This window comes from Saccoglossus kowalevskii, chromosome 4 (assembly GCF_978046115.1).
Source record: "Saccoglossus kowalevskii chromosome 4, keSacKowa6.1, whole genome shotgun sequence".
In the NCBI taxonomy this organism is placed as follows: Eukaryota; Metazoa; Hemichordata; class Enteropneusta; family Harrimaniidae; genus Saccoglossus; species Saccoglossus kowalevskii.
Genome location: NC_140644.1, coordinates 16912195 through 17038625, shown reverse-complemented (window position 1 = coordinate 17038625; position 126431 = coordinate 16912195). Strand labels below are relative to the sequence as shown.

Below are 126431 nucleotides of genomic sequence, written 5' to 3'. Positions count from 1 at the left end.
CAGGTTTGTGCTGGGACAGCGCTTCCGGTGACGACACAACGGCTGTTCCATAGGTTAGATTGTTATGGAATATCTGATCCCATACTTTCCCGGATTCATTTTTTTTGTCAAGTCGACAAAATCAACTAGTGAAAATTAACGATGTGCAGTCACAATGAAGAGATTTATTAATCGTATTCCGTAGGGTTAAATTTTGGAACCCATATTGTTTGTAATTTACATTAATGATTTGCCAGGGACAGTGAACACAAATTCTGATGTTTTCCTTTTTGCTGATGATGCAACAATTATTTAGTACAATTAACTCAGTGGAAGACTGCTGTAATTTACAGTTTGATAATGATGCTATGTATACTTGGACTGAGACTTCTCTGTTAAAATTTCACTCAGATAAATGTAAATGTATGTCAATGGGGCGTAAATCCAGTGCAGCTATAGACTTTAAGTATACTATGGACCAGAAATTATCTTTTGAGATGCAAATGAGAAAATCATCAAAGCTAATCAAATACTAGGTCTTATTAGAAGAAATTATGAGTATTTGGATATTGATTTTTTGTATGCTTTCTACAGTTTTAGTAAGTCTCCATATTGAATATGATGACCAGGTTTGGTGTCCACACCTTAAAAACATGTTAATGTTTTAGGAAAGGTTCAAAGAAGGGCTACAAAGCTTTTACCAGGTTTTGCAAACTTAAGTTATCCAGATAGGCTGCCGACATTTGACTACTCATATTTTAAATGTACCTGCTCATATTTTAAATTTAAATGCTCGTATTTTAAATTTAAATACTTGTAATATAAGTTCAACTGCTCGTTAAAGGCTCGTATTTTAAATTTGAATGTTCTTATTTAAATGTAACTGTTCGTTTTTTAAATTAATACTATTATTTTAGTAGTATTTTAAATTTAACTGCTCATATTTTATATGCTCGTATTTTAAATTTAACTGCTCATATTTTATATGCTCGTATTTTAAATTTAACTGCTCATATTTTATATGCTCGTATTTTAAATTTAACTGTTCGTATACTAAATATAAATTTAAATACTTGTATTGTAAATAAAAGTGAACAGTGGAGAGAGATGAATAATATGAGTTAGTTATATGATCTCATTAATTATGCATAGTCCAGTTGCAAATACACACATACTCCCCAGGACCATGGATACAAAGATTTGAATGAATTATGTTCACTAAATAGGTTGCAAATATGCATGGGGTGGCTCTACTAACACAGCTATATTTCAAAAAATCATATCAATAATATACGTCCACGATCACCTCAACAAATACTGGGATAATATACATGTAGCAATAAACTGAAAACTGTACATTGAAATTCACGTTCAAATAATCAACAATTCACAAATCAAACACAAATTAACATGAACATATCGTGCTTCACGATTGATTAATAAAGAATTTACTGTATTAACCTTCCGAAACCTATTGCATGTTACCATATTGCTCTACTGTTTCATACTGCGCTTAGTATATGATTTACCAGATTCCACACTGTGTATCTACTCATATGATTCAGATAATCTTCGGGTAAGTATTCTTTTTAACTTAACTTATGGTGATGTTTATTTTAACATGTAATAAGTAATTTATCACCATAGCGTAGTGAGTTGGCCAGCGCTTTACATTACTTAGAGAACGAAACTTCTCACACTTTACAATTTATCAGTGGTGTTACTGTGATTTGGGCAAGGCTATACATGTGTTTGTATTAATTTGTTCAGTATGCACTAACGCGTTTCCCACAACGGTGTTTTGTAAAGAGTTATAGACAACACCACAAAATAGCGGAAGTGCCTCCTCGGGGTAGAACAGACACTTTCACAAACACGGATTTGAACTAGGAATTCGGCCTTGGCAGTATTGCATTATATCCATCCGCTCGCCATTTAAAACATGGTTGATTGTATTGCGTAGCTACTCTGCCATTACTTGTATGGATGTGATAATATACGTTTCCTTTCCGTGTAGAGCATATCTCACGGGTGACCCTAAAATATCAACTGTCTTACTTAAACGAGCGTAGCGAAGTTCATTTGTTCTGCGATTCGTTGTGTGGATGCACTTTTGGTATACCTTTTGAAAGACGTGGCTATTGATGTGATCCAGGTTTGATACCATTGTTCGCCTATTTGTTGTTGTTGCTGATTCTTCGTATATGTGTTGCAGCATAGAATTGGAGTAATCAGGTGGTCGTAAGCATGAACACCGCTTATACATTACGGGACACCACCCAGAATTGTAGATACATCCCTCATCTTCAGTTTGATATTGCGTGTATCACATATACGTGTTTAGAAGACTATGGACCCCCTCCCTATAATTAAATAAATTGACATCTCCCTTGATTATAATGTAATTGTCATAAGTTGTGTATGCTCTTCTAGTTTATCTTGAAACAGGGAAGTGGTAGTAGACAGAATAACATTCAATAACTAACTAAAGTTACGTTATGCATCTTTATGGTGACTGAACATTCGGGTAAACGCTATACAGAAAAGAAAATTACGACATAAATCGTAACTCATGGTAGCTAATACGTGGTACGAGAGGTGATACTGCAGCTGACAACGACACGTCCGTGCAAAATGTTTTATATGTGAAATACTAAAATGAAATTAAGTTGTATTCATTGGCGTATTTGTATTCAGATTTATCTGTAAAAAAAATATTGGTAAAGCATATCTTGGATTTGGAACATTTTGTTTTCTATATTTACTCACTGAAACAATAATTGGAAATTTAGGAAAAGTACAGTCAGTAGAATATTGTATTGATAATGACATGTTGTCAAACGGATGGCGCGTGTTTATCAACACCAAGCGCAGGCCAGTGCGACTTCTTGTATTAATAGTAATTACCGGCACTCTTGTTTATATTATTTATCGGCTACAACTGTTGGCGATCCACTCCGATAGGATTGTCTTTATAATCACTTTTGTGGCTTTGTGTGTGTGTGATTTCCAGTGTTTTCACGTATTATTACTTGTGTGATCTTTTTGGCTTGGGCGATTTGCTCAAACTTGGCAGGTAGGTCACACCTTCACCCTAGTCATTAGGAAGAATATGAAAACAATTTGGCACACCGTTGCCATAGCAACATCCAAAAACTGTTTGGGGATAGCTTCGCGCCTAATGTATCTCTTTCTACAAATTTAGGATAAAACACCGCAGACATAGCTTATTCTACTCAGCTTGAGTGTGGGCACAAAGTTACTATTTAAATTGTTGATATCTGTTTTCATTACCAAAACATTCGACCCCAAAGTTGGGGTAACTGTTCACCAGAAATGGCTTTTTAACTTTTTGTGTGATTTTTTTGGCTGAGCCGATTTGCTTCAAACTTGGCAGGCAAGTCACACCTTCACTCTAGTTAGGTTGTAAAATCTGAAAACAAATCCTGGCCCACTGTTCCTATGGCAACAGCCAAAAAACTGAATTTTTTAATACATTCGCGCCAAATGTATCTCACTCTACATTTCTATGATCAAAAAGCACGGACGTAGCTCATTCTATTCAACTTGAGTGTGGGCATAAATTTACTGTTTTTTTATGTTTACAATGTATATTCATTAGAGAAAAAAATTGACCTGAAAGTTGGGGTAATTTATCACCAGCAACGGCTTTTAACTGCTCTGTGATTTTTTGGGGGGCTTGGCAGATTTTGTTCATACTTGACAGGCAGGTCGTACCATCACTAATTTTAAAAAAAAACTTGACCCACCGTTGCCATGGCAACAGCAATTTTTGAATACTTTCGCCCCAAATTGATTACCTCCTACCAGTCTTGTAATAGCAGTGTTCAAATATTCATGCTTGTTATTTTGGCTACGTTGCGCACTGGTAAAATATCACTGGCGCCGACATTGTTACATTGTATCAACATAATCCCAACGCAACTTTGAATGAACTGTTATTGCTGCCTTCAATTTAGAAAATACTATCGCAAAACGGTTGAAAAGAATAAATTTAACAACAGAAAAACGTCCTAACAATAAAATAAAGTAATTTCTAAAGACTGGACGTTTTTTGCGAACTTCGTTTACGTGATTCGGTTTTAGTTATAAACCGACGTTATCTTCACGTTCATGTCCTACCACGACAACAGCCGGAAACATGTTGCTTGCTTTTTGAGCGGAGCGGATCGCCAGCCTACCGGCTTGTTATGGTTGTTTGGCTACAGCTGTTTCTATTGTTTGGCTTGTGGTAAATAATTTAAAGCAGGAAGGTCGTCACCTGTGCACGTGTGGGAATTGAGTCCCAGGCGACGATAACAGCACAGACTAAAAACGCAAAGGCTGATGAGTAGACGCTTGTTTGTGAACTATGACACGCTATGGCCATCTGACGCATGCGCAGGTGGCGACTCTCCCGTTTAATTGTCAATCACTTTCACTCACTTTTTTTTGTCTAACAATTTGTGTTTACTGTTTTACTAGGCAAACATAATGGCATTGGTTCGTTTTCGGAAGTATCTGACACCAAATCTAACGATAGTCGTCTGTTTTGTTTGTACGGCTGTAATTGTATATGAAGGTAACCATTAAGTCAGTATAAGTATAATAAGAACACTCTGAAAAATAATAGTGAAAAATAATAATATTTGCCGAGTAGGTGAATTTAGGTATGTAATCATGTAATTGTGTACGTCAGCACATCTTCGACATCCTGTCTTTCAGGTATGGACAAATTGCCAAAAATGGAGCATGTTTTTTCGGGACCCTCGACTCGTGCAGATAAACCACATATAAAAAGCGCTGAAATGGTAAGTACTTTTGAAATTAGTTTATGGAGTAATAGAGCTAAACATTTCCATGTTGTTAATTGTATATGTGGCCTTCACATTGATAATTTGTGTATTTGTACATATATTATGTGCACACCTGGTTACGGATTACTAGTAATATACACGCACATGGCTAGTTAAAAGTGTCAAAAAGACAAAGCCGTAGTTTACAGACATTAACGGCTTAACGAGGATTGCTTTATCGCCACGAGTGATGCAGCGTATCCTGTGACCGTATTATGAATATACATAATACAATGATACAACGAGTAATGAGCGAAAAAGCGAACGTCAGTGCGATGCCACTTGGTTATAGTATTATTACATACTTTTTTTCCATACAGTCGGTGCCACATATTAGGGACATACCGACCGAGAAATAAGCAGTACACTGTAATCCACGACTATTTCATTGGACATGGTGTCCTTTTTTAAATATGATTCAACACTGATAAACGTGATAAAGTTTTTGGTTCATGCGATTTTCTTATCAGTCAAAACATTGCATACCGGTAGTGATCGTATTAGTCACAATTAGGTTAGGATGCATTTTCATTTTCATTGTGGACTAAAGTCTATATGAGTTATTATTGTTAAGTACAGATATTTTTTTAAATTGTGTTGATTTGTTTGTACCATGACAGCTAACATTAAATGCCAATAACTGGATGATATTTTTGCTTGTTTTCGCAGTAACAGTAAAATACAGAAGTTCGTAGTACAATTGAGTCATTTCAAATATACATTCTACATGATAAGTTGCAAAAAGTAATTTATATAAACATTATGTCATATGCATATCATATTGATAATATTATTTACATTGAACTGAGATCACTAATATGAAAACCACCACAAATTCGAATACATAGTCAAATGTGAGCTAATGTATTAAACAATATTTAATCATAAAACCATAGTCATGTGAACGAACAATGTTTTTACGATCAACGACTATTAAGCAAGTTCTCAATATTATATTTAATACTAAGGGACTATGTAAATTCCACAAACTCGCCATTGTAATGAAAACATGCCATGGTTGACAGTATGCCACCTAAGCCGATATGACGCGTCGCCAACGTACACAGATTTTTTTGTGACGAACTTTGTTGTGCTGATTCATTGTGCTGCATTGACGCAACACAAAATTCTATACATCGATATAGTCATCTTGAAAAAAAACCATCTTACTATAATTATAGAATTTGTAATTCGAAAAAATTAAATTTACATTTTATAAACAAAATTAGTCTAAAACTAAGGAAATCAAAGGCCTCAAATTTTGAGATTGAGCCTCAATTGTCCTATACAATCACTTATATTTTTGTTTTACTTGAAGAATCAGCAGTCAACAAGTTGACTGAACTTGATTTTGCGGATTCCATTTTGACTAAGAATGCCTTATAGTCATTAGTCCTATGCGTTATAATCAGTTGTCTTCGGTTATTATCTTGTAGGTGTCTGTAATAGATCCGGTTCACATCACTTATGACCCCAGAAGAGCCAGTCAGAAAAGACTTGAGACAGCTGCTTTGGAATGCTCAAAACTGAACAATATTACGTATTTTAGCAAAGGTTTAAATATACTAGTATCTCACAAGTACAAAGTTACTGTTACAAGAATTCCTAAAGCGGGGTCAACTACGTGGCAACATGTTATGCACGAAATTGATCCAGTCTCAGGCGATCCTGAAAGCAGACGACGACTGAGTTCTCTGGCGCCACCTGAGTTTGATCAGTATGTTAGAGGCGTGTTCTTCCGAGAACCACTGGAACGGCTTGTGTCGTATTACCATTACCATATTTGTCCCCCTGGACCAGTTCCAACGCTTTACTTCCACCGCTATTATAAGTATATGAGAAAGGGACACGTGAATGCCACTATGAATAATAAACCGTACTTAACGTTTATTCAGTTTGTACAGTTGGTTCTTGATTATGATCAGATACCCTCACAATCATATCATTGGCGACATCAATATTTATTGTCACGTATATGTGAGTTTAATTACACTTTTATTGGACACATGGATCACTTGGCTCAAGACGCCCCATACTTCATGAATTTGGCAGTTGGAGACTCATTTCATTATCCAGAGGTACACACGACAAGAGGTGAAAGTAGATTCAGGGAAACAATATCAACCCTGTCCCAGAAATTAATTGATCAACTTATTGATCACTATAAGCTAGATTATAAAATTCTGGGATTTGAAATTCCAAACTTTTCCAAGAAATAGTAGATTGTTTAGTTGTATTATTCTTTCATGAGGTTTATCCATTGCTCAAATAGTAATTATGCTCTGGGCTTCATGTCGGTTTCGATTTCCAATTTGACTTTTTCAATTTGCCGAAAATGTGAAAACAAACACAATTTTGGGTGGTAGCCCATTCTTATGTTTTGAACTTCCACTATGACTTGGAAAAAAGTGAGAAACGTAAATAACAAATTTCTATAAAGCTCGTGTTAATCAGTCGTGGTGTTGGCAAGATTTAGTATTATTGTAATTATGAGTACTCTGTCTTTATAAGTGCAACTGAAATGCATTGAATTAACTGAATAATCATTGTGTTAACTGGTAAACAACTGTATGTAAAATTCTATATGACAGTGGAATTATAATTCATATCAAATATATATGGCTAATTAATATGCAAACGCGCACTAACTGAAAAGACTCCCATTTTGTGCATCAGAACACAGAAGTAAAAAAGTTGCAACGACAAGACCACAAACACGAATAATTGTACTATGTTACAAGCCAGTATGTTATGTTGACAGCCGCGATGGCCACGAAAGCGATCTTAGTGTGATTATGCGTAATTGACTAAAAAACAAGCATATCATACCATTTGTAGGTTCAACGGTAGGAAGATGATTTTCCTTAGTCAAAAGCACTCATTTTCAGATATAGTTGTGACAAATTTTACGCCTTGATCAGTATCCTCAAACACTGACGGTAACAGTCATAGAAAACTCATGCTGTCAACTCAAAATTCCAACTGATAACGCATTACAAATATAACAAAATTTGAAATTTATTATATTTTACCTGCCAGTCAACGTGGTTCTAACAGCCATCAACACAACGCCACCAAAAATTAACGCTTAACCCAGTGAGAGTCTAATACGAGCGGTCCTTAGAATCAGATCCGCCCAAACCTATTTCTGAAGACCAATCTTACTGAATTCTAACCTGTACAATGAACAGTGTGATCGTGTTTTGATATAACGCATGTCGCCAAACCTGTTAATGTCTGGTGACACTATATTGTTCGTTGGTACACCCTCACCCATCTATGGGGCGCGATCAGTGTCAACAACATAGCATTTTACCATTATGTTCACATTCATTTTTCATTTTATCATTATTATTTTTTTCATTTTCAGGTATTGTATTGTTTCCCCCGGCAAAAGTGTTTCTGTTCGTGAAGAAAAAGTTATATTTGAAAAAATATAACTATAATTTATGTTAATTAGTATGCAAATTAATATGCAAATAAGCCTCAACCCTGAGAAAAATGGGTTTCACCAATACTAGGATTAATATCAATAATATATGACTCTTTTTGACTTCACTGAGCTAAGTTTACAACAATTCTTGTTTTTGTTTCTCAAAAATCTTTAGTTCAACAGATACTAATCTCTAGAATCACTGAGATTGGCACATTCAATACTAATACTAATGTGACATTTTTGCTCTTTCACTTGTCCAAAATGGATTCCTTGTGTTATATTAACAGTTAGTTAATATCCTTGAATTAATTTTAATGTGTTCTTTCAAAACTGTATTGATTATACTTATTTTTAACTTTTTTTTTAATTATTTTACAGTGGTGCTGTAAAACTGCTTCAATTTCTTGAGAGACGTATTTTCCCAAATTACATACGTCAGTGGAAACTGCAGACTTTTGTAGCAGTTTAAATTTTTCTGGGTTCCTACAACATTGTGTCAGTGACTTGTTGTTGTACACAAATGCCATACAATCCTGAACATTTCTAGCAGTGTAAATTGAATGGTTTAGTGTTTCATACCCTTTGATATTAACTGACATTTTGGAATATCACTGCACTAAGATGACTTTACAATTATGTTACTACCGGTACTCCATTGAAGATTTTGAGCCGACCGACCCTTATCTACTGGCTTGCCTAATTATTACTTGCTCTGAAAACATAGCTTTGCATTTACAACAGTTTATTAACAGATTTTACTGTATGTACAGTGAATACATTATATATAATAAACCATACTTAATTAATTAATTAATTACTAAAAAAAATTGTATTTTCGGAACGTGAGAATTATTTTGTTGCATAGTAATGATACTGAAACAAACCCAGGTTTTGGTAATATACAAAGACCTGAATTAACAAAGAAGTCAAGTTGTTATTAAAGGTAAATCAAGGTTTACCCCTGCTTTATGAATGCAGTTTCTTGAGCATGTATACATGTATGAGACATAGTTTGTTTGCACTTGTGTGCTGCGAGATTTTGGACATGGGTCAATGGAAGTTTTTAGTTATCAGTACAATACTAGATTACGGGAAATCACTTGAATGTATGAATTGTGCTCAAATAGAGTGCATATCAATATTTGATTTTCTGATGCGTCAGTGGATTATCAAAACTATTTTCGTCAAAGAAAATCTGTATACGTCAGTGGCGCGCCATGTCAGCTTAGGAGGCACTTTGCAAAACTTCAAGTTACTCCAAAACAAAATGCATATTTTGTTAGTGACAGAAAAATAAAAGTCAATTTTTAGGTACTGTAAATATTTTGTGAATGTAACATATACATTAGCACATAACGGTTTGTTGAATAGTTTGATAAGTTTTCTTGGAAGCTATTATTTTGCAGTATGTAGCTTCATGTGTCTAGATGACTGACTTGCCATTGAATACCTTGGAATTTTTGTTCATGGGTATGAACGTGCTAGACATTGTCTTTAAACATATATTGACACCATGTGATGGTGGGTAGTAAGTTTTACGCAAAAATTATGATGGTGCAAAACGCACAAAACATTAAAAGGGCGAGGACAAAAACATGCTCAAAAAATATAATAAAAAGAAAATGGTCAAAACAAAAAATGTTTTAATAAAAATGCTCATAAAATGTTTAGCGAAACATGTTCAAATAGTTATTGAAGAAAAAAAAGCTCAAAACAAAAATAACTAAACAAATAAAAATAAAAAAATGCTCGAAACAAAAAATGTCCTAATGAACATTGATGAAAAATACAGCAGAAAATGTTCAAAACAAAAACAAAACAATTCAGAACAGAAAATGATCAAAATAAAAAACTTAGAACAGAAAATGATCAAAATAAAAAATCAGAACAGAAATGATCAAAACAAATAATTTCAGTACAAATAATATAATCAAACTTACGCCGAAATCAATTATGTAATGGTCAAGAAATTATCTAAACATTGGAAACCGAAAATGTAATAAAAATGGACAGAAAACTCATACAATGAATAACTAATATAACTTAATGCTACGAGAAAAACAAACTATAGCACTGATCTCACCCGTAGAATAATATGTAAATCCAAAACAAGCAGGTCTCTTGGGAGAATGTCGTTATTATTACTTACTTACGGGGCCTTTTGAAAAGCCGATATCTCTATATAACGTTTAGCTATTGGTGACCGTATCAACATTCAGCCACAAGATTACACAAACGAAGCAGTAACCTCGCCATCAGTAGAGAATATTATCTGTATCGCAGTTTTCCATCCCATCGCAAAATTTGGACAGAGGCATCGCATGATGCGACAGAAAGAGTAAGTAGATGTATGTTATATTTTATTTTTGTTGACTAAAAATGGATATGTTTCTGAGTTTAATCCAGTTTAACGGCCACTGCATCGTGTTTTTCAATCATTACGGATTTTACGAAACCTTGTTTCACACGTGAGTTCTTATATCTATACCACCATCACAACCTAAATCTAAAAACAAAATAGTTTCGAAATTAAAAAAACAACTATATTGAAAACTGATTCAGGTGATATGTGGTAATCGTAAATCAAGAGACAAATCTTATTTCGTTAGATTTTTTATTGCTGTAATTAGCGGAAATCAATCACCACACGTCGCGTGATAATAATTAAATGATATGATTTTTGATTCTGGATAGATAACAATTCAGTGACGGGACAAAATAATTTTTGCAACGTTCCCCGTTTTGTGGAGACGCATCATGTTATTCTGCACAGACGTGGGCGGTATTAGCAATAGACGCTGACGCCATCGAGTTCTTCAACAAGTCTAACATATCCAATTCTGGCGACGACACAACTTATATGATCTGACGATCATGACGCTGTTACTATTCAGTACGATGCCTCGGGTACTTTAACTACTACACCATTTCAGACAAATATAATAAAATATATAGACTATTCTTCAAATAATAGCCCTTTACCAGACAACAATCTGACCTATTTGATTAATGCGCTATGAGAGAGGAAGTAAACACCCTCCTCCAATGTATATGACTTCATTAATACACATATAGGGACGAATAGAATCATGAATAAGCCATGAATGTTACAGTCCCTGTTCGTTATCAAATTTAAGATATATAGTTTTGTTTATAGTAATACAGTTGGATTACAAACATGTCAGAAATATGGATCCGGAAGCTGATGCTTGACTATGATGCGTTTTTAACATTAAATTGGTTGAGAATCAGTCATTTTGTATGATCTGATATTCAAAAAAGTAAAGAGATATTGCTCTGGAACAGCAATTATTAAAACAAAGTGGCTACCACTCTGTCATTTTGAATACATCTGTATATATATATATATATATATATATATATGACATGATATATAAGGAATATATGAATGAATTTGAACATAACCAGTCAAAGCATGTCAGAGATATGCCGCTAGAACCGCATTCATTAAAGCAAAAGAGACGTCTGTCAGTCATTTTTTATCTGATCTGAAAAACAAAATGATGTACATCAATATCTAATGTATATACCAAGTTTGAACAAAATCCACCTGTAAACAGCCGAGATCCGGTTCCGGAATGCCTGATATGCTTGATTTCAGTACACAAATGGCCGTCATACGGCCATCTTGTTCGTGAAACAAATTGATGTGCATATGTTATTGTTATGTATATTATAATTGGTTCAGGCATTTCTAAGATATAATTCCGAGGGCACGGACACATGGACGCACACACGCACATAGGTCAATCCCTAAATCCCCGTTTTCGGACTATGTGTGGCATCTCGAACAACATTCTTGCATTATCCAATATACTTAAAGTGCAACTGCGAGGACATTGATGGCAGTTAACGGCCTGTTTCGGTCAAGGTTTAGGTAAAAGGGTATTCTTTTGGGCGGAAATAACTGATAATCCTGGGCGTATTCCATAGGTTTATATGTAACTATTTTGGTGTTTAAATTCCTTAATAAACTGAAAATATTTAAATACGCTTTTGCGTGAAAGCATATTTATTCCACTACGTATATCTGCCATCGGGCACAGACTAGCATGGCGACAGGTATATGATTTCAGTGTTATGGCATATCTCTATTTCTTATAAAAACACCCTTATTTATCATCTTTCTTTGTCGTTTTTTTTTCGTATTTGACTGAGTGTGTATACATATTGGAGGGGGTATGGCACAATCGTATCGATCCATTCCTCGTGGTTTGAAATTTACAGAAAACGAAACAAGGGTGGACGAGGAAGCCTATCGCCCTTTGCGTTAAATTCACTGGAATAACACAGAAAAATATGTACTTGCGCATTAAAACGTACACAAATTCTATTCGACGCATCAATTCAAACATCCTAGCTAAAACAATATTGGAAACTGGGGCATTTCTTTTAGTAAGACGTAAGCCCTAAAACTGGCATTTTGGAAAATAAAAACCCGTTTCGTAAGCAGAATTAAAATATTCACAACATAATAACATTACCGTAAAGTTTCAAGAAACAATAGAAATGTAATATTAATTAAGGGGTCACAATCGTCGTGTTATGTTTGATGTATATTCAATGCTGCACTTGCAACGTGACTGTAGCACAATGGTACTAACTATGTATCACATCCTTGATCATCAGTGTTGATTAATCGATTGTATTTTCAGGAATCCCCTTTGTTGCACCGGTAGTAGTGATGAGAACGATCGGGAAACCCACAAAAGGTATGTACAGTTTCAAATTACTATTGTATTCAAGCAATAACTTGCCTCGCGTAGCTCAGATTTTGAGAAGGAAAGCAAACAAGTAAACAATTATTGCCATAATAATAAAAATGTTCTTCCTGGACAATCTTTTTTTTTTCTTTCAAAAGAGGAAGAGAACAGTTAATCAGTTTTAAAATGACAGTTTTGAAACGAGACAGATGTGACACAAATCCTCTACTTCAAAACGAAAATCTATTGGGGCAAATATTTTGTAGAAAACGACTAGCCGTAATATTCTCAGATGGTATTGATGCCACTTATCTGTTTTTTACAGAACCCAACTAAATGTGGCTCAGTATTAAATGTGCAGAGGTTGTTTTAAATTAAACAAGCCGGTAGGCTGGTTGGCAATCCGCTCCGCTCAAAAACAAGCAATATGTTGTTGGCTGTTTCCATGGTGTGACATAAACGTGAAGCTAACGTCGGTTTATAACTAATACGAAGTTCGCAAACACCATTCAGTCTTTAGAAGTCACTTAGAGTGACTGTGGTCCTAGTAATAAACTACTAGTAGAGTGACTGTGCTAGGACGTATTCTGCTGTTACATTTTTTATTTCCAATCGTTTTGCGATAGCATTTTCTAGAATGAAGCGTTTCCTGTAAATGCTGGAAAGCGAAATAACGAAATAGTAAATATTTACCTAATTTGCAGTGTGTTGACCTTCATAATAATATACTTCATCATGCAAAACACTAGTCATGGTGAGTTATTTAAATATACGACTCCTAATCGAAAAATATGACCACAGTCCAGAATTTCAGACGGATATTAAGCAACCTAAGAGCATATCAGAAGCATTTCCTCTCAAATATAAAAAAGAACTGCAGTCAAAAGTCAAGAATGCCAGCAAATAAAGGACTCTGTCCCACAATCCTTTATGCGCGTTATTACGGACACGCGCAAAAAACTGTACCACGCTTGTCAAATCTGGGTCAAATATACAGTACGCTACTATCTTGCCACATATTGTTTAGCAGTGGAGTGTTCGGTGACCATTGAATTAGCCCGTGATTCATATTTTATGTGTATTAATTTATTCATCAATTTTCGTGACTGATAGTACTGCCCAAATTTTAGTCAAAAAAACGCAACTGGTGAAACGGAAGAGCATCGCCAGGCGATGGACGCAGCGCTCTTTGGCAACGACCGCATAGAGGTCAAAATACGCGTTCTATTTTTACACGTTCAATTTGGCTCTTCCGTTTTGCCCCCTCCGGAATGTTCTACTTTCGCAGCCTAATCGCATGTTTTTCGAAAAACGTCGAAAAAACACAAGAATTAGTAGAAATGTTCCTGTTTTGGGCGGATTATTGATAGAGAATAATGTCTTTATTACAAAAATGCTGAAAAACCGTGAGTTGTTGCCTTAGTTATTTTTTTATTGGCGAAAAACTGCGAACTCGGCAAATTTGGTTGCACAACTTCCTTTATCATATACACCCAGCGACACGATGCCAGCTGACTGTGTACAAAACTGGTAGAAAGTAATACATTTGGGGCGAAAGTATTCAAAAATCAGTTTTTGGATGTTGCAATGGCAGTGGTGCATCAGGATTGTTTTCCAATTAGTGACGGCACGACCTACCTGTGAAGTATGAACAAAACCAGCCAAGCCGAAAAAATCACAGAGGAGTTAAAAGCCGTTGCTGGTGAAAAGTTACCCCAACTTTGGGGTCAAATTTCTCGGTAATGAAAACAGATATCAAAAATTCAAATAGTAACTTTGTGCCCACACTCAAGCTGAGTAGAATGAGCTATGTCTGAAGTGTTTTATCCCAAATTTGTAGGAGGAGATACATTTGGCGCGAAGCTATCCAAGAATCAGTTTTTTGGCTGTTGCTATGGCAACGGTGGGCCAAAAAATTTTTTCAGATTTTTCCTAATAACTAGGGTGAAGGTGTGACCTACCTGCCAAGTTTGAACGAAATCGGCCAAGCCAAAAAAATCACAGAAGAAATCATACGTGAAAACACTGGAAATGTACACACACAGACACACACACAAAACGACAAAAGTGATTATAAGGGCAATCCTAGCGGAGCGGATCGCCAACAGTCTAAGGCTAAGGTTTGAATGTGAGAGTCTAGTTTGTCCGGGTCGTACGATTCTTAATCTAAGTTGTCAATAAGTGAAACGGAGCAAAATCGTCATGCTCAATTTTGTCAAGCTATAACCCTATTTCCAACCTTATGGGAAAAGTCACTAATATCCGAGCAAAAATACGTTTTAACATGTGTCATTGTGGCCCGGTGGAGAGTTTCGTCTACCATACGCCACTCGGAGGTATTGGTCACACACGTGTTTATATCTTATCGATTACGTTCTTGCGGTTACATTTGATTATATTCAGTAACGTATTACTTTTAACTCGTACGCTGCAAGTAATGCTTAATTAGATGCATTTACTAATAACTCGTACGATTCAAGTCCAGCATATTCATTTTATGGAGTATAAGGTATATTTTTACGGAGTATAGAGCAAGTTGAACTCGACTATTTCGATTAAAACAGCGGTGGGTAAAATGAAATGAATAATTGTTTTCAACTGCGTAATGAGTGACCGAGATTACGTCACTGCAAACAAAATTGAGTTGCTTCTCGGTGGCGTGGTATGATAGCTCCTGGTAGACTAGATGACGCCTATTATTGTTAAAATTCTGCGAATACTAGACGAGTGAATCGGTCTTGAAGGCTATAGAAAATATGGAATACTGTTCTTAAATAAATAAAAAAAAACATTCTAACCGGTTGTAGTGGTTTACTGGGCAATCTCAAAATAGTGGTATCTTCCGACTGTAGGGGAAACTCACTAGCAGTGAAATCATATGTTGGACGCCTGTTTGATAACTGTCTTGCAAATGTGTTCCCTAGTGCGCTGCATTGGTATTCGAACGCTCCGTGCGGCAGTAGTAAGCGAGTTTAAATATTAATGGTTTCTAATCGCCGTATTTCACAGATTAATAAATATCACTGAAAAATATCAATTATATCCAAAAACAAATACTATGCAAGTGTATATATATATGCTGTATCATTATTTTTGTAAATCGCATGCAACTTTAAAAATGTAGTAGTAATATAACTGTTTTGTGTCATTTTCCTATTCGGCTGCAATGTTAACTAATTACTCCTCAAAATTCACAAAGGCGAAACGTTTTTCAACGACCTCGAAAAAATAACCTTTTCGAAATAATAGTAAATGTTGTCTGGATGCAGACAAAAAGATTATACGGTAAACTGAGAAAGGTTGCAATGATATTCATACGTGGTAGAGGTTATTGATTGTAAATAACAAAGTTTGTTTTCCGAAGGATTAGTTTCATGTGTCTGCTATAATTATTTTAGAAAGAGTAAACTGTTGCGTTTTTGCATCCTCTTAATGATTAAAGTCTCCCCGCAATGTCATAATGACGTAAATGGGTGAAAGTGATCTAGTAATTTGATAATCAACTGCAAACATTATTTTTTTTATTGAAGGATAAGCAACACAAAAATGAAATAAAGAGAATTACTAATCAATTATTGGACATACATGTAATTAAAAACAGGTTACATCCTTTACGCGTCCCCGTGCCAACGTCTTAGATAGTCTTGACGACTTTGCTGGTGTTTTTTTTTATAAAGTCTATGAACATATGTAATAATGCTTAATACTAAAGCTAATGGAATGAATTCATGTCAAAATTAACAAAACAGTACAAATAAACAAAAAAACAAGTTAATATACAGATCTAGATTATGCGTGCTATATCGTTATACTATCGTCATAACATTTTGGTATTTTCATTTTGCTGTTTGTCAGTTGGGGGAAATATTTGTTTCAAATGATTTTAGTATATCTATCAGTGTAAGTCAGTTTGGTTATTTTATCATTTCATTTGTTAATGTATATGTTGACAACTCTGTTTGGGATTAGTCATTACAATGCGTATAATCATACCACGATATTCAGATTTATTATTATAAAGGGATCAATGACGCCAGGATGTGTCAGGATTAATGGCGAGATAATCCATGAGGGAATGCTAATAAAATACCTGGTAAATATTATTGCGAATGGTCATTCCGAAGATTTTGACATTAAAAAAACAGTTGTTATCCAAGGAAGTGTTATCTTAAAAGTTATTTATGTACATTGGCAGTGGAGCTAACATTGTTTCGTACTTAGTGCATTAATGTGTACACTGTATGCTGTTGAATGTATACGAATAATAGCTACCTACTGCGTTAGGTGGTAGTAAGTAGCTAAGGTACGTATTTGTAACTTAGGAAAGGTTAATAAAGTTTGAACGATCCGCGTTAAACCGTTAAAAGAATGTGTGTTTTGTGTCATCACTGACTGGCTGCCTCCATGACTTCAGTACATTACCATGGGAACTCTCATGTGTCGATTGGCTCGTACGTAAGGCCTACTCACAGCCTTCCGAACCGATTCACTACTCTATTATTCGCAAAATGTTAACAATAGTAAGCGCACGTAATTAGTATTATTATACATCTGTCACCGTAACGCCATAAGTAACAGCGTGTCGTAATTTTGCGATATTATACGGGGTATTTTCATTCTACCATATTAGGAAATGCGAATTCCAAATATGGAATGAATACGCGCGCAAGCGTCCTCTAATAATAAAATAAACATGGCTGCCACTAAGGTTTGACCGGACTCCACACAAAGAAGTTCGCTGATTCTGTTCTAAACTTTTTGGATTTCGGCATTCCCATGATGTATCCTTAGATGTATAGACTCAGACAATACACCGCAAGTCGGTCGATACTTCCGCTGCACTGTTTTATTTATTAGCCTTTGCGTTTTTAGCGTGTGTTGCTATCTAGTCCAGTCAATTTATGGTTTGACCCATCACAAATTGCAACAGAAATAATTTCTTCACAGCACATTCCGGGGAGGTGCCTAGATTGACATACTAAAAGTCTAGGAAAATCTAGGCTTCCGAAATATACCTAATTTGCATATATTCGAAATGGCCGTTTTGTGCATTTTTACAACATAGAAAATATAACTATTAGGACATATCTTTAATTCTAGATGACATTTTTTAGATATTCAAGTTGCTGCGATATGGTTTGGTGTGTGTGAATGTATGTGATTGTGAAACATTTGATTGAATAACAACCATTTGCATAAATCAAATATGGCCGTCAAAATAATATCATTTAAATGTGCAACCTCGGACGGCCCCTCTGAGTTTGTTCCCCGTAATGACTCCATGAGCCACGCCGTGGGGTGAAGGGGAAACATCGATCCTAGTGACCCGATGTTCAACCCCCCTCGATCCTGAAACAGTCACTCTCTCGGGATTCCTGATCCAGAGTCCTGCATTTGGTATTGCTTTGGATCCCGCCGAGTGCTGGATGTAAGGGGGAACGCACAGACAGTGCTGATGGGCGGACCTTGTTCCCCTGCGGAATAGAGGCCTAAATCCTTAGGGTAGGTAAATTTTATGCTCAACCTTTTCTGCTGGACCAAGCGCGACCCGATCGAGCGGATCCTTCATTTCCTCCCTGACCCCGGTACCACAATTTTTTTTGGTTTGGTGCAACGGGTTGTGGCATTCATGGAATATTTCAACCGGTTAGTCAGAAACAATCCACGCACTGAGAGCAGAGTGGTAACCCTCATCTTTGAACAAATTGTTTTGCGTCACCAGCACTCTGAAGTCTTAATGGCGGAACGTACCAGCCTCCTAGACCAGCAGACACAACCATTGGTGGGACACCACACGGCTAAGCGGGATATCCTGCAGTGTCATCTGGCTCTCGTGAAAGGGGCTGCCTCTGTACAGCAGAATGCGGTTTTGGCTGTTTTCACTGGGTGCACCACCGCCTCAGTTACGCAGGCTGGACCTTCCCACCCTCTTCATTTTTGAGGATGGAAGGAGCAGTCTTGGTGCTTCAGGATCCCACTGACCAGTTGGTACAGGTGAGACCAGCCCTTTTTGGGGCACTACCAGGGGATCCCCGCAAAGCGAGAGCAATCCGACAAGAGGTAGATAGTTTGCTTACAAAGGCCCTATACACAGGAGGACCCGGTGTTAAGTCTACTTCGATACTGTACTTCTACTTGCAAGTATTGCTTGTTCCAAAGACTACAACTGTGACTACAGGTGGCTGAGCCCCGTTCTGGACTTAAGCAGACTAAGTCAGTATGAGCTTCCTGGAAACGCAGAGCACCATATTATTATCCATGCTCTGTTTCTACTGGTTAGCCTCGCTAGATTTGAGTGATACTTACCCGCACATACCGATACACACAGTGATTCAGCGACTCCCTCAATTCACCCAGTTGGGCCATGTAGTCAAGCGTGGGGTGCTCCCCTTCAGGTTTTGCATGGCTCCATACGTATTCAACAGAGTGTGGAAACAGGTGGTGCTACTGCTGCGCCGGTACACATCAACGTACCTAAATCGCTGGTTGCTACACAAGCCAACAAGGGGTGGTTAGTCAAACAGTAAGGCTAATACCATATTCTCTAGACCAGTTGTGCCCCTAGTGAATCGAGCAAGTCCCACCCTCAGCCAACACAACAGTTGGTGTTCCTGGCCATGGCCAGGACACTGAGGTATGGTCGCCGCAGGCCTGTTGCCTAAACGACCTAGCTGAACACCTAGTCAGCGTACCCTCTGTGTCGCTCTGGGAACTAATGCAGATTATCAGAATGATGTCAGCGGCTCGTAGGGTAGTTCCCCCAGGCTGTTTTACGCAGCTACCCGTAACAACGCAGTTTTGTTGCAACACCAGACTCTCATATGGGAACTGGATAGGCGAGTAACACTCTCGGACCAAGAAAGAGATGCCTTGCCCTGGTGGTCGGCAATTGCCAACCTCAGGCAGGGGGTTCCCTTGGACCCACTCGCCACAGCTATGACTCACATGTTGGGGAGCGCACCTATTGGATGAACAAGCGCAATGAAAAATATGGCCCCTGCATTATATTCAGGACTGCCATATCTACCGGCTCGAACTGAAAGAAGTGCGCTTAGCACTACTTCACTTTCTACCCATAGTTTGTGACCACAGAGTCTTGCTTCGCAGGGACAACACAGTGTTGGTCTCCTATAGCTACAAGGAGGGGGACTAGATCCCCATCGTTGTCAGTCCTAGCGGAGCAAATTGTCCTTTGGTACATGGAATACAATGTGGAGCTAGCCGTACACCACCTTCCAGGGGTGAGAAACAGTCAAGCGGATGCCCTCTCATGGCAGCTCCATTTCCAGAACACGGAGTGGCGGGATACCCCAATGGGTAACCTCCAGACTGTTTCAGCGGTGGGACGGTCCAAGGTTAGACCTATTCAACTACAAGAGCCTGGGCCAGGGACACTTTGTCGTCCCCGATGGACCCACATGGACGTGTATACCTTTCCTCCCTTCCCGCTATTCACCGGGTACTGGAGAAACTTCGACAGGAACACATCTGCAGTTTGACGTGGGTGGCGCCCAACGGGCCAAGCACTGCCTTTGAGCCAAGTGGTGTGCTACTTACATGCATCAAGGCTCTCAGTTGACTCACTCAGAGTGCATTGCCAACATTCTAGCCAGGGCGAACAGGGATCCCACCAACACAGCCTATGCCTCGAAATTAGGTGCGTACACTGATTGGTGCAGTGGAAAGGAGAACCATGCCATCCTTTGTTGGCCAGCCAGCTAACTTTTCATCCATCATTTGAACGAAATGGACTTGTCCTTTCTGCGATTGTTGGCTATAGATCAAGATTCTCTGGGAACGAGACTAGCTAGTTGTCCTACCATTAGAAGACTGTTTACTGTTTAATCAGAGGCCTAGACCCCGAACGAGGGAACAAATTGGAACTTATCGGTTGCGTTGGCCGCTCTAAGCAGACTGCCCTTTGAGCCTCTCCGATCAGCTCAAACTCTTGACGTGGAAAACAGTCTTCTTACTCACCTTCGCCCCAGGTAGGCGTTGGGCTGAACTAGGGGCCCTGTCTTTCTAGGATGGGTGTGTCGCCTTTATGGACAATCAAGACGTGATAAAGACACGATTCGGGTTTCTCGCCAGGAAGTAAATCCCAGGACGTGATCCACAACCGATCGTCATCCTGTAATGACTGACAAGGAGGCAGCACCTGAATTTCTCTTGAGGATAGTGAGATGCAACTGCTCCACAGACTGTTGCAGTCTCAGATGCACCTGCAGAAAGCACACCTTTGAATGTACTGCAGTTTGTGGTCAATGTCAAGAATCTGGATACACAAATGTAGTTCAGATATCTGATGAAGATAGCGATGACGATTAGCAATTACATTAATCAAACAATACACTTTTGGAAAAAAACTATTTAATACAGTTTGTTAAATCAAAAATAGTTTATAGAGTTGAAAATTTACGTATATTTATAGTATAGCAGATTTGTAGATCCAACCAGGGTGTTTCATACCTCTAGTTTTTCTTTTAGATATGACGGCCATGTTGGATTTATGCAGATGAAGCATCCGTCTACCCAGGAAACCATTTATTTACATCTTTTCTGTACTGTATGATTCTGTTTAAAATTGTATTCTAGCATCTTAAACTTATTACTTATGCCACATAAAAGAGAAGCCGGAAGTGAAGTTACATTAAATAATTATATTATCGCGGCCATATTGGATTTATGCAAATTTTCATCTACCTAATCAACACATTTGACACTCTCATACCTTCTCCAACTCAAAACAGTACCATAGCATCCTGTATTTTTTTGAATACCTCATCTAGAATTAAAGATATGTCCAGATAGTTATATTTCCATGTTGTAAAAATGTGCAAAACGGTCATTTTGAATATATGCAAATTAGGTATATTTCGGAAGCCTATATTTTCCTAGACTTTTAGTATGTCAATCTAGATACCTTTCCGAAAAGCACTGTGAAGAAATTATTTCTGTTGCAATTTGTGACGGGTTGGCCCCCTTTTTTTGCTAGAATGACTGGACTAATCATCGCTTGGGATTCAATTCTCGCGCGTGCGCAGGTAACGACCCTCCCGTTTTCAAAACATCCTGCCTGTTGTTTTCTCCTCACAGGAAAATACGAAACGCCAACGAAAAGAAGAGACGTGACCAATTCAACGTGCTCATTGATGAGCTATGTGTAATGGTGTCTGCAGATTCAAAGAAGATGGACAAATCTGCCGTACTTAAAGCAACCATCGCATTTCTCAAACATCATAACGGTAACTGCGATTTGTTTGCATAGTGTTACATATTAGGCAGTGTTCCCGTCATACGCACGACGCATCAATATCATTTGTGATCCGTCTATATAATTCATACTCTTAGCAAATTTAGAAGTAAACAACTCACACAGCTTTAACCAATTTCGGAGGTACTGTAAATAATTTTTTTCGCTTGAAATTGATTTTTGCTGAAGGAATAATTCAGTGATACTAAAATCCAACGAATATTCCTTTGTTCATATAGTTTACATTAAAAAATCAGTGAAAATTAAATTAAATACAAAACACCCAAAATGTTTTTATACCAGTTAAAATAAAATATTTGACAGTAAATAATGTAATACAATTGTGTGAAAATAACATTACGATAATGATAACAACTTTCTGTTTTCGACATACTGACATTCTTTTGTTTTTATGCAAAAATACAGTATTTGTACCAAATAAAATCATATTTATTAAAGTTATTATTCATGAGTTGTTGGACACATTTTCATAATTCTAAACAAATAAAATACAAAAATATAGATAATATAGCAAACTATTTGTTTCTGTAATATTATTGTGTAATCGGTAATTATGAAAATTATAATTGTTGTATATATGGAATACATTTTTTTATGAATTATTCTTAACATATTTCTGATTTTTTTGTCAAAATCAGTTGTTTTGAATTGCACAATGTCGGAAAACGGAAAATCTTTATCGTGGTGTTGTAAGTGCGCGTCACTGTATAAACCTTAACGTGGTGCAACGGTTAGTTTGTTCACCGGGCAGTAGGAAGTTTATGTTTGTGGACCCCCCCCCCCTTGCCCACTCAGCAGTGCACACTAGAATACATTGGGAGAATGGTGTGACTATACACCTTACCTTAATGTTGCTTCATCGATGCATGCTAAAGAACCATAAGGGGGTTAAGGTTCATTGTCTGTTGATTTGCATAATTAATGAATGCTTCATTACAATAAACTTCAAATGACTTTTATGAAACGGCGAGACTGCTATCCTGACATTTTACATTCGAAATAAAAGAGCCTTACATTTAAAATACAGTTTTTCTACCATTATAAAGATATCGATCACGTTATAGTCAACAGTCATGTTATTGCTTTTGATTTATTTAATACAAAATATTGTGGAAATTTGAATAACGGTTATCGTGTAATATATGTGTCACTTAATAAAGAATTCACGAAAGATTCTCTCGGACGTCTTCATTTCAGAAGTAGTTGTACATACACCTCAAGGAGACATAGATGAGAAATGGAAACCACCATTTCTTTCTGATGACGAATTTGGTGAACTTATTCTAGAGTCATCGGACGGCTTCATTTTATGTATGTCCGATCAAGGTCGCATAGTATATGCGTCTGATAGCATTACGAATTTACTTGGTCTACTTCCGGTGAGTATAAGACATTAATTATAACAGATGAAATTGTATACGTAGAATAAAACTAGATCTGGAAGAGCGTTGTGTTCTAGACAGGTGTCATCACCGTCGTACAGAAAGCAAGGAGCATAATTTATAAGACATAATTTGCCCTGGCTAAAAATTAGCATATTTGGCGAAATATAATGACCGAGCATAAGAGATACTTTGATTCCGCACATAACGGGAAAAAAGAAAACAAATTATTTATGTTTGTAATTCTGAATCTTGGCATTTGAACGTCGATTCACGAAACAGACGCAAGTTGCCACGACGGACGGTTCGATAATGTTATGTGTGATTTGTACGGTATGCATCAAAGACCACTCACATTCCTTTCGAGGAATTTCTTGCGAAATTTACCATTATTATAATCATTTTAATTTGACCTTACTATTTAATTAGATACTTATAGATATATATAGGACATTTAATTCAGTTACAGAACACAAACGCTGTTTTTTTATCGCCAGATATAAAACCTTGCTTTAGCCAATCAGATGGCTAGATTCAGACTAGATTATAATCAGGTCTCATTACGAATTAAGGTAGAAGCCTATAGTACTACTCATAATTGTTGAGAAGGTTGTTGATACAATGCATGTCATTGCTGTTTATTGGGTTACTATGCACAATGGGTAATGGTGGTTTCATGGTAACATATAACAACAATGTGCTATTCGATACAATACTTTGAGAAAATAGGCAAAACACTATTCTATTCTTTTGTTTTTAAAGCAGTCCCAAAAAACAAAATATCGAAACCGGAGCTTGATTCGTAATGCAGAGTTGTAAAATCGAATACATTGCTGTGTTGCTTATTTTTCGTCTCATTTAATGATCCGTTCAACAACAAACGAAGTTTCTATTTCCACATTCGAACATTTGTTATGTAGAATGCCATTATGGTAGCTACTTATATTGGCTAATTTACACCTTGGTTTCTTTTTTAAATACTTATAGCGCTATGTAAATACCGGCTCTATTAAACGCACTTATTCTGCCTGAATATTTACTAATGATTTCCAACAGCAACAAGTTGCTTGTCGAAGTTGAGCTACTGCAACGCTATTCGTAAAATGCTGTTTTAATCATAATCACGATAAAAACATGTTTCTTTGTACAGACCGATTACAGAAATAGTACCATCTACGATCTCATACATGAGAAAGATCGCCCAGAGATTTACAAGATTCTCGCCCATGCAAATCTGTTGTTTACTGATAGTGGAAGAAGTGACGTGTACAAAAAGTTTGAGTGTACATGCAATATGTTAAAAGGATCCCATAGTTCAAATCAAATCCCCGAGTATGAACCGGTTAACATGAACGGGAATTTCAGTGTAAAGACGGATAGTGAGTATAAATATTAACTTTATAACTCGATGCAATCAGATTCGTACAATAATATAATGAAACTAATTGGAACGCATTATATTAACCGACTTGAATACGGTGATGAGGATTTACTTTCTCGCCAACAATCAGATATTACCATCTTGAAAAAATAAATCGTCTATGTGAAAAAACTAATTTATTCTTGTATCCGTTCTTACCAGGCTTGTGCCGAGATAGTGACAAAGGCAACATTATTGTTGCATTAGTTCGATTACAGAACAATCATCTCGGTGCACCGATATATGACAGAGGGAGTGAATTTGTCTCACGACATAACTTGGAGTGGAATTTCATACTTCTAGATCCCAGGTAAGATGTTGTATTACCATAGATTTATAATCGTGAGTTAGCATTTGATGTCTATAGGCTAATTTTGCAATTTCTACTATCCTTAAGTGCGACTTCAATGTGAAATATGACATTTTACGGGAGATTCAACGTAGTAAAGTAGTGGACAGGTTTGTAACTTTAATAACTCCTGTTTTTGTTCACATCATGTTTAGGGCCTTGCCAATCATAGGTTATATGCCTTTTGAGGTTTTAGGCACGTCTGGATATGATTACTATCATCACGACGATTTAGGAAAGATTTCCAGCTGTCACGAGGCCTGTAAGTATTCAACTTTCCTAGTTGTGTTTTATATGTGTGTTTAATTTATTTTAATTTATTACAACCGAAACCCATTATTTTTTTTAATGAATGCAGTAATGCAGACTGGAAAGGTCACATCATGCCCATATCGTTTCCTGACAAAAGGCCAAAAGTGGATCTGGTTACAGTCGCGATATTACATATCATATAATCAGTGGGACTCAAGACCAGTTTTCATAGTTTGCACACATCGAGTGATAAGGTATGCCCCACTTTAATGAGTATAACATTAGATTGCAATTCACCGTCAATTATTCAATATATGCACTGACATTGTCGACTTTGTTGGTCCAAGCGCTGAGCAAGCTTGTCCCTTCTTTTGTCTCAGCCACATCCCCCTTTACCGTTCTGCAATGTTATTGAAGCTTGAACAGTGATGTAGTTCTGTTACACTGCTGCTAGGCGATCACTGGTTGCCTGGAAACGGCTGCTGAAAAACGCTAAAATCGGTATTTTGGGGGGTAAGTGGCTTCAAAGTGATAAACTTTTAACATGCTCACTGAACTATATTAGTTATACACAGTGTTTTAGGCGCAGTGCTGACACCGATTGCGCAACCCAAAACACAAGTTTGACGCTAGTGTTACATCGCCAGCATCCACTGAAATGACACTTGGTGGGTTTATATAAATTAGTGAGTACAGAAACGTCCACTTTTAGCCAAGTCCATTCTCAAGTTCATCAGGATTCAAAGCTCAAGTATGTTCACCAATACATGCGACACAAAATGTACATGTAGAAGATCTTCGAATTTCTTTTTTTTTCTCAAATGGCAACTCTTTGAATTACAAGGCCACCGAAAAGGAAAATCCATATAACTCTATTGGATTTCAACGTTTACAGGTACATGTAGTATTCGACGAGCTTTTATTGAACTTAAATTATCAAGGTCAAGAACCCATGGCCAGGTAAAAAAAAATTGAGATGTTACTAGATTATTGTGACCTTATAGGTGAGTTGATTTTTTTCCAAATAGTAAACCCTATAGGACTTTTTCTTCAACCTACCTGCTTGAACGTCATTTCACATTTCATGGCGGCATTAGGGGAGGGGGGTCAGCTAGCTTACTGAGAATGGGGGGGAGAAATGTAACTTGCCTAAGTACACATAAAACCACAGTTATTGACAATGTGGGTACTTGTTTTCACCATATATATTTATAACCTGATTTAATGAAAAAATGAGGCTCACTGCTGAAAATAAAATGCGTTAACACGGTGGCAGTTATCTTGAAAAACTTCTCCCAATTCCTTGTTGCACATTGACAGTTGTGTCAGGTCACCAGCCCGCATGGCGCTTGGACCTTCTTTGCCGTATTGGCCAGTCTTGTTCGAACCCTTCTTGCTTCTCCGGAAGATGTTGATCAAACTTGAGCATTCTGTCAACTTCAAATGTTTTGGTTCAATTTATTTATAGTTATGCAGAAGTGAGAGACTATACATGGACGCAACTCGAGCAAACATCAGATGCGAAAGACAACAACACTATGAGTGTAATGAAGTACGCCACGGGTTCAACTGAATTCAGTGTGTGCCAAACTGGGAATGAAGTGGAAAGCTTGTCCATCGCTAACAGACAGAAAGCCCATACAGATAGCACACTATATAGTGAGGGGCATTTAATTGTTCTAATACTAATATATAATAAAGACGATCTCGGATCTCATACCGTTTCTATTAACCGGGAAATATTTGATTATTACTTATTCTCGTATTCAATTACATATTTATGTAATGTGAATTAGTATGTGAATTATCGCGTGTGATTGACATGAACTTGTTGTCAAGGGCAATCATAACTGCATACCTGATACTGACAAAAATATTCGGCCATATGTGTAAATGATATTTGTTGCACGCATGACCAACTCGTCTCCCTAGGCCTGCATTCACTACACGCTAATTGGAGACGGCTTTCCGGGATGGTGACTGTGGTGGTGCACGTATGATTACAGTGGCTATTACGGTGCTTTGCCATGGTCAGGATTTCAAATCTGGTGTTGCGTGTTCATAATATGCCTGCTATTTATATTTGAATCTCAATTCCGCAATGTTTTCCTTTTATTACAAAAGACTTACAATCCGCACCTATATATTACACTGCATAGACACATTTCAAGGGACGGCCATTTGAATGCTTAAGTGCGTTAAAATCCGTCATTCTAGAATCGGATCATGAGTGTCAGTGACAAGGACAGATTTCAATCACAGTTCTTAAAGTCTGAATGATTGGCGTCCATTTGGGAAATAAAACATAGCAATATCTGCATTGCTGTAAGTTTATAATAGAAATTGATCACCAACCTATTTTGCTTAATGGTTAATGAGATGTGTTTAAATTTGCAAACACATATTGTAACAAGACAAAAAAGTACTGATGACATAGGAGTAATTAATTTTATCATATTCAAATACCTCCATAGCATACCCCTGCTATTAAAGTAATATCTACCAGATTGCTGCCACCCTATTATTTAATGTTATACCCACTACACCAATTATATATGTAATAACAAGCTAATTAAACAGGCATAAAATAGTATAAAAAACACCATGTGAACCTGTGAGTGATACAGTTGTACATATTCAAAGATGTATCAAGGAACAGACAAATATTATATATGTATAAACTTAGAATTTAATTCAGTGTGTACCATTAGTTGGGATTTGTTGAGATTAGTAGTAGTAGTATTAGTGTATTATTATTCTATTCTGTTCTGTTCTGCCCACTACTTATCATATCAGTATTATTAACACCCAATCCTCGACGCACTCTCCATACCTCTTCCCTATTACAACATTCTTACATCATAAGCTTTCACTCTTTGTCGATTAGACCCAGGACCCCAGCAATTACATTTTCAAATTATTAGTGCCTATTGGTAATAATTATTAAACGAACGATTTAGGGGTTTCAGCTGCGCAACAATCACTGAAAATTGACATTGGTCACCTAAATATGTTGTTATAATATAACTTCATTAGCATGTTTCCAGTGGGCAATGTGTACATAGTTACTCTGTGGTCAACAGGCATTTTTTGAAGATACTGCCTATCCAAAATCATATCTCCAATATGAATTCACTGATGTCATTTGACATATCAAGGAAAATTGCACCAAATCGAGATTCTTGTCATTCCACTACCAAGCATCGGGCGTGCATATACTGGTTTAATTTGAACATGGTCTAAACGTAAAACATAAAGATATATACATACCACATCATGAAACCCCAGTTGTTTATACCGATTCAAAATGTTTGAAACTCAAAATAACATCACATATGCAATATATCACTCACATGCACATTTGTTTCACATTCGGATTCATGATGGCTGACTGACGGCCATTTTAGTAAAAAAAACATATTAAAACCTAAAACTAAACCTCCAGAAACTAATTTCAGGCATATATGATTCGAACAAGGTACACATATGTCTGATTCAGATCAGCATCAGCCAAATTCCATTCACCTTTTTTACATATCATAGATTATGTGTGCATATAAATATCTATATAATCTTACTATGTAAATATGATATTTTTCTATTAGACGAACTTGACGAACAATGCACATCAAATATGGATGAGGACACACAATCAGGACTCTCACCCATGTATGTACAAGACGCAACTATGTTAAATGAGGTAATGGTACACCCCAATATGCCTGATGAACTTTCTATGCTAACCATGTTGATGGAAGACCAGGGTGATAATGATGTAAGTAGTGTACACTATTTAAAAAAAAATTTTCTATATCTATGTTCTAAGTCATCTATTAACACAAATAATAGCAAATCATGGTAATGCAAGTCTCCAACCATCAGGTTTTCTATTCATATGTGTTAACCTCCAATCTCGGAACTGAAATAGATAACCGAGATACTGTGTTCATCAGAAAAGATACCTTTTTTTACTATTTGTGCCTGGTGTCTTGGTTTAAAATGTCATTGTATATCATTGAAAGTAATTGAAACACTACACTTTCCCTTTCCAACATTGTGAAATTATTTCATTATAAATTTCCTTATCAAAAGCAGTTTTTAGGTTTTGTTCCCCACCGCAAAATACTGAAAGAATTGTACAATGTTAAAAATGGAGAGTCTTTATTGTAGTGTTTTAATTCTTTGAAAGGATTAATTATTTTGTTAATGGTGCCAGCAACGTTTTTGACTACTTGAAGTAAGATGGCTAAAACAAAAAATCTAGTGGTGTAGTAGCAAAGCAAAATAAATTCACACCGAATGAGTAACATTGGGGCAATGACTTGGAAAGCAATCAGGTAGCACACAACTACCATGTTTTATTGGCAGGTTTGTCATGTGTGTGCTTATGCTTTGAGGTTCGGAACTGTGAAATTGTATTCATAATCACACACATGGTCAGTAATTACTTGCAAATAGTTAAGTAGGAAATATCTGAATTTGACAGAATTTGAAAAACTGATGTTGCAATAATAGACCTGTTGGTTGAGTGTAATTGACACAACAGTTCAAATAAAATTGGTTGAGTGAGGTGGTCACTTATAAATGGTGGATGAGTTGGCTTTGTCAAGTTGTCTGAAACACTGAAACCTATTTAGGCTCTGAGGCAAAATGTCCACGAAAATACACATGAAATTGGCTAGTCGATTATCCAAAATTATTGGTGGGTATTCCGAAAGGTTTCAAAGTATTGATGCATTGTAAAAATATTCTGATGACAAATGTTTTGGGTTTGAAGTAATTACATTGTACGATTTGCACGGTATCGCATGGCCATCCATGCCCGTCATGTGAACCTGTGCGTGACTATGTTAGGAACAGCTGTATTTGACCTTAGTTAAATTGAATGATTCGATTGGACAGGCCAATGAGCTGGATCTATCAATCAGCATTCATGTAACAATAACTCTCATCAATTTTAAATTTAAATTAATTGATAATGATATTGCTTTCTCATATCACGTCATAGTTTAACTGACAAAAACTGTAAATTCGTGATTAATTTATCATAGAAACACGTCACAACACTTGACTTCGTTTTCCATATACCAAAATCAACCTGACGAAACCTTGACCACATTTTAAATCAGAACACAACTTATCGCAAATGTGACTTTTCTCGCTACAATCGCGATGACTTCCTCCGAGATTTGGACAATATATCATGGACCCCGTTTTTAACATAAGTGACCCCAATAACGCCTACTCCGTTTTCTGTGATATTTTCTATTGTGTAATGTCGAATCATGCACCAACAATTCAAATTGAAAAGAAGTGTAAATCTATTCGCACAAACCTTGGCTAACAAAAGGTTTAATTATATCAGCCAAAACTAAATATAAATTATATTGTAGTATGTTAAGTCACCAGATAATACCGAAATCATAAATAAGTATAAAAGATATCGAAATCATTTGACAAAACTTCTAAAAGCGGCCCAAAGAAGATATTATTAATCGAAATTTTCTAGTGCCAAGGGTAATTGCAATGCAATCTGGAAAACTGTTAACGGAATTCTTAATAAAAACAAAAAAAATGTCCTCCCCAAAAAACATTAAATCTAGTAATAATACTGAAAAGATTTTATCGAAAAGTATCGATGTTGCTGAACAATTCAATGAGTATTTTACAACTATTGGCCCCAATCTTGCAGCAAAAATAATTTCTAACAATGACTTTGAGCATTATCTCAATGACAGTAATCCAGCCTCATTCTTTTTTCGGCCAGTCAATGAAAATGACATTGCCAACGAAATATTTCGTTTGGATCCCCAGAAAGCTATGGGACAGGATTGCATACACTCCCGGCTTATAATTGACGCTGCTTATCATATTTCTCGTCCTCTAGCACACATTGCTAACTCTACCATAACACAAGCTATATTTCCAGATGCCCTTAAAGTTGCTAAAATTATACCATTATATAAAAAGGGGTCAGCTTTAGATGTTAGTGACTACAGACCGATTTCAATTTCACCTGTCCTTAGTAAGATAATAGAGTCTATTATTAACAAACAACTAATGTCTTTCCTTGATAAATACAATATTCTTCTGCCATCTCAGTATGGGTTTCGGAAAATATTTAATACAAAACTTGCCCTTGCCGATTTAGTATTTGATATTGTAGATAAAATGGTTGAAGGCTTTGTAACATTTGGTATTTTTATTGATCTAAAAAAGCCTTCGATACAATTGACCACCAAATTGTCCTTAAAAAATTAGCATATTATGGGGTCAGGGGTCTCCCATTCAAGTGGTTTCATAGCTACCTTTCCAACCGCCAACAAGCAGTAAATATCGATAGCACTATGTCAGCGCAACGACTAATTAAATGTGGGGTTCCACAAGGTTCCATTTTAGGATCAATTCTTTTCCTTCTTTATATTAATGATATTAACCAATCCACTAATGCATTTGTTTTTCGTTTATTTGCCGATGATACTAACCTGTTTAAATACATGAAACACATACTATTGACCTTAACACAATTAACAACGACTTTGGTAAAGTGATAGAATGGTGTAATGCTAACAAACTAACAGTGAGTGTAGACAAGACTAATTACATGATTATGAAAACGCCCCAAAAACGAACGCAAATAATAGACCATCTAACTATGACGGGCACGCCGATAGAGAGCGTACAGTCGGCTACATACTTAGGTGTTCTATCGACCCCTCACTTACCTGGAAATCTCATATAGAAAAAGTGAGACAAATTATTACTCCCAAAATTGGTATTATATCCCGAATGCGTCACTATATTCCTCGTTCTATACTAATTTTACTATATAATACATTAATCCTTCCTCATCTAACATACTGTATTGAAATTTGGGGAAACCCTTATCCAACTTTACTTGAGCCAATTCTTTGTCTACAAAAAAAGGTAGTTCGACTTATCACTTTTTCCGACTTTCATGCTCACTCTGCTCCCCTTTTTCGCCAACTTGGAATTCTCGATATTCACAAACTCTGCAAACTTCAAACATGTTTATTTATTTTTGACCTCAAACACGACCGTTTTGCCCGAAGTCTTAGGTATTATGCAAGCAATCCGTCACATAGCTACCCCACTAAAGCAACAACTGAAGCAAACCTGTCAATTCCGAAATTACATTTGTCCATTTCCCAGCATAGTTTTAAATATGCAGCTGTTACACATTGAAACTCCCTCACAGTTTTATTAAAAAATTCAAATAATAGAAATCAATTTAAATCAGATTTAAAGACCCATCTCATAAGTAGTTAACTGGCATATCCATCTTTCTTGACTATTATTAGTATTTTAGTTATTTTATTTTATTTGTGTTATATTTGCTAACCAGGGCATATTTGTTACTTCTTTGGAAGATTTTGTTTATTGTTTTTTTCCCCTACCAATTCATTATTTATATTTCTTATTTTTGTTTGATTAGCAGTATGATTCATTTAATTGTTTCATAACAGGTTAATTAATTATTATATCAACTGGTTGCTTGGTTATTTATTAATGTTTTTTGATAAATAGTTATTGATTAATTGTATTTTTCATCTATTTTGTTTCCTAATATAGATTTAAAATTATAACTAATTTCTGTCTGTCAATGACCTATGCACATAAGTTTACTAGCATGGCAGGGCTGTGGACTAGACTAGTTCAGTAAAACTATTTTCACAGTCCTCATCAGATATTTTATTTTATCTATTTAATTACTTTTCTTTTATTTTATTTTTTTTCTGATGAAATAAACATGTACTTTAAAAAATTGAAGCATTTTAATACCTGAGTGCACAAGTATTTGGTTTTTGGTATTGGTCGAACTCAAAACTTACTTATTACAGTGGCGACTTCATTTTCGGTAATTGGTATTTGCGGTGGGATTGGACTTGGGCACTTTTAAGCCTATGTACAATGTATGTGTCAGTTTAGTTTAATAGTAGTTTTACACACAAGTGGTAGACATACTTTACAAGAGTGTCTACTGAGGTGTGCCTGCATCTAGAAGTGGTCACAGGATAAAGCGTGAGTTACTGTGATATTTAGAAATTGGCCAAGTAGAAAAAGACCAAGATGTAAAGCTATGTTCATAGTAGCTGCAACCAGGAGCGAACCCCATCAGAAAACATAATGGTATCTGGTTTGTACAATATGCCATCAACTTTTGAGCACCTAATGGAATCTGTGCTGATGGTTTCACAGGGGTAGATATTCATACTTTATATCGATGACATCATTAGTCTCGACAGCAGTGTATGTGAAGAAATTATAAGATTGATGCATGGCAAGCAACAGTCAATACAAAGTGAAAGCTGTGAAAAAAGGGAAGATGCCAACTAATTTTAAACAGACTCAATTAATTTATATTAGCAGTTTTATCTCAAAATATCCATTGATTGTGTCAGCATTTAAACAATTAGTTTACTGTACCAATATTGGCATCTAAAATAGAGTGTAGTTAGTGACAAAATGACTGCAGCTACAATGTGAAAGAAAAAATATCACCAATGGAAGCAAGAGACTGGGCAAACTAGATATGAACCATAGTGAGGTTCAATATGGATCTCTAGAACATATTTTCATCATTTCCTATATAATCAGCAATTCACAAAATGGACTGGTCATGATGTTTTGAAGTGACTCTTGTTTATATCTCTAGTGGAACAGATCGTGATATCGATCAAAAATTGACAGTTGAACATTAGGCAGGTATGTGCAAATGCATTAAGCAGGAAAAACAGCAATGGGAAATGTTGCAGCAGGATATTTATTATAATGACAAACACTATGACAGAACATAGGCCTTGGCCTGGGGTGGGATGAGCTTGGAGTCAAGTAGACAGATGAAAAGTAATTCGAGAATAATTTGAAAGTGAAAAGCCAGATTATGCCCAAGCTTCCAGAGGTTGCGGTAAACTTTGTGATGAGTTGTATAGGAATGCATGTAACAAAGAAAACTCTAATGGTGAACCCGAATAACAGGGCGAATATCCCAGTTTGAACACTTAGCCTTACCTGTCAGCCAAATTTTAGACCATGTGACCAACAGTACAAGTATAGGTGTGATGGTGCCTGGGATCACATACTCAGTCATCAAGTTCAGCCACAGTTTTCACATCATTCCGTCAAAGTTCTCAACATTCAGATTCTGTTCTGCAATGATGATGATGATGAGTTTTTAGTTCAATGTTTGCCCCCAAAACAATAAAAATGTATTTCTGTCATGGCATTCCAGGCATTCTTTAGTTGCAAATAAAATCAAGTTTGGCATCATCCAATTCAATCCATTGGTTCTTCCAAAACTACAGCAACATTATCATAATTCTTTTATATTATTTGGAAAAATAAATAAAATAAAATCAGACGACAACTTCAATAAAGATATATTAAAATGGAGGTCTTAGCATATGTAATGCATGGTGTGATGACAATCAAAGTAAGTAGGTGAAACTATATAGAAATCTTTATTACAACAGTTTAAAGATTATCACATTGGTTTCAACTGTAATTTGAAAACCAATTGAGCTGTCTTACTTTTTTGGAAAGCAACATATCTTTTCAACAAAAATATCCAAATATATACTGTTTGTGGTATATGTCACATTTTTTTATATGTTTTTCATGTGAATTCTAAATCAAAAACTTTTTGACAAATCTTTGGTGATTTTTTGTGATAGTGTTATGACGTACGTTGTAATTATTTTTTTAAATATGCAGAAAATGCGCTTTTTAAGTCAATATTTTTATATTTTCATACTTTATATATGATATAGGTTGGTACATTGGGTAGACTTCTATCAGGTCTGCTCATTTTTTTACACTATTCTCTATTTTAAGGGAATATTTCAGTATTTCTTCTTGAAAACTACCTGCCCAATGATACTTCATAGGATGGTATATTCGGTGGACTTCTAACTGATTTTTTTATTTTCTACCAGCCTGATTGCTTTAATACTTGTGTTGGACAGCAGAACTATTTTGACTGCCAGGTTGCATGTCCATATAGGTTTGTATGTCTTGGAAATTTCCATTGGTAATGTATGTTTTTATTGTATTTTATTGTTTATTTTTTGCGAGATTATTGTCATATACTATATAGTGCAATACTGTCAACGAACTATATGTATTATTCAGACAATCTTCATATCTTTTTAAATAATGGCCTAAAATTATTTGAAGGAATGAAAAAAAAATAATTCCTCTTGAACTGTTTTTATACCACCATAGCTTTTGTTCTAAATGGGAAAATTCTTTCATATTCAGTGTGTATATAGTTAAGGACATTATCTTTTGAACGGCATCACCCATGACAACTATGCTAAAAATAACCTTTTCCACAATATAATGCCAAGAATAGCAATGACAGTTCTTGACAATACAGTTCATACATTCATTTTCTTGATTAGTTGTTACTAGGTATGTTCCTAGCAACTAATCATAGCATAGCATATTGGCCCAACCCGATCATTGCTGCATGCTGCTATTTTTTATGTATGTCTATTTGGACCCAATTGTTTTTGTTCAAGATGTTTTCAACTATCAACTATATATTTGCACATACGGCCACACTTCCTATAAGAAAAATAAAATAACTTTGAGCAGTCACATGGTTTAGGTACCATTTTGGATATTCTCCAAAAACATTTGAAGGTTATTTAAGGGTCAAAAATGATAACATGTTACTGCACGAGTATATAGAAGTGTATTGTATGCTATATGACTTATCCCTATGAACTGGTGAAAAATATATACAGTCATACATTGGAAACCATTGTCCTGCTCCACAAAGGTTGGATTGTAACATTTTTCACCAAAGTTGTGACACTAGTGTATTTATCTTTCCTTTTCATCATCATCATTACATTAATTTAAATGTATAGAATCGATCTCTGAGGTAATGGTAAAAAACATATGCTTTAAAACTGATATTAATCCTCTCCCTTTCCGTAATCCAAATAAAAATGTATACTATAATAGAGAAATGACATTATTATACAAGATCGATTACTTACAGACCTTTTATAATTTTCTCCTCTGATTAAACATCAATTAACAAATGACATATACAAGAAATTCTAAATTTCAGGATTGTGGTGGCGAGATTAGTTCCAAATCAGCTAATTGTTCGCTTCTGTCCCTTTTTTTAGCATAGGTATAGATAAAGGCACACAAACCTAAAATAAGCCTCGCGTGAATGCTTGCTCCGAAAATAGGATAATTTAATGAAGTAGAGTGACATTAGAAACACGACCCCTCCAGGAACTACAAAAATACAAATTGCTGAAAATACCAAAAATTATAATCATGAGACTACACTTAAGTGATAAACACCGTGAACAAGGGAATTGTTAGGAAAAGATGCAGAATCCAGAAAATAACAATAATGGAGAAATGTGACACAACCTTACTTTGTACAAATGGTCATACAACCCAGCTTATCACAGTAACCAGGTGTGGTAATAGCTACTACTAACGCTTTTAACTAATATATGACAGAATCTTTTATATATGTAATAATGACAGATCGTGCAAAACCATGGTAGAAAATGCATGAATGTGCCCATGTAGAAGATGGCTGAATAAGCGGATGGGAAGAAAAAAACACAATAGGCATGACAGAGGAAGTGTTATAAATTGATGAAGGTACATTGATGCAATGCAAGACATTTCAGCAAGAGATAGGGCGACATGAATTAACTTTGTGTTATATTGAACTCTTGTGTTAGGAACAAAAGTTCCCGTTTAAATGTATTGTGGGAAATTAGTTCTGTGTATTTGAGAATATTAGATGTCTTGTTGTATTTTTCAAATTATTTTTTTATTCATATAGTTTTATGCTTTTTTGTTACTTTATGTCCATGTTCATATTATTTTCATTGAGTCAGTGCAGATGGTTTGAGATGAATCTCCAACGTGTCATATTAGGGAAGAAGACATATAATGTGATGTGCTTCCAATGAAATTATTTTTTTTCTATTTCTCAGTTATGTTTATTATGTGTTTCCTGTTCAGTATTTTTTGTTAAATTTTCTCAAAGTGTATCTGCTTTGTTTGCTGTGTTTGAACGGAATGAATACCTATTTAACATATAATTCAATGCCGACCACGTTTAACTGTGCTTGAGTATGTTAGAATGAGTTATACAATGTTGGTGTTTGGAGTGTAATTTGGCACGAATAAAGTCGTTAATTGGTTAAGTGGGAAATTGGAATTCTAGATTTTGAATGGGTATGTAAAGCTATTAAAATTTAGATTTAAGCTATGAGCTATTGTGTCCTTGGAAATACCTAGAAAATGGACTGAAACTAGTAGATTATACGTATAGCTTCAAAGCGTTGTAGACATTCTGACGACGAGATAAACAGTTCTAGTTCTGATGAAGACGGATTGGTTCTTGCGGTTGATGGTATTTCATAGTCTTTGCGTTTTGTAATTTGTATTTGCAATGGAACAAGGAGTAGTGAACAATCGTTAGACGAGTATCGACTGGGGCGTACCTGGCAATTGCGTCAGAATAACTGAAGGACTGATCAGTTACCTGCTCTAATAAAACAATGACTGTAGGAAGACAACAAGAGAAAAAAAAAGTGTAAAGATTGATTGAGACGCATCCAATGCGTGTTTTCAATCAAACCGGGAACTCACCGAGACGTTCTCATTGCGTCAAAGGGTGGCGCGATGGCCGATCAACAACATATATGTTGTATAGTGGTGAGCAGATTTCGCTTCAGTACACAGTGACAACGTGTGCCCACAGAAAATATCGGACGTGTCAAATCATGGTACGTTATCGACGTGGTGGCATCGATCCAAGTTTACAGGAACAAGTAAAAAGTGGTGCCAGACGAAGATGCACCGTTTTACATAGTAGTGTGCGAATTACGTGGTGTTGTAATTAAGGAGAATCCGTGGACAACGGAATCTCATTTGGAATTTCCAAGGTCTAGGCTGATATATGATGATTTCTATTCAAATAATGGATAAATCCAGTAGATAATCCCATTTCCATGAATTTCGTAAACACATTAATACATCAAGATTCGTTTGTCACGTTGTAATAGAGCTTCGTGATTGTATTTATCACATTCTTGATGTGCATACATTTTGACTTGCGTAAATGTCTAGTTTAACTTGGAGGAATTTTGTTAACATTGTTTATATAATTGTGATCGTTAAATAGTTTCCTAACTAATTTCCAAAATATTGTTTCTGCTTCTCCTTAAAGGCTGGAAATGGAATTCCGCCAGCATCAAATATCGTCCGTGATAAACTGCAGGAGCAGTTGCTAGAAAAACATAAGGAGCTGGAGGCATCAATCGAAAGACAAGAAGACGAACTCCGAAATGTGCAGACTCAGTTGTTATTGGCAAGGAAAATGGCGAAGCAACAGAATTCCTTGATATTACAGTCATATCAAACACAATGGGGGTTCCAACAGGTCTGTCCTTTATTAATTAACTTAGGGATTTGGGGAGGGGGCATGAAAACCCGAAAAACCATGAAAAACAGCTGATATAATCGTCCTTTGAAAGAATACAATATACAATACAACAATTTGAATACAACAGATAAACAAACGAACTGTAAACTGAGCACATCTTGCTCTGCCATTTTCACCAAACCATATTGTCCTGCATTGATTAAACAATAAATAATGCTATAAACAAAAATATGTTATTAATTAATTTATAATAATATTTTTGTTGTACACCCTTTGTTGACGTACTCATGACATATTACCCTTGATCCGACGACGTCGCGCATCCCTTAAGATGGATAACCTCGTAATACAACCCGTAATTATGCGCGATTAATCAGGAATTGTGGTGGATAGTATTGTTTCATTTGTTCTCGTAATCTGTGTTAACAGCACTGGCCGGGTGGGTAATAGCGAAGTGAAAGGCACATATGATATCATGTACAACATGTAACAGTCACAATAAACCAGTAAGATATTATTTGTATACACATTTTTATCATTTTTAGGCAAATTTCAGTATTTGCATTTGTAGTTTGCAATATTTTTTTCGATCTCAATATATTTATGTTTCTTTACTTTCCAAGTAGTTAGTTTTACTAATATCTGATTTATAACCCTTTTCATCCCCTCCTGGGGATGTTATGTGTTAATAAATAAACTTAATATGGTTGAAAAAAATCAGCCAATCCAGAAATTGTATTGTGACATCATCGTCAGTTCTAATTAATATTATTGAGATAGTTCAACATTAACCGATCAGTAAGCGTCTCATTTTGACTTTGTTTTGGTATATGGTTGTCTGTTAAAAAGAAATAATGTATCTGAACAGCAAGAATTCCAGCGTTAACAATCAGAGTGTATTTGAGTGCTAATGCTTACACTCACCTAAGTGATACATATTTTTGGGGGATGTTAATAACAATTTCATGTTTTATAATTTATTAGAATCCTTCATTGTTACCGGTACCACCAAGTTATATGCCCGCAGCGCAGAGTCAGACCAATCTTAGTGTAGTGCATATGAAACCATCCACTCAGTATATAGCTGCGGGTGGTAGACATATTGCAAAGATCGATGTTACAGATGTTGAACAGCATGGTGACTCAATGTGCCGAGAACAGGTATATATTGCAGATACTAGTATGAATAGTATTTGACTTTGGTCGTCGCATCGCATCCTGTCACGTATGAACTCCTTGTCAGAATTAGACGTTAAATCCATCTATTGTCGTCGAGTTATAACTTGTCTCGTGTTTGAAATTCAATATTTAACTATTTTTGTTAACAGATTAGTAATAACCAAATGTTGCGCAAGGTTATGACAACTACTTTCGCGAATGACAATCAGCTGATACAAGGACAACGAGAAACTTCAAGTCCCCAGAGCGAGGAACAGCAAATGGAGATACAGTCAGAGGCCTTAGCGATACAGAATGAACAGTGCCCGATGCTGAAGCATAGGGGGAACACGTTAATGCAGAATGGCCGACAACAAATGGACCTCAATGAGCAAGGCGATATTGCGCAGAATCAAGGAGAAATAACAATGAATGACGATGACACGTACGGCGCCCCTTGTACAACATCAGGCAGACCTCGTAATGACAATGGAAGGTTACAGTTTCAGTTGAACAGAATCAACATCGACAACTTACTTGATTCTCATGAGTGCCAAGGCACATATGTGTCTAAGATCACAGAAAGCTGTACAGGCAAGTAGTGATGTCAGGAAATAAGCATATAGCCAGGATCATGATTTCTACATCGGACAATGTTACATGAAGACGAAATAATATTGTGTATTGATTCTCTACAATCGTTATAGTATAGTACATACAATTTATATGAACATATGTTCTTTTTCGTGCATATATGAGTCTCTTTTCGTAAACATCTATATGCTCTTTTAATTAAATATGCATGATTGGTAAAGATAGCCAGGTGGTTAATATTCCAAAACCGTAATATCAATTTACGGTGCGGTATTGTGGTATAGAGGGTTGAATAATCCAACAATATCTAAAAAAATAAATCTCCGTGCCTCTGAAATCTCTTATCAGTGTTAGAAGCTTAATGTGTAACTACTAATTTGATGAATATGTGGTTGCTTCAGCAAACATATCTACTCGCTTCGTGGGGATGTTCTATGAAATATATTTGATTGACGTTGGACGAAGAAAGTCTATTAATTTTAGTGCCTTATTAATAGAGGAGAGAAAAATACAATTTGAAAATGTGTGATTATGTAATATTGTATTGGTCAAAAATTACAGTGTGCGCCGTATTTAATGCGTAATTTCAGTTCGTTTCCTAAACCATGTTGTAGTCAAGCATTACACCGGACATTTACATAACTAGGCCATGGATTTGATTTGCATACCTATTGCAGCTGTTTCACATAACAAGAGGTCTTGAGTATATAATTAAGTGGCGCAGTAAGTCATCTTGTTCAGGTTATTACTGACTCTCGATGAGATTGTCCGATTTTGCCCCTTTCTTTGTGACAGTCCGCCATTTTGTTTTTACAGAGTAACATCCCTATTAGATCAAATATTGTATAAATAAAGTATAATAGAAAAGCCGTACATTTGACATTAAACTTTGCATTTTGCGACTATGGTGATTATTGAAAATGTCATCTTGTATTATCTTGTAATATAACGGTGAATAAATCGAAAACATAGAAAGAGCAAACAGCGAGAAACGGCCAAACTTGCAGTAGCAAAAAATAACCTGTATCCCAGCTTTCAGATAACATGTAGCAGCATACCCATGTTTAAATTTTTTTAAAGATAGCAGCATATTCATATTCAAATGTTAAAGTTAGCCGCATATTCATATTCAAATGTCAAAGTTAGCAGCATATTCATATTCAAATGTTAAAATTAACAGCATATTCATATCCAAATGTCAAAGTTAGCAGCATATTCATATTCAAATGTCAAAGTTAGCAGCATATTCATATTCAAATGTTAAAATTAACAGCATATTCATATCCAAATGTCAAAGTTAGCAGCATATTCATATTCAAATGTTAAAGTTAACAGCATATTCATATCCAAATGTCAAAGTTAGCAGCATATTCATATTCAAATGTCAAAGTTAGCAGCATATTCATATTCAAATGTTAAAATTAACAGCATATTCATATCCAAATGTCAAAGTTAGCAGCATATTCATATTCAAATGTCAAAGTTAGCAGCATATTCAATTCATATTCAAATGTCAAAGTTAGCAGCATATTCATATTCAAATGTCAAAGTTAGCAGCATATTCATATTCAAATGTTAAAGTTAACAGCATATTCATATCCAAATGTCAAAGTTAGCAGCATATTCATATTCAAATGTCAAAGTTAGCAGCATATTCATATTCAAATGTTAAAATTAACAGCATATTCATATCCAAATGTCAAAGTTAGCAGCATATTCATATTCAAATGTCAAAGTTAGCAGCATATTCATATTCAAATGTTAAAGTTAACAGCATATTCATATCCAAATGTCAAAGTTAGCAGCATATTCATATTCAAATGTCAAAGTTAGCAGCATATTCATATTCAAATGTTAAAATTAACAGCATATTCATATCCAAATGTCAAAGTTAGCAGCATATTCATATTCAAATGTCAAAGTTAGCAGCATATTCAATTCATATTCAAATGTCAAAGTTAGCAGCATATTCATATTCAAATGTCAAAGTTAGCAGCATATTCATATTCAAATGTTAAAGTTAACAGCATATTCATATCCAAATGTCAAAGTTAGCAGCATATTCATATTCAAATGTCAAAGTTAGCAGCATATTCATATTCAAATGTTAAAATTAACAGCATATTCATATCCAAATGTCAAAGTTAGCAGCATATTCATATTCAAATGTCAAAGTTAGCAGCATATTCATATTCAAATGTCAAAGTTAGCAGCATATTCATATTCAAATGTCAAAGTTAGCAGCATGTTCATATTCAAATATTAAAACTAACAGCATATTCATATCCAAATGTCAAAGTTAGCAGCATATTCATATTCAAATGTCAAAGTTAGCAGCATATTCATATTCAAATGTCAAAGTTAGCAGCATATTCATATTCAAATGTTAAAGTTAACAGCATATTCATATCCAAATGTCAAAGTTAGCAGCATATTCATATTCAAATGTTAAAGTTAACAGCATATTCATATCCAAATGTCAAAGTTAGCAGCATATTCATATTCAAATGTTAAAATTAACAGCATATTCATATTCAAATGTTAAAGTTAAAGTTAGCAGCATATTCATATTCAAATGTTGAAGTTAGCAGATTAACTGCATACTCAGATTCATATTCAAATGTTAAAGTTACCAGCATATACATATTCAAATGTAAAAGTTAAAGTTAGAAGCATATTCATATTCAATTGTTATGGTTTGCAGATTAACTGCATACTCAGATTTATATTTAAATGTCCAAGTCAGCAGCATATGCATATTCAATTGTTGAAATTAGCCGCAAATACATATTCAAATGTTAAAGTTAGTAGCATATACATAATCAAATGTTAAAGATAGCAGCATATGCATATTTAATTGTTGACGTTAGCAGCATATACATATTCAAATGTTCAAATTAGCAGCATATTCATATTCAATTGTTGAAGTTAGCCGCATATGCATATTCAAATGTTAAAGTTAGCAGCATATACATATTCAAATGTTAAAGTTAGCAGCATATACATATTCAAATGTTAAAGATAGCAGCATATGCATATTCAATTATTGAAGTTAGCAGCATATACATATTCAAATGTTCAAATTAGCAGCATATACATATTCAATTGTTGAAGTTAGCCGCATATGCATATTCAAATGTTAAAGTTAGCAGCATATACATATTTAAATGTTAAAGTTAGCAGCATATACATATTTAAATGTTAAAGTTAGCAGCATATACATATTCAAATGTTAAAGTTAGCAGCATATACATATTCAAATGTTAAAGATAGCAGCATATACATATTTAAATGTTAAAGTTAGCAGCATATACATATTCAAATGTTAAAGTTAGCAGCATATACATATTTAAATGTTAAAGTTAGCAGCATATACATATTCAAATGTTAAAGTTAGCCGCATATGCATATTCAAATGTTAAAGTTAGCAGCATATACATATTTAAATGTTAAAGTTAGCAGCATATGCATATTCAAATGTTAAAGTTAGCAGCATATACATATTAAATGTTAAAGTTAGCAGCATATACATATTCAAATGTTAAAGTTAGCAGCATATACATATTCAAATGTTAAAGATAGCAGCATATGCATATTCAAATGTTAAAGTTAGCAGCATATACATATTTAAATGTTAAAGTTAGCAGCATATACATATTCAAATGTTAAAGTTAGCAGCATATACATATTTAAATGTTAAAGTTAGCAGCATATACATATTCAAATGTTAAAGTTAGCCGCATATGCATATTCAAATGTTAAAGTTAGCAGCATATACATATTACAAATGTTAAAGATAGCAGCATATACATATTTAAATGTTAAAGTTAGCAGCATATACATATTCAAATGTTAAAGTTAGCAGCATATACATATTTAAATGTTAAAGTTAGCAGCATATACATATCCAAATGTTAAAGTTAGCCGCATATGCATATTCAAATGTTAAAGTTAGCAGCATATACATATTTAAATGTTAAAGTTAGCAGCATATACATATTCAAATGTTAAAGATAGCAGCATATGCATATTCAATTGTTGAAGTTAGCAGCATATACATATTCAAATGTTCAAATTAGCAGCATATACATATTCAATTGTTGAAGTTAGCCGCATATGCATATTCAAATGTTAAAGTTAGCAGCATATACATATTTAAATGTTAAAGTTAGCAGCATATACATATTTAAATGTTAAAGTTAGCAGCATATACATATTCAAATGTTAAAGTTAGCAGCATATACATATTCAAATGTTAAAGATAGCAGCATATACATATTTAAATGTTAAAGTTAGCAGCATATACATATTCAAATGTTAAAGTTAGCAGCATATACATATTTAAATGTTAAAGTTAGCAGCATATACATATTCAAATGTTAAAGTTAGCCGCATATGCATATTCAAATGTTAAAGTTAGCAGCATATACATATTTAAATGTTAAAGTTAGCAGCATATGCATATTCAAATGTTAAAGTTAGCAGCATATGCATATTCAAATGTTAAAGTTAGCAGCATATACATATTAAATGTTAAAGTTAGCAGCATATACATATTCAAATGTTAAAGTTAGCAGCATATACATATTCAAATGTTAAAGATAGCAGCATATGCATATTCAAATGTTAAAGTTAGCAGCATATACATATTTAAATGTTAAAGTTAGCAGCATATACATATTCAAATGTTAAAGTTAGCAGCATATACATATTTAAATGTTAAAGTTAGCAGCATATACATATTCAAATGTTAAAGTTAGCCGCATATGCATATTCAAATGTTAAAGTTAGCAGCATATACATATTCAAATGTTAAAGATAGCAGCATATACATATTTAAATGTTAAAGTTAGCAGCATATACATATTCAAATGTTAAAGTTAGCAGCATATACATATTTAAATGTTAAAGTTAGCAGCATATACATATCCAAATGTTAAAGTTAGCCGCATATGCATATTCAAATGTTAAAGTTAGCAGCATATACATATTTAAATGTTAAAGTTAGCAGAATATACATATTCAAATGTTAAAGTTAGCAGCATATACATATTTAAATGTTAAAGTTAGCAGCATATACATATTCAAATGTTAAAGTTAGCAGCATATGCATATTCAAATGTTAAAGTTAGCAGCATATACATATTCAAATGTTAAAGTTAGCCGCATATGCATATTCAAATGTTAAAGTTAGCAGCATATACATATTTAAATGTTAAAGTTAGCAGCATATACATATTCAAATGTTAAAGTTAGCAGCATATGCATATTCAAATGTTAAAATTGGCAGCATATTAATATTTAAATGTTAAAGTTAGCAGCATATACATATTCAAATGTTAAAGTTAGCAGCATATACATATTCAAATGTTAAAGTTAGCAGCATATGCATATTCAATTGTTGAAGTTGGCAGCATATACATATTCAAATGTTAACGTTAGCCGCATATGCATATTCAAATGTTAACGTTAGCAGCATATGCATATTCAATTGTTGAAGTTAGCAGCATATACATATACAAATGTTAAAGTTAGCAGCATATGCATATTCAAATGTTAACGTTAGCAGCATATACATATTCAAATGTTAAAGTTAGCAGCATATACATATTCAAATGTTAAAGTTAGCAGCATATGCATATTCAATTGTTGAAGTTAGCAGCATATACATATTCAAATGTTAAAGTTAGCCGCATATGCATATTCAAATGTTAACGTTAGCCGCATATGCATATTCAAATGTTAACGTTAGCCGCATATGCATATTCAAATGTTAAAGTTAGCAGCATATGCATATTCAATTGTTGAAATTAGTAGCATATACATATTCAAATGTTAAAGTTAGCAGCATATGCATATTCAATTGTTGAATTTAGCAGCATATACATATTCAAATGTTAACGTTAGCCGCAAATGCATATTCAATTGTTGAAGTTAGTAGCATATGCATATTCAAATGTTAAAGTTAGCAGCATATACATATTCAAATGTTCAATTGTTGAAATTAGTAGCATATACATATTCAAATGTTAAAGTTAGCAGCATATGCATATTCAATTGTTGAATTTAGCAGCATATACATATTCAGGTATTGAAATTAGCAGCATATACATGTTCAGTTATTGAAGATGGCAGCATTTGCATATTCAATTGTTGAAGTTAGCAGCATATACATATTCAAATGTTAAAGTTAGCAGCATAAACATATTCAAATGTTAAAGATAGCAGCATATGCATATTCAAATGTTAAAGTTAGCAGCATATACATATTTAAATGTTAAAGTTAGCAGCATATACATATTCAAATGTTAAAGTTAGCAGCATATACATATTTAAATGTTAAAGTTAGCAGCATATACATATTCAAATGTTAACGTTAGCCGCATATGCATATTCAAATGTTAACGTTAGCCGCATATGCATATTCAAATGTTAACGTTAGCAGCATATACATATTCAAATGTTAACGTTAGCCGCATATGCATATTCAAATGTTAACGTTAGCAGCATATGCATATTCAAATGTTAACGTTAGCCGCATATGCATATTCAAATGTTAAAGTTAGCAGCACATGCATATTCAATTGTTGAAGTTAGTAGTATATGCATATTCAAATGTTAAAGTTAGCAGCATATGCATATTCAAATGTTATAGTTAGCAGCTGTGGTGGATAAGTTTATATCGCAAAACTAGGCGTTGGGGTGTTCTTTTCGTCACATTAAACGAACTGATTAAACATGCGGAATTGTTATTGAAACGGACATCGATTGCGTTGTGTTTTCTTGAGTTGAACAGACGTGAGGTATAATTCAAACTGGTTTATTTGTACTCAACATGAACATCAATAAGTTGTACAGCAAGTACTTCTTGGTATAAAATATAAATCGCTAAATAATAGCTTCATGAGGAGTTGACATCGTAGAGAGCATAGAAAGGAGGGTGTGCTTAACGAGCATCAAGTTGCGAAGCTACCATAGAAGGAATTACAGCGGCAGCCTGATTCGAACTTCTCACAACAGCGCTTTGCCTGGTTATTGTAGTTGTCAACGTTAGAGCGGCATTTGTCTTGGTGACAGCTAATCGGAGAAGTGCCAAACACGTGTTTGTACTCTAGAATATATCATGCCAAAAACGTTCCGAAAATAAAACAACGCTAATGATTGGCGCATACAAACGAAACATAACGCTGTCATTCCATATTAGGAGTGACACACGACTAACATGAGGCAGAACTTTGGTAGGAATTTTGGGCGGTAAACAGACAAGTACCACAAGAACGCAATGGGAAACAATGTAGCGAACGTTTGGATATATTGCGTCACGGTTGCTACAGAAACCGATCTAGTCTCTCAGGGCTCAACTCGTGGTTATCAAAACAATGTCTGAAATTACAAACTAGCTTAGAGAACATCATACAGAAAGTAAAAGTTGTTCATGTTAGATAACTGCGCGCGACATACTCAAAAATCACGAGAAGATCTCGGGATAACCTGAATCGAACATGATAAATTTTAAAATTAACTTGAATAAATCTCTGAAATTTAAATGACAGACTCTCAACAATAAACACATGTCAATCACATTGAACATCAGATATGAATTGTGAATTTCAATCTTAGCTAAAACAGCAAATAACACGGTATATCAAAAACAATACAGTATATCATGAACACATTGCAGATGTTGCTTTACTGCACGAAACAAATGATTCTCATTGAAAACTTGAAATAAAGTTACAGTGCAATACAAAGTTCAAAATTCTACAAAGTTATACAACACCATCACGGCACATTTGCCGTATACTTTCGCTCGCTTTGAGCGCTGAAACCCTTGGTTCGGGCCGACTAGAAAAGTCGTGGATTTGACTAGAAAATTCATTTTCAACGGACGGACTACCAATAACTTCCTCGGGAATTGAGAGTGTATTCTCTGGTGTTTCTGCATTAAGTTCGAGTGGATAAAGATGGTGTATAGAACGATTTGTTGAGCCGTTTTTGGTCTGTATTTCTACTACTCGGACGATACCGTCCTTGCCTGGAAGCAATTTAGTTACACGACCTAGTAATCAATGACATCGTTTTTTGATGTCCTGGTGTAATTGGACAATATCCCCCACCTTTATACAATTATTGGTTGTCCCTTTGATTTGATTCAAGTGACGCTCAGTAAGTGACGTCAAATATTCTCTTTGCCATCTCTTACTGAAAGCATTGTGAAGGGAGGATAAATACATAGCTCTTTTATTTGCAGTAATATTATCAATCTCAAAATTGGGTTCAGAAACACTAGGAATAGCTGGGGGTAACATTCTAATCTGACGTCCATTTAACAAGTGGGATGGAGTCAGTGGGTGGAGCTAAATCTTCGACACTTGCGGAGAGATGAGTTAACGGGCGGTCATTTATTGACGACTCGACTTCGACTAAAATTGTGGATAGTTCGGTAAAAGTCACGTTGGCACGACCTAGAATTTTCTTCAAGCATTTTTTTGTTATGGCTGTCATTCTCTCGAATAGGCCTCCGGCCCATGCCATTCGTTTAGGATTAAAACGCCACGATATACGATTTTTGGTAAGATAGTTTTGTACCTCAGGACTGGACTCGAGTCCTTTCAAAATCTTAGCGGCGGCTATAAATGTGGAACCGTTATCTGAGATCATTTTCCGGGGCGTTGACCGTCGAGCAGTGAAACGACGCATAGCCAAAATGAATGATGCGGCGGTCAAATCTTGAGTTAATTCTAAGTGAATACATCGAGTTGAGACGCACGTAAAAATTAGTACATAAACTTTACTAGAAAGACCAGTGTGTTGGTCCCTAACGAACAAATGTCCCGTGTAATCTGTTTCGCAGAATTCGAATGGGACTGCTTCCTTCACTCGAAAATCAGGAAGTGGAGCTTGAGTAGGAAGGGGAAATGGAGTTCCATCGACCTTCTTACAAACGACACAAGATCTCAATGTAGAATTCACATGTCTGCGAATCGCGGTGATCCAATATTTTTCCCGAATTTTGTTAACTGTGGTTAACGGCCCACCGTGGTTTAATAAATGATGAGCATCAAGAATTATGAGCGTAGTAAACCGATGTTTACCAGGAAGGAGTATTGGATGCATGGTTTGAAAAGGAAAGTCGGTATTCTGAAGCCGACCACCAATTCGCAGTATTGACTTATCGTCAAGAAATAGTTTAAGTTGTTTTTGAAGTACGCCATGTTTAAATTGTTGTTTTCGAATAGAACTGACAACGTCTCCGAAATGTGTTGACTGAATCGATGTCAACCAAGCGTGTTCCGCGTCGTATATCTCCTGTGTTGAGAGAGCAAGTCTACTTGACAAATTACTCGGAGTGTGGTTTAATTTGGATTTGAGTTTCGAAATGAAACGAAATATATAAGCAGTTGCTTTCAACAGACGATGTAGATCGTTGAAACGGCGAATATCGATAATCTTTTCAAGACTAGGTTCTGAGTTTGATTCAGTTGCGTGAAAAATCTCCTTCGGCGCGATGTTTGGCTCATTGTGAAGTTCAAAATGGTGGCCGAGTAAATTGTCAGATTCACAGGCGACATGTAACGAAACGATCTGATCATTAATTTTGGAGTTTTGTAACTCAGGAGGTTCGCGGTTTGTATCGATGATGTCTCCTGACACTGTTTCAACAGTTTTTATGAAATCTTCTGCTGATTTATGGAAATGAGGACTAATTTTGTTCTCCGAATTGACATGTCCTCTGGATTGACTTGGGGGCGTACAAAGTAGCGGTCGATCGCTAACGGTGTCACTCGTACCAGTGGTCGGACACTGGGCACATTTCTCGGACACTTTTGAGGTCGAAATATTATTTTCAATTTTGGATTTCTGACTCTGAGTCATTATTCACGATGATTTTACCGAATTCGATTTTTCCAGGCCATTTATCACGATTTGACAACCAACTTGGACCTGACCACCAAAAATCCGAATTCGATAATGTTTCGGGTTGGACTCCCCTCGTGACTAAATCTGCGGGATAATCAGCGGTGTTGACATATCTCAAACTTTGTGAAAATTCCAAAATTTCCGAAACTCTGTTTTGGGTGAATATGTCTTGTTTTCCATTGCCATGCAACCAATGCAAAACTGCCTGGTTATCCGACCAGAGTGTGCGCGCGGTAACGCAGAATTTGGTTTCGAGAGCTTCTGACACGTATTTCGACAATCTCGTAGCGATGAGCGTTCCCATCAACTCAAGTCTAGGCAAGGTCAGAAGTTGACTATTTATTGGCGCTACTCTAGATTTAGCCATAACTAAACAAGTCTAGTTATGTTCACTTAAAACATAGATATCGGCCCCATAAGCTACAGAACTTGCATCCGCAAATGCATGAATTTCTACTTTCTGAGTAGGTTTTGAAAATAACACCGCGGAATTACAATGTTTTTAATATTGTATAAATCTAGAGCTATATCATTCCACTTATCAAGTGTGTCAGAATCAATGGGTTGATCCCAATGGTGATCTTTTAACCAAAGTGATTGGATAATGAGCTTAGCTTTCACGACGATAGGAGCAAACATACCAATGGGATCGTAAACTGTCGCGCTATAAGCAACGACATCTCTCTTTGAAGTTTGAGGACCAAATTTTAGCTTATCGGGGGTTTTGATTGAGAGCTGGTCCGAAATACTATTCCACCTCAATCCTAGAACGCTCACACTAGTTTTGTTATTTGCTTTGTTTTCCTCTGTCATTATGACGTGGATATATTTGTTGTTAGTATTTCACTGACGGAGGTTAAAACTTCGTGTTACTAGAATCGAAGTGGACGTTTCATAGAAGGAATAAGCCTGTGCTTCATTATCACAACCTGATATTACGTCATCGACGTAAATATCCCTTTGCAGCTGAAGTGCAATTGGATTATCTTTGTATTCATTTGTAAGTGCTCGAATGGCCACATTCAAAATATATGGGCTACATGTGGCCTCAAATAATACTGATAAGCCACAAAGCTACTTTCAATATCGGATGGATTGGTGAGCCAAAGAAACTTTGAGAACTTTCTGTCACTTTCAGACAGACGTATCATCAGAAAGGCTTTTTCAATATCTGCAACCAGCGCGATTGAATTAGCCCTGAATCTTATCAGAATCTCGGTCAGTGAATTGAGCAAAGGAGGACCCGTCTCCAAACAGTGATTCAAACTAGGATGGTTTTTATTAGTGGTCGCAGAAGCGTCATATACAAGGCGAATCGGTGTTGATTCAGAGTCTTTTTTGACGGACCGATGAGGCAAATAATGACCAATGGTTAGTATCGTCATTGGGAACCAATTAAATAAAGTCGCTTTTGAGCTGTTCAGAAAGAATTCTATCATATATTTTCAGTGAATCTGATTCTAATTTTCGAATCATACTGCGTGTTCGCACTTCTGCTGATTTGAAATTTGTGGGTAAAATTGGGTGATTTACTTTCCACAGCAATTTTGCGACAAACTGATTATTTTCCACCGCTAAACATTTGTCGGTATATTCTTTGTATTGTTGTTCATGTGTAATGTTGAGTGCCTGTTGTCTTGTAATCGTATCTTTAACACCCACTGACTCCAGGTCCCAGTAACTAGCAATCATGTTATCCATTACACTGTCATGTGCTCGGATAGAAGCAATGGTGAATGAATTTGTTTTGTTTGTCCTGTTGTGTGTAGTGAAAGGCCCTGACAGTAGGTACCCTAAGACAGTCGGTATAGCGTTTGGTTTGCCCCTAACTATGTGTGAGTTGTGTATAACAAAATCCCAATAGTGATCGGCGCCTATCAGAATATCGATGTTTAATGTGGATCGATTTGACGGCGGATAGGCCAACGATAGACCTATCAAATGTGGCAAACGTGCAATATCGTAAGTTACAGTGTTCTCCAATCCCTCGGAAATACAGTCGACCATCAGTACATCGATCGGGGATTTAATGCCATCTTTGCTTTGTAGTGACAGCGTGGTTCTCGGTATGCACTGCACACCGGAACGCGGATTAGAGAACGAATTCAGACTCAATAATTCGTTATAATTTGGGATTACACCTAGTTTACGTGCGAAAGAGTTTGTGACAAAGCTTCTATCACTACCATTGTCAAATAGGAGGGTAGCAACACATTTAGTACCTCGAAAATGCGTACTAACTCGTGCGGTTTGAAGCATTGCGCGTCGCCGACTGTCAGAGTTAATTTTTGAGTCACTCCCGGTAAAACGCGATTGTTCACCAGTATTTGCTGAATGTGAAAAATGCGAGTTTGCCGTGCTAGAATTCGTTGAATTTGTTTGCGCAGTTCCAGATTTATCAATCGACGTATGATGTTTACTCTTACAAACACGGCAAGTGAAATGCGACTTACAATGAGACAACATGTGCTTTCCCAAACAATTAAAGCATCGTTTATTTTGGGTAATACATTCGACTCGATCCTTCCTAGTTGAAATATTTGTACAATTTGTGGTGTAATGCTTGCCTTTGCAATATATGCAATGTGGGGTTCTGTCACCAATTTGTGTTCTATCATGAGTGTGATCAGTTTGTGTGACATGGTTTTGTTTCTGTTGATCAGAGGTACCACTGTAAGATTTGTCAGTATTATTGTAATTACGACGCCCATATCGTTTGGACTTGAACTGTGTTGAGTCATGTGTACTCTGGGTGAAAGCATGTATTGCTGAAGGGTTTGTGTCGTAATCTACCTGACCTATGGCGAGGATTTTAACCTCGTGTACATGTGCTGACTGAGTGTGACTAATGTCCATTCCCCGCTTGGGTTGGATCGCGCTAAACTTTGTTGAAATTGAACTGGGAATGTATCCAGTATCATGGGTATGAGGAGTTTCTCATAGCCCGCCTCTGGTACACCTAATAAAAGAAGTGCTCTGATGTGCTTTTCCAGGGTATCATGATATTTCCGTAAAAAATTGGCATCATAATTGGGTGCGTCTGCTGTGCGTAATGCACGCATGTGAGCAGCGATAATTTGATGTGGCTGGCCGAATCGTTCGGTCAGAAGCTGGAGTGCCAAACTGTAATTTACTATAGTGAGATCTAAGTCGGTTATTACTTCTAGAGCCTCCCCCTCTAACGACCTTTTCAAATAAGCAAATTTGATTATAGGACTAAGTTGTGGATTTAAACCTACAGCAGCATTGAACATATCCCAAAATTCAGCCCACCCCGTATACTCGCCTAAATAGACGGGCAAATCAATACGAACATGAAATGAAAAATAAAATATAAAAAAAATACCAGGTTGAAAAATATTAGTTGCTCCTTCGAATTTCGCTAAAGCCTTACCTGCATTTTACCGATATCTGCAGAATAAATCAAGAAAACTGCACAAATTTACTCCATTTAGGAATTAATAACGGTTTGCCCGAACGCATGGCACAGTTGGAGGCGTGGCCTGTTCAGCATTTGTCAACAACCAATCACAAGACTGGTTACGAACCACATCGAGGTCACGACTCGGTTAGCCTTGCTCAACTGGTTCGTTATTGAAGTTAGCAGTATATGCATATTCAATTATTGAAGTTAGCAACATGTGGATATTCAGTTATTGAAGTTAGCAGCATATGCATATTCAGTTATTGGAGTTAGAAGCATTTGCATATGCAATTGTTGAAGTTAGCAGCATTGCATATTCAGTTATTTAAGTTAGCAGCATATACATATTCAGTTATTGAAGTTAGCAGCATATACATATTCAGGTATTGAAATTAGCAGCATATACATGTTCAGTTATTGAAGATGGCAGCATTTGCATATTCAATTGTTAAAGTTAGCAGCATATATATATTCAGTTATTGATGTTAGCAGCATATACAAATTCAGTTATTGAAATTAGCAGCATTTGCATATTCAGTTATTGAAGTTAGCAGCATATACATATTCAGATATTGAAGTTAGCAGCATATGCATATTCAGTAATTGAAGTTAGCAGTATATGTATATTCAATTATTGAAGTTAGCAACATGTGGATATTCAGTTATTGAAGTTAGCAGCATATGCATATTCAGTTATTGAAGTTAGCAGCATATGCATATTCAGTTATTGGAGTTAGAAGGATTTGCATATTCAATTGTTGAAGTTAGCAGCATTGCATATTCAGTTATTTAAGTTAGCAGCATATACATATTCAGTTATTGAAGTTAGCAACATATGCATATTCAGTTATCGAAATTAGCAGCATATACATGTTCAGTTATTGAAGTTAGCAGCATATACATGTTCAGTTATTGAAGTTAGCAGCATATACATATTCAGTTATTGAAGTTAGCAGCATATACATGTTCAGTTATTGAAGTTAGCAGCATATACATGTTCAGTTATTGAAGTTAGCAGCATATACATATTCAGTTATTGAAGTTAGCAGCATATACATATTCAGTTATTGAAGTTAGCAGCATATGTACCTACATTTGTGTAATGTCACAAAAAACTTGATTAACATGTTATCTGTACCAATGAATTGTAATGCCCACTGAATTTTAAGCAGAATATGGGTTGTCTAAAGCTATAGAGGTAATTGTACATCAGACGCTACTTAACCATAGCATCAAATTCATTGAAAATTATATGTATAGTAAATTCTGAATTATTATGCCTACCAAATTGTAAGCACCTAAATAAACAATATAAAATAAAATCCAAACCTCTATCTCGCGTCAACGACTTATATTTTACGGAGTGTATAGGGTTTTAAACGTTTGTAAAAGCAATTACTGGAACATTATCGACAACAACTATTGAGCATATGATACCTGTGAATATATATATATATATATATATATTGTAATAGCACATGCCTACCCACCCTAAACCCCAAATAACTTAATTGATGAACACACACACATTTGCTATCAAATATGGAAGCATATATTGCCTTAGTCGAATTTAGTGCCCAGTGTTTCCGTTACCTCAAAATGTCATTTTACGGCTGTTAAAATATAAAAAAGGTATTATTTTGAGAATAGGGAAATATCGATAAGATAATCGTGCATGTAACGCTATAAATACATTTTGATATAATTATCCGTAATTACTCGTGACATACAATTATGTGTTCTTTCATTACTAGTTGAAACCCTGTACTATAGATGGTACAGTCCTATGCTATTTGAATACCCATCCATGATATTTGGAATTGCTGTATAGAATATGATTAGCGACGACTTTTGGTCCTCAGTGCACATGCATGATCTAGCTTGGTACCTTAACTGGAAAAGGGGAAAATGAAGCTTCTACGCTCCAACAGCTATAAATTATGAATATACCACTGACATTTGCTTGAAGAAGATGTGAAGTCATCTACTTGGTCGTGAGTTACCTGACTGTGTGTAGCCTAACCGATTCCATAATCCTATATAAGGTCCTGGGTACGTTCAGTGTCGTTTTCTCGATTATAGTTCACGTATGATCGTGAAACAAATTATTCGTTGCTAAAAAGTAGTTGTAAACAACATTTCGTGACGTGAATTACACTGTTATAAGAAAACAAAGTGAAATTTCATTTCAGTAAAAATGTTAACAAATCGAGAAATGTTTTGTTCAAAACATGAACAGATGAACCGTATTTGAATGCAAATACTTGTCCTGCAAGAATGTGTTTTCTGTTACATGAATTAGATGGTAACCACAATGGGAAAATTGTGAAGCTAACATCAACGGCCAAGACAATGCGATTTTACAGTTTTGAAATGAACGTTTGAAATTTTAATGAGCATTTCAAAAATGCAAGCATTTCCCAGTCCATGTCAAAAGTGCAGTTCAATAAATGTAAAAGTTTGAAACATGAAAAACATGTAAAAATGTATCATCTTTTTAGTTTACACGTGCTAGATATTTACATGTTTAATATCAAACATATCAAACGTGTATATTAATCTGCTGTTGGCCATACCTCTGAATTAAATGACAATCATTTATAATCACATTCGAAATCATAACACATAGAACAAATCTCACAAAGTTTTTTCTGATAACAAATAATTCATTCATGTATCAACTTTATATTATATCTACATTGCCTACTTTGATGTAATATATTAATATTGATAGTAACAGTACCAGTGTGCATTTTGTGGAATTAATTAATATGCATATACGAGTGTCGGCAGACAGATAATATGTATTAATAGATGCAAACTCAGTTATGGTAGGAGTTGAGTAAATTTCATGAAAGCACAGATATCTGCTAACCCTTACGAATCGAGTGAGTGTTTCGGGTGAATAAAAAACAATACAATTGAACGTGTCAGCAAGCAGTTGCATTTCCCCGTGCATTTCCCAGGTGAACCGAGGATAATTTGGGTATACTGTACGATTTGTTATATTTACAATACATACATGTGTACATATATATACAATATCATGTGACATTGAAATGACCATTCTAATGTGTTAATGTGTAACATCAGTTTACAAGTCATAGATATATATTCAGTTTTCTGCATAGTATTTCTAGTGTTGCGGCTTTTTTTAACAATACTTCCTGATCATGCTTTCACGCGATAATTTTCCACAAACAATGCCTTAAACGGCTGTGGAAATTGAACTCCATTGAATTTTGTATACACGTATCTTTCTCAGATGTTCGCAATTTTCACGGAATGTCCGCCCATCCTCATATGATTCTCGTGTGGAGATCATCCTTTTCTGTTTCTTTTTGTTTTGTTTTAGTAGTAACCTTGGTTGATTGTGTTCTTATAAAAAAAAGGTTTTATGTTGAATAATTCGATTCAGTGAATTAAGGATCGAAATCGGAATATTGATCTAAATCATCTAACATGTGCGTGAACACGTAACGTTACGTATACAAGATAGTAATGTAACTTAATCGTCTAACACGCGCGTACGTCGATACTTTTGCAGATTTGCGATATGAATTTGCTATTTCTAAGCATGTGTAGAGTAACGTACATTCCACCACAACAATTACGCATTCATACGATCTGTACACTTTGAATAACGTTGGTTCCTGGAGCAGCAACACAAATTAGTCATATGCGATGTTGGATAACCAAATAATATTAGTCATAGTTATGAGCATTACACATTTAATCTGAAGATCATTTTACTTGACCTTGGGACATCTACATTTGTTCCAATAACAAATTAGTAATTATTAGTGATTATATTTGAATGAAATAATTTAGCATTTCTTGCATTTGTAATGACTTTCGAAACAAAGTATTAATTATTCCAGACCTGGAACAGTAACGTACATTTTAAGGGTATTACGTAATTTTTCGCATATAATATAATGTATCTTAATGCAAAATGCAACAATTCCCTTCTGAAATTCCAGCAAATTGTCTGGGATCGTACTTGCACCACTCTAGGGTAGTTGAGTGTATGTGAAAATGCAGAAGTCATGGATATTTCGGAATGTTTTTTTCTTTAGTGTTATCAAATTTGCAAAATGTAGCAGGTGGACGATTAATTCAAGATTGCGAGGTGATAAACTGGTGGATATTCACAATCCAATTGACATGATATAATCATAAATTTTAGTAGTACCAATATGCCATTCTCCAAATATGAGTAGTCTAGAAAAGTATACTGACAAAATCGATGGAAGCGGAACATCACAAACCCCCCCCCCCCCCACAATAGAGTCAGTCAGACCATGTGTACGTGAAGGGTAAGCATCTGCTACTGATATGCCACACCCGCCGTGATGTTCCAAAGTCATGTCAGGGAAATAAATCAATAATCAATAGTCAGCCTCAAATTCATGACAGAGCAATGAGCTAAGTTGGTATTCAAACACACATTCCGAGGTTTGGGTTCAAGTCTAGGTATGATAAGCATATTATTACAAAGTCAATCAAAGAAAGCTTAGAAAGAACTTCCGTGTGCTGGGAGTATTGGAAATTGCAGTATTGGTATTAACAATTGATTCAAATTAATTAATTAATTGATGGAAAAGCTGGAAATTACTTATGCAGATTTAAGTGTAAAACTGAGAAGGTCTGCACAATGTAACAGACCATCTGTGTATCAAGTTTCTTTGAAATTAGTACTTCAAATATCAGTGTGAAAGCTTAAAATTGGTTAATAATGCAAATTAGGTAATTAATATGTACAGATTTTAACCCCAAACTAATCAGATCTGCCTGTTGTACTAGAGCATGTATGTACTAAGTTTCATTGAAATGTGATGATTAGTACTTGAAATATCAAAAGCTGAAAATCAATTAATTATGCATATTAGGTAATTAATATGTACTTATATTACCCTAAAAACTATTAGGTCTGTGCAGTGTCCTATGACATCCATGTACGAGGTTTCATTGAAATGTGATTAGTACATGAGATATCAGTGGAAAAGCTGAAAATTAACTAATTATGCAAAATAGGTGATTAAGATTCTCAAATATTTACCCTAAAACTAATCAGATCTCTGCATATCGTAGTGGATCTATGTATCAAATTTCATTAAAATGTGACGATTCGTACTTGAGATATCAGTGGAAAATCTGAAAATTAACTAATTATGCAAATTAGGTGATTAATATGCAGAAATATTTACCCCCAAACAATCTAACTCTGCATAGTCCATGTACTAAGTTGCATTGAAATGTAATGATCACTACTTGAAATATCAAAAGCTGAAAATGCAAATTAGATAATTAATGTGTACTTATATTACCCTAAAAACTATTAGGTCTGTGCAGTGTCATATGATATCTATGTACCAAGTTTTATTGAAATGTGATGATTAGTACTTGAGATATCAGTGGAAAAGCTGAAAATTGACTAATCATTATGCAAATTAGGTAATTCATATGCACAGATTTTTATCCAAAACTAATCAATTCTGCGCATCAGTTCAGAGCATATTTGTACCAAGTGTCATCAAAATCCAATGAGTGGTTCTTTAGATATCTGTGGAACAGTCATGAAATACCTAAAAAATAGCAAAAATTATCATGCAAATTCGGTAATTAATATTTACCCAGAGCATCTATGCACTAAGTTTCATCAAAAACCGATGTATGGTTATTGAGATATCAGTGGAACAGACGGACACACACACACACACACACACACACACACACACACACACACATACATGTACAAACTAACTGCTTCGCACACGGGAGTTTAAAATGATCAATATACAATAACTGGGGAAATTATGTGATATAAAATTCCTTTAACTTAATTCTCATTGTGTACACACTAGACATGATTCAGAGTTTGAAACTGGTTATTTAGTGTACATACCACTGCAACAGCAGCCACATATTACATCAACCATTTGGTCATAAAGCTTCACTCAAGTAATGTCAGTGGGTTGAAATAATTGGCTTAAAACAAAGTACTCTATTCACATGCACTGGTGTGCATATACAGTGATGATAAATGTATTCTTGAAATGTCTATGAATAGCTATCCCAATCACATATCCTCTGGACCAGGATTTATAGTGTTTGACTCTCAATACCAGGCCATGGTACAAACAGCTCGGCCAACTTGTTCAATAGTTGAGAATGAACACACATTCACCTGTAAAATTCCAAATCAAACTTTGAGTTCAGAAGTGTCTGAAACTGAAACGTGTGCAAATTATTAGTATGACCCAACTGTATCTGTTACAAACTTGCTTATTAAAAATGGGGTGACCTCAATTTGCATATGTAAAAAAACTGTAGCCGATACTAATATGCCTATAAAAACAAGATACATGTATGCATGAAATCCATCCATAAACAACCTGGTTCCGAAATGCCAGAAATGCTCTATTTTTGATGATTTTTTAGCACAAATTGAATTGGAAATTGAAATATCACTTTTTACCAAAAATTACAAAAATATTCATCAAAATTAGAGAATTGAAGATATCATCAAGAAATGAACAAATCTGAGAGAGGTTCACATGTAGTACCTATATGTATAATATGTTTTTAACAAGAAGTCGAAAATATCACTTTTTACCGAAATAACAAAAATATTCACCAAAATTAGAGAATTAAAAATATCATTACAAAATGAACAAATCTGAAAGAGGTCCACATGTAGTACCTATATATGCAATATCAAAGCAATCGGACTTACGGTTTTTAACAAGTCGAAAATATCACTTCTTACCAAAAATGACAAAAACATTCACCAAAAATTGAGAATTTGAGATTTTCACATGAAATGAACAAATCTGAGAAAGAACCATCCAAGATACTTGCATATCAAATTTAAAAACATTCTGAAGTTGAAATTGTAAAGTTGACGACGACGAACAATCAGTAATATGAACAGCTTCGCTATGTAGACTTTGTCGACAACGTAGCTAAAAGTATTCATCAAAATAAGAGAATTGAAGATATCATCATGAAATGAACAAATCTGCGCGAGGTCCACCTGTAGTAATTATATATATATAATATTCAAAGCAAATGGACCTGCTGTTTTCAACAAGTCTAAAATATAACTTTTTACAAAAAATCACAAAAATATTCAACAAAATTATAGAATTAAAGATATCATCATGAAATGAACAAATCAAAGTGAGGTCTACCCTATAAGGTATTTATACACCTAGTATCAAAACAATCAGACTTGTATCTTTCAAGAAGAAGTCAAAAAAGTAAATAGTTGATGCAGACGACAGATGATGGATAATCACTGATAGGATAAGCTCTACTCGACAAAGTCGACAACAGAGCTAAAAAAAACTGGCAATTACAGATCTAAATGGAGAAAAAACAAGTGTGGGATTACGGAAATAAACACATGACCAGGAAAATGAGTCAGATGACCAAGAATAGTATAAATAGTGTATTATAAAACCTGGCAATTAAGCATTTTGACTGGACAAGAAACTCTAGATAAATTTTAATAAATGCAATGCATGAAGAATAAAAAAAAATATATTTTTGATGAATTTAGAAAAATATATGATTTCTTAATGTTTCTCACTAAAAAAATGAGCAAGATGAGAAAAAAAATGTCATGAATTCATCAATGCATAAAATTCCATCAATGGAAAATGCTTTAAAAAAAAAGTTGAATCTTAATAAATGCTTGCATTCTAGTTTATTAAATACAATATTAACAAATTTCTACAGAAAGATGTTACATAGTTTTTTCAATACAAACACTAGATGTTTATGACATAAACATTTCATATCGGTGATGGTCAACAAGAGTTTGTAAACGAAAGTCAAAATAGCCACCAATCGGCCATATTGGATCAAATCTAATGTAAAAATACAAATTGCTATCATACAAAGTTTGAATGAAATCCACCCAATCACCTCTAAGAACATATTCTAAAATAACTGTCAGTTATTGATAAAAACACAAAGCAAATTGATGTACAAATACAAATAATAATATTTAAACTTAGACATAATATGCAAAATATAATCTTAGAGTTTTTGTCATGTTATGAAATAATATATTTTCTAAGACTAATTGGCCTTCAGCGTGACCAAGATCAGTTCAAAATCTAAACTATTATCACAAATCACAATCGTGCACTTCTCATTATTTCAAATTCACTGATGTCTATGCTCTAGATTTACTTCCTGTTGACATCCATGACTGGTTAGGTCAAGGATCAAAGTGCATCCAATTAAATTTACACTTCAGCAAAAAGCCATCAGTTTATTACACTGTACATAATATACATATATTCATATAAATCTAAGTATAGCTATACTAAGCTAAGTATGGATGTTGCACTAGAGATGATTCTGTATAACTAAAAATTTTGTACACAGTTTTTATTTGCTGGTAATTTGTGCGAGTATTTTGACTGGTATTTCCTTCAATTTTATGACACTGGGAGCACTGTATTTTTCATCAGTACACTAAAAATGATTTGTGTCATTGTGAATCTTATACCACGTTTTTTTTTCAGTTTTAAATTGTATCAAAGAATTAATTTGTTAAATAGACTACTCAAAAACAAATAAACTTTAATAACAAACAAACTGAGCGTTCATCAGGATTTTTAAATAATTTGTAAAATGCTACAGTAGCACACTATGCTGGAAATGATTGATACTTCACCGAGCTGCCTATTGGAATGTAAATACAGTAATACAGAGTAAACAAAGGTTAGATATTATGGTAGCATAGTGTGAACAGTTCTATTTAGAATAAAAATTCTGTAAATTTTTAAAAATTACCTTATAGTATGCAAACTGTTGTCACCCTAACTGATACTCATTGTTAACAATTTCAGTTTCTAACACTTGTATAAAGACATGCAAATAACCCAAACAGGTTGTTCAGCGAAAAAATTAACTGCTACTTTTGAATCTTTAAAAGAAATAAATTTGCAGCAAAATGTTCTGTTCTATATATTAAAAATCCAATATGAAAAACAACAGGATTGTTGCCAAGGTGATGAGCATTACACCAAGATATCCACATTTTCAATGTACAAAAGCACTGCAATGTGCCAACATAAAACCATCATATTCCTTGTCTTGAACTGATGTCATGTAACTGTTTTTTTTTCAGTTTCTGAATCATTCTCAACATCTTCAAGAATAGTCATCAATGAACTGAAATAAATTTAAAAAATATAATAAAACTACTGATGAAATTCCATCAAATACAATTAATTATATGCGATAAATATTCTCACGCACTGGATGACGAAATGCACACATCTGAAGGTCACATGACCAAAGTGAAATTCCTGAACACTTGAAATGAGCAACGAACTAAAGAGTCTCGAATAGGAGAGATTTTTTTTTCGCTTGTGCAGTTTGTTGGCTGGTTTCTCAAACTCTTGGCATTCTGATAAGCTATGAAATGTTTAGGCGGCGAAATCAACCTCTACACACAGATGTAATGGAAACGTTTTTATCCCAGAAGTTAATGGCGGAACTGAAAATTTACCCACAACTCGTATTATCGGTGTATTTGAATACTCTTTGGTTAAGTGACTATTAAATCTCGACAGATAACTAAACTATTTACTTTCTACAGTTCACACACTACTTCATTGTACTTTGCTGTAACAATGTGACATGAGGTTGTGAGAGTAAATTGAAAACAATAGTGGTTTAAGTTTTATGATAAATTTCCAAACAATTGATTACAGAAAAAAAAATTATGCTGTAACAATATTGTTTGAAGCCTCAATTGCAAGCATCAGTGACGTCAGTGACAACAGTTAAATGCCATTCGGGCAACGCCTAATGTAATACATTTACAAACTTAAAGTGCCTGAGAAATGCCAATCATTGTTTTTTTTATAGATTTGTAGCTGCCATCCCTTGAAGAATGGACACTTTTAAAATTCCTATGCAATTATTTGTTTAATTTGAAGTGCAAGAGCATAAAATGAATGACCTTCAACAACACAGACATGTTTGGTACTTGCTGTGGTCAGCATACATCTAGCTAAGAAAACCAGTCTAAAGGTTGCTGAGCCAGGGGTATCCCATCAGTGAACTGCCTGCTAGGCGCTATTAAAGCATAGTTAATTACAAAAAATGACTAGGTCAAAGGTCACAGCAGTATAACACTACACTAGACAAACCAAATTTGTCAGTTGCTTCAGAAAGCTTCATCAGTGCAAGTCTACATAATTTTATCTCAGGAAACAGATAGCAAGAAAATCACGTATGATCTCCTTGAAAGTTTAGAAATGGTACATATGCAAATGATCACCTTGCGAGTAAGTGCGTTTCATTTCATTTCATTTCATCTCTGGTCCGCCCCCGTGGTAGTTACCAGTTATATCAGCTCCACTAAAATCAAAACCAGGATGCTACGATAAACAGACAAAAAAAGATTTTGAAGAATGGAGGCCTGCCACAAGACCAGATTCCATAAGTCGTTATCAGAACTAGGATTTTATCAAACATTGTTTGCATACTGTACAAATAACAAATGATAATTTCAAACCAATATCTGAACAGAACAATCAGGGAGACTGGGTAAAAGTTGGAACCCAACCTTGTGGAACAAATTCACACATAAATGCACACTATTTTTTTCAAGGTTACGTAAACAAATTTCAATCACGTGCCCCCTGGGATACGGATGATTGGCTGACACATGAATGTTGACTGTAAAAGTGCTTTTCAAAATATGTTGCTTAGTATCAATGTTTATACAGACGGATGAACAAAGGGTTAATAAGACAATGGTATGCAACTTGTGTGAAGCACATTGAAAGACATGAAATGCAAGATGACCACATTGCATGACAAATGTACATTCTTAGAATCTCAAGGCAAATGAGGAACTCTGTGAAAAAAAAACTGGTTTGTGTCCTTGCTTATACATGTATGCAAAGAATGTATTCAACTTGTTTGAAAAGGGATATAATCTCGCTCATTTCTCTTTCCACAATTGAAATGCAAAGCTACTTATAAGGTTGTACCTGATTGGCTGCCCAACCCTTACACCCAAACTTCAGACCAATCAGAGAGCAGCTTATTTGTTGACAGATTTTTTCATGTATCAAATTCTGCCTAGTATAACATGTAACCATGGGGTGTTCTATGATATACCTATGTCAAAGCAAGTCTGAGAGACCAGCAAATGCAATTAACATGGAAGGAGATTTCCATCCAAATCATACAAACACATGCCTAGACTTGAGCGATGCTTTCAAATATTATAATTTTTGATATTCTACTAAAATATTTATTACAAAGGATTTACCAAAGGTTATTCTTCATATCTCCATGACAGGGATTTTAAGTATCGAGGAGGGGAGGGGGGTCAAATTATGAAGCCATTGCACTTTTTTAATTTCTGATTCTCGAATTACCGTCAGAATCAATTTTCATTGACATATACACCTCAAAGGGTGAGGGGTAGGACATAAATATAAATGAACAGAGAACCACCAGAAGAAGAAAACAGCATATTTGAAACAGTTTTTAAAAGATCGCAGGGTTAGTGTGGGTGGTAACAAAAAATCTCTGAGGAAACAATAATTACCAGTTGAAAAAAAACAGAGAAATTTAGGCAGAGGGTTTTCAACCCGCCTATTCACATACTGTGAAATACTTTATTTTCGCTGGAATTAATTTTCGCTGAAAAGGCTTTTTGGGCTTTTTCTTGGAATTTATTTTCACTGATTTTTGATGAGTTTAATGTGAAATATAGGAAAAAAAGTATATTCGCTGGATTTTATTTTCAAGGAATCATCCCTTCAGCGAAAATAAATTCCAAGCGAAAATAAAGTATTTTACAGTAGTTCATACATTGTACCTTACATAGACTTCGCTCAGTCAAAATGACTATTTTGAACTGTAGGCATTAATCTGCGATTCAGCCAACGAAGGAGAGAGAAATCTAGGTAAGGGGAAGCCCCATGACCCCAAGATTTTCCTTCACGTTACGAACCACGTGACTGAGGCAGCGCCATATTGCCTTCCAAATCACTCTTGGTTTTTTTCTCCACAGCAAGGACTAAGCCAATGCTACGAAAAAATGGGGGTGGTTGGGGGGGTGGAGTCTATGGTGGGTATGAACTATATGAATAGGCGGGTTGAAAACCCTTAGCCTAAATTCACTACTTTCAATTACCCACCATAGATTCTGTTCTGACAAAATAACTATTTTGAACTGTAGGCAGAGTCAGATGTCAATAGGTGGCGGGTTTCCAAGCAAACAGAAAACGATAAAAAAAGGGCCCCAGTCCAGCATAATACCCTCTACCTATGACCACCTAATTGAGACCAGTGAAGAAACTGTGTCCTACCTGCCATCCCCAGAACAAAGCAAAATGCTGAATGATGACGGGATTCAGTATGCCAGAGAACGCTAGACCCAAACTCATGGGTAAGTAGCTTTCAAAAGACCGGCTAGCCTTGTCCCCAGAAAATTCTCAATGGTGGCAATCGCTGAAAGTCAATTTCGTCATGTGGGTTCATGTGGGTCCACAGGGTTGACAAAGCGTCCCTGACCCAGGCTCCTGGAGTTGACAGTAGTGTCATGTACGTCGGGAGCTTGGCATTCCAGGGTGTGGGGAATAGGTCTAACTTTGGACCATCCCACAGCCGAAACAGTCAGGAGGCTACCCCATGGGGTATCTGCCACCCCGTGTTCTAGAGACGGAACCGCCATGAGAGGGTATCTGTTTGACTGTTCCTTGTCCCTGGAAGGAGGTGTGCGGTTAGCTCCACATTGTATTCCAGGTACCAATAAAGAATTTGCTCCGCTAGGACTGACAGCAATGGGGATCTGCCCCCCTCCGTGCGAAGCAAGACTCTGGGGTCTATGGGTAGAAAGTGTACCAGTGCAAAGTGCACTTCTTTCAGTTTGAGCCAGTTGATATGGCAGCCCTAAACCCAATGCAGGGGCTCTATTCATTAGGCTTGTATGATAAGTAGGCTCCCCAACCTGTTAGGGAGGCATCCGTTGCCATAGCTGTGGCGAGTGGGTCCAAGGGTCCATGACATCCCTCGCTTGGTCCGACAGTGTCACTCGCCTCTTCGGTTCCCGTAAGTGAGCCCTGTGCTGCAACAAATTACGCTGTACCGGACGGCTGCGTAACACGGCCTGGGGTAACTGCCCTGTGAACCGATTTCATCATTCTGATGATCCGCATCAGTTCTCGGAGGAACACAGAGGAAACACTGACTAGGCGTTCAGCTAGGTCACTTAAGCAACGGCCCAACTCCATGTCGAACTCCATGCCTAGGAACACAAACTGTTGTGTTGGCCAGGGATTGGACTTCGTTTAATTTACTAGGAAGCCAAACTGGTGTTGTAAATCCTGTGTTAGCCTTACTGTTCGACTAACCACCCTTTCTTTGGGTTGTGTAGCAACCAGTCGGCTAGGTACGAATTGATGTGTGCCGACACCTGGCGCAGCAGTAGCACCACCTGTTTCCACACTCTGGTGAATACGTTTCGACCCATGCAAAACCCGAAGGGGAGCACCCTGTACTCGACTACTTGGCCCAAATGGACAAATCGAGGCAAACGCTGACCCACTGGGTGTATCGGTATGTACGGGTAAGTATCGCTCAAATCTAGCGAGGCTAGCCAGTAGAAACAGAGCCCAGAGAGTAATAAGGTGCTCAGTGTTTCCAGGAAGCACATACTGATTTATTCTGCTTAAGTCCAGAATGGGGGCCAGCCACCTGTGGTCTTTAGAACCACCAACACTTGCGAGTAGAAGGCCCGGGTCCTCTATCCTGTGTGTAGCGCCCTTTGTAAGCAAACTGTTTACCTCTTGTCGGATTGCTTCTATTTTGCAGGCATTACCTGGTAGCGCCCCGAACAGGGGCTGATGCCAGGGGGGTGGAGATTGCAGCGGGATCTTGTAACCGTGTTTCACAGAATACACCGGCGTAATCTGTGCAACAGAGATATGTGAGTTTAGTGGTTCTACATCGGGGGTGATCTCTTCTCCATCAAGGTGAGACCCTGTGAGGCCTGTAGAAGTTGATAGGTTCAGACTCTGCCTCCCACCGAACATTACCCATCCTGCTCGTCACAAGCGGAAGTGTCAAACTTGCCTCAATAAAGGTAGCCATGTACTTGCATGTACTAAACTGTCAAAATATTCCATGAACGCGACCACCCCCCTTTGTCCGTCTCACTGAACCAAAAATTTGTGGTACCAAACGTTGATGTCTTTAAGGAAATGGTACAAGAAAATGTATGCGATACAGAACAATCAACACTTGCGAGTTTCCCCGAAAAACTATTAAAATCAAAGAAAGCTTAGAAAGAACTCCCGTGCGCTGAGAGTATTGAAGACACATTAAAAATTAATTCAAAATTACCTGTACATGAGATATTGATAGAAAAGCTGAAAACTAATTATGTACATCAGGTAACTAATATGAACAGAACAGAACAAACAAATTATGAATTATTATGCTAATTAGAGAATTAATATGAACAAATTTTAACCCAAAATTAATCAGGCCTGTCTATTGTCCTAGAGCATTTATGTACCAAATTTTATTCAAATGTGATGATCAGTAATTGAGATATCAGTGTTAATTAATTATGTTAATTAGGAGATTAATAAGCATAAATATTTACCAAAAACTAATTGGGTTTCTGCATAGTTCTCTTTAAAACTTTCATTAAAATCCAATTTGTGGTTCTTTATATATCAGTGGAACATTATTCAAATTAGGTAATTAATATCCAATTAAAACTAATTAGGTCTCTGCATAATCCTAGATGATCTATGTAGCAAGTCTCATTGAAATGTGATGATTACTACTTGAAATATCAGAAGCTGAAAATTAATTAATTATGCAAATTAGGTAATTAATATGTACTCGTATTACCTTAAAAACTATCAGGTCTGTGCAGTGTCCTATGACATCTATGTACCAAGTGTCATTGAAATGTGATGATTACTACTTGAAATATCAAAAGCTGAAAATTAATTAATTATGCAAATTAGCTAATTAATATATACTGATATTAGCCTAAAACTATCAGGTCTGTGCAATGTCCTATGATGTCTATGTACCAAATTTCATTGAAATGTGATGATTACTACTTGAAATATCAGAAGCTGAAAATTAATTAATTATGCAAAATAGGTAATTAATATGTACTCGTATTACCTTAAAAACTATCAGGTCTGTGCAGTGTCTTATGACATCTATGTACCAAGTGTCATTGAAATGTGATGATTACTACTTGAAATATCAAAAGCTGAAAATTAATTAATTATGCAAATTAGGTAATTAATATGTACTGATATTACCCAAAAAACTATCAGATCTGTGCAGTGTCCTATGACATCTATGTACCAAATTTCATTGAAATGTGACAATTAATACTTGAAATATCAAAAGCTGAAAATTAATTAATTATGCTAATTAGGTAATTAATATCTACTGATATTACCCTAAAAACTTTCAGGTTTGTGCAGTGTCCTATGACATCTATGTACCAAGCTTTATTGAAATGTGATGATTAGTACTTGAGATATCAGTGGAAAAGCCGAAAATTGATTAATCATTATGCAAATTGGGTAATTAATATTGAACAGATTTTTACCCAAAACTAATCAAATCTGCGCATTAGTTTGGAGCATCTGTGTGCCAAGTTTCATCAAAATCCAATGAGTGGTTCTTTAGATATCAGTGGAACAGTCATGAAACAGCCAAAAATCAGCTAATTATCATGCAAATTAGGTAATTAATATGCATGGTTTTTACCAAAACCTAATCAAATCTGCGCATTGGCCCAGAGCATCTATGCACCAAGTTTCATCAAAAACTGATGTATGGTTCTTGAGATATCAGTGGAACAGACGAACACACATACACACACACACACACACCCATACACACATACAGACACACTAACTGAAAAGACTCCCTTTTTGTGCTTCGCACACGGGAGTCAAAAACGTGTTGTGTATGCACACGCACCGCCAATGAACACGTGTGATGATGAACTTGTATTGGACGAAAAAACGGGTGAACTACTACACAAAATACCAGATGACTTCATAGTTGCAAACGACAACGATACAGATTCAAAAATCGATGAAGATCATGCTGAGAATGATGATTTTTTAGAGCAACGTTACCCACCTGCACTCAATAGCAACATTGAAATTGAATCTGACACAGAAATTGGTGCTACATTTGATTATGTTGCCTCCAGCACTGGTGAATGGAGAATGACCACTGAGGAAGACAGTGATGTATTTACTATTCCAGTTTTTGAACACAAACCTGGACCAACTTTCAAACTGCCTTCATATGCTCACGAGGTGGAATATTTCTACAAATTTATCCCACTAGAACTGATAGAACTGGCTTCCATCGAGCCTAATAAATATGACAAATATCATCAAAAATACATTGCAAAAAAATTAAATGTCTGTTGGCGTAATACAAATTTCAGTGAAATGCAAGCATTCTTTGGTGGGATGATATGTAGCAATCGACGATTATTTGTCAAGAGACCCCTTTCTGCAGAATATGGGAGTTGCATTAGTAATGACTCGGGCCAGATTTTAAATGCTAATGGGTTATTTTCATTTAGCTCATCCAGTAAATGACCCAAGGCTGACCCTTTGTATAATATCAACCCGTGGCTGAAACCTGTACTCGAAAATTGTTGGCGATATTATCAGATGGGACAGGAAATTTCAATTGAAGAGGGTATGGTGAGATTCAAGGGAAGGTCCAAGTTTAAGCAGAGATTGCCCCACAAACTCGACCGTGATGGCTTCAGGTGTGCGACTCTACAACGTCTTACATTGCAAACTTTGAACCATATTTGGGGGTAAAATATAAAACTACAAACGAGGGAAGAAGGAAAGAAACTGGGACAATCAAGAAGACTGTGCACCGGTTGTTACAGCCCTTCACAGAAAAAAAAATATTCTTTTCTGTGATTCGCTTTTACGTCAGTTAACACAGCCCTTGAATTACAAGACAAGAAAGTGTACATGGTCGGTAGTTTTATCAGACGAAACCGAAAAACCATGCAACCGCAATTAATTCCCGAGGGGAAAAGCAAGAAGCTGAAATTGAAAATTGGTGAAATGAAAGCAGCAACTAGACCAGACGACCCTATCAATATTACTGCATACCAAGATGACAGCGCACAAATATTAATTTTAAATACGGTCTATCCCCCACTGGCTACTTCGGCAGAAGCAGTAGATGACGAGAGACACGTGCCTGTATCGTTACAATGTTACAGACATCACATGGGTGGCGTGGATCATTCTAACCAAAGACAATCATAGTAACACACGGGCAGAAAAAACAATCGTTGGTGGATCGACATGGCCTGTTACCTCATAGATGTTGCATTGATCAATGCTTGTGAATGTTTCAAGGCATTGAATCGCATGACTAAAGAATGCACAAATTCTTCAATATCCGCACAGGAAAACAACTGATTGGTGGACACTCGAGTAGAATTCAAAAGTCCATAAGAGAAGTTGGCTCCCTTCCAAGTAACACATCATTTATTCGTAGTGAATAACATGATTTACCCAGGTGACAAAAATCGTGTAAGCAGTGTAGCAAGAACGGGAGAAACATCAGAATCAGATTATCAGAAACATCGAAAGGATGCCCAATTTGTTCACCTTCATGCAGGCGAGTGTTTCGCTGCTTTTCATCACAACATGGCACTGAGGGCAAAATGCACCGTGGGAACACAAACACAAAGTACGGAAGAGCAACCCTCAACATCGGGCAGACGCATGGGAGCAGCTCGCCGAGGTGGACGACTAAGAAATGTGTGTAACAAATAAATTTGAGACTTATTACAGCGTCACGAACTGTACAATACTTTGAGTTGATGAAAATACGTTAGCATTAATTTAGTTTCATGCTCACTCGGTATTTATACGTTTTAATGTCTGGTTAGTTTATCGGGTCTAGTCAGTGGAAATACGTTTCTGCGTGAGTATATATACACGCCAAGTGCTTGCAGTTACATTCTCACTAGTTCATCCTATTTCAAGTCGTTAAATATACGTTGTAATATTTAGTTATTTAATCGGGTCATGTCGGTGAATACACATTGACGTGTGAAGGTAACCCCGATCAAGTCGCTACAGTTACGTTCTCGTTCGTTTTAGTTTCAGTTTGAGTCGTTAAATATACGTTGTAAGTGTGGGCTTGCTCATACGAACAAGTCGGTTGATATACTTTAGAACTTGAAAATAACATCAGTCAAGTCACAGAAAGTATGTTGAAAGCTTTTACACATGTAATTCAAGTCGTTGAATATACGTTGCAATTTGAAATGTACACTGACACGTTTTCCCCATACATGTCCCAAATATCCCCATATTCACGCGGTTCTTTTTCTTGAACTTGCATTCATGTAGTGACCTTGTACTTGCTTGTAATGTGTTTTCAATTAAGCAATATTTATTTCAATGTTTAACACGTGTTTATTGAGACTGTACATGTACAAAGGGCAAACCATCGTTACTTAACGACAGTAAAAAATGTGTATTGAAATAAAACGGTGATTTTTTTTTATACGAGAAATTGTGTCCATGGTGGTAATGAAGTGTGTATGCGAACAGATTGCAAAAAATGTGAAAACTGAGGTCGATACAGTCTGTTAACTATGGCCTATTTTTGCAAAAATGTCTGGCAGGATAGCATGCATAGATGCTGGCTACTGGAGTGCATTGAATCATGATCGTTTTTCACCGACTTAACCTGATAGCCTGAAACTCCCCTGACCTGAAAAGGGTTAAATTTGGACCATCCATTGAATCTAACCATACCCTCATCAATCAAAATTTCCTGTTACATCTGACAGTATCGTTGACAATTTTAGAGTACGGGTTTAAGCCATGGATTGATTTTATACAATGGGTCGGCCTCTGAGTCATTACTAATGCAACTCCCATATTCTACAGAAAGGGGTCACTCGACCAATAATCGTCGATTGTTGATTTGTGATCAACACCCATACATATCATCACACCAAACAATGCTTGCATTTCACTGAAATTTGTATTACGTCAGCAGGCATTTAATTTTTTTGCAATGTATTTTTGATGATATTTGGTGTATTTATTAGTCTCGATGGAAGCCAGTTCTATCAGTTCTGGTGGGATAAATTTGTAGAAATATTCCACCTCACGAGCATATGAAGGCAGTTTGAAAGTTGGTCCAGGTTCGTGTTCAAAAACTGGAATAGTAAATATATCGCCGTCTTCCTCCGTGGCCATTCTCCATTTACCAGTGCCGGAGGCAACATAATCGAATGTAGCACCAATTTCTGTGTCGGATTCAATTTCAATGTCGCTATCGAGTACAGGTGGGTAACGTTGCTCTAAAAAATCGTCAGTCTCAGCAAGATTTTCATTTGCAACTATGAAGTCATCTGGTATTTTGTGTCGTAGTTCACCCGTTTTTTCGTCCAATACAAGTTCATCATCACGCGTGTCCATTGGCGATGCGTGTGCATACACAACACGTTTTTTAATAGTTTGTTTTTCGGGGAAACTCGCAAGTGTTGATTGTTCTGTATCGCATACATTTTCTTGTACCATTTCTTTGGTGACATCAACGTTTTGTTGCGTACTCGCTGGGTCCATATGTTCAGGTCCCTGCTTGTCTGTGTTGGCAGTTGTGGCAGATGTCGACAGTTTCGAATCGCAAACATTGTCTTGCAAAAATTGTATCACATCTTCGACGGCACGTTGTATTTCAGCGTGACCAACTCCCGTTTCTTTGGCATCTGCTTTGTCGGCAGCTGGCGATTCAACCACTTTACGATTCGTCTTCGATTTACATTTGCCTCCTGGTTTGTCCCCTAGTTTGCCCCTGCAGTCCTTCAAACGGCTTTCTTCTGTAATCGCATGTTCATTGACAGAGGAGACAGTCTCCGACTTGCGTTTGTTCTTATTCTTTTTACGCCTTTTCTTGAGTGGACTATTATCACTGGTGTCCGTGGTACGTTCGGCTGGTAACTCACCGACATCAAATGTTTCTTTTGCTTTGGATTTCTTTCTTTTCCCACGCTTTGCTGGTGAAAAATCTGTTGTGTCAATGTCAAACTTATCACTCCCCATGCCACTGCACGATCTACGCGTTTTCTTCAGTTTCCTTCTTGCCTTCATAAAACACTTCCTATCTGTATAGGACGGCATATTAACGTACGTGCCGGAAAGGAGGCACACAGGGAGTCTGGGCTTTATCTCACTTTCTTCGGCCATATTTATACTGAACGACCAGATGTCCACAAGACTGCATCTCCCCACAATTTGAATATTTATTGTTATGTAAATAAATGTGTTATTTTTTCGAACACGGATTGGTTACAATTTGCATACACAATAAAATTGCATATGCTAGCTCAGACGGTGAAATCACGTGGACTTGAATATTTCCCACCAGCTGTCCCGGTCATTTTACGTTGGTGATTGCCAACATTCCAAGCTCAGCCGTTGGAATCCGTCATGCTATTCATTCTAAGTGCCGGTACTATTTGCCAAGCTGGTCAAAATACATTACTAGGGTTATAATCGTGAATCGTGTCGTTCAAATACGGTTATAATGCTGCAGTTTGCAATGTGCTCAAGGCGTTTTTTTTTACGTCGTCGCAAACGTTGCGTTGTGACGGTAAAATAGTGAAATGAGCAGACAAGTGTATAGAATTACTTTCTTTATTACTTGGTTAATTTATTTGACTTGACGGAATCGAAAACAAATTCTCTCCCTCCATAATTTCGCAAGTGTAAAATATCAGGTTCCGTATAACGTATTATAAACGCTTGACCGTCTGAGCAACCTAAATAACAGGCCGTTTTTCAACGACTTAACCAGTTAGCTAGCTGGAGTGGTAAATTCTAGCATACCCATATTGACGACGGTTTTTCACCGACTTGACCGGAAAAGGGTTAAATATGACCATGACATAGTTTTTTCCATTGCAAAACTTACCTCTTTCTGAAAACTCTCAAGGGTGAGTTTTTTCTCCATCTTGTCAAAGGTTAGCGGGTCAGCTTTGTAATCATCTACCAGCAGTGATGGCCAGCAGCTGTCCGATCCTCTTGTAATTTTGGCCAAAACAATCCGAAGTAATTTTCTATCCTCTGGAAAGATGTAATAGTATAAAGAGAATCCAGTAAATTAATTGTGAATAAAAAAACAGCTGATAACTATAGCACATGTACTGTAAAATACTTTATTTCAGCTGGAATTAATTTTCACTTGAAAAAATTGAGTGTTTTGTATGTAATTTATTTTCACTGATTTTGAAGTGTCGAATGTAAAATATAAGAAAAAAAGGTATACTCGCAGAATTCTATTTTTACTGAATCATTTCTTCAGAGAAAATAAAGTATTTTACATTATTCTGTATATACATCACATTCAGAGGATTTCATGAAGGCATCAATACGTTTTTATATAAAATATTTATAATTTTCCAATGACGCTTGAAAACAACTTGACCAATCACAACGCATTAATAGACACATCATAAAAATCGACCAATGAATGAAGGAAATTCTAAACATATGAAAATTTGTGCTTACAACTGGTTTTTAATCCGTGTCGAAAACGTGCACAGAATGGTCGTTTTGTGCACGTTTTCGACACGGCTTATCAGCTACCTCAAGTGCCAAATCCATGAAATAAACAACCAATGTCAATAGAGTAGCCTAGGTGTTAAAAATGGATTAAGTACTGGCAAACCAACTTCTGCATAGGTATGTTTCTAAACGCTTGCTTTTTAGCTGATTTAGTCATCATTTTTGAACTCAGAAGCCCGCAAAACCTAATATTACATGTGAGAACGAAACAAATCCGTCGAGATTTCACGTTTTCCCGTAAAAGGGATGCTGGCTGTTCCCTCTCTGGACTCCCTCCCCGCGTATACTAGTACTGGTACTACCATGGATTAGTACCTTCCATGGTACTACCAACTCTAACCATGTCCCCATTTGGTGACGCATGTCAAGCTATAAATTAGCATCAATACTCATTTCGCCCAATATTTCGCTTTTATAACATTTTATAACATATCACTTAATTTCCGACCGGAAAAACGACCATGTTTTTATCCCTTTTTTTCCCACTAGCTTATTAAAAACACTGACCGCTTGTTCAAACACTGAACACTGGCACATGAGTTGTCGAAATGGTTGTTTTAGTGCTAAAGTTTGAGGATTCAATGAGTATTAACCATTATTTAATTTCGAACGACACTTCCAAACCATCATACTTTGTTTCGTTCGCGAACGTACAGCGGGACTGTGTTCCGTTTGAATCCAGGGCTGCTATATCGTTTCAACAACATGATTATCGAGACGTGATACAGGCAATGCTAACTCCTTAAGGCAGAGAGCAGATACACCAGGAACATATTGATGCCACGGCCATGTATTTAAAATGCAAGCGTGCAGACGGGCGATATTTCTGGGTTCTCGCGCTCAAAAAATTAAGCGGAAATTATTCAACATAAGGTTGCAAAAGCGAGTAAAAATAATGATCGAAAAGCAGAAGCGAGCAGGAGGTTGGGTGTAGTGCTGTACATTCAGGTCCTTTGTAAAAATACGATCGGCTAAGATCTATGTCATTCTGTAGCACGCCAGAGACAGACAAAATGCAGTTTTAAATATTGACACTGTTCGTATTTTTTAAATGAGTCAACAAATAAATAAATTGTATGCTGCTTAAGCGATGATCGATCGAAACAGACTCGTTTTGCAAGTTTTAACGGCTACGTTCTGCTGAAGATATAAGACTTCACTTTCGGAGTTATTACCGAAGATAATGTAAGACAGCAAAAAACAACAACATTTGGTTATGTGAAATAGAGTAGCATTCATGTAGGTCCAATCAGTATTGTTGTATCGTCTATATCGTCAACCGAACGTTACTACCCGGACCTGCTCGTCGATTATTATTGCAAATGTCATTTCTTTCCAGAATCAATTGGCTATAAGTATATATATATATATATATATATATATATATATATATATATATATATATATATAGAATGATTTTTCTTTGGTTTCACGTGATAGTTAATCTGATTTATCATATAGCATTACAAACAGGAAGTCCTCGGCATGGGTCAGAGTACTAATATACCCCAGACCACTGGTTTTGGTGAATGGTCTGGGTGTGGCTTGTGGGTAAGAATAGAAAATGAATTTTTGTGAGGTTGTGATTATTTGGATTTTTGAGAACAGATTTTTACTATTGAAATGAAATTATCACGTCTAGGGGTGAATTGTTAATAGGTGAAGTGATGTTAAAAACATAAGTAGTTCATCTTCTTGCGTACACCGCAACAACAAAGGTTTATTTTTCAACACAGATCTCCAGTCAAGAGGATGGCGTTTGGACGTAACCCCGGAGTTAAACCACAGACAATATAGTAGGAAAGACAAGCAACTCCAGCGGTTCTATTCTATTTTAACAATGTCTCAAATTTCAGAATAAGTTGGGATGAATAAGAATTGAATATACATCTTTTGAAAAAATCAGCTAAACAGTTTACCACCACGATTGTGTTGAATTGGCGAGTTATCAACGAAGACGACCGGACGTCTCCGGACATGAGCTGGCTTTATCCACTTTTACAGTGATGAATATTGCGTTCGAGTTGAGTTACTAGTAATTACAAGCCTGATTTACATTTTTCTTGTGGTGTTTTTCGTCAATGTATTAAATATAAGTGCATTGGGAAACATCATAATTATATTGCGTGAGTGAAAGACGCCGGTAAGACTGTGTCACAACGCGTTCTATTTATTTCCAACGCGCGTGGTCGGCGCCTCTGATTGCGTTTATTTTGTATTTTTATTTTCGAAATGTATCACTGCCTGCGTTTTTTTGTGTGTTATGCTCGCAACTGAACGTCCAAGCTGACCTTGTTTTGGCTGTATTTTTGGAAAGCTTATTGTATGAATTTTATTTTTTTTTAAGTATTTTTTTTATGGTCACTGTAGTTTGAAATATGCACAAAAATGTGTATTTTTGGTGCAAAGTGATTTAAGAAAAATTAGCTCCTAAACCATGCTTCTGTTTCCTGTCAAAATTGGTTTACGGGTACATCTGTTTACGGGTACATCTGTTTACTACTATGAAGAAAGTGCCGTCTTGAAAACTGTCTGTTTTTAGGCGGCGAGAGTGGTGAACTCTCGCGAATTGCGTAATTTCGTTGATGAGAGTCGCCTACGGTATTCCATGGGTATTCTAAATGGCCGTTGCTGATCACGAGTTTCCGTGTGTAGATGATTTGCTCGATGTTTTTTTTTTTTCGGATTTTGATGGCGGTGGAAATGATAGTGAAGAAGATCCAAACGCAGTAGACACAGCAATTCATGTTAACAACTCTGTGTGTGTGTGATTCAGAGCACGGACATCAACATCGAAAATAGCGAAGATTTGCGTTTTCGTGATCGACACGTAAAAGAAACCCTTTGAAGCGCTAGCAAAAAACCGAAAATAGTGAAAATAAAATAATAAAGACAATCGTGCCTCATTTATTCACAAGTATTCGAGTTATTTTGTTGAAATTATTAATAAAAACAGGGTATAACATAACGTAGGTAGACGTGCATTCAGGCTGAAAGACTGGACGTGTAGTCAAGATGGCGACAGACGTGAAAACGGAATGAAAGTCTATTAAAATTATGCGAGACAGACAACAACAAAAAACAAGTGTAGTCAGTGAAAATAAAAAAAATTGACGATTCATGCATCATGAAAACAATAATATTCGTGTATTTTGTTGAATACGGGGTACAAACTTAGACATGCATTACGTTTGAAAGAGTGTGAATAAGTAGTCAAGATGACGACAGACATGAAAACGGACGGATTGAAAGTTAATTTCAAAATAAGTGCAAGACAGAGAACAACAAAAAACGAGCACAGTCGGTGGAAAATAACATAATAAGAAGATTCATGCATCATGAAAACTAAAATATTCGAGTATTTTGTCGAAAACGGGGTACAACCTTAGACATGAATTCCGGTTGAAAGAGTGTGAGCTATAGTCAAGATGGTGACAGACGAGAGAACATACGGATTCAAAGTCTGTTTGAAAAAAAAATGCGTGGCAGAGAAAAATAAAAAACGAGCATAGTCGGTAAACAATAACATAATAAGATTCATGCACCATGAAAACAAAAATATTCAAATATTTTGTCGAAAACGGGGTACAGACTGAATATAACATGTACGGAAACATTACTGCCGTCTGAAACTAACTTTTAATTTTATTTAATTAAACAGGAACATATATATTAAAAGTCACATTTTTTTACTAGTGAACCACGTTCACGAGAACATTTGATAGCTATTGTGTGTTCGGAAGATGCGTATTGCGGAAAGATACTTGTAGTTCGATACGAAAGTAGTGACATCGCATCGAAGTAAATATGACGTCATTGTTTACTTGCTCATCATAATATTCCAGCCCAGCTTACGTTGGGCATACAGCGTTTGACATTGGTGTTACTATACTACTATACTGTCTATGGTTAAAGTGTAACTGAATTGGGACAATTGACTTTTTTTGTGTGCAAAATTTATTTATAAAAACATTATGAAAAAAAATCAAGTGAAAAATGTACATAAATTAAGTAAACGATCAATAATAATGTTCTGGATAAGGACACGCCCACGTTCAGTTTCTTGGTCGACTCAGAGCGAGGCTCCAACTAGAGTACCTAATTAGCATACAAGGGTACTTTGTGACGTCACGGGGGGAACTTGTCATCGTCTCACAATGGCCGCTATACGTATGCAGTGCTCGGAAAGCGACACGGAATCTATGTTATCGTCTGACGAGAGTTATGAAATCGAAGAGTATGATGACAATGAGAGATGTCACGATTTTGTTTTAGAGTGCCAGGGACAAATTGGCCCATACAGGTTTGAACCTGCAAGAAAAGTACGCGATGTGGGTGATCGTGTACCTTCCCAAAATGACCGTGACACAGAGTTTGAACATCGTGACCGGCTTGGTTTCCAGTTTCTGTCTTTTGTTCATCCAAATTCTAAACACATATCAGTGTGCAATTTTCAGTTTCTTGATCTTCTGAAGAAATCATGTAAAGACACAAAGTACGTGAACGGTGAATGCGTCCAGTGCTTACATTTTCTAATCGCCATTTTGTGTTTTGTTGTTGTTGTTCCACGATCGATCTAGTTATTTCGACTCTGGCATAATAACATGAATACATTCTAAACTTTTCAAGCAAATTAATATTCATATTCTACATGGAAAATATTATTCTTCTGGTTATTTACACAGTTATTCCCGAAACCCAAATAATTCATAACGAATCCAGATGGTGGATCAACAAATGATTCGGGCGTAAAATGGACACTGCAAATAACGGTATATGGAGAAGGTCCATCCCAATGTTTCCTGGTGTTCTTGACGGCTTTGGTCCACTGATGTCATAAATTCGAATCTTTTGGGAACCCATAAAGACTTACGCGATCGCCGTGTGTGTTACTACACCCGCCAACAACACAGCGTTTCCCCATGAAAACGATCGTGGTAACTCGTTGTATATGATGGTAACTCGTAAGAATTCTCGATCTTGGTAACTCGTTGTATATGTTTACGAAACGCGTGCGTATGGAAAATGATAAACAATCCTGTCTGCTAGCTAGCTCATGCTTTATGCTCCCGTTGGTGGCGCCATTTCGGTTACACTCGTAATGCCGAAAAAACTCGAAGGTGATGGGAGAGGGGGGCGTGGCGCGATTTCGGAATATCATTGACTGTTTACCCAATTTATATACCCTTTTCACTTGATTTTTTTTCATAACGTTGTTTATAAATAAATTTTGCACAAAAAAAAAGTCAATTGTCCCAATTCAGTTACACTTTAAACATGGCCCAAATTGATAGGGAGTAAAACACGGAAGTGGAAGAGCTGTCCATGCATTGACCAATCACACAAGAGCTCACAAACACCAACGAAATGTTTGTTGTTGTACTTAACAAAGGGGTTTGGCACTAAAAACAATGGAACGTTTATAGGCTTAACATTGGATTTAGATCGTGTTATAATCCAAATCCCCTACTAAGACTTGTAAGCACCAATTTTCATATGAATAATTATGAGTAATCGGCATTACTCAATTACTTCCACAATGCAAGCATAAGGGTCTTTCTGGGTCAATGTTTCATAAATTTACATGCCATGAAATTCTCTGAAATATTTTCCTCAGACCTCACTTACCGAGGCTCCACACACATTCATTCGTCACCACTTTAGCAAAGAGGTCCCCCTGAAAATAAAAATTACAAATTTAGCATACAAATAACTAAAATTATTAATATCACCATCCACTAAGTATGTTCAGTATTGAGGTTAAATCTTACAACTATGCAGATTTTTTGTACACTAGTAGTTATATTGACTCGTAACTACCAATACAATAATTTGGGGTATTGGTCACACAGTCACTTGAGCGGCTGAAATTCGCAATGTTTAGATCAGTACAATTTATTATTAATTGTTAATTGCGTGATTGAATGTTTATGCGACTTACCTTGATTATTTCTTGTCCACGTACAATAACTTTTAGGTATTTTATCTTCGTCTCCACCTTCACCTCTTTGCTTTTTGTTCCTTCTTCAAGATCGATTTCCACATAGACTTCTTCCATGGTCTGATACCACTGGCCCCATGCTGTTTTCATCGATTCGATGCCGCTTGTCTCGTCGAAATGCACATCATCCGACATTGTGATCTAAATTATCACGCGATGTTACTAGCTTATACTGAATTCTGGTTAAAAATTGATTACGATCATACAGCAGTTCTCAAAACAACATGTTGATGAAAAAAAACACGCTTTCAACATGAAGTACACTTTGACCCGGAAGTGAAAACAAAACGTTTTACGGCATATCGCCACGTGAAAAGCGACATTAAATAAATGTAGTTTTTAATAATATATTAAACGGTTTTCTGTATTTTCTTCTAAGTAAGAGTTATAACAATAATTCAATATGCGTGGACGCCTTGAACAAATAATAACATGTTTTCTGATAGATAATATTGCAGCAATGAATTTTTGCCGTGTCGCAAATAGTCACCGTCGGTTCATTGCAACACGATTGCTGTATTTCAACTCGCATGGTGTTACTTCCTGTTTCACTTTCGTGACAGTTTATTCGGTTTGGTGGGATAAGGTAGGTTGGTATTTTATCACCCAATACAATATTCACCACCATGTCCTACGATTCAGCGACTCCTCTTCTCATCAGCTGGAGATCAATTAACTTACCGATGATCCCTGTCATTGTGGTCCAGCGTGCAACGGTGAATTACTAGTACATGTATATTTTATAACAGCTGTCAGTGCGAGACGGTCGGAAAGGAAAATCGGTTAATATAACAATACCTATTGTATTGAGCAAATGCGTGCCCGATGAAATACTATTGATCAAATGCACATTGCACAACGTATACTTGGAAAGGGCTATTGACGAAAACGGCCGGTCTAGATAAAATTAAGGTTACTTTTCCATAGCCATGCGTACAGTGCTGAGTGCAGGGCTAACTTTTCCATTGTTTCGTGGGTCCATGGGCTCTCTCGACGTTAAACCAACGAAACAATAGGAAGGTATTTAACTCGAATGGCGTTTACAGATTTTACATATTTAGAGTTTTTAATTTGTTTAAAATTTAAATATTAGTGAAATGAAATTTTCGAGTTTGGTTAAATATGACTTACAGGTCATGTACATGTTATGTAATAAAGACATTTATATAACTAAATATGGGTATATATTTGTACAAGTACCTGAGTGCTGGAAAAGGTAAATCTTCTCAAAGTGCAAATGTTGTCTACATTGTATGCTGTAAAATACTTTATTTTAGCTGGAATTAATTTTCCCTGAAAAGAATCTTTGGGTGTTTTAATTTGTATGGAATTTATTTTCACTGCTTTTTGGCAAGTGGAATGTAAAATATACCGGTAGGCAAAATGGTGTATTCGCTGGATTTTATTTTCATTGAATCATTCCTTCAGCGAAAATAGCGAATATTAAGGTAGCGAGACTATTATTTGTGTTGAAAATTACGATTTTCAAATTTATTTATTAATTGATGAAATGCACCATAAACTTTCATATGATAAAGTCAATATAACATAGAATGTCATGTAAGTTGGTTAAAATGTAGATTTTCTGAAGGGAAGCAAGGCAGCCTGAGTAGTGTTTTCCAAAATCAACAACACAGGTTTAATCTGTGTGCCTATAAGTTTCAAAGATAAACTCAAGACAAAGCAATGTTAGGATGTGTTATCAGTAGCTATCTGACACACAATGAGTGTTTCCAAACATTTGAGTGGTTTGTCTCAGCCCCTGTTTGTTTCACAGATTAGTCATTTGCATATGAATGTGTCAGACACAAGGTCACACAGCCACTGAAAAAAATCATTGATTTTGGTGTTTTCATATGCCGAATTTATCCAATTATAGCTATCCCATTCCTTTATTTTTTTGGTTTCCAATAGCCTTACACATTTGGATGTCCCTACACATGGTAAAACAGACCTTGATGGGAAAACAAATTGATTGTGCCGATAAACAAGCTTGAAAATCTTTGCTGTTACTTCATGGACGTTTTCTAGGAGTTTATGTTTTTCAAAATACAAGGTCTTTAACAAAAAATAACGTATACTTATTGTCGTCGGATTAACACCAAATTTTCACAGCTTTAAGGTGACAATGAGAGGAACTTGAATGTGTCCAGACAAACTATTTCATCGATTATTTACCAACGAGTTGTGGTTTGAGTTGGGGGCAATGCGACTAAAACAGTAATTGAAATTCAGGACACTATTTTTTAAAACGCGTTGCTTGAATAAAACTAACCAGACACATTCAATTTACCAGACTATTGAACAACTAGGAAAAGTGAAAAAAATACTTATCGCCAGCATAAATGCGTATTTTTTTTTTTTACAGAAAAAGTAATTTTTCACCTTTGATTGAGTAACGCGTCGTAGAATACAGATACGGGCATGCAAAATACACTTGTGAAAAGCTTGAAGTCTGGCGATTCTAAAAATATATACTTTCCCGGGTCTATTTGTAGTCATTTAGTCACAATTAGAAGATGAAAACAAGTATGCAAATAATAGTCCCGCTACCTTAATTCCAAGCGAAAATAAAGTATTACAGTGTTCATGCTGTGTTGTTTTTATCACACGCCATCACTTTTCTGTGTCGTTCAGGTTTTTAATTTATGTAGATTATGGACTGAGATTTTTATTTTTTTGCAACACTTTGAAGATGTTGACTAAAGATGTTATTACCAATAGTTTTGTTATGATCTGTTGTTTGTCAAAATCAGGCCAATTAGGTGATGTGACAGCACACTTATAAATATAGTCATCTTGATATTGTCTTATTTGCTTCATGATTCAGGATGGAACGTGGCATTGAACGAAAAGGCACAGGGAAGGTGGAGACCCTGAAAGCGATAGAGAAAAATATCCAGAAAAAATGGTCAGAAGAAAAGACATTCGAACAAGATGCTCCAGAAAACTTCTGCCAATCAAAGTAAGTAAATAGCGAGTCTCTCAGCATGTGAGATTAAATAATGAATCCATGTGGGTGTATGTGTAATTATTTTATGGCCACTTAGCTCTTGGATGGTTCAATAACAACTAGATTATAGAACATAGAATTAGTAAGGCCAAACTTAGGACCAGCAACCAAGATTGGTATGTTAAAAGAGGAAGATATATACATCCCAAAACACCAATCATGAACAGAATTTGTGAACTGTATGATAGTAATCTCATGGAAGATGAAATATATTTTCCGATGGAATTTTCTATACACCAAGACTTTTCCCAAATTAACTTTCTGTCACAAATTATTAACAAATTCTGAAAACTTTATATACCTTGGATGCAGACTAATGTCATGAGTACTAGTACATTAACCAATGGCTTATGATTTATTTTGACAATAAGCACACTTTGTAGAACTTTATCACTGTTTTTCGGTGTTTATGGTTAATTTGCATTTGAAAAAGGTGTTTATTGATTGATTTGTATCGTTAATGTATTCTGGTGACTGAGATGTTTGAAAGACTCATAGGGGAGAACACTGATGTTGTTTCTAAAAGAATGTGTTTAATTCGAAATGATCTTTTTCATTGAATGTTAATAATTTGTTTACCAGTAGTTGTAATATATTTCCATTTTTGTCTAAAATTTTCAGGAAAGAAAAGTATTTTGCTTGTTTTCCATATCCATATATGAATGGTCGTCTTCACCTTGGACATACTTTTTCGCTTTCTAAGTGTGAGGTGAGTGCCTATTGCTTTACTTTGTCTGTCTGTCTGTCTGTCTGTCTGTTTTATCATACTCATTATTAATCCACATGCAGATCAATTTTTTCAGTTAGCGAAAGCGGTAACTTTTCAAAACCAATTGAACTTTCTGGAAATAATTTTTATGCTTTTATAAATGTTATGATATCTTTCTCTTGTTGATGCTGATTAAATGCACAGTTTGCTATTGGATATCAACGTTTAAAAGGTAAAAGATGTCTATTTCCATTTGGTTTCCACTGTACAGGAATGCCAATCAAGGTAGGTTTAGTTTTCAAATAAAATGAACAATATCGATTCCCATGAAAATGTATAGTATTGAGATGAACATGTGACCCTTATGCAATGAACATGTGACCCTAATGCAATGAACATGTGACCCTAATGCAATGAACCTGTGACCCTAATGCAATGAACATGTGACCCTAATGCAATGAACATGTGACCCTAATGCAATGAACATGTGACCCTAATGTGATTAACATATGACCCTAATGCAGTGAACATGTGACCCTAATGCAATGAACATGTGATCCTAATGCAATGAACATGTGACACTAAAGCAATGAACATGTAACAAGTGTGATACCGGTAATTATGTGATCCTAATGTGATAATTATTTGAACTTAATAATTAATACATTATTTTTTCACTACCGGTATATGTCTCTATACAAAGTAATGAGATATTGATACTGTTATCTTTGCCATAGAAAACATTTTCCTCTGAACCATTTATGGTGAACCCATATTTATTTCGGCTTTGTGATGTAAAAGTCTTGTATGTAAAAATAAAGAAAATGACATTATTTATACTTATCATTCCATCTTGCATGTAAGTTCAAGGTTCAGACTTTAATGTTCTGTTTTTTTTTTATCCATACATTGTAGGCGTGTGCTGATAAATTAAATCGAGAAATGAATGACTTTGGATACCCACCAAGGTTTCCAGTAAAAGAAAAAGAAATTATAACCGAGATCTCTGATGAAATAATTATAAAAGATAAAGCAAAGGGAAAGAAGGTATTAAGTTTTTAGAATATATTGTAATCAAGAGGTGATAAAAAAAAAAGGGCTTGGACTTTGTGTGTTTGTGTAGGAGCTATATGCAAACATGTACAATGTAATCTCTGCTATGATGACTGGGATCTGTAATCTGTCTCCATTGGACAAATTCAAATGTAGAAGTGTGAGTTGTCATACAGTTTATGCCATGTTTTGACCTTTTCGATGCCAAAGTCAATGTTTGTCGCTTTTCTGAAACTAAGCATGTATTATTTTTATCTGGATCTTTCAAAAAAAATTGATCAGAGCTTTTAGCTAATAAGAAAATATGTTCGTTAACAAAGAACTTACAAAAAATACCTAAAAATGTGCAAAATGTTGAACAAGCATTTGCTGGGATAAATTATTATTTACCGTATTACCCCGGGCACGCGCCCCTCCCTGGGCAAGCGCCCACCCCCCTGTTTTCACAAAAGTTACATGTTGGGGACATCCTCGGTTAAACGCCCAGGGTGATTTTTAGCCAAGAATTAGGTCAACAATAAAGTTGTATTTGTCAAAAACGAATGCGTTTGATTTATTGAAATAATGTGTTCGTTACGGTAGTTCTCTTTTTGGAGTGTGTGGTGGCCCTGAAAAGGGCCGTTTTGTTTGTGTTTTTACGTAAAAACTCGTTGAAAGAGCATCGCCAGGCGATGGACGCGGGGCTCTTTGGCAACGACCAAAAATGTATCCGTGTCCAGCCATTGGTTGGCCACGTAGAGGTCAAAATACGTGTTCTATTTTTATGCGTTAAGTTTGGCTCTTCCGTTTCACCCCCTCCGGAATGTTCTACTTTCGTAGCCTAATCGCAGGTTTTTCGAAAAACGTCGAAAAAACACAAGAATTAGTGGAAATGTTTCTATTTGGGGCGGATTATTGATAGAGGATAATGTCTTTATTACAAAAATGCTAAAAAACCGTGAGTTTTTGCCTTAGTTATTTTTTTATCGGCGAAAAACTGCGAACTCGGCAAATTTGGTTGCACAACTTCCCTCTATCATATACACCCAGCGACACCGATGCCAGCTGACTGTGAACGGGAGCTAGCACTTTTGAGACATTGCTACTTTCTTTCCATCCCTCATCACAGCTATGGCATTACGGTCATGTGGATTATTTTTCTGTCGTTGAAGAAAAACACATTTTGCCGACCTCAAGTCCATTACGATAACCATAATGAAGCATGCCGACGATGGCAACTTGTTGCATCATAATTTTGTCTTGTGTGTGGGTGCGTGAATAAATCATGTTAATGAGGTCGACCAGAGTTTATTTTCAGTCTGTTTTTTATGTATCGCCATTTGGATATGTTTATGTATTCACAATAGTTTGTAAACATTTCACATCAGTAGTAAAAGTTTTTTTGTTTCATAACCCTGTTTGCTATTCTTCAGTAATTACGATGCGATGTATCAATACGTGCGTGAACAAAATTATGCTAATGAGGTCATCGTCTTCTTGGATTACAAGCGGTAGTTTTTCCCCGGCCGTTTCGACTTGCACTGATCACGGTTACTAAAAATGTAACCGTGCATTGATTACAATATTTACCATAGTTTGTAGTCAATTTCAGTGAGTAATACAACTTCATTCGCTGACATAAAACAAGTTTTATTCTTGAAATTCGACCCCGTGTCTGAGTGTTCCCACAGATCTTGACCGAGTGCTCACGTTTATTGAAACCTCGCATAAATCAAGAAATAAGTACGTGTACAAAGTGTACAAAAGCATTCCTTTATTTGACCTTATCATACGATCACAAAAACAACTTTTTAAAATTCTTTTTTGGGGTGGTCCTCGGGTAAGCGCCCACCCCCAATTTTTCCCGATTTTGTACGTTCAGGTCCCTGGGCGCGTGCCCGGGGTACAGCGGCACAGTTTCATGTTTGACAGCTTAACTGGAAACTGGGAATAATATGCAGAATCAGAACGAGTATTTTGCTATACCAGCTTCAACAATTTACCATGCCCGTTGATTTTGTGTTGTAGGCAGCTCCTCGACCATTCACAGTTTATGGAGTCGAATAAAATATAGTTTATAACATCTTGGGATCTGTATTTTTATAAGATATCTCTGGGGGATACAACCACCAGAGTGTGTCTATTTAACTTGTGAAAAAAACTGAGCCAAACAGGGTCCCGAACGACTGGTTTTAAAGTTGCCCCCCCCCTCTTCCCATTCTCTTATGAGCATATGTTGTGTAACGTACTAATCAGGAAATGTAAAAACACAAAGCAAGGCACACTGGCAATGTACAAAGTTAGAGACAAATGCATAATATTACATGTTGAAAAATCTGAAGTCTGAATGAAAACGGAAAAAAGTTATTAGACAGAAAAATGTGAATTATGTGATTTCAGAGTAAAGCTGTTGCCAAGTCTGGAGGCGCTAAATATCAATGGCAGATTATGTCCTCATTAGGATTATCAGATGAGGAGATTAAAGAGTTTGCAACCACAGATCATTGGCTGGAATACTTCCCTCCACATGCCATCCAAGATCTGATAAGCATGGGATTGAAGGTAAGTGTAGTCATGGTAACAGTTGCAGCCATCTTAGTTGTGCTGACTCTACTGTAAATGCATTAGTTATTCACATGTTTTTAATTTCCCTATTTTCGTTTTATTCAAATTTGCTTAAATAAATCTATGTGAACATGTAAAATAGCAATAGAATGTTTTTCTGTCATATTTGTGAACTTAAAACCCAATGAAATTGCTCCAAACATCGAAATAGTATGTTGAAATTCATAACATTCATGTTATCACTTTAAGCATCATAACTTTTGTTGTAACATTTTGCCTGTTTTTATTATATTTTTCTGAATTTGTTTTTTCATAATTTTGGACCAAAATGACATAATTATCTATTGGCTAAAAGTCTTAATAACAATTTTTGAAAAATTATTGAAAAATGATATGGATTAAAATTTGTGAATGCTAAGGTAGAAGCCTACTCATAAATGAAAATAATCTGAATTCATTCATTTTGCCATAATTGTACTCGTGGGCAATATAAGGATATTGCCTTTAAAAAAGTTGGGGGTCACTAGCCTAATTTTCGAGAAAGTGATGGTTGTATTTAAGTGAATAGTGACCATTTTGTCAGTATTATAATGTTTTTACCATGAGTTTCTATGGCAGAAATACTATGCCATATCTCAAAATATAGTCTGGTGACATAGGCTGAAAAAATTATATAATGTTAATAATGGGCTACTTCTTGTTGACCTGAATTATTCAAAAAATCGGGGATTTGAAAAATGTCAAAAAAAATATTCATCACTGCACCACGCAAAAATGTTATTTCAAGGTACTCTGGAACAACATTTCCATGGTTTACATAATAAACCAATGAACATTGTCATTAGATTATGCTTATTCCTTAAGACAAAACTAGTTTTTTTGAACATAACAAAATTTGTAAAACCAAAGACTATTGTCTTTAGTAGAACAGCTAATTTTTGTACAAAAGAATGAAGTAAAGTTCAAAATTTTAAAATTTTGCAAAGTGTTAATAATCTGTGAATCTTTATCAGCTTCAGAAGATTTAAACTAACATAGTAGCCCTGCATTGCACATACATATTTTGAGCTAACATACAATCTGTTTATATGTGTTGTTATATTTGGCATGGGACCCATATTAAACTTGACGCAGAACAGAACTGCAGTGATAACTGTGTCATATATGTGGGAATTTATTTTATTAAATTTCATATTTCAGGTGGATTGGAGGAGGTCCTTCATAACAACTGACGCCAATCCCTATTATGACTCCTTCGTAAGGTGGCAGTTTCTAACCCTTAAAGACAGAAAGAAAATTAAATTTGGGAAAAGGTATGTGTGTTTGTTTTGTCTTATCAAATGTGTGTGTTTAATGTGTGCGTCATTTTCCCAGCAGAACTTTCATCCCCAAAAAACGTAGAATCTAAAATTTGAACATGTCATTAACCATTTATCAGACATGCTTTGGTCAATTTTATTCAACAACACAAGTGATGTTTTGTTTTGTGATTTGATTCAAAATGTCCCACTGGCAGCCATGTGGGTGTTATTTTCATGCACCGATTTTCTTCCTACTGCTCATGTCTACTTGGCCTATTGCATATGACCCCGTTTGACCTCTAGGTGGCTCATGTGACATCTCTTGACCCCGTTGACTTCTATTCGACCTCTAGGCATGGACAATGATCGGCACGCCATATACTGTTCGATATGGGACGTTTGGTGACTTACATTATTTTGTTTGTTTACATGCCGACTACCGCCCTTTAAACATGCCTCAACAGATTTTGTTGTCAAAAACAAATCATATATTCCATCATCAGAAGTTACATTGCCTGAATAGAACAGGGGCTATGTCATTGAATTCTTATTTGTCCGACAGGTATACCATATATAGCCCAAAAGATGATCAGCCATGTATGGACCATGACAGGGCGACTGGAGAGGGTGTCGGCCCACAAGAATACACTATCATCAAAATGAAGGCAGTTCAACCCTTTCCTCAGAAACTCGAGTAAGTTTTTAGGTGATTCAGTTCATGCATTGACAGAAAACAATTCACAGATGCACATTTGCAGCCATCCATTTTAATTTGATCAACTCGCTTTTGATTACTTGTAAACCGGACTGTAATTGCACAGGTCAGTGTTGATTGTAAAGTTTCATAGCAATGAACATTCTGTCGGCTTCTGTTGATGGCTTTTGCGAAATTTACAGATGCCATAACGTCACGAACATTTCTAGAAATTTACTCTCATGTTACTATCAGGTATAAAATATTCTTACACACTGGATGACGAAATGAACACTTTGGCATGATACCCATCAATTGCAAATATTGTTAGTTACTGCAATTATTCACTGGGTTTTAATTTAGCTTATTTCGCTGACTGGAAAATGCGCTAAATTAAAACCCAGTGACTATGTAAAATTTAGCATAGAACACATTATCTAAATGATAAAACTGTGAATTTAAAACCGACTGAATATGCCTGAAATGGTAAATCAGTGAAATATAAACCCAGGGAAAATTAGTAACTTTACAGTGTTCACCAGATATTTGATTGGCTGATGCATAGTGACATGTCATCTAAAGGTCACATGACCAAAGTGAAATTCCTGAACACATGAAATGAGCAATGAACTAAAGAGTGATGAATAGGAGTATGGATCCCCAAAGATTCCCAGTTGTCTAGGCATTTTTTCTTCCGGTAATGGTTCTGGTGATTTATTATATAACATCCTTTTTTCAGATCTCTGTCAAGTAAACCCATCTTCCTGATTGCTGCGACTTTGAGGCCAGAAACCATGTACGGCCAGACAAACTGTTGGGTGCGTCCAGACATGAAATACATTGCGTATGAAATCAACACTGGAGAGGTGTTTATTTCAACCAGAAGAGCCGCTAGAAATTTGTCTTACCAAGGGTTTATGAAAAAGGAAGGCAAAGTTGATGTACTGTTAGAGCTCATTGGACAGGTAAAACTATTCATCGTTTTCAAATGAGTGTCTTTTTGTTGTGATAGTAGTGAGATTGCACGTGTTTCCAGTCTTTTTAGTCCCCGTTCGGAAACGGTTTGCCCTGTGTGCGTCCGTGCTTCAGTGCGTCTGTGCGTCCGTGATCACCTGTATCTCGAACATGCATGGATTAATTAAGTTCAAACTTCACTCATACATCACACATTATATGGGACATATGCACATGCATTTTTTTCATGGTCCGATTAACGATAGCCGAATAGCGGCCATTTTAAGGCCGAAAATGCATCAAAATCACGTATTTTCACAATTCCGGAACCGGATCTCAGTCATGCATGGATGGATTTTGTTCAGATTTAGTACAATGTGTTGTACATATGCAGGTGCATTTCGGATCAGACCACTGAAAGTGGTCTGAGATTTCGGTCATGATCTGTTTTGAATGTATATGTCACTCAAATATGAACGGAACGGGGACGTGTCATTGACAATGACTTGTTTTTTTTAGATTTAAAAAAAACAATAAAAACAAATGTGAAATTGAGAAGTGACCACAAAATATCTTTTATGAAATTAGTGTTGCTATTAATATTTATGAGCAGAGAATTTGCATAGTGTGTTGGATGTAGCATTTCTCCATACATGTGCTCTCTTTCTAGGATGGTTAAATAAATATTGGCAATTTGATCAAACCTGAATAATTGCAGTTTTCTTAATTTATTTTCTGGTTTGCTAGGATGTAATGGGAATACCACTGAAGGCTCCGTTGACGTCGTACGATGTCATCTATACACTACCGATGTTAAATATCAAAGAGAATAAAGGTACAGGCATAGTGACCAGCGTCCCTTCAGATGCACCAGACGACTACGCTGCTCTCAGAGATCTGAAAAAGAAACAGGTATAAATAATGATGTTGTACAATTTCCTATATGTCACTAGATATATGCCATCTTCTATATCACGAATACACAGTCAGCAAGTATAATAAAACAATGTGATTTAATTTACCAATATTTACTATATTAGGGCTGTCATCTTGAATATGGCCTGAAACTATACGACAGAAACAGTTTGAGAAACAGGTTTTTCAGATTCCTACAAATCAGGGAAAGAATAACTAACTTTCACAGCCAAACGATTTGTTGATGTAACATTAAACCAACCGCTGATAAAAAATCAACTGCATTCATTGTTTTTACATGGAAAGATCCCTTGTATACTAACAGTATACTGGAACACTTTCTCTAGGTACTTGAGACCCAAGTTATAATTTAATGCGGATTTAAATTTTAGCCTTTTAGAGAAAAGTACCATATCAAGGATGAGATGGTGTTGCCATTTGATCCAATCCCAATCATCGAGGTACCCGACTTTGGTAACTTGTCCGCTGTGAAAGCATGCGATATGTTCAAAGTACAGAGTCAGAATGATAAAGATAAGCTACAAGAAGCCAAGGAAAAAGTCTATCTTAAAGGCTTCTATGAAGGGGTAAGTAAAAATAGATGGTGTAGATATGTGCAATGCATTATGGGATATATTGTAAAATTTTGAGATAGGAATAAAGAGCCTCACCGTCTCATATTTGATGGTTCCTATGCTACGTATACATTGTGTTTAAAATGCATTGTTGAGTTATATGAGGTACCCCAGTACAACCAACTGTCTCTCTATTTAAATAATACCATTTGCCGTTTATAACAGTCACTAAAAGTTGCATAACTGATACTTTCCTTATCTTTATGATGTGCATGTAGGTAATGATCGTCACTGATTACAAAGGGCAGTTCGTCAAAGACGTGAAAAAAGACGTTCAGAAAAAAATGGTTGTTGCCAAAGAGGCTGTGGTGTACATGGAACCTGAGAAAGAAGTGATATCTCGCTCAGCGGATGAATGTGTCGTTGCTCTGTGCGATCAGTGGTATTTGGATTATGGTGAAGAGGAATGGAAAAAACAGACAAAAGGAGCGCTTGACAACCTGGAAACGTGAGTACTTGTCATGTCATTAAGATTTACCTTTATGAAATAAATTTAAAAGATCGTACTCGGCAATCATCAAAATGTGTTGATACTTTTTTCTCAACATTTTTTGTGCAATCAGCTGTTTTGACATCCTGACCAGCATCAAAACAAACCGACTCTCTCATACTACAGTATGACCTACTCTTGGTACTAAGAACAATTGCGGTTTCTAATAATTCACGGTGTGAAAACAAGAATTTGAATTTGTTTGCCTTTAATCGTGCTCTAACTTTAACGCTCAGAATTCTTTATTCGAGTGAAATCAAAAAAAAATGTGTTATAAAATGTGACATCGCTTTATGTATGTGTCACCTTACTTCTCCGGTGATCCCTACCGAGTATCGTAACACAACGTATCAACGTTGATGTCAACAAACTGTCATCTTGGTTTTTTTTTACTAACTACATAAACTGTCATCATGTGACAAGGATAAAAGGTGATTTAAAACAATACCGTACTTATCCGGGTAAGAGCCCATGCCTGGGCAAACGCCCACCCCCCCTCCACTTTTGACACAATAAAGAAGTTGAGGTCATATCCGGGCACACGCCCAGGGGGTCTTTTTCTACACAAATTCGTTGACTGTGGTTGTATTAACAGTTGACTTTCTTGAAGTCTGTCGTGATACTTATAAAAATTGTTAATTGCGTAAAACAAGGGGTGGACGCAAAATAGCTGTGACAGCTTTCTGTCTTCAAGGCAGTGCGTTCACCGCTGATTTTTTTCAGAATCATAACAGTCAGCAAGTCTATAAAAATATATATTTTAAAGCAGAAATGGTAGTTCTCTTTTTGAAATATGTCGTGGCCCTAAAAAGGGCCAGCCATTTGGTTTGTGCTTCTTTAGAAACGATTCAAGCAAATCGTATAAGGAGAGCCGCTAAGCAAGTGTCGCACTCATTCGGCTTTAGCGTCGTCGACGATGAAACCAATGTTGCAATATTGTAGCAACCCGTACCTGAGAGAGTGGTTGAAATCACGTTTTGTAGCAGCTTGCGAATCCATAACTGGGGCCAGCAATTTTGCAATGTCACGCCGAAGACTGCCAAATTTTTCACCATCTTTCATCATCGCTATTGCATTTCTGTCATGAAAACTATTCTTCTGTCGTTGGATAAAAAAAAAAACTTCCTATTTCAAGTCCACCTCGATATCCATATAGTGAGACATTCCAACCGCCGGAGCTTTCTGAATGATAACTTTCACCATGGTTGATAAGCGTCGAGTCTGATAAGAAAGCAATGTCACGATTTGACCTTTGTGATGAAATACTAGTAGTGATGTCATTCTTAGCCAATCAGTAAAGCAGATGCATAAAGACCAAAGATGATTGCTAGACTGTAAACAAAAGCATCATGTGCCCTTGCAGCAGAGCGACCCCATTTTTCTTGTCTCTTTATTATGATTAGACATGAATGAAGTGCTAAGCTGACAGACTTTGAAATCCGTGGATTAAAAGTGCTAAGTCCAAATTGTGTGGGACGATATCGACTGACTTCAGGAATAAGTTGTAGGGATTTTGTTTGACAGCTACAGTGACGCCAACTTGGACTTTGAGGGTTTTGAGTTTGACGAAGATGGCAATGAACGTACAAATATAGATCTGAGAAGTTATTTCAAACAGCTATGAATTTTTATAATTTTTACTGTGTAAATTTGTAAATTATTATTGATCTTGTATGACGGTTGATTCGTAATTTGTCGAGACCGGAAATCATTTTACGCAGTTTAACCCCTGACATTTTAATTCATTTTGAGTTCACGCGTATTGGGCGTGTTTGTTGGTGGGAAAATCCTAATTCAAATGATTCTTCACTGTTGATTTTTATTATTTCTGGTTTATTTGTCACATTATAAGCAATAAATTAATTTTGTTTTACTTCTAGTGTTGCATATTGTTCATTTATTTCCGTTGCATGTTTTCATTTGCCGTTCTATTTCCTGCTGCAGTTTGATCTGCGTGTTGTAAATTTTCGTGAGTTTTTTTTTGCCGGGGATCTCCTGGCAAACGCCCACCCCTTCTTTTTGGCAATGTTCCATGTTCAAGACCCTGGGCTTATACCCGGATAAATACGGTACAAATAGATTTCCTAAGTCAACGCAGATAGAATTAGAAATCTTCGCTCGGACAGATTGAATGACTTCATTGCTGTGTTGTTAAAAGATGGAAAATTTATCACTACCATATATGGATGCCGTGAGTGACCAGATGCATGAATCCAAGTTATTGATTGGATAGCTACTTGACCCTGTGATGAATCCATGTCTTTGATTGGATAGCTACTTGACCCTGTGATGAATCCATGTCTTTGATTGGATAGCTACTTGACCCTGTGATGAATCCATGTCTTTGATTGGATAGCTACTTGACCCTGTGATGAATCCATGTCTTTGATTGGATAGCTACTTGACCCTGTGATGAATCCATGTCTTTGATTGGATAGCTACTTGACCCTGTGATGAATCCATGTCTTTGATTGGATAGCTACTTGCCCCTGTGATGAATCCATGTCTTTGATTGGATAGCTACTTGACCCTGTGATGAATCCATGTCTTTGATTGGATAGCTATTTGCCCTGTGATGAATCCATGTCTTTGATTGGATAGCTACTTGACCCTGTGATGAATCCATGTCTTTGATTGGATAGCTACTTGACCCTGTGATGAATTCATGTCTTTGATTGGATAGCTTCTTGCCCCTGTGATGAATCCATGTCTTTGATTGGATAGCTACTTGACCCTGTGATGAATCCATGTCTTTGATTGGATAGCTTCTTGCCCCTGTGATGAATCCATGTCTTTGATTGGATAGCTACTTGACCCTGTGATGAATCCATGTCTTTGATTGGATAGCTACTTGACCCTGTGATGAATCCATGTCTTTGATTGGATAGCTACTTGACCCTGTGATGAATCCATGTCTTTGATTGGATAGCTACTTGACCCTGTGATGAATCCATGTCTTTGATTGGATAGCTACTTGACCCTGTGATGAATCCATGTCTTTGATTGGATAGCTTCTTGCCCCTGTGATGAATCCATGTCTTTGATTGGATAGCTACTTGACCCTGAGATGAATCCATGTCTTCGATTGGATAGCTACATAATCCCATGCTCAGTTAGTAAAATAAAAAAGCTGAAGATTTGAAACAGGATCAATTTTACATCGCATTATTCACACCCTTTCAAGAAATTAAATATTCATGTTATTTCTTTAAAGTATCCACAATCGTTGACTTGGCTGATTCAATCAATAATGAAGTGAAGGGGGCAGTCATTGTAGTGGCAAAATGTCCGGTGTTGCCATAAACGTTTTTTTTTCTGGATGTGATATCTTAATAATATTCAGCTAATCTCTACCAAACTTATATATATTAGAATAATCGGTAGATGTAGTTGGCCTGTATAGATTTTGGAGTTGATTTTCCAAAAAATCCAAAATATTTTTGCCGATTTTTGAATGTTTTTTTAAAGTGTATATTTTGTCTATTGGGAAACTTCATAGTGTAGTGGTTAAGACCTTTTCTTTGTAAGTGGAAGATTGAGAAATAAAATCCCATGCTAGAAACTTGTTTCCATATTCTAATTACAAGATTACTATCAAACTTATATACTGTGAAATTCTTTATTTTAGCCGGAATTAATTTTCGCTGAATAGACTTTTTGGGTGTTTTGTATGGAATTTATTTTCTCTGATTTTTTGATAAGTTGAATGTAAAATATAGGAAAAAAAGTATATCGATCCAGGCGGGGTATTAATTTGGGTCGTGTCTGTGCATCCGTGTGTCCACATTTTCACGTTAACCAGCTTTTTCTCACACATGTGTGATCCAATTCAGTTCAGAGTTGGTACAAAGACAGGAATTGATGGTGCTATTATGCACATCAAGTTATTTTTTCGATTCTTCAAAGTTTCACTGTGTTTTTCTTTGATTTTTAACATTTTTCCTTCAAAACTGCTGGAAAAATCCGACTTTTCCCGAAATTACCCGAGTTTAATCTGAGTTTTGATGATGCATACGCAGTTCTCGTCTTGGTGGAAATCACAGTCATTTTTGTGTGAGGATATTGTATCCCGGAATTGTATCTTTATTTGCGCAACGCTTATATGGACAAAATTGTGTCTCATCAATTTCAAAGGTAAGTAACTGTGCTTGTTATGGTATTTATACACTTTGAATTATCGTTTGTGTCTCGGGTTTGGTGATCGTGAGAAACTATTGCTAACCTGGCGAGCGTTTCGCCAGAAAAACTGCCTTTTCATTATTGTTGTAGGAATTGATTATGTATTGTGTAAATTGAAAGTTTACCTTGTGATTTAAGAGGTTTGCAGTGCTCTCTCCGGGATTCAAACGTCGTGGTGGTGTCGGCGCAATGCTGCTCTTAGACGCTATCAGACTCGGATGTGGTCAATTGAACTGCCAATAACTCTGCCTCGCTCAAAATCATTATCGCCATGCTTGATTTCCGCAACATTTACATTATGATTTCCACAGCTATTGTTCTATGAGATGCGTCCTCAAGTTTAGTTGGGTCGGCATGTGCTCATTGAAAGTGTTGGTTTATTTACGTAATTCACTGATCACGCCAATGCGAAGTTAAAAATATGTCGCTACTCGGAGAGCTTGCCCAGAAGGCTACGTACCGGTACATTTATTTTTTTCCCCGAAAAATTCCACCCGGTACATTCTTGTTTGGGACGGTACGTTTATTCATTTTTCTAAATCGGGCAGATAAAAAAAAAAATTGTGCCTTTTTTCCCATGAAAAACAAAGCCAAAAGATGGCACTAAAACATCGGTAAATATCTTCCGTGTTGCTTTCACCATGAGGTCGCTGAACTGTCATTAACATATTTAAATGTTTATGGTAATTTGAGCACATGGGCACCATCCAGCATTTTGATTGGTTGATTAGCGACTTGACCTATCTGGTCAATAAACACACCTCGTCAGCATGGATAACATGGCGGATATCGTATGGCATGGAGCGTTAGCATGTAATTGAAATCATTTGCTTACGATAAAACTAAGTTGAATTTTACTTGCATTTTATAACAATTCAATGAATTTATTTTTTGTACGTTAATATAATCACCACTGAGTACTAATCAACAATTGCAACACTTCGAAAACAAGTAAGCTGCCGTACTGTGATCATTTGCTACTAACAAAAAAATAATGCATATTAAATATAGTGAATATTTTTTGTTGTCATGTGAACAGTTTTTTTGATTGACTGTAATTTTTCAACATTTCATGACGCCCATTGTAGAACCAAATTAAGGCCTTTCACTCCTCCTTGACGCCTATTTAAAAGATTATACGGCATCTTGCTTTTCGCCAGCCACAAAGGTCACACTAGTAGATGAACTTGATCGATACTGCCGACCATTCCGTGCATTTTTTATCGACGCACGACAGCACGCAAATCGAGAAAAGTATTGTCCTTGCAACAATTTCGTGCAATACGTCACTATTGTACTGTGACTGATTTTAATAATAATAATATTATAACATTTATTCAACATTAAAACAAACTACAGTGAGGTGTTCTATGGTCGTATAAAAATAAACTACATTAAGATACAGTAAAATTAAACAGAATCCTAAATAAAGCTAAATAATATTACAAACACATTTAGAATCACAATAAAATTGTATGATACAGTACAATACAATACACAAACTAGTATTGCTAAGGAGTGGAAAATCACATTCACATTAGAGTCATAACTATGGAAATAATTTATTTAAATTTGGTGGAGCTGCTCATACACATGTATATCATTTGTATACATTTTTGTATGTATTGTGCAGTTTCCCAGCCATTCCGACTCTAGTAGTGATTAGTTTGCTATTTCATTACATCTTGCGGCCTTTCAAACAGTATATTGCTAGACATGCATCAATTGTTGTCCATTTATATTCCTAATGCAATTTCTTTCTGGCTGGTATAAATATATTAAGTAATATGCTTTCGTACTGAAAAGACGATGCACAAATATCTTTTTTAATTAAATTTAACAGCTAATGGGAGCACATATGCTACAACCTCTGCTTACTTTTGACTAAATGTTTTTTTTGTTTTTCTCAGGTGCAGAGCCAGAATTTTTTTCTCAGAAAGCAAAGCCACTTGAATATATTACAAAAGCATACTATTTGCTGCATGTCTGACAAGTTTCGCAGGTCTTCTTTTTTTTACTTTGAGAAGTGTTGTCAACCAAAGCATAAATATGTGTTTCTCTCTACACGCTTCCACACTGATCGGGTCGCTGTAGTAGAGCATACAGCAGCATCAATCGTAGACAAAATAAATTTGGTTCGCTGTCCACGACATGCATTAATAAAACTCTGTATTCTGTTACGCCGTTGTATACTGTTTCTGTGTATCCAAATAAGTTGGGTCCGTCTTCTCTCGCGTTCCTGTGCACGTCGCTTCAAAATTAGAACGAAACATGTCAGCAGCAGAAATAGAACCTCGCGCGTGTCATCCATTTTTCATTCGTAAATAGCGGCTTACACCTTAGCCCGTGCTAACGACTGGCCCTCCCTGTGCGTGGACACAATTGGGTCTAACCGAAATGCAAATATGCTAGATAAGCCTAAATCAGCTTAAATCTTAGCCTGTACTTTGTGTAACGTGAACACAACTATTGAATTAATTCACTCTGACACAAACCCAGTTCAATATAAGTTTTTAAATTTTTTCTGAGCGGGGGCTATGACATGACATGTCATGTCTTGTTTTCACTGATTCATTCCTTCAGTGAAAATAGCGAAAATTAATTCCAAGCGAAAATAAAGTATTCCACAGTATATTGTTAATTAATATGCATAGATGACCTTTCTCACCCTATGCTATGATCTTCTCACTCTATGCGGTAATTTCCCCTACCCATTGTAGTACATCTTATGCTGCGATCTGCCCCACCTATGTAATGGTATCCTTACTTCATGCTATGATCTGCCTGCCCTTACTTATACAGAGCAAGCCATGTATAGTTTAACTATGTTCTGTATATGTAGAGATATTTTTCCCCCTGACCGGTGAATTAATTAATTTAGATGTGCAAGACACCAAATTATTTACAATAATAAATATTATTTACAATAATTTTAATGTGTTTAAAACTGAAATTTGTGTTATGTTATTTTCACACACAAATTTTAAATATCAGTAAATCCGCACATTTTATTTTTGCCAAACCATTTTGAAATTATAGCAAGATACAATGAGTATACAGAATCTGAAAGAACGTCATGGCGATGTTTTCACACTTTTTGTCTCAATTTTGTTTGCACAGTCACGCACAGACAAGCTTTCTCATACATACAAAATGTACAGCAGTGTGATCCACACTTGGTACAAGAAAATTCAATGTATCTATCAATTTGCACATTCGATTCATTAAAAAAATTGATGCTCAGTGTAAATCGATATTTGCTGGTAACTTGTTAAGTATCTGTAAGTCAATATAGTCTGTCAAAAGCTGGAGGGCGACGTTCACTGCTTTAAATGTCATCTGTTTCAAATTTCTGTTTTCTGTATTAATATCTGTATTTTTTTTTTTATACTGAGCTCTGACACTAAAATAAAGTCATCCCGTCCTGTCAGTGCTCGATATCAGTTACATATAATGTATTCAACAAATGTAAAATAAATTCCTAGTTTAACTCTCTGAACACCAATGTTAACTTTTGTCACCATCAGAAGTTTAAACCTACATAATTTTTTTCCTATTTTTTACAAAATTTTGAGTAAGACCTTTATCCAGAAGGAAATGATGAAACTAAATTAATCAGCATAAATTTGTGAGTCTCTGCAGTTGTTGTATTTGTATGTGTAAGTGTTTGTGTCTGTTTGTTCTAATGATATCTCAGAAACTGTGTGTGTGTTTTTTTATGAAACTTGATGCATAGATGCTCTGGGCTAATGTACAGATTTGATTAGGTTTTGGTTGGAATCCCCATGCGTATTAATTATCTAATTTTTATGATAATTATCTAATTTTTAGCTGATTTGATTAGGTTTTGGTTGAAAGTTTATATATTTGCACAATACGTTCCCTAAAGATCTGTCAATTAATGTTTTCATAATTGTTAAAAATCATACAGTTTACTTTACTGTACTATTATTTGGTGACTTTTTTACAATTCTTGTTATATTATTTTATAAATTGACATTAAGAATAATACAGTACAAAGTCATGTAGTATAGATTAAGGTAATTATGCAGATTGATTTAAAAAAAAAATTGTTAATTTTTGGTCAGAATTGTTCCCACTTCAATTTTAGCCAGTGTTTACCAAGCAAAATAGTGTTTAAATATATTGTTTCAGGTCTTTTATTCTCACTTTTGCCAATCAAAGAAAAGTTCACACCAGGCAGCATCAGTTGTTTGTATCCGTTCTGATTTCTTATTTGTTATTTGATCTAGTAAATTCTCAATGGGCAAGGTTGTAATAGTTACAATATGTTCATTTAAGAATAGACCTTTTGAAATATTAAATCACTTATTTCAAAAAATAAAATGAAACAAAATAAAATAGCACTGTTTCACATGCTACATGTAATCATTAAAAAGCTTCTTGGACGAGACAGTCAAGGATCTATTGTACTTTTCATCAATGAAACAAACAAACAAAATAAAAGAAACTTAAATTTATTTTCTTTAGGCTTTCATTTCCTGTTGTTTTGATAATTTATTTTTATTGCAATAATTATTTTATTTTTGTTTTTTAGATATGCGGAAGAGACTCGTAAGAATTTCATCGCAACTTTAGACTGGCTGCATGAATATGCGTGTTCTAGATCTTACGGTTTAGGTAAGAAGCATTACCATGTTTATGGTCTTTGTACTTCAGTTATTTGCAGCAAATACTTAATTTATTTTTCATCCAAAAGTTATAAATAGATTTGCATGTTGTAATACATCTCTCAAGTTTCAAAATTACCATGCCAATTAAAAAAAATGTAACCTTACAGGTAATACTATTTTATTCTCCTATATTTTTGTGGTATCTAAAAGGTCACACATCCTGGTACTTGTGCATGACTCCCAAAAGTTCGAACATCCTGGTATTTATGCATGACTCCCAAAAGGTCACACATCCTGGTATTTATGCATGACTCCCAAAAGGTCACACATCCTGGTATTTATGCATGACTCCCAAAAGGTCACACATTCTGGTATTTATGCATGACTCCAAAAAGGTCACAAATCCTGGTACTTATTCATGACTACCAAAAGGTCACACATCCTGGTAATTACCCGTATGCATGACTCCCAAAAGGTCAGTGAGAATTTCTCAATTATTTCCCCCCTTACGTGGGAACAATACTCCCCAGAATATACAACCTTTTAGGGGGCATGCATGTGGGACCTGATAATGCAAGTTTTTGACTGTTATTCTCTTGTTTCTATCATAGGAACCAAAATACCATGGGATGAACAGTACTTGATAGAGTCTTTGTCCGACTCCACTATTTACATGGCATTTTATACTGTAGCATACTTGTTGCAAGGTGGTGTATTGAACGGTTCTAGTGCTGGTCCCGCTAATATCAGGTAAAACAAAATGTGCATGTATTTTATTTTTGCTACATTTAAAAATTTATATTTGTGAGTCAGAAACATTTTAGTACAATTAAGTCACCTCTCTGTCTCTTGAAAATTTTTATTTTCGGTGTGCTTATTTGCATGTCTCTTAACCCTTTCACTACAAGTTCTCTCTTTTCATCAAAAATAGTGCTGTTTATAGTCTGCATTTTCCTTTAGAAGATTGAGACGAAAATAGCAAAATTTTTTGAGTAAAAACTGAAAATTGATCCAAATTTTGTCTGTTGGCTCCAAAACTGGGGTCATTTCCAGAAATATTGAAGAATATAAGAATAATGTGCAGACAAATTCGGGCGAGAAGTCTGGAGGTGGAAAGGTTAAAACGACCCCACCTGTTTAGAAGGTGGACACACTGTGTTGAGTAAACAGTCAGTTCTGGGAATCACACCCACAAACTCCTCATGGTGAGGTGAACATGCTGTGCCATCGTTTTAGGTTTGCCACATCCTATGAAAACATTCTTATGTTAAGGATGTAGTAGAGGTTTTTTTCTTTGAAAATATCAAATTTACTTTTTTTCAAATTTATTTACTGGTGAAAGGGCTGTAATTTATGTTTTTATTTTACAGACCAGAGCAGTTGTCGCGTGCTGTCTGGGATTACATATTCTTCCTTGAAGCACCCTTTCCTGCTGAGTGTACCATTCCCAGAGTAACTCTGGATAAACTTAAGAATGAGTTTCAGTACTGGTATCCTGTCGATCTACGTGTGTCCGGAAAGGATCTGGTTCCCAATCACTTGACCTATTACATGTATAATCACTGCGCCATCTGGCCCAAGGAGGCCGATAAATGGCCACGAAGTATCCGAGCCAACGGCCATCTGTTGCTGAATTCGGAGAAGATGTCCAAGCAAACAGGAAACTTCCTAACTCTCTATGAGGCTGTGGGTTTATTCTCAGCTGACGGTGAGTTTTGTCTTTTCCAGCCAAATTGAAAAATTGTTTGCGAAAATATTTCTGAATTGTTAGTTTATATACTTAGCGCTTGCCTCCTGATGTAAGTTCACCCAGTTGTGCTATATCATGGGCTGTAACTACGTGTGAACCAAAGGTGAGCCAAGGAGTGATGTGTTGTAAGCATTACAGTTGTGATTGTGATGATTTTCTATATTTCATTATCTATCAGAATCGCTAATAATACTGTAACAGTGTTAAGGTAGACGCCTACTCATAAATGAAAATACCCAGAATTTATTCATTTTACAATAAATTGTACTCCAAGGCAATATAAGATTATTGACTTAAAAAAAAGTGTGGGGTCACCAGCTTTTTTTTTGAGAATTTGATTGTTGTATTTAAGTGGAAAGTCACCATTTTGGTAGTATTGTAATGTTTTCACCATAGGTTCCTGTGGCAGAGATATTATGCCATATCTCAAAATCTAACCTGGTGACATAGGCTGAAAAAATCATATATTGTTAATGATGGAGTACTTTTTGTTCTGAATTATTTCAAAAATCTGGGTTTTAAAAAGTGTCAAAAAATGACATTTTTCTTTTTGTGTTCTATAGAAATGTTCTAAGAATAGTGATTTTCAAGAAATATTAGGACGCGTTTCTCAAAAAGCTTAACTGTAACACACAAAATAATGTTATTTCATTGTATCATGGGTCATTAGCTTCATGATTGTACATATTAAACCAATGAACATTGTCATGCAATTTATGACCAATTTTGTCAAAAATTATGAGTAGGCTTCTACCTTAATGCATTGAGTAAGTAACTGTTGTTATCCAGTCTGAAATTCTTTGTGATAAATATGCGCATGTTACAATTTATTTTTTTCTTCATACAGATTGACATGCTTAAAATGAAAAATATGTGATGTAATGTGAATATATTTTGATGTACCGTACAAGGGATTATATTTGACACTAAATGTCAGAAATATGAATGTTATTTCTTTTAAGGTATGCGTCTAGCCTTGGCTGATGCTGGCGATACTCTGGAAGATGCTAATTTTGTTGAAGCTATGGCAGATGCTGGTATTTTAAGACTCTATAACTTTTTAGATTGGGTTAAAGATATGATCGCTACAAAGGAAAGTTTCCGAACAGGACCTATTGTTACATTTGACGACCGGGTCTTTGAAACTGAAATGGACAAAGGTATTCTTGAAACAGAACAAAACTACGAGCGTATGATGTACAAGGATGCTTTAAAGACAGGATTTTACGAATATCAGGTTAGTATTAAACGTGTCATGTGATATGAGGTTATTACGATGATACCACAATGTGCATGTATGCACAAAAACAGTACGATGGTGAACAGAAACATAACATAACGGGATTTGATGCCTAAGCGTACTGTCTGAGTGCATACTTTGTGGTATCCTCGTAATAACTTTATTATCAGACTAGTACATCGTTGCGAGCCAACCAATTGATGCATGAGAAGCCCCAAATCGTTCCATATTTGGAATGTGCATTTCCTAATATTGTAGGATGTATTTTTGCCTTAAAGCATGCAGCATTGTCATAGAAACAGTGACACTAACAATTCAGTATTTTTCACAAAGTTGATATGCTGGTATAAAAATTCATTATCACGAGTATCAACCGATGAGTAACATAGATTGGTACGACTGTGTACTCTCTGAGTGCATACGTAATAAACTTATTACTGTAGAATACTTTATTTTCGCTTGGAATTTATTTTCGCTATTTTCGCTGAAGGGATGATTCCGTGAAAATAAAATCCAGCGAATATACTTTTTTTCCGATATTTCACATTAATCTCATCAAAAATCAGTGAAAATAAATTCCAGGCAAAATGCCCAGAAAGCCTTTTCAGCGAAAATTAATTCCAGCGAAATTAAAGTATTCCACAGTATCTTCCTGACTGCGCTGTAAGATGCCTAGAACTGTGTAATGTGGTTACAATTATTGGAAATTTCCTTCTATGAACTTTGTTTTCAAAAACATTCGCCATCATGGAAATACCATATTTGGAATTCACATTTCCTAATATGATAATATGCATATACCACAGCAATACTGCAAAATTTTGCGGTATTTTACGGGGTAGTTTCATCCTATTATATAAAGAAATGGGAAAGAGTTTCTTTTGTACCCCCCATTCCTAGCCCTAACCCTACCTCTACCCTCCAGCACTCCCCATTTAATTGTACATGCCCCTCGTAAGGAAATCTAGTTATCTAGGGGGAGCATATACAAATGAATTTGGTAACTGGGAGTGAGTGTTAGGGTTAGGGATGGGGAGGTACAAAAGGAAATCTTGCCAAGAAATGTGCGTTGGTCGATATTCCAGCTGTACTGTCTTCGTGAATACTTTGAGGTATTCTCATAATAACCTTATGTTATACATCATACCTAAATGACGGTGTTCTTCTTTGCAGGCTACAAGAGATAAATATCGTGAAGTTACGATGAATGATATGCACCGAGATCTCGTATTCCGATTTATTGAGACACAGATTGTCATCCTGTCTCCTCTCTGTCCACATATATGTGAGCACTTATGGCAGCTACTTGGCAAGGTAAATCCTCCCATCATTTTATACTTGAAGTCTCTCCTATGAAACTCTATTTTCACATACAAATTAGTTTCATATTCGTAGCCAGGGGGTTTCGTTAACGCACGATACTGTGTCCGGGAAGCTGACACTTTAATGATGATGCAAATTGTTTTTCTCATATGGGTCCCAGTAATCCATCAGTCACTTGCATTATGCTTTTTCTTTGTGGAGACCGATTTAATACCTTGGAATGGCCTGTCTACTGTAAAATGACTAATTTTCAATGGGTTTAAATTTCGCTGATTTACCATTTCAGACATATTCAGTGGGTGTTAAATTCACGCTTTTATCATTTAGATAATGTGTTTTATGCTAAATTTTACATATTCACTGGGTTTTAATTTCAGGTTTTGCAGTCAGCGAAATATAAAGCAAAATTAAAACCCAGTGAATAATTAAGCCTTTTACAGTATTTTGCACTCGTAAAACACAAGCCAAGAAGGCCAAGTGTGGTACAGAATGTAGTTATTCAGTAACTGTGAAAGCATGTATTATCCAGGAATTAGCTTGTGCCATCACTGTAAATAGTGATTGTTTTCCTTCACGATACTGCAGTGTGGGAAATAATATATGCTGATTTATGCAAGGTTGCTGAAAGGTGAAACTATAGTGGATAACAGTGAAAGGGGAATCATGTCTCGCAACTTGTGGTGTCGTTTATGGCTTGCAGTCAGTCGTTAATGCTTTATTATTTGCAACAATTACTTTTGAACTTTTTGTCAATATTTAGAAATGAGTATGTTGGCTTTAAAATGGATATAAATTCCCCTAGAAAATCAGATTGATCACAACCATGCAACGGTTCATTACTGTGCTGCCTTGAAAGAGCTCAGTCTAGTCTCAAAGACGGACCGGAACAGGAAGTCAGTAGAAAACAAAAGATGTCGTTGTTAGTGTGGTAGAAAGTTGGTTAGCGTGGGGGAAAACAGACATGTTAAACCGAAAATTCATTGTCTTTTTGACTCCCATGTGCGAAGCACAAAATGGGAGTCTTTGCAGTTAGTGTGTCTGTATGTGTGTATGTGTGTGTGTATGTGTGTCCGACTGTTCCACTGCTATCTCAAGAACCATACATCGGTTTTTGATGAAACTTGGTGCATAGATGCTCTGGGCCAATGCGCAGATTTGATTAGGTTTTGGTAAAAATCCATGCTCGTTAATTACCTAATTTGCATGATAATTAGCTAATTTTTAGCTGTTCTATGACTGTTCCACTGATATCTAAAGAACCACTCATTGGATTTTGATAAAACTTGGTACATAGATGCTCTGAACATATGCGCAGATTTGATTAATTTTTGGTAAACATCCGTGCATATTAATTACCTAATTTGCATGATAATTAGCTATTTTTTAGTGGTTCCATGACTGTTCCACTGATATCTAAACAACCACTCATTGGATTTTGATGAAACTTGGTACATAGATGCTCTGAACTAATGCTAGGTTTTGATTAGTTTTTGGTAATAATCCGTGGATACTAATTACCTAATTTGCATAATGATTAGTCAATTTTCGGTTTTTCCACTGATATCTCAAGTACTAATCATCACATTTCAATGAAACTTGGTACATAGATGTCATACGACACTGCACAGACCTGATAGTTTTTATGGTAATATCAGTACATATTAATTACCTAATTTGCATAATTAATTAATTTTCAGCATTTGATATAAGTAGTTAGCATTACATTTCAATGAAACTTGGTACTTACATACTCAAGGACTATGCAGAGATTGATTGTTTTCGATAAATATTTGTGCATATTAATCACCTAATTTGCATAATTAGTTAATTTTCAGCTTTTCCACGGGTATCTCAAGTACGAATCATCGCATTTCAATGAAACTTGGTACATAGATCCTTTAGGACTATGCAGAGACCTGATTAGTTTTAGGGTAAATAATTGTGCATATTAATTACCTAATTTGCATAATTAATTTTCAGCTTTTCTACTGATATCTAAAGTACTAATCATCACATTTCGATGAATCTAGAATTATGCAGACCCAATTAGTTTCCGGTAAATATTTGTGCATATTAATCACCTAATTTGCATAATTAACCAACTTTCACACTGATATCTCAGGTACTATACATCACATATCAATGAATGTACATGGATGCTGTAGGACAATAGACAGACCTGAATAATTGTGGGTTAAAATCTGTACATATTAATTACCTAATTTGCATAATTAACCAATTTTAAGCTTTCACACTGATATCTAAAGTACCGTAAAAACGTAATTGGTGTTAGAAATGTGACGTGTTTTTAGAGTCAAAATTAAGGTGCATTTTCGGACGGTCGAATTTTTCAGAATAGAAATCAGCAAAAAAAAATGGGGATGATAGACAGTGTGCTTCATTAGTTTTTAAAAAATGCAATGTCCGTCAATTGACGTAAACTTCCTCATGTTTCACGGTAAAAGCAAAGGTCGTGGCCAAGTTGTAACTCAAAATCTAAACAAAGTCATCAATCAGTGAGTATTATGACAAGCAAAATAAAACATCAAGACGCGGAGAAGAGGTCAGCACAAAACTAATAGGTCAAAAGACAAAGCTGTCTCGCACTACCTAGGAAAACTTGCGAATGTTCGAAGTACAGGTACCCATTGGACAAAAGATACATGGAAGTTTAGCAAACGATCTCCCTGACCCAGTGCAATGTATCCGGTTAGAATCAAAGCTCACGTGTCCCTTATTTGAGGGACCAAATTCTGCCGTAAATTCGCCCTTGGATTAAAAAATAAAATGGGATTTAAGAAAATAAAATGGGACTTTTAAGGTGTATTTTGGCGTCATTTTTCGGACATTTCAATCAATCCTGCCGGCTAAAATAGAGTCTAAGTTTTACCGTAGTCATTGACGTCTGTCTATTCAAGAGTACACGTGTATGATTTTTATCGTGACTAGCGTGAGCGGGTAAGCTTCCTTTCGAGAATGAGCTGTTATCACTGTGAACAATGTTAAATTATTCTTCAGATGACCAGTTTATTTTTTAAAAACAACTAATTTTTTTATTTAAAAAAAATCATGCCGTTTTCGCATCAAAATCCAAGCCAAAATATCGTACTACAACATCAATCTCTTCCGCATTGCGTTCAATAACATTAACATATTTAAATAAGCTATGGTAATTTGAACACGTTGGCATCATCCAGCTTTTTGATTGGTTAATTAGCGATTTGACCTATTTGACCTAAGAGAACATGGCAGATATCCTACAGCATCAAACGTTTATACGAGTCCGGAATCATTCGCTTACGATGAAACTAAGTTGACTTTTATTTGTATTTCATAACCATTCAACAAATTTATTTTGTGTACATTATTATAATCACTACTGAGTACAGTAATAATCAACAATTCAGAAACGCAGCATGCCGAGATTTTTGTGTTCGTTTTTATTTGAAACTTCGTTTATTTAGAATATATTTTCGTTACCAATAAAATAAAAATCTCTCAGTCAATCAGAAACCCGGATTCATGCCTTTGAGGAAGGTCCCGTTTGAACGCTCACATCGTTTTTTTTTTCGTTTGGGGGAAAACTAAAACTGGTCGCAATATTCGAATAAGAATGAGTCGGCAATTTTTAGTGGAGTCGAAAATTTGGAGGTAAATAAAACACCGAAACCCGGCAAATAAATAGGCGGTCGAATTTTTAGAGGGGTCAAAATTTTGGAGTTTTCACGGTACTAATTGTTCCATTTCAATGAAACTTAGTACAAAGATGCTCTAGGACAATGTACAAACCTAATTAGTTTGGGGTAAAAATCTGTTCATATTAATTCCCTAATAAGCATAATAATTCATAATTTTTTGGTTCTAATCACATTTCAATTAAACTTGGAGACATAGATTTTCTGTTACATTGCGCAGACCTCATTAGTTTTACACTCAAATCTGGTCATATTAATTTTCTGTTTTGCATAATTAGTTTTCAGCTAAGTAATTTCGAATTATATTTAATGAGTCTCCAATACTCCAATACTCTCAGCACATGGGAGTTCTTTCTAAGCTTTCTTTGATTATGTTTGTGATTGGTCCTGGCACTGTTTAGGGAACCGTGACGTAGCTCCGTCTTTGAGAATGTTTCTGAACATTCATTTGTATTAGTGGCATGCAGTTATCCAGAGTGACAAAAGTGCATTTTCCAATCTGACAGTTGAATAAAAATAAGGAAATACAGGGTTGTTTTGTCTTGTATGGAGTGAAAGTATTTACTGCATTGCCACAGGGTTTTGTGAATTATTACTTTGACAGTTCCAAAAATTTCCCAGATTTCTACAAGTTAGCAGCAGTTTCTCTGGTCAAACCTGTATCCAGTGTTTCATTTGAACATTCATTCTCTTGCCATTCTGTTTACCTAAATTGAAGAACTGTCTTGCACCTGCCCATTTGAAATCTAGTACTGATTTTAATTACCAATTTTAACAGTCAGTAAAATAGAAAAAAAGTTGTGTAAACTTGCTATCTGACTATTGCCACAAAAAAAAGTAGATACAATGGAATGAATATACTGTACTGGGCCATGTTAGCACCCATGCCCGATCAAGCGCCCACTCCCCACTTTTGCGCAATTTTATATTCGGGTCACATTCAGCAAAGCGCCCACCCCCTTCAAAATGCCTCTAATTTAAAACTCAGTCTTTGATCATTGCTTAACGAATAATCGTTTATTTGATACAGCATGGATATCAACCATCGTGAGTATGTTGTGAATGCGTAAACCACGGTAATAGTGCGTAAACTACGCTTCGACAATGACCTGTTAATAAAAGTACAATGTGGTAAATACTTCATGCCATATTCAGTTTACCTAGTATCAAAAAATGCTAGTTACCAGTTTTTTGAAAACCATGTCGTTTATTCGCCAAAATCAATAAAACAAATATGAGTAAATTGAGTAAAAGTATTGAACTTTATTGGTGCGTATGTGTGTGTACATGTTGTGTATGAACTAGATATAACCAAAAAAAAGGTGGGACCCTAAATATTTTGCAGGTACAGGTGATTTGAAAAAAATGTGGTTCCCAGGGACCCTCTATTCCCAATCACTATAGCAACCCCTGTCCACGGCCAAGATAAAATATTCATATTACTGGTCAGTTTACTATGCTTAGGGTTATATCAGATAAGCCGTCAGATTAGCCGTCAGATTAGCCAATGGATTACTTTGGTGTCCAATGTGTCTTTAAGTCCCAAGCTTTGGGGAATTAATATACATGCAATATTTGTTATGTAGTATTTGATACACTGTCTATCCTAAACCTTGTCTGAGGGCAATCTTTTGCAAAAAACACTGTCAGTTTCTTCTTGAAAATAAATAAATCTTTTCTACCTGTATTCAAGAATACAGTGTAAACTTGACAATGAGTTATCACAATGAAAATACTTCTTGAGTGATATGTTTATCTCACAAAGATCCTAATTTCCTTTTTCTTTTTTTAAAAAAACGTACCATTTAGCATATTTTAGAACCAATTCAAGTTGAAGGACTTTCATTTTCTTATTTTTTGTAAGAACCGACTTGTTCTATCATGCCAAAGAACATTAGTTTCCGGTCAACTCGTGCGTGGAAAAACATGGCAGACAACGTTCGTATAGTTTGTTTGTGTGTGTGTGTGTGTGTGTGTTCGAAAACATTCTTTTTCAGTGAATCCAAGTTGAATTTTACTTGCATTTCATAACAAACGGTATTATAATCATGGCCGGTAATAAAGTTTGTACACCTCAAAAACAAGTAAGATATTTGACTGCAAGATGTGCAAAGTTAGCAATGTTGTTCGTATTTCTTTTTATTTAAAACTTCCTCTATACTCATCGTTACCATCAAAATTAAAGCCAATACATTAAAATTAAAAAAATTTGTTATCATATGTAAATACCAACAATTTTTTCTTGGATGTGAATTTTTTGAATCAAGGCATTTCACTCTTGCCTAATGCCAAAACTAGAATATTGTAGAATACTTTATTTTCGTTTGGAATTTATTTTCGCTATTTTCGCTGAAGGAATGATTCCGTGAAAATAAAATCCAGCGAATATACTTTTTTTCCTATATTTCACATTAAACTCATCATAAATCAGTGAAAATAAATTCCATACAAAACACCCAAAAAGCCTTTTCAGCGAAAATTAATTCCAGCGAAAATAAAGTATTCCACAGTACTATGATTATTTTGAGATAAATAAGAGATAACAACACTGCACCAAAAGATGATCCTGGGTTATGTTTACCATGCACAGGACAATGTGTTATAATCACTACTGGGTTTGAACACCTGGGAAAATGCAGTTCACACTCGTAGTCTCTGCACATCTTATAACATATACCGGTACGCCCACAATGTTTACTATTTCAGGTAATGCCTCGATTTTCATATAATGTGAAAAACCTGCTTTTGCAAATACTTGCCCGAAATTATGGAATAATTTTTTTTTTTAAATATAAAATGTGTCATTTGGCTACTTTTTCAACTGTCCAGAAATTTTTTTTATTTTTTTTTTTACTTATTATTAATTTTAGACTGGATCAGTGTTAGATGCACAGTGGCCAGCAGCAAAGCCGGTGGATGATATACTAGTGAGGTCTTCTCAGTATCTAATGGATTCTGCTCATGATTTCCGTCTTCGTCTCAAAAACATGATGCAGCCTGGGAAAGGCAAGGTAAGGGTAGCCAAGTGGTTGTTGCACCAGACACTTGCATTCTGAGTTTACTTATTCAATTATGAATGTTATATTTGGATTAGGTTCAGTGGTTGCTTTGTCTGAGCATTGAGATACTGCGATAAATTGATAATAATGTGATAATATGTCATAATATCGAAATATGTTAATGGAGCAAATGCACTTTTGGCATTGTCAATGTGCACATGTACAGTCTATGTCACGAACAGTTATCTGGCATTAAATATATTAAAACAAAACAAAAAGGGAGTAAATTGGACCTTGTCATAAACAGTGAGCAAAATGTTCACTCTAAATAGACTATGGTTTGAACATTTGAAATCAAATGAAATCAAACTTTTTTCTTGTACACATCTATCTAGAACTTTTTGTTTACACTTTCTTTATACATGTAACAGTGCGTGTATTTTGATACCATGTTTTCAAGAGCTCGTGAACTTTTGAATACAAATATTAAATACTAGCCGACTCGCCCCCAAATTAGTTAAAAAATGTTTCAAGGGGAAATTTTGCATACCATTTACAACAAGTTTTCCAATGACTCGCCAAGGATTCGCTTACCATTTAACTATTAACTGGGGGAGTGGGGGTGAACACATGTTGGCAAATAGTGTCAGTAACATACTGTTCTACCACAGCTACGGTACTTACATTTGTACTGTTAGCGTTATCAACTTTTTTTGTCCAATATGACTGCCCAATGTGCAATTCTCATGTAAAAGCACTGAATCATAATTTTTGGTTTCAATCAATAACTTCATCAGCATCAAATTGATATGTCAGATCACAAAATTTTGGACGGGGACTGTGTCATTAACAATGACTTGTTTTTTAGCTCCGCTGTCGACTTTGTCGAGCGGAGCTTATCATATGAGTGATTGTCCGGCGGCGTCCGTGTCAATGTTTTACTTTTTCGACTTCTTCTTGAAAACTACAAGCCTGAATGCTTTGATACTTGGTGTATATGTACCTTGGGTAGACCTCTCTCAGATTTGTTCATTTCATGATCATATCTTCAATTCTCTAATTTTGATGAATATTTTTGTCATTTTGGTAAAAAGTGATATTTTCGACTTCTTGTTAAAAACCGCAAGTCCAATTGCTTTGATATTACATATTTAGGTACTACATGTGGACCTCTCTCAGATTTGTTCATTTTGTAATGATATCTTCAATTCTCTAATTTGGGTGAATATTTTTGTTATTTTTGGTAAAAAGTGATATTTTCAACTTCTTGTTAAAAACCGCAAGTCCAATTGCTTTGATATTACATATTTAGGTACTACATGTGGACCTCTCTCAGATTTGTTCATTTTGTAATGATATCTTTAATTCTCTAATTTTGGTGAATATTTTTGTCATTTTTGGTAAAAAGTGATATTTTCAACTTCTTGTTAAAAACCGCAAGTCCAATTGCTTTGATATTACATATTTAGGTACTACATGTGGACCTCTCTCAGATTTGTTCATTTTGTAATGATATCTTTAATTCTCTAATTTTGGTGAATATTTTTGTCATTTTTGGTAAAAAGTGATATTTTCAACTTCTTGTTAAAAACCGCAAGTCCAATTGCTTTGATATTATTACATATATAGGTACTACATGTGGACCTCTCTCAGATTTGTTCATTTTGTAATGATATCTTTAATTATCTAATTTTGGTGAATATTTTTGTCATTTTTGGTAAAAAGTGATATTTTCTTCTTGTTAAAAACCACAATCATTTATGGTGAAAAATGATATTTTTGCATTCTTGTTGAAAACAGCAAGTCCCATTGCATTGATACTATATGTATTGTTCATTTTCTAATGATATCTTCTGTTCTTTAATTGAAATGTGCATTGCTAACAGCGGAGCTATCTCAGCCGAGAGGCTGCTTGTTGTAGTTTTAAATTTTATTTTAATCTCATCATAAACTCTGCACCGAGTTCAATTCTAGTATGTTTTACATTTTTATTTGTAATATTGATGAATATGAAGGTTGAAAAATTGTTGTTGCACGATCAGCATGAATTTTAGATCAACATCTTTTTCTTTTTTTTGAACATTAACCCCCCCCCCCAAAAAAAATACATTACGAAATTGCTTGAAGAATTTCGTGGTATTCCTGTTATGGACCTTAAGATTAATTCAGTGCATGTAATATTCATTGGGGGACCAAGATTTTACCATGTTACAGTGAACACAAGATGTTTTCAAACACCTAACTCCCGCACCTGGTAGGCAATTGTCATGGGGCTTTGCAACATCCACAGACACTTTCCTAGACACAATAAAGTTACATGGCCGCTTACAAGACAGTTAATCAAAACCTTGGTAATATTATATGCCTTTGATGTGTGGCTACGAAGGGTAGTTGGACTATTCCATTGCTTTGTAGGTACACAAATCATTGCTGTGTAACTTGGAAGAAATCAAATACAAACATAAAACTGGGAATGCATATTAATGAAAAAAATGATTTGTTTGATTGCTAGTTTGTTGAGATGGGTTTATATTAATAATATTAGTGTTGTGAGTGTCACGTTCTACATTTCTCGCATAATGGCTGGTCGCATTGCCAGAACATTCATCGCCCACTCAATCTTTCCCTGGAATCTTGTACTTAGATTCACCTCCACGCTGTCACCTTATACATTTGTACCTGTTTCAAATAGCCTTCAGATTTGAGACGAAATTTTATAAACTCAACAATCTCTTGAGTAGACTTTAGTCGACAACAGCAGACAACAGAATTTCCTTGGCGATCGTTCGCAAGTAGAGATTAATCTCCATCTGAGTGTCTTTCTCTACACGCTTTGACATAATAGCAATTATTGTTCAAAATCGGAAATTGCATTAAAAACTAAACTGTTCTCACAAAAGTAATTCGGATAAACTCATTTGTATTTGTATATTTGTATCAATGTGGTTTAATTATTATTTCCGCGAAACGTTAAATATAGAATTTGTTAAATAAACGAGCATATGTATGCATGAAATAATAAAGTGTCAGATATCAACAATGAATAAAATGTGATTGATTAATAAACGTTTGACTGGACACTTACACGTTGTAATAGTTGAACCCATCTGAAACCGTGGTCTGTTCTTTTGATTAACTGTCACATAGGCGTGTATGTAACTTCATTGCCACTACAACGGTTGCTGGAATGTCTAGGAAAGTGCCTGGGGATGTTGCAAAGTCCCTCGGTAATTGCTTACTGGGTGAGGGAGTTAGGTGTGTGTAAATTTCTTGCACCCGCTGTAAGCCATACTTTATATACCTTGCATCAGTCAATACAAGTAATGACGGAGAATTCATAGCTAGATCTTATTGATTGCTCTAAGGCAAGTAACGACTTCACTATGCAAGATTATCACCTGTGTAAATCTGATCTATTTTATTATTACTGTACTGAATACCTCTTTTTTTTTTATTCATTTTAGCACAAACTGATATTAACCGTGTCACCACCAGTTCCCTCTTTTCATCACAAATTAAAAAAAATAGTACGCTTATAGTCTGAACTTTCCTTCAAAAGGTTGGGACAAAAATAGCTAAATTTTTTGAGTAAAAACTGAAAATTGACTAAAATATTGTATGTTGGCTTCAAAATTAGGGTTTCAGAATTAATGAAGAATATAAAAATAAAGTGCAGAAAAAATTTGGGCAAGAAAGTCTGGTGGTGAAAATGTTAAAACCATTATTCAGAGTATACTTTTGCCCTGTATTTGCTAAACTTTATTTTGGTTTGAATTTTCCCACCTGCGATTCACACACTGGCACCAAATTAAACCTTTTAATACACCTTCAAATTTCGCTATGTTTTTTTTTTTTTTTTTCAAATCTAGAAAGCTGTCATCCCTCCCACCAAACCGTCACATGGTATTCTGTACGTAGCCAAGACATACCCACCATGGCAGCATGCAACACTTGTCTGTTTGAGACAACAGTATGATGTAAGTATTCATGTTAGCCAATTAGGGGCAGTCATTTAGGTCACATGACTGATATCAAAATGAAGCACCCGAGTGATGGAAGCATCAATGTTGGCCAATCAGGGGCAATCTTTTAGGACACATGACTGATATTAAAATGAGATGTAACTTTATTTTATATGAATTGCATTCTATATTTTATTGTTTTGACAGTGTAGGTCAAATTCAAATGCTGTTTTTCTTATAATTTTCTTTATTTCAGAAACACGGTAAGACGTTCCCAGACAATAAGGAAATTCTCACAGAACTGAAAACGAAAGATGAACTAAAAAAGTACATGAAGAAATTAATGCCATTTGTACAAACTGTTAAGGTAAAGATTTCAATTGTTTGTATGACAATAAATCTGTTTATAACAACACAAACCTATCAAAATTGTTTTCATTATAATTATTATACACAACTGTAACTGTAAAGAAATACCAATTAGATTTGAACCATTTGTAGTTGAAATTGTATTTAAAATTTTGTTGTATTTGTTTTTGATGATTTTTGCTGACTTTACAGATAAGATTCTCGGCTGATCTGCACTGGCTCGGAAGATGAATTCTGATTGGCTAAAAAAACAAAAAAACTTGTGGCGTTGAATGCACGTTCATTGTCAGTATTGTTATGCAAATTCAAACTAGCTAATCATTTACAACCTTCCGAGCCAGTGCAGATTAGCCCAAGATTCTTTCTAAACATGTAAATAAATGACAGCGATTTTCCACTATCCCAAATTTGAAAAATTCAGCAAAATGTGACTTTTTTTTAGTAAAAATGGCATGACGTTTAAATATACATAAATAAATCCTTCAGACAAAACATAATAAATTTTCTTTACATTCTTGTGAGCTAAAAAATTAACAATATTTATAACAATAGAACACTTGTTCTACCCCTATTAACAAAAAATAGCAAATAAAACGTTTTTTCTTTTAGTTTTTATACATGCTACTCTTAATATAAATATGTTGAATTTTCCAATAAGTTCCAGAAATTTATTTCAATTGAATTAAGAATTGATTTGATTTGTTAGAGCAGTTTTCGAGGAAACTATAAGAGTTTATGTAACAGCAATTGCTGCCATAGACACTATGAGCAGATGTGTGTCTGTAAATCAGCTGTTCATGTTTTTTTGAGATATTAAATTTGTGGTTGCATCACAGTAATCATTGTAGACAGTACATTACTATAATCAGCTTTATTGTCATTAGAAACAAACTATTATCAGGCGAAATTTGATAGTGTTGAAAATTAATGAAACTATTTATAGTAAACTACCTATTTCCTATTATTACTTCCGTCAATACTTCAAGAAAATTCTCTTGAAAATTGATTTGTTGTGATCTGGCCATGTGAATTAAATTATTTGTTTTGCATTCTTTAGCATGTATGTTTTGTATATTATTATTTCCTCAATGGACCATAGGTCCGCCGAGCCTATGGGATGGGTTTCTGTCTGTCGTCTGTCTATCTGTCTACCTGTCTGTGCACGACTTCTTCTCAAAAACCACCGAACCGTTTGACTCGATTTTTGGTGTGTTGTGGATGCCTTGATGAATGTAGATGGTATTTTGTTCATGAGAAGTCGATTTGCCAAAAATTTTGCATATTAGCCCCCCAAAACTCTAAAATTTCTTCTATGCTACTATGACACTAAGTGGTCTACAGTGCTGATATTGATAGTGTATGTGCCTTGGGTTGTCCTCTATCAGTTTTGTTAATTTAGTAAGGTAATTTTCAATTTCCTAATTTTGGCGAATATTTTAAAATGGTCATTTTGGGTCAAAAATTCTATTTTCGATTTCTTCTTCAAAACGGTTAGCCTGCGTGCTTTGATACTTGGTGTGTATGTACCTTGTGTTGACATCTACTAGATTTGTTCATCCCATGGCCATATCTTTAATTCTCTAATTTTGGCAAATATTTTTGTCATTTTGGGTTAAAAATGGAATTTCAACTAACCACTATTTCCAATGCTTTAGTGTTAGGCATACACGTGTTTATTATTCCATTGACAACTTTGTGTGGTTGTTTGGCGATATTTCATTTAAATGTGTATAGACATGATTGATTTTGGTGGGAAATTATGCAAATTGGCTAATTTACATACCAATATATAGGCTATTTTGGTGATACCTTAAGAACCATTTAATATGTTTTAATAAAACTTGGTGCATAAATGTGTTGGGGCAGTTTCCAGATATATCTAGTTTTTGGTGGGAATTTAGATTTGCATATCAGCTAGTGAAATTCAAGCTATTTCAAGAACCATTCAACATATTTCAACAAAACTTGGTATATACATGTATTACGAATTCAGATAATTGCAAATATCATGTTATGTTATTTTCTCAACATGCTGGAGTTCTTTTTAAGCTCTCTTTGATTCTAATTTTATTGAATATTTGTTATTTTTGTAAAAAATTCCACTTTTAGCATTATGTTTTATTGTCTCACTCACTGCCTTTTGAGGTATTTGTCATATACAGCACTAATCTTTTGTACAATAGCCGTTGAGCAACAGGCCATTGGCCTATTTTTAATGAAACAAACATACACGATTGTTTCCTGTACAAATTAAGATTCAGAATAAACAATGGTCATGTTCATTGTCAAAAATTAATCCCAATCTTCATCCTAAAATTATAAACACATTTGACAGTCTATTACATATTGTAGATCGTAATGTTGAGCTGCATCGTCATGGCTACCATCAAATTGGCAATTTTTGAAAAATAATAGTTTCTCATAATGCGTCACTGTAACACACAAAAGCTCTGTGATTTTACATAATAAACCATTGAACATTTCATGCAATTTATGACCAACTTTCTCAAAAATTACGAGTAGAACTTTACCTTAAGCAAAAACATAAACGGATATATTCCGTGAGAAAACCATACACTTAAGGGAATCTGAGTTTGTTTGTTTTGAATCATATCATGACTGCCTTTCTGATTTCATACAAAATAGATAATATTGTCACTTTGTCAATACTATTGCAGTCAATCTGCTTATTTGTTCAGAACTGCTGTCTGTTTAACAAAAATATTGTCTTTGCCAGCAAAATGTACTTGACAAAGGACCCCACGCCATGGATTTGACGTCGGAGTTTGATGAAAGACAAGTTCTCTTAGACAACTTACAGTATCTTATGTACACACTAGAAGTAAGTCATAGTAATTTTATTTTATTAGTCCCCCTTTTAAATGAAGTTCAAAAACAGGGACTTGTAATTCAGTCTCCGTGCATCTGTCTGTCCATCTGTATGGAGTCATATTTAACAACAAGTGACCATCATGTTTATTGGCCATACTACTTCATCTCAAAGTTGAAATGTACTTTGTTTGTATTATTTATCATATTTTTGTATTGTACATTATAATACATGCCTGTGTTTATTTGTAGGAATATCTTTCAAATGTTGTATTAAATATTCATTGTCAAAAAATCAAAATAACTAAGAAAATTAATAAATATAAGAAAAAATGTATATACAGTTTAATAGGATAACATGAGTGAGTCAGGTTGCAAATAAATTCATGAGTGGCAAGATTTACTCCTGTGATGCATATTAAGACTATGGATGTGAGTAAACTTCAACTGACATTGTATATAAAAAATATAAAATACATTGTACTGGTAGGTTAGTCAGTTGGTACATTGTCATGTTTGACTTGTACTTGTCCTCTGTTCGCATTAAATTGTAAAATTTCTTAATTTCCCACCATGAATACATTGTTAGTAAGAGTGTCATTGGATAACGCTATAACAAATAACCTGGTATATACTAAGATACTGGTGACAAAGCACTTTACTTTGAATACAAAAATTATATAAATATGAGAAATAGAAATATAAAATTTGTGGCCATATATTAGATTTTTGATGATTTCAGATTAGTCTATATATTATTGAAACTCAATTACTGACCATACAGAACAAATTTATTCAGAAACAATTTACCAGGGTACATTGACCAGTGATTTGTATATCAATTTGATTGCACATGTTACACATGTAGCAATAATGTCCATATGTATTCCATTTGTAATCAGAGAAGAGGCGACAGACTTACAGCTATCTTGCTTTTTGGTTTAACATGTACGAGTATTACTTTATACTAAACTTGAATAAGATTTCCATTAATTGCAATGGGACTGTTTCATTACCAATGACTTGTTATTTGTAAATTTTGTTTCATGCTTTTAATATTTCTTGAATATTTGCTGCAATTAGTTTTTAGATGTATAGCGCCAACTAGTGCTGCTTTTGATATTTGCTGCTGTTAGTTTGAGGATGTATAGCGCCACCCAGTGGTGGTTTTGCAGTGTGGGTGATATTGTGAAAGCATAAACTTTTATTTGAGCATTTGGGGATTATTTTTCAAATGGATAACAGCTAGGTTAAGAGATTTCACTTCATCACTAAAACTAACAGTCAATAAAAACAATAAATTTGTAGCAGTGAATGGTCATTTACACATGAGAATTTGCTTCCAATAGAAATGTGGTGTTCGCATTAATGGGAAAAATACAATGAACAAAAAATCTAACTCATCTTATAAATCACTTTTTTCCTCCACACTTCAGACACATCTCAGTTGATCGAAATTGGAATAGAATTCTTTATAAATTAAAAATAACCATAATAAAAAAAAACCTCAACTGGAAAATTCTCTGCACCCACAAGATTTTATAGTTATACATGTTCTTGAACTGTGATTATAGATACTATACATTTTTGCTTACAGTTGGAATCGATAGACATCAAGTTTTCAGATGAAGCAGATGGTAAAATCAAGGAAGACTGTACACCAGGAAATCCTTTCTCTGTGTTCACATCTCAGGTATTTTCACTATATCTGGCATTGAAAAGTATTTACATGATTTTTTTTTTTCATTCTTGAAAACATTAATTGGCCTGCTATGCCTTGCAGATAAAAAAAAAAGAAACAAAATTAAAAGTAATAATTTGATTTATATAACTTAACTAGTTGATACTGGTAAATAGTTGAATATCATATTTTAAAAAAACATTTCAATTTCAATTGTCCTTGTCAGTGATTTTGTAGGGATCCTGAGTGAAAATGGAATAGCAAAAATCAGATTGCCAGTTTATTGAATGGTGGAGAGGTCGGCGTTTAAGAAAAGATAGAATTGTATGTGACTGTAAAGAAAACTTACGCCACAAACACAAAACTGCTGTGATAACTGATTTCCATTTACCATTAACATTTTCTTTTTAATACCAAATCACATAATGAATAACTATCGTGAGATGTTTTTCAAGATCCAGCATGAAATCATTGTACGATATTCTGTTGTGTCAATGATGTGCCAGTGAATTAATAAAGCTAGTTATGTCACAGCAAATCTTTGTGTGTCATATCGACTTAGAGAACACACTGCTCCTGGTGTTGATACAAAAGCTGTGGGTAAGACCCCGTTAAGATGACACTAGGTCATGCTTTATTTTGTGATGTCATCTAGTTGATAGAAACTTCTCTATACATTGTATGTGAAGTCAAATCACCTTGGTTTTTCTCCAACTGATCTGATTTGCTTCTCTGCGTTTTAATTTCTTTCATGTTGCTGTTTGACATTTCAGCCGTCAGTTGATATTCATCTAACCAATCCGCAACCATCAAGTGGTCACTTCTCTATGACAATACCTATCAGAGATGGGGATACTGTGGACAAAGTGATAGCAAGAATGGCCAAATTGGACAGAGGGATCAAAGGTAAATGTTACCTAAATATCATTTAATAATGCTCAGAAGTACATCACCTCAGCAGCAAAAAATCCTATTTATGGCATCAATGTATGTCTAAAAAAATGTTGTGTGTTGTTACAGTTGTTGCCATGGTTGTGTTTGTCCAGCCTGTATTCCACTTCATAGGCCAAATGCAAGTACGGATTAGTTTTTTGGTACAAAACTGTGCATATTAATTACCTTGTTTGCATATTCATTAATAAAAGTATCTGAGCATTAGTATGTTTGCCAAGCGCCAGGACAATTTCCTGAGGCCACTTTCTACATAGCAGTCTTCCTTACCTTACAAATATGTGCTATTTGGTTTGGGAAGTGTTTAGTATTAATGTAGAAAATAAAACCCTCAACCAAAATGCAAAATCCATTTAACTCAAATATGTGGTATTTGGTTTGGGAGACTTGTTCACACGCATGTAATTAGCATCCAAAACAAACAAAAATTGGGAGAGACAGCAGTAATATCAAAGTCTGAAAACGTCTTGCACATAAAGAAGGCTGTAAAAATATATTGTCTTCAATAAGCTTTATTCCTGGAAAGTGTTTGTTAATTCCTGCCATCAAACATAGACTCGATCCTACATCTACACCCCACATTTTCACAAATTTCTGGATATTCAGTCAGTTTTCAACTAACTTGGTTTAAATTAAATATATAGATACTTTATAGACTATGTACTTTGGCAAACAGAATTTAAAGTTGCTGGAGTTCACTACCTTCTCTGAATTTCAATCTCACTTATTTAATTCATCAACAAATGTCATTACATTTCGAAATAGACATGTTGTCACTTTTGCTTTATTAATCATATAAATTTTGTTTTTTCACAGATCCAAAGAAAGCTACTATTCTCAGATACTCTGACCCGGAACTTGGAACCCGTCAAGTTCCACAGTTCGGAAAACCAGATCTTGGAAAAGTTGCGATATCCTCGTCCTCCACATTTAGTATTGATGTAGAAAATAAAAAAGTGACCCTCAATGAAAATGCAAAGTCCATTGAACTTGGATCTACACTGAGTTATATTGTATCATAAAACTGCGTGTGCAGCTAGCTGCTTCATTAATTGTACTTGTTTATATTCAACTGGAAATTGAATAATTTGCAATAAGAAGTGATGCTTTTAAATCTTCTGAAGATTGTTCACGATCTCATGCACAAGTGATCACTGTATACACACGTATTTTCAAAAACATTTCAGTAACAAACCCCTCCGTCTTCATCTGAATTAAATCATCAAATAAAATGGTGTGTCATACACATAAGTATTATCAGACTCCGCTCAAAATGAAAATACAAACAAAATAACTGTAAACAGTTTAATTTTTCATCTCTGTCAATTTTTGTGATAACTGAACGATATTTCTAGGAACCAAAATTTAAATAATCGGTTGAGTTGCAAAAATTCATGAATTTGTTCTTTGCAAAAAAATGTAGTTTTGAGTATATTTACAATCTTGTGAATACAGTCAACAAGAATGCTATGCATATGAATTAGGCACAACTCCTATTTATTCAGAATTGTGTACAATGTATGTAATTTTCTATTATATTATTGTTTGGAAATACTTTTCATCACTTTTGTAATTCTTCTCGGCAACCCATGGTGGTGTGTTCCGCTCACACCATGCCATAGGCTGTCACCATTAGATACTGGATCCTAGATTGCGAGCTCTATATTATTTGTTGTGTTGTCAATAATTTACATTTGCGTACAATTATACGAGAGCAACTGAGTGATCTGAGAAAGGCACTGTTCTATCCATGATCGACCTTCTCTCTATCTAAAAAATTTTAAATTGACGTAGAGTAAATTTAACTGCACAGTTTGGTGGTGTCAATGAGTTCGTTTTATGCGAATGAGTCTTAAATGAAAATGCTGTTCTTAATTGATATTCAGTTCAACGGTTAAAAATACAGTTTTCAGACCATTAAAGTGGTTGAAATCTATGTATTTCGAGACGATATCATCTAAAATTAGCCCATGTAGCCATTGACGTACTGATCTGTAATTGACATTGAACCATTCATATAACAAAATTCAAGATAGCAACCTTCACACTTTGTCTAATCAACAATATTATAATACTTTTAATTTCTTTGATGAAATGACATCATTTTAATCAATATCTACTATCCGATTTACACCTTTATGATTAAACAGTTTCAAGAAAGTTTCATAACTGAGTCTGAAAATCATTTCATTTCTTTTTTTTATGAATCATTGTAAACAGTCATCAATGCATATATGCCCATAATAAATTTCCTGCACGAAAATTCTACAGTTTATGAATTATCATTTTCACGTGACACCATTGTCATTTTCTACAACTGAGTCTAAGATGCTTCACATATTGTGCTCCTACACATTCCCATTCTTTTGCCACCAATGTCATCTCGGTCAATCAAAACACTATTTGCAGAGTTGACCGCTGCTGGAGAGGTTTAGTGTCAAAATCCTTTCCTGTGTGAGTGAAGTTGGTTGTTGGCTTCATTTACATGCTTGAAGTGGTTATTAAAGCGGGGAAGTCGTCACCCACGCATGCGTCAGATGGCCATAGCGTGTCACTGTTTACAAACAAGCCTCTACTTATGAGCCTTTGCGTTTTTAGCATG

General features: G+C 35.5%; 4 protein-coding genes across 5 annotated transcripts; 2 read left to right on the top strand and 2 right to left on the bottom strand.

Annotated features, from left to right (window-relative positions):
• Positions 1-1490: 1490 nt before the first annotated feature.
• LOC102809557 (carbohydrate sulfotransferase 10-like) lies at positions 1491-7452 on the top strand. Its single transcript, XM_006813569.2, has 4 exons — positions 1491-1555; positions 4465-4561; positions 4705-4790; positions 6272-7452. Exons 2-4 carry the CDS (start codon positions 4474-4476, stop codon positions 7052-7054), a joined length of 957 nt encoding a protein of 318 aa, XP_006813632.2. The 5' UTR covers positions 1491-1555; positions 4465-4473; the 3' UTR covers positions 7055-7452.
• A 44747-nt stretch (positions 7453-52199) lies between these two features.
• On the bottom strand, positions 52200-53063 carry LOC102805019 (uncharacterized). The gene has a single exon (XM_006820372.2). The coding sequence runs from the start codon at positions 53061-53063 to the stop codon at positions 52200-52202; it is 864 nt and encodes a 287-aa protein (XP_006820435.2).
• Positions 53064-63269: 10206 nt separating this feature from the next.
• LOC144352199 (nudC domain-containing protein 2-like) lies at positions 63270-82170 on the bottom strand. Of its 2 annotated transcripts, XM_085497872.1 has the most exons (5): positions 81850-82170; positions 81537-81585; positions 75256-75407; positions 64541-64640; positions 63287-63423 (listed from the first exon to the last, which is right to left on the bottom strand). In XM_085497872.1, the coding sequence occupies exons 1-4, from the start codon at positions 82042-82044 to the stop codon at positions 64569-64571; spliced, it is 468 nt and encodes a 155-aa protein (XP_085353998.1). In that variant the 5' UTR covers positions 82045-82170; the 3' UTR covers positions 63287-63423; positions 64541-64568. The 2 variants fall into 2 exon arrangements, with proteins under 2 accessions (XP_085353999.1, XP_085353998.1); XM_085497873.1 differs by lacking the exon at positions 64541-64640 and having other exon boundaries at positions 63270-63423.
• Positions 82171-82377: 207 nt separating this feature from the next.
• On the top strand, positions 82378-126092 carry LOC100370256 (leucine--tRNA ligase, cytoplasmic-like). The gene is made up of 24 exons (XM_085497868.1): positions 82378-82495; positions 84740-84874; positions 85544-85631; positions 85836-85916; positions 86547-86678; positions 89064-89225; positions 90429-90541; positions 91092-91223; positions 91963-92188; positions 92925-93089; positions 93485-93679; positions 93946-94175; positions 102955-103037; positions 103642-103780; positions 104401-104738; positions 105743-106017; positions 107194-107334; positions 113909-114049; positions 117907-118014; positions 118256-118366; positions 121106-121210; positions 122795-122890; positions 123652-123784; positions 124646-126092. The coding sequence occupies exons 2-24, from the start codon at positions 84741-84743 to the stop codon at positions 124849-124851; spliced, it is 3534 nt and encodes a 1177-aa protein (XP_085353994.1). The 5' UTR covers positions 82378-82495; position 84740; the 3' UTR covers positions 124852-126092.
• The last annotated feature ends 339 nt before the right edge of the window (positions 126093-126431 follow it).

Coding starts and splice junctions, on each gene's coding strand:
- LOC102805019 (XM_006820372.2), bottom strand. CDS start 53,063: ATGCTTCAAACCGCACGAGTTAGTACGCATTTTCGAGGTACTAAATGT.
- LOC100370256 (XM_085497868.1), top strand. CDS start 84,741: ATGGAACGTGGCATTGAACGAAAAGGCACAGGGAAGGTGGAGACCCTG. Junction 85,632..85,835: donor TTTCGCTTTCTAAGTGTGAG/GTGAGTGCCTAT, acceptor TTAAATGCACAG/TTTGCTATTGGATATCAACG. Junction 89,226..90,428: donor TGATAAGCATGGGATTGAAG/GTAAGTGTAGTC, acceptor TTCATATTTCAG/GTGGATTGGAGGAGGTCCTT.
- LOC102809557 (XM_006813569.2), top strand. CDS start 4,474: ATGGCATTGGTTCGTTTTCGGAAGTATCTGACACCAAATCTAACGATA. Junction 4,562..4,704: donor GGCTGTAATTGTATATGAAG/GTAACCATTAAG, acceptor CCTGTCTTTCAG/GTATGGACAAATTGCCAAAA. Junction 4,791..6,271: donor ATATAAAAAGCGCTGAAATG/GTAAGTACTTTT, acceptor ATTATCTTGTAG/GTGTCTGTAATAGATCCGGT.
- LOC144352199 (XM_085497872.1), bottom strand. CDS start 82,044: ATGTCGGATGATGTGCATTTCGACGAGACAAGCGGCATCGAATCGATG. Junction 81,586..81,849: donor GTGGACAAGAAATAATCAAG/GTAAGTCGCATA, acceptor TTTTATTTTCAG/GGGGACCTCTTTGCTAAAGT. Junction 64,641..75,255: donor TTGAGAGTTTTCAGAAAGAG/GTAAGTTTTGCA, acceptor TGTTTATCGTAG/CATCCTGGTTTTGATTTTAG.